This window comes from Lithobates pipiens, unplaced genomic scaffold, assembly GCF_037356315.1.
Source record: "Lithobates pipiens isolate NorthernLeopardFrog02 unplaced genomic scaffold, aLitPip1_a1.2 Scaffold_8, whole genome shotgun sequence".
NCBI lineage: Eukaryota > Metazoa > Chordata > Amphibia > Anura > Ranidae > Lithobates > Lithobates pipiens.
The window spans coordinates 409,652,701-409,796,879 of record NW_027507903.1 but is presented as its reverse complement, the minus strand read 5'-3'; positions in this window follow the sequence as shown (position 1 = coordinate 409,796,879).

The following is a 144,179-nucleotide window of genomic DNA, read 5'->3' as shown; positions in this document are numbered from 1 at the left end:
TATATATATATATATATATATACTGTGCATTTAGCATAGACTATATATTTATATATAGACTATATATTTAGTTTACCTATTACTTATTCAGTCAGTGCAGGAAGTGTATTGATATATACAGTGTATATATATATATATATATATATATATATATATATATATATATATATATATATAGATTTATGGTTTAGAACCCTATGGCCGATACGGATATGGATGACATACAGGGTTAACATAAAACTTACCATATGAAATGGACCTGAAAGTGTGCCTTAGACTAACGTACGGTGTACCAAATTAAGGGGGCATACCCTAGATAAGAAATGAGGAATAAGATGAAATAAATATGAAATGAGATGAAATGAGTAATCTGTGAGGAGTATGAATACTTTGAGAAATGCCCTAAAAAGGGATGGGAGGGTGGGTATCATGCACAGGAACCGAAAAAAAAACTATCGTGCACAGGAACCGACAAAGACCACAGACGAACGGGCTGGTTAAATACCCCTCCGGGCTCCTCCCATAAATTCAGGTCACCATACTGGCCTTCATATATATATATTTATATATATATATATATATATATATATATATATATATATATATATATATATATATATATATATTGTGGCAGCAGGCAGGTAAAGTCACCTGGTTGTATCCAGGATGGGAAATATGTGTGCCCTAGATTCAGGCTTTATGCAGACTTGTACAACTAGAGGGGAAGAGTTAATGAGCCCAGCTGAAGTAAATGGGCTCATTAAGACCTCTACAAAAAACCCCAGCATGCTTAGGGAGATGCTCCAACCTGGAACCAGTTTTGTGTTGTATAGACTGGGGAGTGTGACACCTGTTCTGTGCAGTGAGTTAACGCCTGTGTGGCAAACCTCTACAACAGGGACAGGGACTGGTGCAACACAAGGCTGCACTCAGTTGTTAGACAGGGAATCTAAGTGTGTAGTTAGAGGTCGAGCTGACCAGGATTTATTTTCAGGTTTTATTTTTGTTTGGCTGTTATATGTATCACTGCATGTAGCATAAATAAACCGCTTCTTTTGTTTTTTTGCACCTACAACGCTGTCTGCTGTGCCTGATTTTGTGTTGTGAACCCATCCAGGGGGTCACAGACACCCGCTGCCGAGCTAACCCCTCACAGTTGGTGGAGAATTTTGGCAGTTTTTTTTTTTTAAGGCCAGCATGGAGGAGATACTGAGACAGCTGGCTCTAGCAAATGCAAATCAGCAGCAAACAAATGCGGGTTTACAAAGGAGCCTTGCAGCTCAACAACAGAGCCTTGCAGCCCAGCAGCAGACAAATGCAACTTTGCAGCAGAGTCTGGAAGCTCAGCAGAAAGCTCACCTGCAGAGTCTGGAAGCTCAGCAACAAGCCCAGCAGCAGACAAATGCAACTTTGCAGCAGAGTCTGGAAGCTCAGCAACAAGCCCAGCAGCAATCTGAAGCCCGCTTCATAGACCTGTTGCAGAAGCAGGAGCAGAGTTTTCAACAGCAAATAGAGACATTGATACAGCAACGTCCGCAGACCAATGAAGCAAGTGGTTACAATAATACCGCATCCTTTGGTGTGAGCCGTTTACTGACAAAAATGACTGGAGAGGATGATCCGGAGGTGTTTTTGACCACATTTGAAAGGACTGCTGAAAGGGAAAAGTGGCCTAAGGAGCAATGGGCTGGACTGGTGGCCCCTCTGTTAACTGGGGAATCGCAGAAAGCTTATTATGACCTAGAGCCTGACCAAGCAAAAGACTATGTGGTACTAAAAACAGAAATATTGGCACGGCTGGGTGTCACCCTGGCCGTCCGGGCTCAGCGTGTGCATAATTGGACTTTTCAGGTTGGAAAACCCCCCAGATCTCAAATGTATGAACTCATTCACCTGAGCAGGAAGTGGCTGCAGCCAGAGATTTTGACCGCACCAAACATTGTGGAACGTGTTGTTATGGATCGTTTCCTGAGAGCTCTTCCTACTGCCATCCAAAAATGGGTAAGCCATGGAGACCCAGAAAATGCAGATAAACTTGTGGATCTGGTTGAGAGGTACTTGGCTACAGAGAACTTGACCACCTCTTCCAGGGACTCATGGACTTTCCGTCTTAAGACCAAATCATCCCCAGTGGCGGGTAAGATGACTCCAAGAGGTGAGGGTGGAGAGAGTGAGAGGATGGGAGTTCTACCTAAGGTCTGGCGGGAGCAGCCCAGGAAGCCCATGCTGCAAGAGGCAGCGAAAAAAATTATTTGCTACCGCTGCCGGCAAGAGGGACATATTGCAGCCAATTGCCCAGTTGTGGATGAGCCTATGCAATGTGACTTTATAAGGGAGAGACGTCAGTCGCTGTTTGCGACAGTTGCATGCACTGCCATTCGGGGACCTGAGAAACATTTATGTAAAATGTGTATTAATGGTAGAAATGTTGATGTGTTGCTGGATTCAGGTAGCCTGGTAACATTGATAAAAGCTGAATTAGTTACTACAGAGGTCTCTGGGAAGAACAAGGTGGCTGTTATTTGTGTGCATGGGGACACCTGAGAGTATCCTGTAACTTCAGTGTTTTTTGAGACCCCCAAAGGTAACCTCTCTCATCAGGTGGGGTTAGTGTCTCACTTACCACATGATGCTATTGTGGGAAGGGATTTTCCAAAATTCTGGGAACTCTGGGATTGTCCTGAGCCCCCCACTGGTGCCCCTATAAACCAGGAAGATGACCAGAATTCCTCTGGGAGTGGTGAGGACTCTCCTGAATTTCCCTTGTCGGTATTGGCGGGGGAAACTCGAGAAACTGGGGAGGAGCCAACATCCTCAGATGAAAACATGCCGTCTGTGGAGTTTTCGGATCTTGAGGTTCACAGGGAAAATTTTGCCACAGAACAGTGAAAAGACCCCACCCTAATAAAGGCACGGGAAAATGTGGTGAAAATAGATGGCGAGTTAGTGAACCCAGATAAGACTTGCACTTATCCTTACTTCACTATGGAAAGGGACCTGCTGTATCGAGTGGCTCAAAGGGCAGAAGAAACCATTGAGCAACTTGTAGTGCCCAAACCTTACAGGAAGTTGTTGTTAGAATTGGCCCATGGGCACATTCTGGGAGGTCATCTGGGGGCCGAGAAAACCAGAGAGAGGGTACTGCAGAGATTCTTTTGGCCTGGGGTCATGAAGGAAACAGAAAATTATTGTTCCTCCTGCCCTGTGTGTCAGAAGTCTGAGGCCCCATCAGAAATATGCTGCAGCTTACCTGGATGATGTGGTTATCCATAGCACAGACTGGGTCTCACATTTGCCAAAAGTACAAGCAGTCCTAGACTCTATCCGGGAAGCTGGGTTTACGGCCAATCCAAAGAAGTGTACGATTGGACAGGAGGAGGCCAAATATCTTGGGTACACTATTGGGAGGGGGGTGATAAAACCCCAAGTCAATAAAGTCGAGGCCATACAGAGTTGGCCACGTCCCAACAGCAAGAAACAGGTACAAGCCTTTCTGGGAATCGCTGGCTATTATCGACGATTCATTCCCCATTTTGCTTCTCAGGCTGTGCCCCTCACCAACCTGACAAAAGGGAAAGAGTCGGTCATGGTTAATTGGTCCCCAGAGGCTGAAGAAGCATTTCAGTCCTTAAAAACAGCCTTATGTAGCCAGCCAGTGTTGTACTCACCAGACTTCTCTAAGGACTTCGTGGTACAAACTGATGCATCAGACGTTGGGTTAGGAGCAGTGTTATCCCAGGTCTGGAACGGGGAAGAGCACCCAGTCTTTTACCTCAGCAGGAAGTTGAAGTCCCATGAGGTAAATTACTCCACGATTGAGAAGGAATGTTTAGCAGTGAAGTGGGCTCTAGATTCCCTTCGGTACTATCTACTAGGTAGGCACTTTGACCTGGTGACGAATCACGCTCCTTTAAAGTGGATGGCTCAAAACAAGGAGACCAATAGACGGGTAAATAGGTGGTTCCTGGCCCTACAGGAATTTAACTTTACAGTTAAGCATCGCCCTGGTGTTAAAATGGGGAATGTGGATGCTTTGTCTCGGATACATGCGTGTCTGACTGCTTGTGTTACAACCCCAAGGTTGAAACAAGGGGGGGGGGTATGTGGCAGCAGGCAGGTAAAGTCACCTGGTTGTATCCAGGATGGGAAATATGTGTGCCCTAGATTCAGGCTTTATGCAGACTTGTACAACTAGAGGGGAAGAGTTAATGAGCCCAGCTGAAGTAAATGGGCTCATTAAGACCTCTACAAAAAACCCCAGCATGCTTAGGGAGATGCTCCATCCTGGAACCAGTTTTGTGTTGTATAGACTGGGGAGTGTGACATCTGTTCTGTGCGGTGAGTTAACGCCTGTGTGGCAAACCTCTACAACAGGGACAGGGACTGGTGCAGCACAAGGCTGCACTCAGTTGTTAGACAGGGAATCTAAGTGTGTAGTTAGAGGTCGAGCTGACCAGGATTTATTTTCATGTTTTATTTTTGTTTGGCTGTTATATGTATCACTGCATGTAGCATAAATAAACCGCTTCTTTTGTTTTTTTGCACCTACAACGCTGTCTGCTGTGCCTGATTTTGTGTTGTGAACCCATCCAGGGGGTCACACACACCCGCTGCCGAGCTAACCCCTCACAATATATATATATATATATATATATATATATATATATACATATATATATATGTATATATATATTCTGCATCCAGTGTAGCCTATATCTACAGTGCTTTCCATGGTGAACTTCAGGCGGTGTACACCGTATCTAATACATTGTGTACAGTTTCTACTACACTTCTGGTGGTGTACACAGTACATTGCAGCTGTAGCCATAGTACAGTTGCTAATACAGTGCAGGCGGTGTACACAGTATCTAATAAGGTGTAGTGTGGTGTTGCAAAACAAAATAAACATCATGTCCGGAAGGCTGCCAAGGAGAGGTAGACGCCCACAGGCCTCTAAAAGAGGGCAAGCAGCCTCTGTGTCTACAGTGAACAGTGCTGGTTATGGACATGGTGCATCCTCTGCAGGTGGCTGTGGGGCACGCTTGCCCTTTTTTTCTGCTGCTGACCGTGTTATTGAGCCAGAACATGCAGAAGAGTTTATGGAGTGGATAACACATTTGTCCTCATCCTCCGTCACCCAGGCTCAGAGTAATTTGCCTTTCAATGCAGCTGCCAAAGCAGTCTATTCCACTGGATCCTTGTCCACAGTCACTCTTTCATTAGCCCCACCATCATGCACGGAGGTGTCCCCAGAATTGTTCGACCACAGTGTTGGGTACATGCTGCTGGAGGCAGGGCCAGATTAAGAGCAACATGGGCCTGGGGCTGAGGATTTCGGTGGGCCTTTTTATGGAAATAAATAAAATGAAGATGCAAACATTTTTTGTTAAAACAAATTAAATATTTTAATTACCATTAAAGTGCCAAAACAGAAATATTGAAAATATTTTTTGTAAACAATAGAAAACTTGTTAATTAAATAAAACCATTATAAATAGAACAGTCACAACAACCATTTTTTTTAAATAAACGTAAACCATATAAACAATATAAATATACGTGTATGATGTTTGGCTCATACAAAATATGTTCCTTAAAGTATTATTATTATTAAAGCATCATAATCAATACAGCCTGCTGTTATGATTATGGTGCAGAGAGTAACTCTTGAAATAAATCGCAACCACTAGTTATAAACACACAAACAGGTTATTCACTGAACTGTAAACTGCATTTAACCTATATGAATCAAAATAAAATTAGACATTTACTTTTCTTGCTTTTTTACTTGCAAATTCCTCAATTGTAGATTCAAGATTAAGCTCGTTCAGCAACCCATTTTCAATGCACAACAGAGAAAGTGCATTTAAACGCTCCTGACCCATGGAAGATCTTAGTTCATTTTTTACACGTTTTAATGCTGAAAATGAACGCTCACCACTGCAGTTGCTGACCATTAAACACAAATACATGCGGAGGGTCACATATGTATTTGGAAATGCACCGACTAGAGATTGTGCAATCATAAACTTGTACATTTGAGTTTCTTGACTCCCATGAATGTCTTTATTTGCAGGGGAAGATTGGTACATTTTAAAAATAGAGGAAAACTGTACAATTTCTTCTGCAAACAGGGGTTCAAGATCTTCAGGATATATTGTCACCAGTGTACTGGCTCTGGAACGTAGACTATCAGCTGCAAGAGTGCATATTTCTGATAGAAAGCCAAATCTCTCTTGGATTATGCTGTATGCTGCTTGCCTGTGCCTCAGTGATTCTGTCAGTTGGTCAATTATAGGATAAAAGGTGTGCACTTTAAACCTTTCAGAGGGTGTCATATCAGCATCAGCATCTTCTGCATCACCATAGTCCCACCTCCTATTTCTTTTCACTTTCCTTCCACGTTGTAGTTGGTACTCCTCGCATCCGGAAATATTTTTACCCTGCTCTTCAAATGCAGAGAATCTAGAACGGAGAGACTGCACAAAATCCTTCAGCGAATTGAGCATGTTTGTTGCTGTGTGCAAATCTAATTTTGCATCTTGGAGACACTGACTGGTTCTGTGAAACCTATGTAAAATGACAGACCATACTTCAACCATTATTCCAGTTTCCAGCTGATCCATGACATTGCTTAGGCCCTTTGCTTGTAAGCAGATCTCTCCCTTTGTGGATTCATCATTGAAAATATTTGAAAGGACATCTTTAATGGTACTAAAGCCTTTTTGTAAGGCGTTCACAGCATCATGGTGAGCAGACCAACGTGTATCAGCTAACCTTTTTAACGTCGGTATACCACATGGTTTGAAACTATCTGTTAAGAGATTCCATCTGTGACTTGAAGCAGAAAAAAAACAATACAACTGCTGTACAAAATTAAAGAACGAAACTGCAACTGGACAGCTGTTTACTGCATTTTGTCCCACAAGATTTAGTGAATGTGCACAACAAGGAATATATTCAGCAAGTGGGTTTTTTTCCCGAATTAAGGCCTGCATGCCATTATATTTGCCACTCATATTCGATGCGTTATCATAAGACTGACCCCTGCAATCTTTGATGGAAATTCCATTTTCATCCATAAATTGAAGAAGAATGTTTGTTAGCTCCATACCAGTGTGTCCATATATTGGAATGAATTTCGTAAAACGCTCCACTGGACCACTAGGTAGTACATAGCGAAATATGACTGTCAGTTGGTCAAAATGTGCTATGTCAGGGGTTGAGTCAACAGAAATGGAATAATATTTGGCTTTATTTATCTCTTTTACAATCTGCTGTAGCACTTGCTGACCAATCAGTTCAATAAACTCATCACATATCGTTGATGATAAGTACGATATGTGACCTCTTCCCTTGTTGCCATGCTTTTGAATATGGTCAGCAAGAAATGGGTCATATTCAGCTAACAGCTCCAGACAGCCCAAATAATTTCCATTATGTACGGATCCAATAATTTCATCACTTCCTCGAAAAGGAAGACCTCTTGATGACAGTAGTTTTATCACACTCAGGATGCGACGAAGTATTTCATGCCAATATTTTTTCTGACTCTCAAACTGTTTAACAAGACCTTTGTCTATTCGTTGGCCAGAAGTTTTTCTCCTGATGAGGTCTTCAATTGCTTTTCCATGGCCAGCACTATTTTCATGCCTGCTTAAATCTCTTGTGGCATGTCGCCAATCTGAATACCCTTTTGAAGCCAAATGGGTTTCCTCTTTTGAAAATAGTTTGCAAAAAGCACAAAAAACTTTGCCAGTTTTTGGAGAATAACACAGCCATTCACGCTTAACTTTTTCTCCATTCAACTGTTCTCGGAAAAACAAAGACTTTGTACAGTGTCTTGTAAAAGTTTCACCTGGACATGTCTTTTCTGAAGCTCTAAAATCACTGTCCATATGTTGACAATCAACTCCTTTTTGGCAAAAATATTCCCTCAAAGCATCACAGATATTCCAGTCTCCAATATCATCTGAATAAATCTCCTCTTGCTGTTCAGTGGATCCACTTGCTCCTGCAGTACTTTCACTTTCATCTGATGCATGTGAAACAACCAAACTTGTTGTACTGACATCAGCTGCACTGGTTGAACTTGAAGCTGAAGCAAGTATATCAGCTGCACCACTTGTTCCAGGGGTGCTTTTCTTACAAAATTCTGTAATTTTTTTGGTGTTAGACAAGAGTTTTTGGATTTGTTTTTCTTCCTCTTTCTTGGCTTTCACTTTCTCCCAACCACTACGTTGTTTTTTCATCCTTATGTGTAAAAATAAAATAAAAATTACAATACTTTCTCCAGGAGCTCCTTAACACATCAGGCCCATGCAACCGTGCAGAAGGCCACATTGATTTATCTGGCATTTGTAAAGCCAGCTCTACTTACATATACAGCGGGTAAAATAACTATTGAACACGTCGTCATTTTTCTAGGTAAATATATTTCTAAAGGTGCTAATGACATGAAATGTTCACCACATGCAATCTCCATACATACAAAGACACCAAAACAAAATATGTTCAGAAATGAAGTTCTGTGTAAAAAAATGCAATGACACAGAGAAAAAAATATTAAACCCACAAAGAAAGGGAGGATCAAAAAGGCATGGGAAGCCAAGACACCAGCTGAAATCTATCAGTAATTGGAAAGCAATCCTGCCCCTTTTCAATAGTGATGGACGAACTTCCGACGGGACGTTTGGCAAACGCGGACCGGGGAACGCTGCCGATAGTTCACGAACGCTCGAACATTAGGCCCACGGAAGCATGCCTTTTTGCAGAAAAATGTGAGCTTGGCGTGATGGAAGGTGGAGTGGAGGACAATTGTGAGGAGAGAGGAGAAGGAGAAGTAGAAGACGAGGCTGGACGGTGAGAGCCTGGAGTGTGGCTTTGTGTGTTCCGTTGCTTCCACTGGGCTCGGTGATGGCTGCCCATGTGCCTTCTTAAGGCGGTCGTCCCTAGGTGAGTGTTGGGCTTACCGCGACTAATGCGTTGACTGCAAAGATTGCAGATGGCAACGTTATTGTCAGCAGCGGACACGTTAAAAAAAGCCCACACTGCGGAGCCATGTGCCGGTGTCCTGGGAGCGCCAGATGTGACCGTACATGGTCGATGACTCGCTCCTGATACATTTGCAGTCTGCTTTGTCCCTCCTGTGCAATGTAAGTTATTCCTGCTTCTCCTCCCTATCTGCTGGTCCATATCTCCCTGGGTACTGTCGTCAGACTGCTGAGTAGCGGTTGTTGCTACCTCCTCTTCCTGATCCAATACCAAGAATGGCTGCGCATCAGAAACGTCCTCTTGATATGGATCGGAAAATAATTCCTGTGACTCAAGCGGAAGTTATGTGGTGGTGGTGGTGTTGTTGGTGGTAGTGTCTTTGGGGGTGCACATAGCAGAGAGTGAAGAAGAGGGTGCAGATCGAGAGGATGAGGAGGGTGCAGAAGAGTAAGGCTGAGTGAGCCACTCAACCAAGTCTGGTGCGTCCTTTAAAGTAATTGAACGCACCTTCTGCAACTTCCCACTTTGGCTCAAGCCAGTTGCTCCTGCCCTACCCCTACCACCCCTGCGGAAGGGACTGCCTCTTCCTCTGCCTGTCATTTTTTAAATGACCCTGTGACAAAGCTCTCAGTCCCTATACCAATGAAGGACTGCTGCAGTATAGGGCAGCGGTCAGCAGTAGTGCACCTCAACCATATGTATTGTGGATCGATACCAGTCCTTATAGAATAGCAGACTGTACCTCACTCAAACCTATGTACTGTAGCACCCTAGACCAGGTAACCAGTCCTTATAAGGACCTTTGTGGACCAAGTAGGTTGTGTGTGACTGATTAGCAGACTGTACATCAGTCCCTATACTGATGAAGGACTGCTGCAGTATAGGGCAGCGGTCAGCAGTGGTGCACCTCAACCCTATGTATTGTGGACCTATACCAGTCCTTATAGAATAGCAGACTGTACCTCACTCAACCCTATGTACTATAGCACCCTACACCAGGTTATTACCAGTCCTTATAAAGGACCTTTGTGGAACAAGTAGGTTGTGAATGATTAGCAGACTGCAGCAGAAGGGCAGCAGTCAAGTATAATATTCTTTCTATATTTGGAAGAAAGAATATTATACGTGTACAAGCCTATTACCGTACCACTGATACCAGTCCTGAAAAAACCTTTGTGGACCTAATATAGTAACAGCTACTGATTAAACTGACCCTCACTGCCTCACACACTGCTTCCTGCCTGTCCCTATATAAACTGACAAAACAGAGGCTACTAGAACAATAACTGGAATAGCACTTTTGTGGACCTGATAGTAACAGCTAATGATGATGATGATGATGATGATGATGACTAAACTGACTGTCCCTACAGCAGACACACCGTCCTGTCCCTTTCTCTACACTGACAAAAGACACTCAGGCTGCTGTAACAATCAGTAGCACAGCAAACCTATATACACCTAACACCTATACCAGTCCTGAAAATAACTTTTGTGTACCAAATAGCTAGCGATGTGGGTCACTGCAATCTCTCCCTGCTCCACACAGCAACCTCTCCCTATAGTGACAGAAGAAAGAATGTAAAATGGCCGCCGGATCGGGTGTATTTATAAGATAGGGGGAATGTCCAAGTGTCCATGTGCTGTAATGTCTCAATTGGCTGTCCTGTACCCCATGATGGATGTGTCATCATAGGTCAAAGTTCTTTTACACAGTAAACACAGAAGTCCGCCGGGCGAACGGCGGCAATAGTCTGCCGTACGGGCGGACCGCGAACAGCCGAAATTCGCCGCAAAACGACCGCCGGGCGAACCGTTCGGCCATCCCTACTTGTCAGTACAAATTAATATCAGCCCGTTCAGTTTAAACTGATGGCCTATAAAAAGGTGTCCTATTACCAAGGTGTCACACAATAAACATCTCACGATGGGTAAAAGCAAAGAGCTCTCTCAAGATCTTTGCAACTTTATTGTTGCAAAACAAACCAATGGCATTGGTTACAGAAGTATTTCTAAACTTCTGTTTAGTTTACTTCTGTTTTTGTTCCAGTGACCACTGTTGAGGCCATAATCCGGAAGTGGAAAGAACATCATTTTACCATAAATCGTTGAAGCTCAGTTAAAGCAGGAGTCCGCCGGGAGTTCCACCGTTTTTTTTTTTTTAAAAGCCAGCAGCTACAAATACTGCAGCTGCTGACTTTTAAAATAAGGACACTTACCCGTCCAGCGCGCCCGCGATGTCGGCACCCGAAGTCGATCTCTCGATCGTCTCTCGGGTGCTGCCGCCGCCATCTTGGGTATGGGAATCAGGAAGTGGAGCCTTTCGGCTTCATTTCCCGGTTCCCTACTGCGCATGCGCGAGTCGCGCTGCTCAATAAGGATGGTCCCGCTGCCTCTGGGATATGTGTGTTTCCCAGCAGGCAGCGGGGGACTTTCGGAAAGGGGCATAATCTACGCCCCTTTCCGCAGAGAGCTATCCCGGAAGTGGGTGCAGATACCTGTACTGTACAGGTACCTGCACCCCCCTCCCCCCTGAAAGGTGCCAATTGTGGCGCCGGAGGGGGGGGGGATTCCAATGAGCGGAAGGTCCACTTTAGAGTGGACCTCCGCTTTAACATTTGCTCCACAACATTTAGACAAGCCTGTGAAATACTGGGAGAATATAGTCTGGTCAGAGGAGACCAAAATTGAACTCTTTGGATGCTATAATAAACCTCATGCTTGGGGGTCACTTCACCCTAAAAAAAAAAACATACCAACAGTGAGGTTCGGACGTGGGAACATCATGGTGGGGGAGGGGCTGTTTTTCACCATATGGTACTGGCAAACTTCATATCATTGAAGGAAGGATAAATGGAAAAATTGTACAAAGACATTCTTGATAAAAATCTAATGGTCACTGATGGGCTCTGATAGGCGGCACTGACAGGCAGGACTTATGGGCACTGACAAGGTGGCGCTGATGAGCTGCACTGTTAGGCAGCACTGATAGGTGGCACTGGAATTGATGAGCTGCACTAATGGGCAATAGGTGGCACTGATAAGCTACACTGATAGGTGGCATTAGAATTGATTGGATGGCACTGATGAGCTGCACTGATAGGTGGCACTGATAGAGGGCACTGGCACTGATAGGTGGCACTGATAGAGGGCACTGGCACTGATAGGTGGCACTGATAGAGGGCACTGGCACTGATAAGTGGCACTGATAGAGGGCACTGGCACTGATAGAGGGCACTGGCACTAATAGAGAGCACTGCCACTGATAGGTGGCACTGATAGGTGACACTAGCACTGATAGGTGGCACTAGCACTGATAGGTGGCACTGATAGAGGGCACTTGCACTGATAGGTGGCACTGATAGAGGGCACTGGCACTGATAGGTGGCACTGATAGAGGGCACTGGCACTGATAGAGAGCACTGGCACTAATAGAGAGCACTGGCACTGATAAGTGGCACTGATAGAGGGCACTGGTACTGATAGGTGGCACTGATAGAGGGCACTGGCACTGATAGGTGGCACTGATAGAGGGCACTGGCACTGATAGAAGGCACTGGCACTAATAGAGAGCACTGCCACTGATAGGTGGCACTGATAGATGGCACTAGCACTGATAGGTGGCACTAGCACTGATAAGTGGCAATGATAGAGGGCACTGGCACTGATAGGTGGCACTGATAGAGGGCACTGATAGAGGGCACTGGCACTAATAGAGAGCACTGCCACTGATAGGTGGCACTGATTGGTGGCACTGGCACTGATAGGTGGCACTGATAGAGGGCACTGACACTGATAGGTGGCACTGATAGAGTGCACTGGCACTGATAGAGGGCACTGACACTGATAGAGGGCACTGATAGAGGGCACTGGCACTGATAGAGAGCACTGGCACTGATAGGTGGCACTGATAGAGGGCACTGGCACTGATAGGTGGCACTGATTGGTGGCACTGGCACTGATAGGTAGCACTGATAGGTGGCACTGGCACTGATAGAGGGCACTGCCACTGATAGGTGGCGCTGATAGAGGGCACTGGCACTGATAGGTGGCACCGATAGTGGGCACTGGCACTGATAGAGTGCACTGGCAGTGATAGGTGGCACTGATAGAGGGAACTGGCACTGATAGAGGGCACTGGCGCTAATAGAGAGCACTGCCACTGATAGGTGGCACTGGCACTGATAGAGGGCACTGGCACTGATAGGTGGCACTGATAGAGGGCACTGGCACTGATAGAGGGCATTGGCGCTAATAGAGAGCACTGCCACTGATAGGTGGCACTGGCACTGATAGGTGGCACTGATAGAGGGCACTGGCACTGATAGGTGGCACTGATAGAGGGCACTGGGACTGATAGGTGGCACTGATAGAGGGCACTGGTGCTGATAGAGGGCACTGGCGCTGATAGAGGGCACTGGCGCTGATAGAGGGCACTGATAGAGGGCACTGATAGGTGGCACTGATAGAGGGCACTGGCACTGATAGGTGGCACTGATAGAGGGCACTGGCACTGAAAGCGGGCACTGGCACTGATAGAGGGCACTGATAGAGGGCACTGGCACTGAGAGGGCACTGCCACTAGCAGTCTAGCACTGATAGGTGGCACTGACAAGATGCACTAAATGCACTAAATGGGCACTGATGGGCTGCCCGCACAGTCACATGTCATGAGTTGCACTTATAAAGCCCCCCCATCACGCAAAAAAAAGGCCAGTACAAATTCACAAATAGAACCTGGCTGCTTGAGTCTCAGTCTGCTATTGACTTCCCCAGCGGGCCAGCCCAGCGCCCATGGCTTACTCGAACTTAGTGCTGTGCAGAATGAGAATCCTTAATGCAGAGTCCGTCCTCTTCTGGTTTGCACTCTCGGAGTAGTGAGTACCGCCCGCACACTCCACTCCAGAACTCCACTCCTTTCCCAGTCAAGCGGCAGCCTCTCGCTCTCGGGACGCCGGGGAAGGCCTCCGGATGACGTCACGCCGGCCGGGACGTCAAGCTCCGCCTCCAGGATGCGAGCAGCCGAGAACCCTCAGCCTCGGCGGCGCATTGGTAGCGGCTGCACACACTGTATCGCCGGCGGCCCTGCGGCTGCGCCGCAATACATTTAACCACTTGACTGACACATTATAGTGGGCCTATAAATAATGCAGTTGCCTGGCAATGTGAAAGTATATAGCGGCTGGCGGCCGACGGCCGACGGCCGGGCCGTGGTGGTGATTGACTGATTGATGTGTTTGGGCCTATAATATGATGGGGGCCTGGAGCTGCAGCTCCAAAAGCCCCTATGTTAATCCGGCCCTGGCTGGAGGTTGTTCAGTGATTTTAAGGCTCCGTTGTTGGTTCCCAGGTTGAGGAGGGAAGTACCATGAGCCTAGAGAGAGGGGGTTCCCAAGAAGGACAAGAAACTGACAGTCATGTTCCCCCAGCTGCAACATACTGCCAAGTTTGCTCCAGTGATGAGGAGTGAGAGGATGATGAGGTCACTGACTGTACTTGGGTGCCTGAGAGAAGAGAGGAGGAGGAGGCACAACTCCAATGAGGCAGGATTTCCTCTAGGGGCAGCTTAAGGGCAGCCACCCTATTGCATGCAAGACAGGGTTCAGTGTTGTTGAACCTTTTTCCACCACCATGCCTCCAAAATGCCACAGCTCTCTTCTCCACCCCCTCCTTTTCTTCTTCCTCTGTGGCCTCTTCTACAGATTTGTCCTCTGAACCAGCGGTGCTCCATAAGTGTTCAAGAGGCTACGCAAGCAGTCAGGCTAAAACATGCCATGCAGTGCTTGAGTTAGTCTGTCTAGGGCACAGGAGCCACACTGGGGCAGGGGCGGATCCAGAGTCTAGTCTCGGGAGGGGCACTGCCAGAAAATAAGGCTGCTTTCACACTGGGGTGGGCGGGCGACGGCGGTAAAGGCCGCTAACGGGACGGTTTTATCTCATTTATTTCTACTGAGACACACAGCCGCTATATCCCAATATGACATGTTGGTGCGGGTACTTGAATAAACCCTGCATGCATTCTGGGATCCGCACGCATGACATACTGGGATATAGCGGCTGTGTGTCTCAGTATAAATAAATGGGATGCATGTAACACTTTATGCATCCCCAAGCCAGTGAAAGACAGCCCTGCATGTCAGACGCATGTCTGCCCTGTGTGAATGAAGCATAAAGATACAGATTTCTGTCATTCTATATCATCATTATTATCATGATAATCAGACAATACAGGTGCTGTGGCTCAACGCACCTGTGCTGTGTGATTATCATCATGATAATGATGATGATTGGTAATTGTAACATGACACATGGAGGGGGGTTAATGTACTCACTGATGTATTACTGACCAGTGGCAATTAATTAACCCCTTTGTGCTGCATTAGTGGCAGTGTTTATAAACCCCTTCATGCTGTAGCATAAAAGGGGTTAATTAACATTGATGGTGCCACTGTCATTAATGCAGCACAAAGGGGTTAATTGTCACTGATCACAAATACATGAGTGAGTACATTAACCCCCTCCATGTGCCATATTACAATTACCAGTGTAAATTATTTCACCACCCCCCCCCCCCCCACCCCCAAAGCATTCACCACGTCACCTGTAAGACAAGGTGTTAACTAATTAACATAACAATGCCGCTCGTAGCTAATTAACATAACAATGCCGCTCGTAGCTCATTAACACAACACTGCCTTAGCTAAGTAAGTGATCACTCACTTGCAGTGCACTGAGCTGGCTACAGTCCATCTTGTCTTCAATCCTGCGCGCCTCTGAATCGTGACGTCACACCAGCCGGGACTAGGAAGCTCCTGTCGGGTAGAGATCACTCCGCCTGACAGGGAAGTGAAGTGACACTCGTGCCGCTCTGCTGCAACTCTGCCAGCATGTAGCAGCAGCCCGTGTCACATAAATTACAGACCCCATAGTGACCCACTGGCCCCCTCTAAATAAACTGATGGAAGCCAGGGGAAGCAGCAATAAAGTCCCAGCTGCATTTAGATGCCTCATGCAAATCTGGTGAGGTGGCGGAGGGATAAAGCCTTGGAGTAAGTTCTATTTTCTCGGAGGGGGCAATTGTCCCGTTGCCCCCCCCCTGGATCCGCCCCTGCACTGGGGCAGAGATTCTGTCAGCTCTGCAGGGGCAGGCTCAGAGGTGCTTGACACCATGCCAGCTTCAGCCAGGAATGGTTGTATGCAACAATGACACATCCTGAATTTGGTGGTGCAGCGGTTCCTGAGCATGGGCCCAGGCTTACAGGATCTCCTGAGGCAGACCAGAAAATTATGTGGTCATTTCCACTGTTCATACAATGCAAGTGCTCAGATGGCTGACATGCAAAGGGAATGCAACCTGCCCACCAACCGCCTCCTTTGTGACATGCCCACCAGGTGGAACTCAACGTGGGCAATGCTGCAGCACCTGCACACACAGCAGAGGGCCATCAATGAGTACCTGTGTGAGTATGGCACGAGGAAAGGGTCAGGGGAGCTTGGCTTCTTTTTGCCACGCCAGTGGCTACTGATCAAGGATGCATGCACTGTCCTGCCACCATTTGAGGAGGCCACAAGGATGGTGAGCAGCGACAATGCATGCATCATTGACACTTTCCCTCTAGTTTTCCTGTTGGAGCACGTGGAATCATGGACAGGGCACTTGAGGCAGAACAGTGGGAGGAAGAGGAGGACTTCCTTACCTTTCAAGGGCCCCTTTATCCTGATAGAATTCCTGTGGGCCCGCCAAACACAAAGGAAGAAGAGAAGGAGGAAGAGGATTTTGTCAACATAGATGTAGAGGATAACACTCAGCAGCAGTCTTCAAGGGATGGTTTTCAGCCCCCAGAAACCCAAAGAGTTGTATGTGGCTGTGAGGAGGTAGTTACAGATCATGTGATCCTTAGTGACCCAGAGAACTCAGAATCGAATGCCTCTGCAAACATACGCTACATGGCCTCTCTGATTCTGAAAAGCCTGCGGAAGGACCCTAGGATTCGTAGTATCGAGTAGGGATGAGACGAACACCCCCCGGTTTGGTTCGCACCAGAACCTTCGAACGGACCGAAAATTTATACGAACTTTAGAATCCTATTAAAGTCTATGGGACTCGAACGTTCAAAATCAAAAGTGCTAATTTTAATGGCTAATATGCAAGATATGCAACAGACAACACCAGCAATAAGGGGTATCTTCAGGTGTATACTATGCTGGAGGCACTCAACACCCACTTTAACTCCTGCAGATGCCTGTATTAGAGAACACCAGCAATAAAGGGTAGATACAGGTTTATACTGTTCTGTGCTGGAGGCACACAACACCCACTAACTCCTGCAGATGCCTGTATTAGAGAACACCAGCATAAAAGGGTAGATACAGGTGTATACTGTCTTGGATGCACACAACACCCACTAATTCCTGCAGATGCCTGTATTAGAGAACACCAGCAAAAAAGGGTAGATACAGGTGTATACTGTGCTGGAGGCACACAACACCCACTTTAACTCCTGCAGATGCCTGAGAAAAGAACACACTGTCCCTGCCTAGCTTGCTCTTTCCCTGCATGCCGGAACACACTACACAAGGCCGCCGCGCTGGCGGCCTTATATAGTGTGGGGCGTGTACTAAACCCCCTGCTGGCGCTGTGATTGGCCAAGCATGCGGGGTCACAGTACATGCTTGGCCAATCATGAGCCAGCAATGCACTGCGATGGAGAAGTGCATTGTGGGCCGTTCGTGCCACACGAATATGGTGCGAATGGTCCACAAAGTTCTGAATTCGCCGAACAGACGAACGGCCGATGTTCGAGTTGAACATGCATTTGAGTTGAACACCGAGCTCATCCCTAGTATCAAGGAGAGGGATCATTACTGGCTGGCAACCCTTCTTGAACCATGTTACAAGGGTAAGGTTGCAGAACTCATCCTGCCTTCACAGAGGGAGCAAGGATTAAACGTCTTCAGGAGACCTTGAAGAAAGGTTTGTGCAATGCATTTCCAGAACCAGATTTCCAGTCTTGCAATGTTGAGACTCTGTTTGGAAGGACAGATAAGGCCCCTGCCCAGGGAGTGAGTTTAATCTAGCCCTGTATCAAAAGCTGGCTTGGAGTCCCTGACCTTAAAAAATGTGCCCTCGGTTATAACACAGGTAATCAGTAGTCTGAGCGAGCCCCCACTGTTCCAACAGAGAGCCAGGGAGGGGGTGAGATCAAACGAGTCACTGGAAAGAAAGAAGTTAGTACAAAAGAAAAGAACAAGGAGAGAGTGAATGAAAGACATATCAAAACCAGGAGGATAGGAGGGAGAGGCTCCCTTTGTATCCCTAGTTACAATAACGTCCCTCCTTTATAAAAGAGGGGGCAATACTTACCAGGAGAGTAGGAAAAATCTGCGTCTCCAGGGGAAGAAGGAGGTGTATGAGTACCGCTCTAGCCGCAGCACTCCCATGTGAAGAATAATTGTCAATAATAAAAAGGAAGCATCAAAACCAACACCAAGATTTAAAGAACAGCAATATCAAGCCTAGGTAAGGCAAATGCAATGCAAGAAAGAGGGGAATCCGAGGGATATGAGGTTAGGGAGAAATCGGCAGGGGGAGATAAGTGGGTGCAGATGTAAGAGGGGCAGGGGGAGTGAATTAGAAAATACCCAGTGGTATTTTTAGAGACATTTGCTGGACAGCGATTGAATCAAACACTAGGAGGAGTAAAATTAGTAAGTCCTAAGTAAGTCATTCAGGCAAATTCAGAGAGGTTAGACATCGATAGAGTACATTAAGACTGTATAGCAAATCTCTGACCTTGGGCCAAGTTGCCAAGTGAAAAGATCGTGCCTTGTGGAAGTCCTCACAATCAGGATCAGCAGAATAGGGAGCATTGCAAGGCAGTCCGGTACATTAGTCCTTCCCTAGTACATTAGTGAAAGCTCAGTTAGTTGTAGAGGATAGGAAACAGTTAGTAGTAATAGAGATTCACAGGATAACAAAGGGGATGAAGCCCATATTGGTGGGACAGTGAAAAGACAAAAAAATTTCAGATTCCTTCTTCATGGTGGCATACCATCTTTAACCTTCTTTAGCCTTTTTGGTTTTGGACTTTTGCCAGAGCAGAGTGAGTGAGCTGGAGGGGGGGTTGCTTCACAGCACTTGAAGAGGAGCTCTACATAGGGGAAGGAGGGTCTCTGGAAATGTTGCCCAACTTCTGTAGCAGGTTTCCTCCTTCAGAAAAGGAAGAAAATCTGAAGGATTTGTTTTTTTAACTCAAATGTAAGGCTGAAGGGGAATAGCCACCAATATTTAATATTTTTCTGTGTCAGAACAGAAAACAGGAGTTTGAGGGATCATCTCCGCTAGATTGTGGAGGGAGAGAAGATGTCGGCAAAAATTTGGATTGGATGTCCCAGTAGTTGAGTAATAGAGTTGTGGAGTGGAGCGAGCCCTTTTCATCACTTCCTCCTTAATCGCATAGAAGTGTGGTTTAACCACAATATCTTGAGGTAGCCCATCTGACTGAGGTGGGGCCAGGGCCCTATGAGCTCGATCAAGTTCCAGCCTGTGAGAGCGAATGTCCGGGATAAGTTCCTTGATAAGGGAGCCAACTGAATCAGGTACAGTGGTGTGAAAAAGTGTTTGCCCCTTCCTCATTTCCTGTTCCTTTGCATGTTTGTCACACTTAAGTGTTTCGGAACATCAAACCAATTTAAACAATAGTCATGGACAACACAAGTAAACACAAAATGCAATTTGTAAATGAAGGTGTTTATTATTAAAGGTGAAAAAAAATCCAAACCATCATGGCCCTGTGTGAAAAAGTGATTGCCCCCCTTATTAAAACATACTATAACTGTGGTTGTCCACACCTGAGTTCAATTTCTCTAGCCACACCCAGGCCTGATTATTGTCACACCTGTTCACAATCAAGGCATCACTTAAATAGGAGCTGCTTGACACAGGAAGGCCCACCAGAAGATCCTTAAAAGCTACACATCATGCCGAGACCCAAAGAAATTCAGGAACAATTGAGAAAGAAAGTAATTGAGATCTATCAGTCTGGAAAGGGTTATAAAGCCATTTACAAAGCTTTGGGAATCCAGCGAACCACAGTGAGAGCCATTATCCACAAATGGCGAAGACATGGAACAGTGGTGAACCTTCCCAGGAGTGGCCGGCCGCCCAAAATTACCCCAAGAGCGCAGCGACGACTCATCCAAGAGGTCACAAAAGACCCCACAACAACGTCCAAGGAACTGCAGGCCTCACTTGCCTCAGTTAAGGTCAGCGTTCATGCCTCCACCATCAGGAAAAGACTGGGCAAAAATGGCCTGCATGGCAGAGTTCCAAGGAGAAAACCACTGCTGAGCAAAAAGAACATCAAAGCTCGTCTCAATTTCTCCACAACACATCTTGATGATCCCCAAGACTTTTGGGACAACATTCTGTGGACCAATGAGACAAAAGTGGAACTCTTTGGAAGGTGTGTGTCCAAGTATATCTGGCGTAGAAGGAACACTGCATTTCATAAAAAGAACATTATACCAACAGTAAAATATGGTGGTGGTAGTGTGATGGTCTGGGGCTGTTTTGCTGCTTCAGGACCTGGAAGACTTGCCGTGATAAAAGGAACTATGAATTCTGCTGTCTACCAAGAGATCCTGAAGGAGAATGTCCGACCATCTGTTCGTGTACTCAAGCTGAAACGAACTTGGGTTCTGCAGCAGGACAATGATCCTAAACACACCAGCAAGTCCACCACCGAATGGCTGAAGAAAAACAAAATGAAGACTTTGGAGTGGCCTAGCCAAAGTCCTGACCTGAATCCTATTGAGATGTTGTGGTATGACCTTAAAAAGGCCGTTCATGCTCGAAAACCCTCTAATGTAACTGAATTAGGACAATTCTGCAAAGATGAGTGGGCCAAAATTCCTCCAGGACGCTGTAAAAGCCTCATTGCACGTTATCGCAAACGCTTGGTTGCAGTTGTTGCTGCTAAGGGTGGCCCAACCAGTTATTAGGTTTAGGGGGCAATCACTTTTTCACACAGGGCCATGATGGTTTGGATTTTTTTTCACCTTTAATAATAAACACCTTCATTTACAAATTGCATTTTGTGTTTACTTGTGTTGTCCTTGACTATTGTTTAAATTGGTTTGATGTTCCGAAACACTTAAGTGTGACAAACATCCAAAGGAACAGGAAATGAGGAAGGGGCAAACACTTTTTCACACCACTGTATATCTGTGATGGTTTCTGGCAGGCCCTTGATTCTAAAATTGTATCTTATGGACCTGTTTTCAGGGCTGTCAATTTCAACCCACAACTTCAAGTTGGTTGTGAAGGTCCTGGATCCGGTCTGTATTTTTATTGGCCCATGCCACTGTGCCGTCCAGTTTGGTCTCAATATTTTCCATACGTGATCCTAAGGTTTGGAGATCGACTTTAATGTCAGATGATATTTTGTCAGCTGTATGTGATAAGCCATGGTCCAGCATTTCTGCAAACTTGGTGAAAATAAATGTCATATCCTGAGGCTGTGTGGAGAGATGCCCAACAACATGTGTGGAATCACTAGGCCTTTGTGAAGAGGCTGCCATGGGGGTCAGTAGAAGCTCATCGAGCGTTTGGTTAATTAAGGACTCCATGGATGCTGGGGATATAGGCATACCCGAAAATCTGTATTCATAGGAGTTTCTCCACGTACTTCCATTTGCTGTGGATCTTGCCAGGAGGCAGCTGCATTGTCCCCTGAAAGAACTGCTTCTTGAAGCTGCCACTCTGCCGATATCTTGGACGTCCTGTCTGTCTCTGGGTTTGTGGCAAACTGAGCCTGCAGGTATTGCTGGGCTGTCCCCGTTGACATCAGGTTAGGTTTTGGGTGACCCTGCTTGTCACCAGGAGTGCTGGGCAGCTAGAGTGGGACGGAGCTCTCAGACTAAGGGGCTGATTTACTAAGATGAATGAGCTGCGCCGGTTCATACATTAATTTGTGCGCCAGATAAATTAATAAGTGAGTGTATGAACTGGCTCATGCATAAGCACAACAGATTATAATATGGCGGCACACGCGATAATAATATCCCATTGATAATAGTGCATGCCGTATCATTAACAGTCCATTCACACAGGGGCAGCATGGCTTCCAGCGCGACTTTGGGAGGCAACTTGGACACAACCCAGAGGACATGGGGGCACTCTTTATGTCTAGAGGAAAAGAGATTTAATCTTCAAGTACGGAAAGGTTTCTTCACAGTTAGAGCTGTGAAAATGTGGAATAAACTCCCGCCAGAGGTGGTTCTGGCCAGCTCAGTAGATTGCTTTAAGAAAGGCCTGGATACTTTCCTGAATGTACATAATATAACTGAGTACTAACATAGGTAAAGTTGATCCAGGGAAAATCCGATTGCCTCTTGGGGGATCAGGAAGGAATTTTTTTTCCCCTGCTGTAGAAAATTGGAGCATGCTCTGCTGGGGTTTATTTCGCCTTCCTCTGGATCAATTGTGGGCATAAAATTGGGTATATTGGATTGTACGATTATTTTTTATTTTATTTATTTGTTTTTAAGGTTGAACTGGATGGACTTGTGTCTTTTTTCAACCTGACTAACTATGTAACTATGTAACTATGCAACAACTTGAGTGTGAATCACAGTGCGACTTGGGGCGACTTACAACACGACATTAAGTCACCCCCAGGCCAGGCGACTTAATAAAAAAAAAACAGCATGGGTTCCCCTCCAAGAGCATACCAGGCCCTTCTGGTCTAGTATGGATATTAAGGGGAACCCCACACAAAGAAAAAAAATGGTATGGGGACCCCCCTCAAAATACATACTGGTCCCTTATCCGAGCACACAACCTGGCAGGCCACAGGAAAAGAGGGGGAACAAGAGAGCAGCCCCCCTCCTGAACCATACCAGGCCACATGCCCTCAACATTGGGAGGGTGCTTTGGGGTCCCTCCCAAAGCACCTTGTCCCCATGTTGATGAGGACAAGGACCTCATCCCCACAACCCTGGTTGTGGGGGTCTGTGGGTGGGGGGCTTATCGGAATCTAGAAGACCCCTTTAACAAGGGGACCCCCAGATGCCGGCCTTCCCCCCCTGTATGAAATGGTAAGGGTGTACAAAAACACCCCTACCATTTCACCAAAAAGTGACAAAAGTGTTAAAAATGACAAGAGACAGTTTTTGACAATTCCTTTATAATAAGTCTTCTTCTTTCATCTACTTTCTTCTGGTCTTCTTCCTTCTTCTTTCCTTCATCCTCATCCTCATCCACGATAACACTTTTTCTTTAAATCTTGTTTAGCAGGGGGGTGGGGGGGTTGGGGTATGCTGCCGAGTGCGACCACCATAGTAACCCTGTGGATGTGGAGGGGGTACCGGTGGCTGGGCTGAATGAATAATCAAGAATTTCTAAGCTGCCATGCGGCAGTCCCTTACCTCATCCTCTCAGGCGGGCAGAACAGAGAAGTGCCATGCCAACGTCACTTCCTTGAGTGATGACGGAAGCACCACCCTCCGCTCACTCAAGTGCAAGTCTATGCACCTGCCTGGCCAGTCGATCGTGCCGGAAGCTGTGGCGCGATCGGCTGTGCCACAGAGAGCTTTTTTTTGGCCAAATGAAGCTCCTCGTCTGCAATCTTGTGATTGCATAGACGTGGCGCTTCCTATATTGCACTGCGCCCGGCGCCAGGATACAGTGCACATAGGGAGGGACATTTTTCTTAAAGTGACATATTTAAAAAAAATATATTATTTTTTGTTTTTACTTTTGTTTTTGTATTTTTTTTTTACTACATGGGAAGGGGGGGGGGGCGGGCCTCCACTGTGTGTGTGACGCTTCTCTTCTTCTGACACTTGTATAACGGAACCATGCGTCAGAGGGGGCGGGGTCACCGGATGGCCCCACCCTCCGTTATATAAGAACTGTCAGAAGAAAAGAAGCGTCACACAGCGGGAGCCTCCCACTGTGTGGAGCGGCCCGAGAATGAAGCGAGGAAGAAGAGATGCAGTGGAGGAAGATGTCGGATGAGAACACCGGAGCAAGAAGTAGAGGATCGGAGGAAGAAGAAGATGGAGGAAGAAACCGAAGGATGAAGGAAAGAAGAAGGAAGAAGACCAGAAGAAAGAAGAAGACTTTAATAAAGGACTTGTCAAAAACTGTCTCTTGTAATTTTTAACACTTTTGTCACTTTTTTTGGTGAAATTATAGGCCTTTACCATTTCACACAGGGGAGGAGGCTGGGATCTGGGGATCCCTTTGTTAACCACTTGCCGACCGCCGCACGACGATATACGTCGGCAGAATGGCACGGGCAGGCATATGGGCGTATATGTAAGTCCCTGCCTTCCCGCGGGTGGGGGGCCTGGTGCCTGCGGCGGTCGGCATTGGTTCGGGAGCGATCCGGGATGAGGGGCCAGCCATTCATTCATGGCCACCCCCTCGCGATCGCTCCCGACGAATAGAAATGCTCCTTGACATCACTTCCTCTCCTCACAGGAGAGGAAGTGATGTAATCTCTCCTCCGTGTCGGTATTTTTCGTTCCGGCACCGAGGAGAGAGGATCGGTGAGTTGCACCAACACACCACACGTACAGTAGAACATGCCAGGCACACTCACACCCCCCCTTTACCCCCCGATCACCCCCCCAATTACCCCTGCCCCCCCCAGTCACAGTGACACCAATTGCATTTATTTATTTTTTTTGCATTGGTGTCATTTGTGACTGTAATAACTGTTAGGGCAGTTAGGGTTAGCCCCCTTTAGTTCTAATGTGCCCCCCTAACCCCCCCAATAAAGGTTTAACCCCGTGATCACCCCCCGTCGCCAGTGTCAGTAAGGCTGGGTTCACATTGCAGCGGTTTATGAGAACGAATGTGATTCGCACCGCACTGCAGTGCAAATCACATCCGATCTCTGTGCGATTCGAGTTCAGCCATACAGATAGTATGGCTGAATTCGCGCCGCACCCGCCGCAAATTCGCACGGGACCCTTTTTTTGGTCCGCAGCAGAATCGGATCGCATGGGTGTTCACACCATGCGATCCGAGTTTGCAGATCGCACTGCGATATGCAAACTGATCTGGGGGTGTCATTAACATTTCACTGACACTCCCAGCAGTTCGCATAGGGCAGTGTGAACTGCCGCCGGGAGGCATGCGATGCGGGAACCCGCCGCGGATTCGTGGCGTTCCCGCATCGCTCCAGTGTGAACCCAGCCTAATAAGCGATCATTTTTCTGATCGCTGTATTAGTGTCACAGGTGACGCTAGTTAGGCAGGTAGGTATTTAGGTTCGCCGCAACTTTTTATAGCGCCAGGGACCCCCATATACTACCGCATAAAGCCCCCTGATTGCCCCCTAGTTAACCCTTTCACCAGTGATCACCATATAACTGTTACAGGTGACGCTGGTTGGCTAGTTATTTTTTTATAGTTTCAGGACACCCGCCATTTATTACCTAATAAAGGTTTAACCCCCTGATCACCCGGCGGGTGTCATTTGTGACTGTAATAACTGTTAGGGCAGTTAGGGTTAGCCCCCTTTAGTTCTAAGGTACCCCCCTAACCCCCCCAATAAAGGTTTAACCCCGTGATCACCCCCCGTCGCCAGTGTCACTAAGGCTGGGTTCACATTGCAGCGGTTTGAGAACGGATGTGATTCGCACCGCACTGCAGTGCAAATCACATCCGATCTCTGTGCGATTCGAGTTCAGCCATACAGATAGTATGGCTGAATTCGTGTCGCACCCGCCGCAAACTCGCACGGGACCCTTTTTTTGGTCCGCAGCAGAATCGGATCGCATGGGTGTTCACACCATGCGATCCGAGTTTGCAGATCGCACTGCGATATGTGAACTGATCTGGGGGTGTCATTAACATTTCACTGACACTCCCAGCAGTTCGCATAGGGCAGTGTGAACTGCCGCCGGGAGGCATGCGATGCGGGAACCCGCCGCGGATTTGTGGTGTTCCTGCATCGCTCCAGTGTGAACCCAGCCTAATAAGCGATCGTTTTTCTGATCGCTGTATTAGTGTCACAGGTGACGCTAGTTAGGCAGGTAGGTATTTAGGTTCGCCGCAGCTTTTTATAGCACCAGGGACCCCCATATACTACCGCATAAAGCCCCCTGATTGCCCCCTAGTTAACCCTTTCACCAGTGATCACCATATAACGGTTACAGGTGACGCTGGTTGGTTAGTTATTTTTTATAGTTTCAGGGCACCCGCCATTTATTACCTAGTCTCACTAGTGTACCCCTAAATTTAGGGGTGTCTACTTTCCAAAATGGGGTCATTTGGGGGGCGTTTGTGCCATCTTGGAATTTTATGGCCTTCAAAACTGTAATGCCCTTAGAAAGCCTGAAGGCGGTGCTTGGTTTTCGGGGCCCCGTACCCGGCTAGGCTCCCAAAAAGTCCCACATATGTGGTATCCCCGTACTCAGGAGAAGCAGCAGAATTTATTTTGGGGTGTCATTTCACATATGCCTATGGCATGCGTGAGCAATATATCATTTAGTGACAACTTTGTGAAAAAAATAAATAAAATAAAAAAGTTTGTAATTTTCCCGCAACTTGTGGCAAAATATAAAATATTCCATGGACTCAACATGCCTCTCAGCAAATAGCTTTAGGTGTCTACTTTCTAAAATGGGGTCATTTGTGGGGGTTTTGTGCCATCTTGGCATTTTATGGCCTTCAAAACTGTAATAGGTAGTGAGGAGTGAAGTCAAATATTTACGCCCTTAGAAAACCTGAAGGCGGTTCTTGGCTTTCGGGGCCCCGTACGCGGCTAGGCTCCCAAAAAGTCCCACACATGTGGTATCCCCGTACTCAGGAGAAGCAGCAGAATTTATTTTGGGGTGTCATTTCACATATGCCCATGGCATGTGTGAGCAATATATCATTTAGTGACAACTTTGTGAAAAAAATAAAAATAAATTAAAGTTTGTAATATTCCCGCAACTTGTGGCAAAATATAAAATATACAATGGACTCAACATGCCTCTCAGCAAATAGCTTGGGGTGTCTACTTTCTAAAATGGGGTCATTTGTGGGGGTTTTGTGCCATCTTGGCATTTTATGGCCTTCAAAACTGTAATAGGTAGTGAGGAGTGAAGTCAAATATTTACGCCCTTAGAAAACCTGAAGGCGGTTCTTGGCTTTCGGGGGCCCCGTACGCAGCTAGGCTCCCAAAAAATCCCACACATGTGGTATCCCCGTACTCAGGAGAAGCAGCAGAATTTATTTTGGGGTGTCATTTCACATATGCCCATAGCATGTGTGAGCAATATATCATTAAGTGACAACTTTGTGTAAAAAAAAAAAAAAGGCAAAAAAATAAAATATTCAATGGGCTCAACATGCCACTTATCAATTTCCTTAGGGGGTCTACTTTCCAAAATGGGGTCATTTGGGGGGGTTTTGTACTGCCCTGCCATTTTAGCACCTCAAGATATGAGATAGGCAGTCGTAAACTAAAAGCTGCGTAAATTCCAGAAAACGTACCTTAGTTTGTAGATGTGACAACTTTTGCGCAAACCAATAAATATACAGTTATTGACTTTTTTTTTACCAAAGACATGTGGCTGAATACATTTTGGCCTAAATGTATGACTAAAATTGAGTTTATTGGATTTTTCTAATAACAAAAAGTAGAAAATATCATTTTTTTTCAAAATTTGCGGTCTTTTTCCATTTATATCGCAAAAAATTAAAATCGCAGAGGCAATCAAATACCATCAAAAGAAAGCTCTATTTGTGGGAAGAAAAGGACGCAAATTTTGTTTGGGTACAACATTGCATGACCGCTCAATTACCAGTTAAAGCAGCGCAGTGCCAAATTGTAAAAAGACCTCTGGTCATTTACCAGCAAAATGGTCCGGTCTGAAAGTGGTTAAAGGGGGCTTCCAGATTCCGATAAGCCCCCCACCCGCAGACCCCCACAACCAGGGTTGTGGGGATGAGGTCCTTGTCCTTATCAAAATGGGGACAAGGTGCTTTGGGAGGGACCCCAAAGCACCTTCCCAATGTTGAGGGCATGTGGCCTGTTATGGCTCATCCCCCCCTCTTTTCCTGTAGCCTGCCAGGTTGCGTGCTCAGATAAGGGTCTGGTATGGATTTTGAGGGGGACCCCGCCATTTTTCTTTTTTTTGGCACGGGGTTCCCCTTAAAATCCATGCCAGACCTGAAGGGCCTGGTATGGATTTTGAGGGGGACCCCCACGTCATTGGTTTTGGCGCGCTGTTCCCCTAAATATCCAAACCATTTTTATTTTTTGTTAATGCTAACATGACCTGTGTGCAAATAGCCTTAAAAAAACATAGAAGTGAACCAGAGCAAAAAAAAAAAGTCAAGTTGAGAGGTGCGCCTGTTTAACTTATGCAAATGAATCTACGTGGCTTGACATTTACTAAGATTTTGTCGGCGCAGTGAACCAAAGCACTTGAACGTGCTCAAATGCCCCTTGCGAATGCGCAGTGCATAAATTGACCTTGCACAGTTCCAAGTGTGTTTGCAAGCGCAGGAAGCTTGCTAAGAGAATGTTACTTTTCCGTTCTATTTTGGGCATATTTGTTACTTGGATAATTATAACTATACTTCCTCACATCACCCACATCACCCTCATAATATTGGCACTTCCACCTTCTTTTAATTCTGAGTTGAATAATGCATGCACCGGGTCTATAGCAGCGCACCGATCGCCGCCTCCCGTGCGCCGGCATGTTTATAGTAAATGGGGAATTGCGGTGTGTAACAGGCGCAAATGCTTTGTGAATACAAAAACGGCCGTTGCGCATCGGCGTGCGCCGCAACTCATGGTGCAAACCGTTTGTAAATCAGCCCCTAAGTGTCCATCTTCCAGGGCTCCACGCATGCGCCTCAAGGATATTGATAGAAATACTTGTGCTAACCTTGGTGTTGAGTGTGTGTTCTTTGGTCATAGGTACTTAGATTATTAAATTTCAACTAAGTGAATGGTGTAGTATCAATTTAGAAACCTAATAAAAGGGGGGCATTAATGTAAAAGATACAGAACAGATAGTGGAGGATATTGGAGTAGATATTGGTAGGGGGAAAGGCAGGGTAGACAGAGTGGGAGAGGTTAGGTGGAAAGACATGCCCTTCCTATCCACGCTAGGTCTATGGGTGAAGGAAAAGATACAGACATATTTATAGTGGAAAGAAGCCATTTAAGGTGTTCTCAAAGAAGATCTTAGGCTGTTGATGCCTATAGTTAGATAAATGTAACCACATTTCCAAATATTAAGGCATTTTGCATGAGTATCATTCAAAACATTAGTACATTTTTCACGGAGCATGATAGTAGACGTTGTAATTCTATGCTTGACCTCTAGTAAGGCAGTTTGTTGCTTTCCCCGGGATACTGCCACTCTTTGCGATCATCTGTTTGGCTACTGCAAGTGTATTAGAACTTAGTTACATAGGTGAGTAGGTGAGGACGAAAAAAGACACAAGTCTATCAAGTCCAATCTATGTGTGTTATTATTTGTCAGTATTACCTTGCATATCCATAGTTTCTTGAAACTATCGATGCTCCCCCGCTGAGACCACCGCCTGTGGAAGGGAATTCCACATCCTTGCCGCTCTTATAGTAAAGAACCCTCTATGTAGTTCAAGGTTAAACCTCTTTTCTAATTTTTTTTATTTTTTTTTCTGTTGTTTTTTTTTTTTTATTTTTTTTTTTTAACCAATTTCTCTTTATTAAGTTTTTTAAACACAAGTTTACAATGGCTTTCACAAATCAAAAAAACCCATCGTCTTCATACATGTATAATAAAAACAGAGCCATATACAGTATTCAAGTTACTACAGGCTTTCCTACTTAACTATCCCTCAGCCCCCCTCCCCAGCCCTCCCCCCCACCTCGAGCGCGCGCTGTTTGTCCCAGCCACCTCAATCATGGTTGGCTGGTTGGGAGGTCCTGGTCGCCATGAGGAGAGAAAAAGAAAAAAAAAGAAAGAAAGGTAGAAGAGTAGCACCCACAGAGAAGTCCACCAAAAGGGGGTGGAGAGGTGGAGAGCCCCCCCCCCCCCCCCCCGCGGCCACGAACCAAACTAGCAGGTTCTGGGTCTATCCTTCGGCAACCCCACTCAAGGGGTAACCCATATCACTCAACCAGGGGTTCCATAGTGCCCTGAATTTCTTTAAATTGTTTTGCTTTATGAACGCTCGTTCACACCAGATTGTGGAGTTAATTGCATTTGCCCATGCTTCCAATACAGGAGGGTTTTTGGCTTGCCAGTTTATTGCTATTAACCGCCTAGCCTGGTACAGGCACCTTAGTATAGACGTCCATTTTGGAGAATGAATTCTACCCTCCTCTAGGATGCCCAATAAGCAAACCTTGGCCTCTGGTTTCAGGGTGGTCTTAAAAGTCCTATTTATTCTCTGTACAATTTCCATCCAATACCTGTACAATTTTGGGCATTTCCACACCATGTGAAGAAGGTCACCTGGTGCCCCACATCTGGGGCATTCATCCCTGGGTTTCCTACCCATTTTCCACATCTTATGGGGGGTATGGTATGCTCTATGTATAAGAAACAAGTGAGACATTCGCTGTGATGGAGATATGGAAACCAAACTTCCTTGTTCAAGTGTCTCGTCCCATTGCTTCTGGGTTATCGGCCCCATATCCCCTACCCATCCACGCCTGCTCTTATCGGGTCCCTCCCCCTTCAAGGTTCTATCCCTAAGTTTTATGTAAAGCCTAGAGATCTGGCCCTTTGCCTGCCTTCGGTCAATAAGGCCCTGGAACAGGGAAGTTTCGGTCCTTTCAATAACTAGTGACCCGTACTGTGCTAGAATTCCATGCCTCAGTTGCAGGTATTTATAAAACGTCTTGTTGGAGATACTAAATTCTTGCCTAAGGTCTTCAAAGGATTTCATAAGATTCCCTTCATATAGTTGCACTAGCCTACTAATCCCCTGCCTCTCCCATTCCAAGGATCTATCTATGCTGCTTAATTCAGCCAGGTTTCTATTGTACCATAGAGGGGTATAATCGGTCACTCCCACATAACCCATAAGTTGCTTTACTGTCCACCACACCTTCCCCACTAGTGCATTAGTAGGGCACCTATGAGCAAATGAGTCAGCTTCCAGAACTTCAACCAATGATTTATGCGGGGCATTATCAGTCATCAATTTATGATTTGGGCACTCTCCACTAGGGATGAGCCGAACACCCCCCGGTTCGGTTCGCACCAGAACTTGCGAACGACCCCCGCGTTCGGTACGAACGTTAGAACCCCATTGAAGTCTATGGGACTCGAACGTTCGAATTGGAAAGTGCTAATTTTAACGGCTAATATGCAAGATACTGTCCTAAAAAGGGTTTGGCGACCTGCCTCCTGCCTCAGGGGACATGGGTCACTGCAAAAAAAAGTTTTAAAAACTATTAAACTTGTGCAGCACAGTGGTGTAGTGGTTAGCACTCTCACCTAGCAGTAAGAAGGGTCGCTGGTTCGAATCCCAACCACGACACTACCTGCCTGGAGTTTGCATGTTCTCCCTGTGCCTGCGTGGGTTTCCTCCGGGTACTCCGGTTTCCTCCCACAATCCAAAGACATGCAGGTAGGTTAATTGGCTTCGGTCAAAAAAATTGGCCATAGTATATGAATGAGGACCTTGAATTGTGGGCTCCTTAAGGTTTGGGACTGATGTGAGTGTGCAATGTACAGAGATAGGGACAATTGTAGACACTCAGGTTGAACTTGATGGACTGGTGTCTTTATTCAACCTAACAAACTATGAAACTATGAACTATGAAACTACCGTTTTGGCGGGAGCACTGATTTTAATGACGATTAAAGTGAAAAAAAAAAGTGAAATATTCCTTTAAATATGGTGCCTGGTGGGTGTCTGTAGTATGCCTGTGAAGTGCCACGTGTTTCCCGTGTTTAGAACAGTCCCTGCACAAAATGACATTAAGCGGAAATAACACCATTTAAAACTGCTTGCGGTTTTAATGTTATATCTGGTTCCTGCAATATGGTTGAAAATCATTCAGAAAAATGGCATGGGTAGCCCTCCCTGCCCATTACCAGCCTATTTGGGTCTTGTACGCATATTAAGGGGAACCCTGTACCCATATTAAAAAAAGGAAATGCGTGTGGCCCCCAGGCCCTATATACTCAGAACAGCAGTATACAGGCGGTGCAAACAAGACTGGGACTGTGTAGGTTTGTTGTGTTAAGTTGAATCTGTTTGTAATTTTCAACTGGTACATTTTTAAAGTGTAGCTCCAGTCAAAAAAAATATTTTTAAGCTTTTTGGAAAACATAGGGAAGGGTTATCACCCCTGTATAATTTGTTTTGTCGTCCATCTTTTTTCATCTCACTTGCTGTTGTCTCCTTCCGTTTGCAAGTAGGAGATGTTTGTAAGTTGGATGTTTGAAAGTAGGGGCCTGCCCTATATGCTCTGCAGAAATGGCGGAACAAGGTGTTGGTTTTGCAACAACATTGTAAGCCCTCAAAGTGACTCTTGGTGGGCGCTGGAGCGCCCTGCTGTGAACGATTATATCAAGAATTGTAATTACATGCCATTGTTGAACAGTGGTAGAAAAATTGACCTTTGGTGGTTGTGGTGCTGGTGCCACAACACTATAAGTCCTCACAGTTACTCTGGGTGGGCACAGGAAGGGGCCCTCCTGTGAAATATTATATCAAGAATTGTAATTACATGTCCCTGTTAAACAGGGGCAGAAAAATTGGGCCTTAGGCACTGGTGCCATCACACTGCAACCTCTGCCATACACTCTAGTTTTTTTGCAGGAATTAGCCCTGCTGCAAAGCATTGCATCAAAAATTGTACTTAAACGCCCCTGTTAAACAGGGGCAGAAAAATTGGGCCTTAGGCACTGGTGCCATCACACTGCAACCTCTGCCATACACTCTAGTTTTATTGCAGGAATTAGCCCTGCTGCAAAGCATTGCATCAAAAATTGTACTTAAACGCCCCTGTTAAACAGGGGCAGAAAAATTGGGCCTTAGGCACTGGTGCCATCACACTGCAACCTCTGCCATACACTCTAGTTTTTTTGCAGGAATTAGCCCTGCTGCAAAGCATTGCATCAAAAATTGTACTTAAACGCCCCTGTTAAACAGGGGCAGAAAAATTGGGCCTTAGGCACTGGTGCCATCACACTGCAACCTCTGCCATACACTCTAGTTTTATTGCAGGAATTAGCCCTGCTGCAAAGCATTGCATCAAAAATTTTACTTAAACGCCCCTGTTAAACAGGGGCAGAAAAATTGGGCCTTAGGCACTGGTGCCATCACACTGCAACCTCTGCCATACACTCTAGTTTTATTGCAGGAATTAGCCCTGCTGCAAAGCATTGCATCAAAAATTGTACTTAAACGCCCCTGTTAAACAGGGGCAGAAAAATTGGGCCTTAGGCACTGGTGCCATCACACTGCAACCTCTGCCATACACTCTAGTTTTATTGCAGGAATTAGCCCTGCTGCAAAGCATTGCATCAAAAATTGTACTTAAACGCCCCTGTTAAACAGGGGCAGAAAAATTGGGCCTTAGGCACTGGTGCCATCACACTGCAACCTCTGCCATACACTCTAGTTTTTTTGCAGGAATTAGCCCTGCTGCAAAGCATTGCATCAAAAATTGTACTTAAACGCCCCTGTTAAACAGGGGCAGAAAAATTGGGCCTTAGGCACTGGTGCCATCACACTGCAACCTCTGCCATACACTCTAGTTTTTTTGCAGGAATTAGCCCTGCTGCAAAGCATTGCATCAAAAATTGTACTTAAACGCCCCTGTTAAACAGGGGCAGAAAAATTGGGCCTTAGGCACTGGTGCCATCACACTGCAACCTCTGCCATACACTCTAGTTTTTTTGCAGGAATTAGCCCTGCTGCAAAGCATTGCATCAAAAATTGTACTTAAACGCCCCTGTTAAACAGGGGCAGAAAAATTGGGCCTTAGGCACTGGTGCCATCACACTGCAACCTCTGCCATACACTCTAGTTTTTTTGCAGGAATTAGCTCTGCTGCAAAGCATTGCATCAAAAATTGTACTTAAACGCCCCTGTTAAACAGGGGCAGAAAAATTGGGCCTTAGGCACTGGTGCTGGTGCCACCACACTGCAACCTCTGCCATATACTCTAGTTTTATTGCAGGAATTAGCCCTGCTGCAAAGCATTGCATCAAAAATTGTAATTAAACGCCCCTGTTAAACAGGGGCAGAAAAATTGGGCTGCTGGCATCACCCAGAACCAAAAATGTTCTTCCAACATATCAGCGGAGGAGGAAGAGGATAGACAATCAACATAACAGGACAGTCACTCAGCATCAGCATAGGCAGTCTTGAAGGGATGTGGTATTTCAAAAAAAATGATTCGGTTACATCAGCTTCAGGTGCTTGGTAGCTGTGGGTGATCCAAGACTGATTCATCTTGATGAAGGTCAGTCGATCAACTGATTCGGTGGACAGGCGCACCCTGTGATCGGTAACGAAGCCACCAGCAGCACTGAAGGTGCGTTCCGAAAGAACGCTGGATGCAGGACAGGCCAGTAGCTCAATTGCATACTGTGCAAGCTCTGGCCAGTGATCCATCCTCAAGACCCAGTAAGCCAGAGGATTTTCAGTGGGAAAGGTGTCCAAGTCTGACCTTGCCCCTAGGTATTCCTGCACCATGTAAATTAGACGCTGGCGATGGGTGCTGGAACCAATCATACCTTGGGGCTGCGGACTAAAAAATTGTCTGAAAGCATCAGTCAGACGGCCACCTTCTCCACCGCTCCTTCTGACTGATGCCTCAGCAACACGTTGTCCAGGACCAGGAGTTTGTGACCTCCCAGTCTCTGGGAACGAGTTGCACAGAGCTTTCTGCAAGGCCTCCGGGAGATGTCTCATCCTCTGCTCCCTCTGCGATGGCAAGATAAGGTCGGCAACCTTACCCTTGTACCGTGGATCAAGGAGAGTGGCCAGCCAGTAATGGTCCCTCTCCTTGATCCGAAGAATACGAGGATCCTTCCGCAGGCTTTGCAGGATCAGGGAGGCCATGCAGCGTAGGTTAGCTGAGGCATTCGGTCCGGAGTCCTCTGGGTCACTGAGGACAACATGATCCGCAGCTACCTCCTCCCAGCCACGTACAAGTCCACGTGTTTCTTGGGACTGTAAATCATCCCTATAAGACTGCTGCTGCTGATGCTGAGTGCCAGCCTCCACCTCCATGCTGACACAATCATCCTCCTCCTCCTCTTCCTCCTCCTCACCCTCTTCCTGTGTGATGGGTGGCACAGCAGGAACACTGTCTGGATAAAGGGGGCCTTGAGAGGCAAGGAAGTCCTCCTCTTCCTGCCTCTGTTCTGCCTCAAGTGCCCTGTCCATTATTCCACGCAGCGTATGCTCCAAGAGGTGGACAAGAGGTATAGTGTCACTGATGCATGCACTGTCACTGCTCACCATCCTTGTGGCCTCCTCAAACGGTGACAGGACAGTGCATGCATCCCTGATCATGCCCCACTGGCGTGGTGAGAAAAAACCAAGCTCCCCTGACCCTGTCCTGGTGCCGTAGTCGCACAGGTACTCATTGATGGCCCTCTGCTGCGTGTGCAGCCGCTGCAGCATGGCCAACGTGGAGTTCCACCTGGTGGGCATGTCACATATAAGGCGGTTCTTGGGCAGGTTCAACTCCTTTTGGAGCTCAGCCAGCCGAGCACAGGCATTAAATGATCGGCGGAAATGCACACAGACTCTCCTGGCCTGTTTCAGGACATCCTGTAAGCCGGGGTACCTGCCCAAGAACCGCTGCACCACCAGGTTAAGGACGTGAGCTACACAGGGCACATGGGTCAGTTGTCCCTGTCGGAGGGCGGAGAGGAGGTTGGTGCCATTGTCGCAAACCACCATTCCTGGCTTAAGCTGGCGTGGCGTCAACCACCTCTCGGCCTGCCCCTGCAGAGCTGACAAAACATCCGCCCCAGTGTGGCTTCTGTCCCCCAAACAAACCAGCGCAAGCACGGCATGGCATCGTTTTGCCTGCGTACTTGCGTAGCCCCTGCAACGCCTACGGAGCACCGCTGGTTCTGAGGACAGAGCACTGGAAGAGGCCATGGAGGAAGAAGAAGAGGAGGGGGTGGAGGAGAGAGGTGTGTCACAACCAATAGTAGCATTTTGGAGGCGTGGTGGCGGAACAACCTCCAATACTACTGCACCTTGTCCTGCATCCTTCCCAGCAGCCAGAAGAGTGACCCAATGGGCCGTGAAAGACAGGTAACGTCCCTGTCCATGCCTGCTGGACCATGAGTCAGCGGTAATATGCACCTTACCGCTGACCGCCCTGTCCAGCGAGGCAAGGACATTGCCTTCCACATGCCGGTAGAGAGCCGGAATTGCCTTCCGTGAGAAAAAGTGGCGTTTGGGGACCTGCCACTGAGGAACCGCACATTGTACAAACTCACGGAAGGGGGCCGAGTCTACCAACTGAAAAGGCAGCAGTTGAAGTGCTAGCAATTTAGCCAAGCTAGCATTCAACCGCTGGGCATGTGGATGGCTGGGAGTAAATTTCTTCCGCCGGTCCAGCAGCTGGGGCAGGGACATTTGTCTGCTATAATCGCACGTGGATGTACCACTAGCAGAGTTCCCGGAAGCACTTGGCTGTGACACACCTAATTCTACACCTTCATTCCTCTCAGAGCAGGTTTCAGAGAGGACTGAAGGTCTAGTGGGGTTGGAGATGCCAGCTGATGAGGAGCAAGGAGAGGTCCGCTTTGTTCTTTGGTGTGGGTCTTTGAGGTATGCTTGCCAACGAGCTGCATGGCAGGTCAACATATGTCTGGTCAAGCATGTGGTGTCCAAGCGGCTGATGTTTTGGCCACGTGAGATACGCTTGAGACATATGTTGCAAATAGCAGCGGTGCGATCTGATGCACTCGTCTCAAAAAAGGCCCACACCAAAGAACTTTTAGAATAACGCGCAGAGGAAGCGCTCTGCGCAGGCGGAGCTCTGCGGTGTGATTCAGTCGGTGTGCTGCCCCTAAGCTGGCCCCCGGAAGGCATCCTGCCTCGTTGGACATGTGCCTCCTCCTCCTCCTCCTCCTCCTCCTCCTCCTCCTCCTCCCTCCTTCCAGGCACCCACGTGGAGTCAGTGCCCTCATCATCCCCTCCCTCTTCATCGCTGTAGCAAACCTGGCAGTATGCTGCAGCTTGTGGAACATGACTGCCAGATTGCTGTCCTTCTTGAGCATCCCCTCTCTCTGTGCTCACGCTACTGCCTTCCTCTAGCTGAGTGTCATCATCAGAGCCCACCAAACACTGGGCATCCTCCTGGAGCATGTACCCAACACTGTGCTCAAAGAGTTCAGGAGACTCCTCAGGAGGACGTGGTGGGTCTAGGGAAGGAGTCACTGATGATGACATTGAGAGGAGGGACGACGATGTGTTGGCAGCTGCTTTTCTACTACCCTGAGACTGGGTGAGAGAGGATGAGGAGGATGAAGAGGGCTTGGTCATCCACTCTACCAAGTCGTTGGCATGTTGCGGTTCAACATGTCCAGCTGCAGAAAAGAAGGACAAGCATGTCCCATGGCCACGTGCTGATGACAATGCACCGCGTCCACGACCAGCACTGTTGTCTCTAGACACAGAGCCTGCTTGCCCTCTTTTATCGGCTCTCGCCTGTCTGCCTCTCCTTGCTGGCCTTCCAGACATGGTAATGGCCTGAAGGGAGTTGGGTAAAACAGTGGTTGGGTAGTTTATATTGTGCTGGAGGCACACAACACCCACTAACTCCTGCAGATGCCTTTTTTATAGAACAGCAGAGTTAAAGGGGTATATACAGATGTATACTGTGCTGTGCTGGAGGCACACACAACTTCCAATAACTCCCGCAGATGACAATCGGGCCCAAATAGAGAACAGCTATGTAGGTGGATAATAGCGGTATGTACTGGGTACAGAGCACGCACACAGCACGCACTATCTCCTGAGTGACACTACTGACTGCAAGCTCTATCGTTAAAGATGGACCACTAGCTATATAGGTGAGGTGAATATCACGGTGTATACTGCGGTCAGGGCACGCAGACAATAACCAGAAAACAGCAGAGTTAAAGGGGTATATACAGATGTATACTGTGCTGTGCTGGAAGCACAGCACAACTTCCAATAACTCCAGCAGATGACAATCGGGCTCAAATAGAGAACAGCTATGTAGGTGTATATAGTGGTATGTACTGGGTACAGAGCACGCAGACAGCACGCACTAACACTACTGACTGCAAGCTCTATTATTAAAGCTAGATCACTAGCTATATAGGTGAGGTGAATATAGTGGTGTATACTGCGGTCAGGGCACAGACAGTAACCACTACACAAGAGCAAAATAGTAAATCAGCCAAAAACGATTGGTGTGTAACTGTGTTGAAGGTACACAGAACACCCACTGCTTCAGATGCTAACAAACACTACACGAGGCCGCCTGAAAGGCGGCTTTATATAGTGTGGGGCGTGCACTACACAGGCTGAGCTATGATTGGCCACAGGCAGGATGCCTGTGGCCAACCATTGCTCTCCTCGCTGCTGGCGCTGCGATTGGCCAAGCATGCGGGGTCACAGTGCATGCTTGGCCAATCGTGAGACAGCAATGCATTGCGCCATCGCAGTGCATTGTGGGCCACACGAATTTTGCCGCGAACGGCCCAAACGTTCGGAATTCGGCGAACGCACGAACGACCGATGTTCGAGTCGAACATGCGTTCGACTCGAACACGAAGCTCATCCCTACTCTCCACTTTGAAGCCCAGCCCCAGCTAAATGCTGGAGTTGAGCTGACAAGAAATATGATCTCAGATGTGGTATCGCCATTCCTCCTCTCTTGACCGGGAGCTGCAGCGTCTGTAGCCTAATCCGAGCTTGCCCTTTCTTCCAAGCTAGATCACGAAATAGCGATTCCAGTTTCTTGAACCACTCTTGGTTGATCCAAATTGGAGAGTTGTGCAAGATATATAAAATTTGTGGCTGCCAGATCATTTTAATTAAGTTGCAGCGCCCCGCCATGGAGAGAGGGAGACAACACCAGTTGTTAGCCTTCTGTTTCAGTTTTATCAACAGTGGTACCAAATTCTCCTTGACATACTGATTTACTTCTCCAGTAATCCAGACACCCAGGTACTTCAGCTTAGACACCACCTCTAGACACATAATTGTAGGTGGGGATGAGTCCCCAGGTCTGGTCAACGGCAGGAGTGCTGATTTATTCCAGTTGATTACCAGACCCGACTGTTGCCCAAACTCCCCCATCATCTGTACCACATTGTTCAAGGTAGAATTCATATCCCCGATAAAGAACAAAACATCGTCCGCAAACAAAGCGATTTTATCTTCCCCCCATCCACGTCGGAATCCCTGGATGTCCGGACGCGATCTCGTCAGGACAGCCAGGGGTTCCATAGCCAATACAAACAGGAGGGGGGACAACGGACATCCTTGTCTCGTCCCCCTTTCAAGCTGGAATGCTTCAGAAAATACAGTTCCCATTTTAATTTTTGCCCTAGGTCTATTATACAGCAACTTTACCCATTGGATAAATAGAGGGCCAAAACCAAAGCGCTCCAGCACTCCCCATAGGTAGCCCCATTCCAAGCTATCAAAGGCCTTAGTGGCGTCTAGAGCTAATATAGCTCCAGGTCCATCGTTGTCCCTAGGTATCTGTATATTAAGAAAAACTCTCCTTATATTGGTGCTGGTTGACCTGCCCGGCATAAATCCAGACTGGTCTGGGTGTATCAATTTATGGATACAGTTGTTTAGGCGAGTCGCTAGGGCCTTGGCTAGTATTTTTACATCGGAACATAGCAAAGATATTGGCCGATATGACGAAACTTCTTGATGATCCTTCCCCTCCTTAAGTATTAAAGTGATGTTTGCCTCCAGCATGGAAGTGGGAAGTTCACCCATCTCCAATGCCTGGTTTAGCGTTGCCAGGAGTTCCGGCAACAGCACTTCGCCATAGCGTTTATAGATTTCTATTGGGAGCCCGTCAGGGCCTGGGGATTTATGATTGGGCATTTCCGCCACTGCGTTTTTTAATTCTTCTAGCGTGAGTGGTAGTTCAAGACTCATTTTATCATGTTCTGATAGAGTTGGAATTGCTGTTTGGTGTAAAAAATCAACAGGATAGCCCTGTATAGTGGATTTGTATAAGTTTTTATAATAGTCGCTGAGTACCTTCATGATCACAGAGGGATTGGAGACAAGGTCGCCATTCGGCGTTTTAATCGTTTGTATCGTTGTCGAAGAGCTATTAGTTTGAACTAAAAGGGAGAGGGCACGACCCACCCTCTCCCCCTCGCCAAAATAATGTTGGCGTTGAAATATACGCCTATTCTCCGCCTTCTTCAAGAGTGCCATTTTATATACCTGTTGGCTTTCCTGCCATGCCTTCTGCCTGTCTAGCGATGGATCCTCTATGTACGCTCGCTCCGCCTGGATAACATCATTTCTTATTAAGCTCTCCTGATCTCGAGTTTGCCTCTTAATTGTCGCAATTTGCTGTATTAATATACCTCTAATATAGGCCTTTAAGGAGTCCCAAACTATTCCAGGTGTCGCTGAGCCCCTATTGTTTTGGAGGAATTCCCCCATCCTGTCCATTATATGACTAGATCTTCCAATGAGTTCCAGCCAACCTGGATTTACCCTCCACTCCCCAGGGCCCAGTCTATCTCCCGCACTCATAGTAATAGACAAGGGAGAATGATCTGAAATCCCCCTTACGGCGTACTCTATATCCTGTACTAACCCCGATGCCTCCTTATTCCCAAGGACCATATCTATCCTTGATAGGGTATGATGAGTGTTAGAGAGGCAGGAGTACTGCCTCTCCTGGGGGTGTCGTATTCGCCAAAGATCACTCAGTCCTATTTCTAATAAGAACCCCTGCAATCGACCTATTTTATTCCCATCCGGGCAAGGGAATCTATCCACCGTGATCCAGTGTTTCATTAAAGTCCCCTAGTATTACCCACGGGATACCTAGTTTATCCAGGCTGAACGCAAGTAATTTATGCATAACCTCCAGCTTGAAAGGAGGAGGTATGTAAATATTAGCTAAAATATAATGTTGCCCATCAATCAGACAGTACAGAAAGACAAACCTACCCTCCTCGTCGATTAAGGACTCCTTACATAGAAAATCCGTACCCCTCCTTACTAAGACACTCACTCCCCTAGAGTAGGAGGAGTGGAAGGAATGGTAGTATGCCTGAAACTTCCGATTGTTTAATTGCCAAGCTGTATTTGGGGTTAGATGCGTCTCCTGTAGAAAAAGCAGACCAGGTCCCCTTCCCTCTGTTTCTAGCATAACCGCCGCTCTCTTATTTGGGTCTCCCAGGCCTCTCACGTTCCATGAGGTAATACTCACTCTACTCATTGGTGTCAGTGTTTATAAGAAAAAATAGTGAAGGGCGAGGGGGAAGAGGGCAGCCCCCCCTCCCCAAAACACCCCCCACCCCACGTCCACCATTCCCCCAGTACATACAGCGTGTGCTCGAAGACCCACCCATCCCCCTCCCGCCCTCCTTTTTCCATCCTAGATTCCCCCAGAAGTTCTCCCCCAGTGTATAGATTGCATTCATATTTTTGTCACCCAAATGCATATTTTACATTTTTCTACATTGAACCTGATTTGCCATGTAGTTTCCCACCCCATTAATTGGTTCAGATCTTTTTGCAAGGTTTCCACTAGTGATGGACGAACTTCCGACGGGACGTTTCGTGAACGCGGACCGCGAACGCGGCCGATAGTTTGCGAACCGTAACGTTCGCGGCGGGCCCCATTGACTTCAATGGGAGGCGAACTTTGCAAACCTACAGGTCAAATTTGCAGCCACAAAATAATTAATAGCTGTGCAAACATAGTCCCACCACATGGCCAATGACATAACACATGTATGAGGTGAATCTGGGATCGACAACTACAAGCATTCTTTTTTTATATGTGAAACTGTTGTGACAATTCAGGACTGTGGAGCGCATGAAGGCAATGGAGGAGAGGGAAGGTCAGGGTAGGCAAAGAAGAGGGTGCAGGAGATGATCACCAGCAGCGTGACATACAGCAATGACACTTGCACCGTGATAGAGTCATCTGACACCAGCACCGTGATAGAGAGCACTGACATAAGCAGCGCGACATACAGCAATGACACCTGCACCGTGATAGAGTGATCTGACACCAGCACCGTGATAGAGAGCACTGACATCAGCAGCGTGACATAAAGCACTAACACCAGGACCGTGATATACAGCACTGACAGCAGCACCGTGATAGAGAGCACTGACATCAGCAGCGTGACATACAGCAATGACACCTGCACCGTGATAGAGTGATCTGACACCAGCACTGTGATAGAGAGCACTGACATCAGCAGTGTGACATAAAGCACTAACACCAGCACCGTGATATACAGCACTGACAGCAGCACCGTGATAGAGAGCACTGACATCAGCAGCTTGACATACAGCACTGACACCTGCACCATAAGCAGCCCCAGGAGGAAGTCAGCATAGCACAGGGATGGTGAGAGCCCTTCATAATAAGCAGCCCCAGGAGGAAGTCAGCACAGCACAGGGATGGTGGGAGCCCCTCATAATATGCACAGCAGAGGTACAGCCTCAGGAGGAAGTCAGCACAGCACAGGGATGGTGGGAGCCCCTCATAATATGCACAGCAGAGGTACAGCCCCAGGAGGAAGTCAGCACAGCACAGGGATGGTGGGAGCCCCTCATAATAAGAAGCCCCAGTAGAAATATGACACCGATCAACCTCTTCAAACAGGAGGGTACGAGCATATAGTACGGTGTGCTTTTTTTGGACAAGGAAGTGAGCCAAATGAAGAAAGGTCTGTGTGCTCGATTAAAAATTTTTTTATAGACATATACATGGTCTACTGGTCACATGTGTTGAATTCCTCCGAAATCCATGCCTCATTCATTTTTATTTTTACATGTGAGGTAGTTAACACTGTCATGAGCTAGGCGAGTACGCTTATCGGTCACGATCCCCCCTGCTGCGCTGAACGTCCTTTCGGACAGGACACTGGATGAGGGGCAAGCCAACAGTTCGATTGCAAATTGGACAAGCTCTGGCCAGAGGTCAAGCATGCCCACCCAGTAGTCCAGGAGTTCATCACTCCTCAGAGCGTCCACATCGGCCGTTAACCCGATGTAGTCGGACACCTGACAGTCTAGGCGTTCCCTGATGCTGGATCCAGATGACACCTGTCGATGGGTCGGCTGAAAGAATGACCTCATATCCGAAGTCACCAACACATCTTCAAACCGGCCTCTTCTTGCAGGCGCTGTTGGATTGGTACCCGCAACTCCTTCTCTGGGAGTGGGAATTGCTCCTCTACCAGCGCACGCAAAAGCAGAATGCAGCATTTCTCGAAACAAGGCCTGGAAGTGCTCTATTCTGACAGCCCTCTCTGACGGCGGTAACATTTCCGCCATTTTGTGTTTGTACCGGGGGTCTAAGTACGTTGCCACCCAGTACTGGTCCTTGACCCTTATGCTTTTTATACGGGGGTCCCTATTAAAACACTGGAGCATGAAGGCCCCCATTTGCACTAAACTGGAAGCGGTGTGGTGGCCTGGCTCCTGCTCATCATCCAGGATAATGTCATCCTCTTCATTCTCCTCTCCCCATCCACGCACAACAACAGGGATCCCAGAAAGGTTTAAAGCAAGCTCTTCTTGCTCCTCCTCATCGGCCCCAGCACCATCCTCCTCTGACTCCTCTTCAGACTCCTGTTGTTGACTTGTCTCAGATAGAGTAGCCCCCCCTGGGAATTCATCCAGCATTGCAACTTCCTCATCTTCCCGCTCCTGCTCCTCCACAGCTTGATCAATGACACAACGCAATGCACGCTCCATAAAGAAGGCATAAGGTACCATGTCACTGATGGCACCATGGCTGCGACTGACCAGTTTGGTGATCTCCTCAAATGGCCGCAGAAGTCTGCATGCGTCGAGCATGAGCAGCCACTGGCGCAGTGAAAAAAACCCCAGCTCCCCAGAACCTGTTCTGCCGCAGAGTTCATACAGGTAGACATTAACTGCACGTTTCTGCTGGAGCAGCCTATCAAGCATATAGAAGGTTGAGTTCCATCGCGTCGGGCAATCGCAAATAAGACGTCTGACTGGCAGATTGTGTCGCCGCTGAAAGTCAGCAAGGCGAGCCATGGCCATGTAAGATCTTCTGAAATGGGCTGAGCTTTTCCTTGCCTGCCGCAAGATGTCCTGGACCCCAGGGTATTTGACAACGAATCGCTGCACGACCAAGTTTAAGACGTTGTCACACACCACTTTACCAACTGTCAAATTGAGCGGTGTTAGCCACTGATCTGCCTGTGAACGCAAAGCTGAAAGGAGTGCCGGGCCAGTGTGGCTCATGGCTTCCAGGCACAACAGACGCACCACGGCATGGCAACGTCTCACCTGGCATGTCGAATAGGTTCTGGGGAGCTTGGGCGGCGCAGCGGAAGAGACGCTAGCAGCGGAAAAGGAGGAGTCAGCCGAGGAGGAGAGGGAGGAGGATGGAGTAGGAGGAGGAGGAGAAGAAGAGCCAGGCCTGCATGCAATCCGTGGAGGTAAAACCAAATATACACGGGTGCCACGGGTTACATGCTTGACAGCCGTCAGAAGGTTCACCCAGTGGGCAGTAAAAGTGATATACCTTCCCTGCCCGTGTTTGCTAGACCACGTGTCTGTGGTCAGATGTATCTTGGCACCGACACTGTGTGCCAGAGATACATTCATTTGCCGCTGAACATGGCCATATAGCTCTGGGATGCCCTTCTTTGAGAAATACTTCCTTCCTGAGACCTTCCATTGTGGTGTTCCAATGGCCACAAATTTGTGAAAGGCCTCCGAGTCCACCAGTTTATATGGCAGTAGTTGGTGGGCTATCAGTTCTGACAAGCCAGCCGCCAACCGTTGGGCAAGAGGGTTATCCGGCGTCATCATTTTTTTACGCTCGAACATTAGGCCCACGGAAGCCTGCCTTTTTGCAGAAAAACGTGAGCTTGGCGTGATGGAAGGTGGAGTGGAGGCCAATTGTGAGGAGAGAGGATAAGGAGAAGTAGAAGACGAGGCTGGACGGTGAGAGCCTGGAGTGTGGCTTTGTGTGTTCCGCTGCTCCCACTGAGCTCGGTGATGGCTGCTCATGTGCCTTCTTAAGGCGGTCGTCCCTAGGTGAGTGTTGGGCTAATGCGTTGACTGCAAAGATTGCAGATGGCAACGCTATTGTCAGTAGCGGACACGTTAAAAAAAGCCCACACTGCGGAGCCATGTGCCGGTGTCCTGGGAGCGCCAGATGTGACTGTACATGGTCGATGACTCGCTCCTGATACATTTGCAGTCTGCTTTGTCCCTCATGTGCAATGTAAGTTATTCCTGCTTCTCCTCCCTATCTGCTGGTCCATATCTCCCTCTGAACTCCCCTCCTCTTCCTCTCTTGTGGGCACCCACGTGACATCACTAGATACGTCATCATCGACGTCACCTTCCCCACCGCTATAAGTAGAGATCTCGGAGTAGGCAGCAACACCGGGGACCAACCTCCTCCTTGGGCTGATCTGGGTACTGTTGTCAGACTAGCGGTTGTTGCTACCTCCTCTTCCTGATCCAATACCAAGAGTGACTTCGCATCAGAAATGTCTTGATATGGATCGGAAAATAATTCCTGTGACTCAAGCGGAAGGTATGTGGTGGTGGTGGTGTTGTTGGTGGTAGTGTCTTTGGGGGAGCACATAGCAGAGAGTGAAGAAGAGGGTGCAGATCGAGAGGATGAGGAGGGTGCAGAAGAGTAAGGCTGAGTGGGCCACTCAACCAAGTCTGGTGCGTCCTTTAAAGTAATTGAACGCACCTTCTGCAACTTCCCACTTTGGCTCAAGCCTGTTGCTGCCTGTCATTTTTTAAATGACCCTTTGACAAAACTCTCAGTCCCTATACTGATAAAGGACTGCTGCAATATAGGGCAGCAGTCAGCAGTAGTGCACCTCAACTCTGTGTATTGTGGACCTATACTAGTCCTTAAGGAATAGCAGAATGTACCTCACTCAACCCTATGTACTGTAGCACCCTAGACCTTACCCCGTCCTTATAAGGACCTCTGTGGAACAAGTAGGTTGTGAATGATTAGCAGACTGTACGTCAGTCCCTATACTGATGAAAGACTGCTGCAGTATAGGGCAGCGGTCAGCAGTAGTGCACCTCAACCCTATGTATTGTGGACCTATACCAGTCCTTAAGGAATAGCAGACTGTACCTCACTCAACCCTATGTATTGTAGCACCCTAGACCTTACCAGTCCTTATAAGGACCTTTGTGGAACAAGTAGGTTGTGAATGATTAGCAGACTGCAGCAGAAGGGCAGCAGTCAAGTATAATATTCTTTCTATATTTGGAAGAAAGAATATTATACGTGTACAAGCCTATTACCATACCAGTCCTGAAAAGAACCTTTGTGGACCTAATAGTAACAGCTACTGATTAAACTGACTGTCCCTCACTGCCTCACACACAGCTTCCTGCCTGTCCCTATTTAAACTGACAAAACACAGGCTGCTGGAACAATAACTTGAATAGCACTTTTGTGGACCTAATAGTAACAGCTAATGATTAAACTGACTGTCCCTGCAGCACACAGCGTCCTGTCCCTTTCTCTACACCGACAAAAGACACTCAGGCTGCTGCAACAATCACTAGCACAGCACTGCCTCAAACCTATATCCTGAACTACACCTATACCATGATACCAGTCCTTAAAAGAACTTTTGTGGACCTAATAGATAGCGATTTGGGTCACTGAAGTCTCTCCCTGCTCCACACAGCAACCTCTCCCTATAGTGACAGAAGAAAGAATGTAAAATGGCCGCCGGATCGGGTCTATTTATAAGTTAGGGGGAATGTCCAAGTGTCCATGTGCTGTAATGTCTCAATTGGCTGTCCTGTACCCCATGATGGATGTGTCATCATAGGTCAAAGTTCTTTTACACAGTAAACACGGAAGTCCGCCGGGCAAACGGCTCCAATAGTCCGCCGATTGGGCGGACGGCGAACAGCCGAATTTCGCCACGAACCGTTCGGCCATCCCTAGTTTCCACATCCTGCAGAGAAGTTATTGTCCTGCTTAGCTTAGTATTTTTTGCAAATACAGTGATTGAACAGTTTACCCCATCATCCAGGTCATTTATGAACAAATTAAACAGGATTGGTCCCAGCACAGAACCCCTACCCACCCCTGATCATTCCGAGTACTCCTCATTTATCACCACCCTCTGAACTCCCCTTGTAGCCAGTTTTCAATCCATGTACTCACCCTATGGTCCATGCCAACAGACCTTATTTTGTACAGTAAACGTTTATGGGGAAATGCTTTTGCAAAATCCAGATACATCACATCTACGGGCCTTCCTTTATCTAGATGGCAATTCACCTCCTCATAGAAGCTTAATAGATTGGTTTGCCAAGAAGGATTCTTCATGAATACCGCTGATTACCGCTAATGATACCGTTCCCATTACTAAAATCTTGTATATAGTCCCTTATCCCCTCCAAGAGTTTACATACTATTGATGTTAGGCTAGCTGGTCTGTAATTCCCAGGGATGTATTTTGGGGGCCCATTTTAAATATTGGTGCTACATTGGCTTTTCTCCAATTAGCTGGTACCATTCCAGTCAGTAGACTGTCAGTAATAATTAGGAACAATGGTCTGGCAATTACTTGACTAAGTTCCCTAAGTACTCTAGGGTGCAAGTCATCTGGTCCTGGTGATTTATTAATGTTAAGTTTCCCAAGTCTAATTTTAATTCTGTCCTCTGTTAACCATGAAAGTGCTTCCTGTAATATGTCATGAGGATAAACACTGCAGTTTTGGTTACTGAAGCCCCCCGATTCCCTCGTGAAGACTGAGGAGAAGAATAAATCCAATACCTTCGCCATCTCCCCATCCTTTGTAACCAGATGTCCTTTCTAATTCTTTATGGGGCTAATATGGTCTGTCTTCCTTGTTTACTGTTTACATACTTAAAGAATTTCTTGGGATTTTTTTTTGCTCTCCTCCACTATGTGTCTTTCATGTTCTAGCTTAGCCATCCTTATTGCACCCGTACATTTCGTGTTGCATTCTTTATAAAGTCTGAATTCTGCCGATGATCCCTCAACCTTGTATTTTTTTGAAGACCTTCTGATTTGCTTTTATATGCATTTTTACATTGGAGTTAAGCCAAGTACTAAACTTGTTATGGTTTAGTACTATTATCGACTTTGTATAAGCACATTTTTTTTTGTTTTTTATTATGCTTTCGACAAAGCATACTTTTTAGTTTAAATACCTTTGTCTAGAAAGTAATAGTCAGCAGACATGTCCACCAGAGAGCATGTCTCTGTTTAAAGTGCAACCATGAAAGCATTTGTTAGAAAAGCAGAATTCATGGAAGCTATTCTTGAGGGGACCATATATCATTGTATCATAACTTTGTATACATTAGCTAAATTAATAACATTTAATGAGAATTTTGCAATAGGTCGCTATATAGCATTCCAGCCTTCTATTGTTAGGAACATCTATATTTTGTATGGTTGTCAGAAGGTCTTATTTGTTAACAGCACAAAGAGAGATTGCCATTGAAGAAGTACTTTTCTTTAAACCAAAGCAATGAACCAAAACATATTCATTATCATCTGCAACAGTAGTCTATAGTTATGGTCCACATTGAGGAAGTGGTTAATAATGTGTTCTTGACAGAGCCATGGGCACATTTCCGATAATCTGTGAAGGGTTTGAAAGGTAATAGTGCTGCAACTGTGTCCTTTGTCTGATCTTTCTGGTCACCATCATGCAAGCTGAGCAGTGTAGGTGTTTATTAAATGCCTTCTATGCATCATTTATCATTTTGATTGCCATCACATCATGCAGTGGTAAGTGTACTCAAAATTATTTATTTTATTCTTTCATAGCATATATGACATCCACATGATAGTGTTAGGTATTATATTTAATTGTGTTTACTGCAATTACTAATATTAAGTAATCACGTCAATCAAGTTACAACATTTTTATCTACAAAGTGTTTTTTTTGTATTGGCACTGGACTATATTGTCAATAAAATGTGCTAGAAATTGCAATCACATAATTTTTTTTATATTATTGGATTGTTTTACAGATTTTTTTTGTAACCTTTTAAAAATAGAACTGCTGCTGTTATGAGGATTTCCTATTTTTTTTAACATACAAATATCTTTGATAAGTTATGAAAATATATTTTTGAATTAAATATTATGCATAGGACCTTTAGAATGAATCATTTAATATTACATTTAAAGCGACACTTCAGGCACGCACATCTTTATAAAATCTTAATTGTAAAAAAAGTTACCTCTGGATAGGTGTGCTGGATTGTAAATAGAAACAATCTTCACGGTTAATTCATACATTTGTATATACCAGGAATTACAGCTATTGCTATAATTCCAGTGCTGCATGTGTGACAACAAAAACATTTAAAAGAGAAAGGTCTTCAAAGATGTGTGCCAAAAGCTTGCTTCTCAGCTGTTAAGTGGTAGGAGCAAGAGTGTGTAATAATATAAAATGCAAGGTATTAGAGCTATAGACAAAACTATTATTTTTTTCAGTTTGGTTAGATTAAGGGAGGGTTATAACTCCTGCCAGTTTTTTGCCATCTGTGTCTCATTGGGGAGATTTAACATGACTTCCTGGCCCATATCCAAAATAGAAAATGAGAGGAAATCTCTGCAAATTAGTGGAATTCCTTGGGGCCCCCAGATCACCAGAACCGGTGTCCACATTGGACGATCTTATATTACTATTCTAAATTTGGGATTTTCTTTTACTTTCACTTTTAATGATAAGGTTAAACAAGACAAATAGAGAGGGGCACAGACAGCAATAAAAACCTAATAGGTGTTTTTATTGCTCTCCATTTTGTAAAAAAAATAATAATAATAATTTGTCTTTAGATATATTTCAACAATGGTTATAAATAAGGATGGGTGAACGGTTCGAACCGAGCATGAGTTCGGGCCAAACATTGGCTGCTCAGAAGTTCTGCGAACAACCAAATTATAGGGTCATTCAACCGTTTGTTCGGCCCGCCATATGACCACAATGCACTTCACTGCCGCACAGTGCATTGAAAGCCCTGATTGGCTAAAGCAATGAAAGCTTCACCCAATGAGTGCACAGAGCACTGTCAGAACCATGATTGGATGCTGTCATGATCACTGTATCCAATCAGGCTCATTGCTCCTAATCCCGCCCCAAACTATAAAAGTATTCTTTCCATTGCAAGCCATTTGTAGTGTGATAGTGGTGTGGAGAGAGATAGAACAGGGCTCTGTTCAGTGCTGTTAGACAGTTAGTGCACTATAGTGTACTATTCTGATTCTATTGTCCATGCAGAATGTCAGTTTAGTGTGAGTTTAGAGCAACCATTAATCTTTACATTAGTGTGAATGTAGGGATAGTTCATTCATTGTGAGTGTAGTGCAACCACCATTCATTTTTACATTAGTGTGAATGTAGGGATAGTTCAATCATTGTGAGTGTAGTGTGACCACCATTCATCGTTACATTAGTGGGACTGTAGGGATAGTTCAGTCATTATGAGTGTAGGGCGACCATCATTTATCTTTACATTACTATGAAAGTATGGATAGTTCAATCAGTATGAGTGTAGTGACCGTAAAATACAGTATATTTTATTGTGTTACTGCAAGTTTAACGGCATATATTTCATTGCGTTACTGCAAGTTTAATGTCATATAGTTCTGTGCATTACTGCAAGTTTAACGCCATAAAGTTCTGTGTGTTACTGCAGGTTTAATTCTGTATATTTCATTGCTTTACTGAAAGTTTATCGGCCTATATTTCAGTGCATTACTGCACATTTAATGCCATATAGTTCTGTGCATTAATGCAAGTTTAACGCCATATAGTTCTGTGCATTACTGCAAGTTTAATGCCATATATAAGAAAGCCAGTATGGTGGTCTGAATTTATGGGAGGAGCTCGAAGGGGTATTTAATCAGCCCGTTCGGCTGTCTTCCTTGTCGGTTCCTGTGCGCGATATCTGCTACGTCAGAGATCTAGGGCCGACTATTCGAGATCATACGTTGTGAGTTCAGTGTTTGTGAGTTCCCGTGTTCGTTAGTCCCGTCTTCGTGTGTCCGTGTTACGAGTCTGTCTTGTCTTCGTGAGCGTTCGTGTATTGTCGCAATACTCGAAAGTTGCCGTTGTCGTACAAGGCATCTGGTCCGGCTGTCGCAGGTAGGGCTTCGGCTCCCATTTCTCATTTCATGATTATTATGTCACTAAACTGTGATAGTCTGAACTCACAAACCACTCACTAACATGTCACAAACGTATTCCGATCTTGTCGCACGCATTCGTTACCACAAATATCGGTTGCTCCTTAGCTTCTCGAAAGAAGTCGTTGTCACTCGTTCGTGACACCACGTGGGGCATTCATTTCACAGACATTTCATTTTTATGCGGACCAAATCACTGGTCTTTACAAAACGTTCCGAATCGTTCGGATCATTTCAAAATTTTTACAAGCAATTGTTCACCATGTCCGAAAGTTCTAGTCAAACCGGATCATTTCAAATCATTTCAAAATCATTTCATTCATTTCTATCACAAGTCGCGCTCCGATTCGAATCTAGTCGCATCTCCGATGCACCGATTCGCTCCGGTGTGCCCCAGTTTTCGGCCTCATTTCAGTACATGCTCCAGAGAGAGAATCATTCGCAGGTTCAGGCACAGTCTAGGATTCTTGTCTTTGTCATGGCATATCATTTCTTGTCACGTATTACGCTCCGCTACGAATCCAGTCGCATTTCCGCAAATGCACCGATTCGCCTCGGTGCGCCCAGTTGTTTGGCCTAATTTCTGTACATGCTCCAGAGACGGATTCTTTGTCGAGTCGTTGGTCCAGTCGCTGATTCTGGTCTCTGTCATGGCATATAATTTCTCGTCACTTATTACGCTCCGATTCGAATCGTGTCGCATTGTAGATGCACCGATTTGTTGCGGTGTGCCCAGCTGCTTGGCCTCATTTCAGTACATGCTCCAGAGACAGGATTCATTTGTGGAATCATGATTCTTGTCTTTGTCATGGGTATCATTTCGTTTCACCTACCACGCTCCGACACGAATAGTCACACCTGTGCACTAATTCGTCTCGGCATGCCCCAGGACAGGCCTCATTTCAGTACATGCTCCAGAGTCCATTTCATGCTCGGTCGTAAGGTTACGGCATGGCGATCCGGGCCTCTGTCATGGCGGACTCACTCATTTCACTGTCACGTTCTGCAACCCGGTTCGAACCCAGTTGTTTTGCAATGTTCATGTTCTAGCCGAGGGGCCTTACTCATTGGCCTCATTTCACTTATTGCCTCATTTCAGTACATGCTCCAGAGTCCGGCTAGTTTTCAGTTGCGTCTGCGACACGACCGAGACGCGCCTCTGTCATGGCAGACTTCTCACTTAAAGGCAACATTTTGTTTTTGTTTGTTTGTCTCATTTCATTTCAAAAACCACCACTTCACTGAAGTCACTATTTCAGCTAGTTGTTTGTAAACAGGTTTTACCTTCATGTTCTTAGGTCAGTCGAGTCCCAGTAGGTCCACCCTGCACCTGTTTGGACGGTGCCTCCTTAGGTAAGAAAAAAAAAAAAGGAGAAGGGGAGGAGGTGCACATAAGCAGGAGTGCCCCTCCTTTTCGTTATGTATGTATACCATCAGAGATCACCAGCGAGTCTTGTAATCCATGTCACCCTGAATAGGTTCCGCTCAGAGGAAAATCCAACCCCGAGGACAAGTTGGCTCGCCCAGGCCTGGACTACACCATCATGTCCCTGGCCGGCAGTGAGGATCTCACAGCCCCGTTGTCCCCATCTCCAGTTTCAGAAAGTGGCAGCCTGCGGTCCCCCAGGGCATGGACCATTCCTAGACTGACGTCAGAGTTGAGGCGTAGAGGTGTACCCTTCCCTGCGACAGCCAGGAAGACCAAGCTCTTCAAGCTCCTCTTTCCACCTGCAGCCATGGCAGGTTCCAGTATCCAGCAGGCCTCCCTGGATTCCATCGCCTCTTCCATCACTCAACTCCATACCCTAGTGTCTTCCCTGGCTACCTCAGTTTCTGAGGTCCAAAATAGGGTGGCCCTCCTGGAGACTCCCCTACCCGTTTCTTCTCCCAGACCAACAGCTCAGGCTGTGGCTGTTCCTCTCACAGGTACCACATGGTGCGGTACTGTGGTCTACCCTTCCCATCTGGTCCCGGCCAACGTCAGGAAGGACATCCTAGAGGGCAAGGAAGTCAATCTCGCCTCCTTGCTCATCTCCGTCCATGATCTTGCAGAGAACAAGGTGTATACATGGGGGGATGTGTCAGTGGTCCTCAAGGCCAAAGTTCCCAGGCTGGACAGAAAACTTTCAGTCATAGAATTCACCTTGGCCTTTGGCATGTTGAGGGATGTCGTCTGCTCAGCCTCCCCAGCAGGAGGGAGGAGCTGGATCGATACCTCCACACAGTCGTAGACCTGGGCTACAAATATGGTGGCTTTGGGTTTTACAACTACCACCGCTCTTTCTCTGCCAAAGCAGCCGCCAGGCTCCTACAATTCCAGATGCCTACTGACAGGAGCATCATGGACACTGAGTTGTTCTGCCGCCACTTCACGGGCCTACGTTCTCCCCTCTGCACAATTTGCCAGTCAGCCACCCACACTGCCACCTGGTGCACCAACTCAACAGCAGTCCACCCCTCAGAAAGCCCTTCTACCTCGGGTACTGCTTAGGGCCAACAGGCCCCTGCACTACTACCTCAGCTAGACAAGTTTGGGCATCTGGTCAAGACCGTAGGAGGTGCAACAATCTGTAATAACTACAACTACGGCTCGTGCAACTTCAGCCAATGCTGGCTGCTCCATATTTGCACCCTGTGCCAAAGAGCTCATCCCAGGCTCATGTGCGAGGTGAAACAACTTAAAAAGTCATGATTAAGCCGGGTCAACGTCTCGTGGCTCAGCTTTTACCTGGCGGCTCACCCCACTCCAATGCTGTCCATCTACCTCGTTCAAGGCTTCACCCAAGGCTTCCACATGGGTCTCATATCTCTCCCCCATGTCACATATGAGTGTGGGAACCTACAGTCAGCGGCCTTTGACGAACCAGCCATAGATCAGCTCCTGAAAGTCGAGCTAGATCAGGACTATATAATAGGCCCTTTCACCCAGCCCCCCTTCAACACCTGGAGAGTCAGCCCTATTGGGCTTGTTAAGGGCAAATTTTCAAATAAATTGAGATTGGTGTACGACTTGTCAGTGCCTCATTCCTCTCCTATCCCCAGTCTTAATTCCCTCATCCCCTCCGAGGAGTTCTCGCTTAAATATGCCTCTGTAGACATGGCTATCCAGGCCATACTCAAGACAGGCATGGGCACCTGGCTCTCTAAGGCCGATATCTCGGATGCTTTCAAGCTCCTCCCCATCCACCCATCCCTTTGGTGCTGGCACGGCATCAAGTGGAGGGAGCTCTATTATTTTGCTACCAAGCTGACCTTCGGGTCTAAAAGCAGTCCCTGGCTCTTTGACACGTTTGCTCAGTCACTTACGTGGGTCCTGCTTACGTAGCCCGATGTCAAGAAGTCATACACTACCTGGACGACTTCCTGTTGATTGAGCCACCCGGCTCACCTTCAGGGGACCTGGATAAATTGAGGGTGGTATTCAGAAATCTCAATGTCCCTATTGCGGAACACAAGGTGGATGGTCCAGCGCAGTCCATCAACTTTCTCGGGGTTAACTTGGACACCAACACCATGCAGGCCAGCCTCCCCACGGATAAACTGACCCGTATCAGGGCCGTCCTGAGGGACTTCACCCGCTCCTGGACATGCACCAATAAACAGTTGCAATCCCTTCTCGGCATGTTAAACTTTGCCATGCGTATCATCCCTCAGGGTCGCTCCTTCGTGTCCCACCTGCTAGTGCTACTGTCCCACACGCAGGATCCGGAACAGGTCCTCAGTCTTGATTCCGCGGCGATAGCGGATCCCTCCATGTGAGAGGAATTTCTGTCGTCCTGGAATGGCGTATACCTATTCATTCCCTCGATATCTTCCCTTTCACCCCAGGTGGTGACCGACGCTGCTGCCTCCACAGGCTTCGCAGCGATTTTTGGCCACCTCTGGCTTGCAGCTCCCTGGCCTCCCCAGATATGGGCAATACCCGGCTTCTCTGAAACATCCTCCCTGTTTGAGTTATACCCCATAGTAGCAGCAGCATACTTCTGGGGCCGCAGCTGGTCGGGCCAAACTGTGGCTTTCTCAACAGATAACTTAGCCACTGCAGAGATCGTCAATAAAGGCAGGTCCAGGTCTCTAACGGTGATGTCCTTCCTGCGTCAGCTGGTTCAGCTCTCCTTACTATATCAATTCAATGTCTACTGCTCCTTTATCCCCGGTAAACGCAATCTAGCAGCAGATGCCCTCTCTTGATTTAATCTGGTTTCATTTTTCGAACAGGTGCCCGAAGCCGAACCGATGTCAGCAGCTATCCCGGCCTGGTCTCAGCTGACCCTGGACTAGCCCCACACCTTCTAGCAGCAACTCAACTCATCAACCTTTCCCTCTCACGCAACCCCCTCAAAGCCTAACAGACGGCCTGGAGGGCCTTCAACCGTTTCGTGGCACGCCATGGTACAGAGGCATCCCGTGTCAAACAAGTCCTGGCCTTTATCTCCTACTGCCACTCAGAGCTCGCATTATTCCACAATATGATCCGGCTGTATCTAGCCAGTGTCCAACATTTCATGTCACTCCAAGACCCTACTGAACCCTCGTTGTTCTCTTACCATGCCATACGGGCCATCTTGCATGGCGTCCAGAGGCACCAGCCAGTGATCAGCACTAAATGCCTGCCTATCACAGGAGATATCTTCAGAAACATGTCAGATATCCTGGCCCCGTCACCTTTCGGTCTACATCCTAGCGTGGTGTTACAGGCAGCCATACATCTGGCCTTCTACGGCTTCTTACGGCCAGGTGAATTCACCTGTAACAACCCCTCAGAACGCATGCTTCGCAAACGCCACCTGGTCCGTTACGAAGACCATTTTATCTTACAACTAGCAGTCTCCAAAACACAACAAGTTGGCTCTGGTACGGACATCCATTATTATAAGACCAACAACAGCTGGTGTCCAGTCTCCACTCTCACCCACCTGTTGTCCTTTCTGGCCGATCAACCAGACGCTAGTCCGCTCCTGCCGTTCCATGCCAAGCCCCTAAATGCTGCCCAGTTCATGGAACATGTTAGGATACTTCTACGTGTCCTTCAGCTCAACCCTGCTCAGTATTCCGGACATTCGTTCCGTATCGGGGCAGCCTCAACAGCCTCCCGTCAAGGGGTCCCGGACCATGTTATCAAAAAACTGGGCAGATGGAAGTCCACCTGCTTTGCCCGCTATATTCCAAATCCACAAGTGGAGATGGCCCAGGCCTTCGTCAAGCTCACTCAGTAACTTAGTTAAGTCAATAAAGCACAATCCCTACCTGAATGTTTTTGCCCCCTTATTTTGGTATACCGTACGTTAGACCAAGGCACACTTTCAGGTCCATTTCAAGTAGTGAGTTTTGTGTTAACCTTGTTTGTCATCCTTATCCATACCGGCCATAGGGCTCTGAACCATAAATAAGAAGGCCAGTATGGTGGCCTGAATTTATGGGAGGAGCCCAGAGGGGTATTTAATCAGCCTGTTCGGCTGTCTTCCTTGTCGGTTCCTGTGCGCGATACCCTCCCTCCCATTCCCCTTTTTAGGGCATTTCTCATAGGCACCATACTCCTCACAAGAGTACTCATTTCACTTCATTTCATCTTCATTTCATTAAAACTCATTTCTTATTTAGGGTATGCCCCCTTATTTTGGTATACCGTACGTTAGACCAAGGCACACTTTCAGGTCCATTTCAAGTAGTGAGTTTTGTGTTAACCTTGTTTGTCATCCTTATCCGTACCGGCCATAGGGCTCTTAACCATAAATGTCATTGCATTACTGAAAGTTTAACGCCTTAAAGTTCTTTGTGTTACTGCAGGTTTAATTCTGTATATTTCATTCCATTACTGCAATTTTATCGCCGTATATTTCAGTGAATTACTGCACGTTTAACGCCATATAGTTCTGTGCATTACTGCAAGTTTAACTCTGTATATTTAATTGCGTTACTGCAAGTTTACACCTTATATTTCATTGCGTTACTGCAAGTTTAGTGCCCTATAGTTCTGTGCGTTACGTCAAGCTTAACGCCATTTATATCATTGCATTACTGCAAGCTTAAAGTGGAGGGCCACCCTGAAAAACAAAAATACATTAAAATTTAGAAAAAAATCTGAAAAAAAAAAGGATTTTTTTTTAACTTACCAGAAATGCCTGTTGCTAGGCACATCTTACTAATCTGCCTCTTCCTCCTCCGCGGTGATCTTCTGTCTTCTCTCCTCCGTGCGGTGTCTTCTGGGTAATGGGGCGCTGTGTGTTCTGGGAACTGTGTCCCCCAGAACACAGTGCGCCCCATTCACAAAGCCCCGCGCGACTCGCGCATGTGCAGTAGGAAATGAGCAGTGAAGCCGCAAGGCTCCACTGCCTGTTTCCCTTAGTTAAAATGGCGGCGCCGGGACCCGAGAGCCGAGGGACAGGTCAGCCTCGGGCGGCCGACATCGCGGGCGCCCTGGACAGATAAGTCTGCTTATTAAAAGTCAGCAGCTACAAGGTTTGCAGCTGCTGACTTTTTAATTTTTTTTTTAAACTGGCCCTCCTCTTTAATGCCATATATTTCATTGCATTACTGCAAGTATAACGCCACATATTTCATTGTGTTAGTGGAAGTTTAACGCCTTATAGTTCTGTGCATTATTGCAAGTTTAATGCCATATATTTTATTATGTTACTGCAAGTGAAATGCAATATAGTTCTGTGCATTACTACAAGTTTAACACCATATAGTTCCGTGTGTTACTGCAAGTTTAATGCTGTATAGTTCTCTGAGTTACTAAATTTCATTGCATTACTGCAAGTTTATCGAGATATAGTTCTGTGCGTTATTGCAAGTTTAAAGCCATATAGTTCTGTGCGTTACTGCAAGTTTAATTCCATATATTTCATTGCGTTACTGCAAGTTTAACGCAATATAGTTTTGTGCGTTACTGCAAGTTTAACTCCATATATTTCATTGTGTTACTGCAAGTTTAATGCCATATGTTTCATTGGGTTACTGCAAGTTTAACACCATATAGATCTGTGTGTTACTGCAAGTTTAATGCTGTATAGTTCTCTGTGTTACTTCAAGTTTAACGCCATGAATTTCATTACATTACTGCAAGTTTAACAAGATATAGTTCTGTGTGTTACTGCAGGTTTAATGCCATATAGTTCTGTGCATTACTGCAGGTTTAACACCATATAGTTCTGTGCATTATTGCAAGTTTAATGCCATATATTTCATTGCATTAATGAAAGTTTAATGCCATATAGTTTTGTGCGTTGCTGCAAGTTTAACGCCATATATTAGTCTAACGTCATATAGTTCTGTGTGTTGCTGCAAGTTTAACACCATATGTTTCATTGCGTTACTGCAAGTATAATGCCACATATTTCATTGTGTTACTGCAAGTTTAACACCTTATAGTTCTGTGCATTATTGCAAGTTTAACCACTTGCCGACCGCCGCACGACGATGTACGTCGACAGAATGGCACGGGCAGGCATAAGGGCTTACATGTACGTCCTTGCCTGCCCGCGGGTCGGGGGCCCGATCGGTATTCGTTCGGGAGCGATCCCGGACGAGGGGACGGCCATTCATTCATGGCCACCCCCTCGCGATCGCTCCCGACGAATGAAAATGTCCCGTGACATCACTTCCTCTCCTATAATGTAAACACAGGAGAGGAAGTGATGTATTCTCTCCTCCGTGTCGGTATTTTTCGTTCCGGCACCGAGGAGAGAGCATCAAGCACTACACTACACAGTAGAACAGGCCAGGCACACTCACACCCCCCCTTTACCCCCCGATCACCCCCCAATTACCCCTGCCCCCCCCAGTCACAGTGACACCAATTGCATTTTTTATTTTTTTTTGCATTGGTGACATTTGTGACTGTAATAACTGTTAGGGCAGTTAGGGTTAGCCCCCTTTAGTTCTAATGTGCCCCCCTAACCACCCCAATAAAGGTTTAACCCCGTGATCACCCCCCCTCGCCAGTGTCACTAAGGCTGGGTTCACATTGCAGCAGTTTATGAGAACGAATGTGATTCGCACCGCACTGCAGTGCAAATCACATCCGATCTCTGTGCGATTCGAGTTCAGCCATACAGATAGTATGGCTGAATTCGTGTCGCACCCGCCGCACCCGCCGCAAACTCGCACGGGACCCTTTTTTTGGTCCGCAGCAGAATCGGATCGCATGGGTGTTCACACCATGCGATCCGAGTTTGCAGATCGCACTGCGATATGTGAACTGATCTGGGGGTGTCATTAACATTTCACTGACACTCCCAGCAGTTCGCATAGGGCAGTGTGAACTGCCGCCGGGAGGCATGTGATGCGGGAACCCGCCGCGCATTCATGGCGTTCCCACATCGCTCCAGTGTGAACCCAGCCTAATAAGCGATCGTTTTTCTGATCACTGTATTAGTGTCACAGGGGACGCTAGTTAGGCAGGTAGGTATTTAGGTTCGCCGCAGCTTTTTATAGCGCCAGGGACCCCCATATACTACCGCATAATGCCCCCTAGTTAACCCTTTCACCAGTGATCACCATATAACTGTTACAGGTGACGCTGGTTGGTTAGTTATTTTTTTTATAGTTTCAGGGCACCCGCCATTTATTACCTAGTCTCACTAGTGTACCCCTAAATTTAGGGGTGTCTACTTTCCAAAATGGGGTCATTTGGGGGGGGTTTGTGCCATCTTGGCATTTTATGGCCTTCAAAACTGTAATGCCCTTAGAAAGCCTGAAGGCGGTGCTTGGTTTTCGGGGCCCCGTACGCGGCTAGGCTCCCAAAAAGTCCCACATATGTGGTATCCCCGTACTCAGGAGAAGCAGCAGAATTTATTTTGGGGTGTCATTTCACATATGCCCATGACATGCGTGAGCAATATATCATTTAGTGACAACTTTGTGAAAAAAAAAAAAAAAGTTTGTAATTTTCCCGCAACTTGTGGCAAAATATAAAATATTCCATGGACTCAACATGCCTCTCAGCAAATAGCTTGGGGTGTCTACTTTCTAAAATGGGGTCATTTGTGGGGGTTTTGTGCCATCTTGGCATTTTATGGCCTTCAAAACTGTAATAGGTAGTGAGGAGTGAAGTCAAATATTTACGCCCTTAGAAAACCTGAAGGCGGTTCTTGGTTTTCGGGGCCCCGTACGTGGCTAGGCTCCCAAAAAGTCCCACATATGTGGTATCCCCGTACTCAGGAGAAGCAGCAGAATTTATTTTGGGGTGCCATTTCACATATGCCCATAGCATGTGTGAGCAATATATCATTTAGTGACAACTTTATGAAAAAAAAATAAAAAAAAATTAAAGTTTGTAATTTTCCCGCAACTTGTGGCAAAATATAAAATATTCCATGGACTCAAAATGCCTCTCAGCAAATAGCTTGGGGTGTCTACTTTCTAAAATGGGGTCATTTGTGGGGGTTTTGTGCCATCTTGGCATTTTATGGCCTTCAAAACTGTAATAGGTAGTGAGAAGTAAAAACAAAAATTTACGCCCTTAGAAAGCCTGAAGGCGGTGCTTGGTTTTCGGGGCCCCGACGCGGCTAGGCTCCCAAAAAGTCCCACATATGTGGTATCCCCGTACTCAGGAGAAGCAGCAGAATTTATTTTGAGGTGTCATTTCACATATGCCCATAGCATGTGTGAGCAATATATCATTTAGTGACAACTTTGTGTAAAAAAAAAAAAAAAAAAAATTTTTTGTCATTATTCAATCGCTTGAGGCAAAAAAATAAAATATTCAATGGGCTCAACATGCCACTTATCAATTTCCTTAGGGTGTCTACTTTCCAAAATGGGGTCATTTGGGGGGGTTTTGTACTGCCCTGCCATTTTAGCACCTCAAGAAATGAGATAGGCAGTCGTAAACTAAAAGCTGCGTAAATTCCAGAAAACGTACCTTAGTTTGTAGATGTGACAACTTTTGCGCAAACCAATAAATATACAATTATTTACTTTTTTTTTTTACCAAAGACATGTGGCTGAATACATTTTGGCCTAAATGTATGACTAAAATTGAGTTTATTGGATTTTTATAATAACAAAAAGTAGAAAATATCATTTTTTTTCAAAATTTGCGGTCTTTTTACGTTTATATCGCAAAAAATAAAAATCGCAGAGGCAATCAAATACCATCAAAAGAAAGCTCTATTTGTGGGAAGAAAAGGACGCAAATTTTGTTTGGGTACAACATTGCATGACCGCTTACCAATTACCAGTTAAAGCAGCGCAGTGCCAAATTGTAAAAAGACCTCTGGTCATTTACCAGCAAAATGGTCCGATCTGAAGGTGGTTAACACCTTATAGTTCTGTGCATTATTGCAAGTTTAATGCCATATATTTCATTGCATTAATGAAAGTTTAACGTCATATAGTTCTGTGTGTTGCTGCAAGTTTAACCCCGTATAGTTCTGTGTGTTTCTGCAAGTTTAACACCATATGTTTCATTGCTTTACTGCAAGTTTAACACCTTATAGTTCTGTGCATTACTGCAAGTTTAATGCCATATAATTCTGTGCGTTACTGCACGTTTGATGTCATATATTTAATTGCGTTACTGCAAGTTTGACACTGTATATTTCATTGCGTTACTTCAAGTTTAATGCTGTATATTTCATTGCGTTACTGCAAGTTTAACACAATATAGTTCTGTGCGTTACTGCAAGTTTAACGCCATATATTTCATTGTGTTACTGCAAGTCTAATGGCATATAATTCATTGCGTTACTGCAAGTCTAATGGCATATAATTCATTGCGTTACAGTTTAATGGCATATAATTCATTGTGTTACTGCAAGTTTAATGCCATATAGTTCTGTGCGTTACTGCAAGTTTAACCTCCCTGGCAGTATGATTATTTCTGATTTTAGGTTCTGAAAGCGGTACCATTATTTTGCATGGAAATTTGGCGTTTTATATTGTAGGCCTGCAATTCTTAGGAACAACTCATCCCGGGTATGATAGAAGTTTGAAACACAAAATCAGAAATTATAATGTAATAAATAACTATAAATAATTATAACAAATAATAATATAATAATAAAAAATATTCAATAATGTAATCAAATTAAAACACTGAAATTTGCTCAGTTGCCGAATTGTCACTGTCATTAGATTTAGTGTTTGATGACGAATTTCCCCAGAAATCCCTATCGCTCAATTCTGCAAGTGATTATAATTTATTATAGCTGTTTTCTAGCTGGTCTATAACCACTTTTGACATAAAGGGACACTTTTTGGTTGCTATGGATAATCTCCAAATTCCAGGCAGAAAATTTTTTTATTTATAATATAAAACTACATGCAGGGCACTGGACAGATCACTAAGGACAAAGGGGTGTCATTTTTTTATACAGTAGTGTAATCTGTAGGATTACAGGACTGTATGTGTATTGTGTGTTTTTTCCTTTTTGAATTTGGCGCCGATCTCCGCCCCCTTGCATTGTAACGTCACAGGGAATGGAGCTCAGCGGCACTCGGGCACTGTGTGAATCGAGCGGAGTACGGCTCGCACACACAGCGGGGAGGACATCGCAGGATCCAGGGGACAAGGTAAGTAACTCTCCCTGTATCCTGCAATGCGATCCCGATCTGGCTCAGGGTTACCGCTTATGGTACTGAAATTCCACCCAAAGGCAGACTCGGGAATACCGCCAGGGGAGGTTAATGTCATATATTTAATTGCTTTACTGCAAGTTTAACGTCATATATTTCATTGCGTTCCTGAAAGTTTAATGCCATATAGCTCTGTGCTTTACTGCAAGTTTAACGGCATATATTTCATTGCATTACTGCAAGTTTAACGTCATATATTAATTTAACGCCATATAGTTCTGTGTGTTACTGCAAGTTTAATCCCGTATAGTTCTGTGTGTTGCTGTAAGTTTAAGGCCATATATTTCATTGCGTTACAGCAAGTTTAAGGCCATATATTTCATTGCGTTGCTACACGTTTAACGCCATATAGTTCTGTGTGCGTTTACTGCAAGTTTAATGCTGTATATTTAATTGTGTCACTGCAAGTTTAACGCTGTATATTTAATTGCGTTACTGCAAGTTTAATACAATATTATATGCATCACATTACTGCAAGTTTAACGCCATATAGTTCTGTGCGTTACTGCAAGTTTAACGCCATATAGTTCTATGCGTTGCTGCAAGCTTAATGCAATAGAGTTCTGTGTGTTTTTGCAAGTTTAACGGCATATATTAAATTGCGTTACTGCAAGTTTAACCCCATATAGTTCTGTGCATTACTACAAGTTTAACGCCATATATTTCATTGCGTTACTGCAATTTTAACACCATAATAGTTATGTGCGTTACTGCAAGTTTAACGCCATATGTTTCATTGCATTACTGGAAGTTTAACTCTATATATTTCATTGCATTAATGAAAGTTTAACGCCATATAGTTCTGTGTGTTACTGCAAGTTTAATCACTTCAATACCGGGCACTTAAATAAACACCTTTCTGCCCAGACCAATTTTCAGCTTTCAGTGCTGTCACACTTTGAATGACAATTGCGCGGTCATGCTACACTGTACCCAAACTCAATTTTTATCATTATAGAGCTTTCTTTTGGTGGTATTTGATCACCTCTACAGTTTTTAATTTTTTTCTAAACAAATAAAAAATTCGTTTTTTTGTTTCAGTTTTAAAACTCTGTAAATAAGTACATTTTCTCCTTCAATGATGGGCACTGATGGGGCTGCACTGATGGGCACTGATGGGCACTGATAAGGCGGCACAGATGGGAACAGATGAGATGAGGTGGCACCAGTGAAGTGGCACTGATGAGGTGGCATTGATGGGCACTGATATGTGGCACTGATAGGTGGCACTGATGGGCAATGATGGGCGACACGGCTGGGCACTGATAGGTGGCACAAATTGGCACTGATAGGTGGCACGAAGCGGCACTGATAGGCGGCATGGATGGGCACTGATAGGTGGCACGGATGCAGTGGCGGAACTACCGCCATAGCAGCACATGCGGGCGCTATGGGGCCCGCAGTCAAATGGGGCCCGGTGAGGACAGGTGCTATGGCTCCGCGGGTGATAGCGGGCGGCTCCGCGGGTGGCCCGCGGGCAGTCCGCGGCTCCGCGGGTGGTCCGCGGGGGGCTCCGCAGGTGATAGTGGGAGGCAGATGAGAGTGGCCGGTCCGCTGGTGAGAGAGTGGGCGTGAGCGGGCTGGCCAATCAGGGAGCTGACAGGCGAGGGAGCATAGAGATGACATCATCTCTCGCCGCCCTCTCATCCCTGCAGTGCAGTTCCCCCCTCACTGTGCAGGCAGCCAGGAAGCAGAGAGATGACATTATCTCTCTGCTGCCTGACTGATAATCTGCTGGCTGACTCTGTGACACAGCAGGAAAGTGGCAGAGCAAGTGACAATCCATAATGTGTGGCAGGCGACGTGGCAAGTGACAACCCAGGACGTGGCAAGTGACAATCCGTAACGTGTGGCAGGTGACGTGGCAAGTGAAAATCCATGACGTGGCAAATGACAATCCATAATGTGTGGCAGGCAACGTGGCAAGTGACAACCAGGGACGTGGCAAGTGACAATCCGTAACGTGTGGCAGGTGACATGGCAAGTGACAACCTGGATGTGGCAAGTGACAATCCGTAACATGTGGCAGGTGACGTGGCAAGTGAAAATCCGTGATGTGACAAGTGACAATCCGTAATGTGTGGCAGGTGACGTGGCAAGTGACAACCCGGGACGTGCAAGTGACAATCCATAATGTGTGGCAAGTGACAATCTAGGATGTGGTAAGTGACAATCTGTAATGTGTGGCAATCTAGGACGTGGCAAGTGACAATCCGTAATGTGTGGCAGGTGACGTGGCAAGTGACAACCTGGATGTGGCAAGTGACAATCTGTAACATGTGGCAGGTGACGTGGCAAGTGAAAATCCGTGACGTGACAATCCGTAATGTGTGGCAGGTGACGTGGCAAGTGACAACCCGGGACGTGCAAGTGACAATCCATAATGTGTGGCAAGTGACAATCTAGGATGTGGTAAGTGACAATCTGTAATGTGTGGCAATCTAGGACGTGGCAAGTGACAATCCGTAATGTGTGGCAGGTGACGTGGCAAGTGACAACCTGGATGTGGCAAGTGACAATCCGTAACATGTGGCAGGTGACGTGGCAAGTGAAAATCCGTGATGTGACAAGTGACAATCCGTAATGTGTGGCAGGTGACGTGGCAAGTGACAATCCGTAATGTGTGGCAGGTGACGTGGCAAGTGACAACCCGAGACGTGGCAAGTGACAATCTAGGACATGGCAAGTGACAATCCGTAATGTGTGGCAGGTAATGTGGCAAGTGACAATCCGGGACTTGGCAAGTGGACAATCCGCAACATGTGGCAGGTGACATTCTGCAACGTGTGACAAGTGACAATCTGCATCTGGTGGCAGGCGACGTGGCAAGTGGACAATCTGCAATGTGTAGCAGGTGATGTGACAAGTGACAATCCTTAATGTGTGGCAAGTGACAATCCAGGACGTGGCAAGTTACAATCCATAATGTGTGGCAAGTGACGTGGCAAGTGACAATCCAGGACGTGGCATGTGACAATCCATAATGTGTGGCAAGTGACAATCCAGGACGTGGCAAGTGACAATCCATAATGTGTGGCAAGTGACAATCCAGGACGTGGCAAGTGACAATCCATAATGTGTGGCAGGTGACTTGGCAAGTGACAATCCGCAACATGTGGTAGGTGACATTCCGCAACGTTTGACAAGTTACAATCTGCATCTGGTGGCAGGCGATGATGGCAAGTGACACGCTCAGGGATCACACTGATTTTGCATTATGGTGAGTTGAACTATTTCATTTTATATAACAGAACAGAAATTGGTTAAAAGGCCTGGAGGTCAGCAATGTGTTCCCTTCAGGGGCTGCATAGAGTATACTGCATACTTTGTTGTTCAAAATTAATATAAGCCGTTGCCTGGGTACTGTGCCACATGGGTGTGGTAGTCTGTTGTTTAATGGCATTATTTCATTTTTTTTGGTGGGGGGGGGGGGGCCCATACAACATTTTGCTATGGGGCCCTGTGATTTCTAGTTACGCCCCTGCACGGATGGACACTGATAGGTGGCACAGATGGGCACTGATATGCCAATCAGTGATTCCCATTGTGGGCACTGATTGGTATCCATTGTGGGCACTGACTGGCATCCCTGGTGGTCTAGGGTGGCATACCTGGTGCTGGGCATCCCTGGTGGTCTGGTGGCATCCCTGGTGATCCAGTGTGGACATCCTTGGGGGGGGGCTGCGCTGATAATCATCACAAACCCCCCTGTCAGAGGAGCAGCTGATCATCTCTCCACTACTCGCGTCTGACAGACGCAAGTGAGGAAAAGCTGATCAATGGCTCTTCCTATTTACACTGTAATCAGCCGTGATTGGACACGGCTGATCATGTGGTAAAGAGTCTCCGTCGGAGACGCTTTACCGAGATCATAGTTATGGGGTGTCAGACTGACACCCGCAACAATGATCGACACGATGCGTGCCCCCAGGGGTGCGCGGTGGCTCAATATCCTAAGGACATCATATGACGCCCGGTCAGGATTTTGAAACTACTTTGCTGCCGTCATTCTGCTATAGGGCGGGCCGCAATTGGTTAACGCTAAATATGAGTTTAACGCCATATAGTTCTGTGTGTTGCTGCAAATGTAATGCCATATAATTCTGTGCGTTACTGCAAGTTTAACGCCACATTGTTTTGTGCGTTACTGCAAGTTTAACCCCATATAGTTCTGTGTGTTTCTGCAAATGTAATTCTGTATATTTAATTGCATTAATGCAAGTTTAATGCTGTATTTTTAATTGCATTACTGCAAGTTTAACTCCATATATTTCATTGCGTTACTGCAAGTTTAATGCAATATAGTTCTGTACATTACTGCAAGTTTAATTCCATATATTTCATTGCATTACTGCAAGTTTAACGCCATATATTTCATCTCGTTACTGCAAGATTTAAAATACAGTGCAAAATACATAAAGTGCTATATAAAGTGCTAGATACCCATAAATTCAAGGAATAAACCTAGAAAAAAATGATGATATTGTTCACTGATGTGCTAAAGCGCTGTGTACAATATATAATTCTTGATCATACATCACGGGACACAGGAGGTTCATTACATAGTGGGTTATATAGGCACCTCTGGTGATTGGACACTGGTTAACCCCAATTAAGGAGAATTCCTCCCCTATATAACCCCTCCCATATGGGAGGCACCTCAGTTTTTTCGCCAGTGTCTATGGTGGTTGGTCACGTAAAACTTTAGCTCTGTGCAGGTCCCTGCGGGGGGCCTAAGGGCTACAACAAACCGGATCCATACCTCGGGCCGATATTTGACTCCCAAGATGGTATGGTACCTGGGCCTCGTCAGCCGAAGAAATGAGGTTTGGCTTGTAAGTCCTCTCCTATTGGAAGACTGGGCTCTGGGAAAACCAGACTTGGTGTACTGTTTACACAGAGTGCACGCAAGTTTCTGGCAGAGTCTTTTACATGGTCCAGGTAGGAGGCTCTTCCGAGAAAGAGCCCCAGATAGACCTGAAGGTTGGCTAACACTGCCCGCCGTGATGGGTGAAGGCTGGAATTTGTCTGTTTCAGCAATTCCTGTGGCGAGGACAGGTAAGGGAAGTTAATCCTATATATATAATTATATGATGGATTTCTTCATTTTGAGTAGTTGTATGTCTTACCTGGTTTCCACCACTAGAGGGAGTAAGAGCAGCCTGATGCATACTTACATGCCTTTCAGTACACACGCTCAGTGAAGCCTGGTTCTCCAGCTGTCTCACGTCTCCACTGCAGTCCCTGCCACAACAAGGTAACACAGGGGTCCCACGTAGTCTGGGGGTCCCACGCAGCTCCGATGGAGTTCTCCTTTCCCCCCTGGATCCCGCGGTCCTCGTGCATGCGTGCCGGGTGCGTTCCCGGCCTAATGAAGGAGGGGGGAGTGTGGTTGTGAGCCGTGCACGTTAGTGTGCATGGCGCTGTACTGCGCAGGCGCTAGGCAGCAGTTTTAAAAATCCCAGAGCGTCAGGGGGCTGTAAGTGGAGACACAGGAGCTGTGGGCAGTAAGCATCCGTGGGGATTAGATCCAGGCAAACCTTAGACACCTACTCAGCATCAGGTTGTGCAGTTTAAGCATATATATTTATTGTGAGACTTTAAGCACAACAGTGATTGCACTTTGTACTAGTACCTCTGCTTTGTAGCTTAGGACTATGTCTCCTCATAAGAGGGTCTCAGGGGGAGGTAACAAGGGCACTGGTAAATCACCGCCTAGGTCCAGGGGTTCTAAAAGTGCCTGTAAGTTACCACCCCCCCTGCAAGAGGGGAGCCAGCCTCTCAGGATGAGTCAGTGCCCCTGTCAGGTTTTTCAGCCTCTCCTAATGTGTCAGCCCCGGTTTATGTACTGAGGACTCCCTTAGGGCTACATTGGAGGATTTTGAAGGGAGAATAATGAATTTTATTTCTGCTTCCCTGAAAGATAGCAGGAAAAGGGGTAGATCCCCTTCCTCTGCTGAAATTCCTCTCTCAGATGATTCTTCTGACAATGAGGAGAGATCCCTATCTTGGGACAGGGATCATGAGCAGTTGGATGAATCAGAGGAAGAGGAGAGAGTCCCCTCCTCCCAGGCGCTCAGAAAACAGGTGCAGTATTATACTGATTTGGTGCGTACCACATTCAGAATGCCTGCTGCTGAAGTCGCTACATCCTCTGTTTCTTCCCTGGGAGTCAGGAAAGCCCCACAGACTGCCTATTCCTTCCCAATTCATCCCTTAAAGCGGGAGTCCGCCGGGACTCCGCGTTTTTTTTTTTTTTTTAAAGTCAGCAGCTACAAATACTGCAGCTGCTGACTTTTAAAATAGTGACACTTACCTGTCCAGCGCGCCCGCGATGTCGGCACCCGAAGCCGATCTCTAGATCGACACTCGAGTGCTGCCGCCGCCATCTTGGGTATGGGAATCAGGAAATGGAGCCTTTCGGCTTCATTTCCCGGTTCCCTACTGCGCATGCGCGAGCCGCGCTGCGCAATGAGGACGGTCCCCGCTGCCTCTGGGATCTGTGTGTTTCCCAGCAGGCAGCGGGGCACTTGCGGAAGGGGCGGGCACTTGCGGAAAGGGGCGTAATGTACGCCCCTTTCCGCAGAGAGCTAGCCCGGAAGTGGGTGCAGTTACCTGGATTATCCAGGTAACTGCACCCCCCTCCCCCCTGAAAGGTGCCAATTGTGGTGCCGGAGGGGGGGAGGAATCCGATGAGCGGAAGGTCCATTTTAGGGTGGACCTCCGCTTTAATGGATAAATTGTTGTATGAGGATTGGGGACATCCCGATAAACTGTTTGCTCCGCCTTAAAGGTTTTCTATGCATTATCCTCTGGAGAAAAGTTTCACCAAGAAGTGGGGGGTCCCATCTGTCTTGTGTGAATAAAAACCTGACTTGTCCGTTGGATAATGCACAGGTATTTAACCACTTGCTTACTGGGCACTTAAACCCCCCTCAGTCCCAGAGCAATTTTCAGCTTTCAGCGCTGATGCACTTTGAATGACAATTGCGCGGTCATACAACACTGTACCCAAATTAAATTTTTATCATTTTTTTCCCACAAATAGAGCTTTCTTTTGGTGGTATTTAATTACAGCTCGGAGTTTTATTTTTTGCTAAACAAACAAAAAAGATGCAAAAAAAAAAAAATCATGTTTAAAAGTTTGTTATAAAATTTTGCAAACGAGTCATTTTTCTCCTTCATTGAAGTGCGCTGATGAGGCGGCACTGATAGGCGGCACTGGTGGGCACTGATGGGCTGCATTGGTGGGCACTGATAGGCTACATTGGTGGGCACTGATAGGCTGCACTGGTGGGCACTGATAGGCATAATTAAGGCGGCACAAATAGGCACAGATAAGGCAGCACCGATGGGCACAGATAAGGCGGCACTGATGGGCAAAGATGGGCACATAAGATGGCACGGATGGGTGGCACAGATGGGTGGCACGGATGGGTGGCACGGATGGGTGGCACGGATGGGTGGCACGGATGGGCACTGATAGGTACCACTGATAGATGGGACTGATGGGCACTGATAGGTGGCACTGATAGGTGGCTCTGATAGGTGGCACTGCTGGGCACTGATGGGCGGCACTGCTGGGCACTGGTAGATGACACTGATGGGCACGGATATGTGGCACGGGTGCAGCACCTTTGTTAAGGCAGATTGTGGGCACTGCTGGGTGGCACTGTGGGCACTGCTGGGTGGCACTGCTGGGTGGCACTGTGGGCACTGCTGGGTGGCACTGACGGGGGGCACTTACTTTTTTTATTTATTGCACTGGCAGGGGGCAGGTGGGCACTGACAGGGTTGCAGGTGGGCACTAGCGGTGCTGGCCATGATCGGGACTGATGTCCCGATCACGGCCGCCGGTGATCGGCTTTTTTTTTTTCTCCTCGTGCTGACAGCGCGAGGAGGAATAATAGCCGATTACCGGCTCCGTTATATCACATGATCAGCTGTCATTGGCTGACAGCTGATCATGTGATAAGGGGTCGGGATCGACCCCTTGCACGGATCAGTGATCAGGCGAGTCTCGTAGACTCGCCGATCACAGAGCGCGCCACGCGCGCCCCTCAGGGGGCGCGCAGGCCGCTCGTGCACGGGACTACGTCAATAGACGTAGTCCCGGAAAAGGAGATCCGCGCTGTAGCCGTCAATTGACTATAGCGCGAATCTCAAGTGGTTAAAGATCCAACTGAGAAGAAGCTGGAAACCTTATTAAAAGCCTCCTTTTCCATGACTGGCGCTGTAGTGCAACCTACAGTCGCAGCCGTGGGGTTGTGCCAGTTCCTCAAGGAACAGGTTAAGCAGATGCTTGGGCTCCTTCCCAGCGAGGAAGTAGAGAAGTATGCAGAAATGCCTCATATTCTTTGTTTCATGATTGATGCGATTTTGGATTCTGTCCAACAAGCATCACGTTTGTCCCTCATGTTGATACACATGCGAAGGGCCCTATGGATAAAGAATTGGGCAGCTGAGCTGTCATGCAAGAAGCATTTGATTGGGTTCCCGTTTAAAGGGGAACGTTTGTTTGGAGAAGAATTAGACAAATTCGTCCAAAAAATTTCAGGAGGTAAATCTACTCTCCTTCCAGGAGCAAGCGTCCTTCATTTAGGCGTGCTCTCTCTCCCAGAGCATCAAGCTCTAAGCAGTGGCGACGGCCTTCACAACCCTCCTCTACAGGAAAGGCTCAGGGCCGAGCCCAGGGGCAGAAAAAGACTTGGGGCGAAAGCCTGCCAAGCAGAGCCCAAAAGCTTCCTTGTGAAGAGGCACCCCCCCTCGGCTGAGTGGGGGGAAGGCTCCTGCAGTTTGCAGGGGCCTGGCGGGAAGAGATCCGGGACAAGTGGGTGATCTCTTCGGTATCTCTGGGCTACAGGCTAGAGTTTCAGGAGATTCCACCTTCTCGTTTTCTAAGGTCAAGGATCCCCAGGGATCCAGTAAAGCAAAAACCGGTATTTCTGGCCTTAGATCACTTACTATCCCAAGGGGTGATAGTAGAAGTGGACCCAAAAGAACAGGGTTCAGGGTTTTACTCGAATCTCTTCACCTTTCCGAAGCCAAATGGAAGTGTCAGACCTATCCTAGATCGGAAGGATCTGAACCGGTTTTTACGCATCCGGTCCTTCCGAATGCAGTCAATTTGCACTGTGGTCTCCTCCCTGCTAGTGATGGACGAACTTCCGACGGGACGTTTCGCGAACGCGAAATGCGAACGGACCCAAACGTTCGCGAAACCGAACGTTCGCCGCGGGCCCCATTGACTTCAATGGGAGGCGAACTTTGCAAACCTTCATGTCGAATTTGCGGCCACGTGGTAATTATTAGGGGGTAAAACGTAGTCCCACCATCTGGACAATGACATAATACATGTATGAGGTGAATTTGGGATCGATAACTACAAGCATTTTTATTTTATTTGGGAAATTGTTCTAACAATTCAGGACTATGGAGCTAATGAAGGCAATGGAGGAGAGGGAAGGTCAGGGACCAGGGTAGGCAAAGAAGAGGGTGCAGGAGATGATCACCAGCAGCGTGACATACCGGAATGACACATGCACCGTGATAGAGGCATCTGACAGCAGCACCGTAATACAGAGCACTGACAGCAGCACCGTGACATACAGCGCTGACAGCAGCACCGTGACATACAGCGCTGACAGCAGCACCGTGACATACAGCGCTGACAGCAGCACCGTGACATACAGCGCTGACAGCAGCACCGTGACATACAGCGCTGACAGCAGCACCGTGACATACAGCGCTGACAGCAGCACCGTGACATACAGCGCTGACAGCAGCACCGTGACATACAGCGCTGACAGCAGCACCGTGACATACAGCGCTGACAGCAGCACCGTGACATACAGCGCTGACAGCAGCACCGTGACATACAGCACTGACAGCAGCACCGTAAGCAGCCCCAGGAGGAAGTCAGCACAGCACAGGGATGGTGTGATCCCCTCATAATAAGAACCCCCAGGAGGAAGTCAGCACAGCACAGGGATAGTGTGATCCCTTCATAATAAGAACCCCCAGGAGGAAGTCAGCACAGCACAGGGATATCATAAGCAGCCCCAGTAGAAATATGACACCGCTCAACCTCTTCAAAGAGGAGGGTAGGGGCATATAGTACGGTGTGCTTTTTTGGGTCAAGGAAGTGAGCCAAATGAATTAAGAAGGTCTGTGTGCTTGATTAAAAAAATAGTTTATAGACATATACATGGTCTACTGGTCACATGTGTTGAATTCCTCCGAGATCCATGCCTCATTCATTTTTAGAAATGTGAGGTAGTTAACACTGTGGTGAGCTAGGCGAGTACGCTTATCGGTCACAATCCCCCCTGCTGCGCTGAACGTCCTTTCGGACAGGACACTGGATGAGGGGCAAGCCAACAGTTCGATTGCAAATTGGGCAAGCTCTGGCCAGAGGTCAAGCCTGCCCACCCAGTAGTCTAGGGGTTCATCACTCCTCAGAGCGTCCACATCGGCCGTTAACCCAATGCAGTCGGACACCTGACGGTCTAGGCGTTCCCTGATGCTGGATCCGGATGACACCTGTCGATGGGTCGGCTGAAAGAATGACCTCATATCCGAAGTCACCAACACATCTTCAAACCGGCCTCTTCTTGCAGGCGCTGTTGGATTGGTACCCGCAAATCCTTCTCTGGGAGTGGGAATTGCTCCTCTGCCAGCGCACGCAAAAGCAGAATGCAGCATTTCTCGAAGCAAGGCCTGGAAGTGCTGCATTCTGACAGCCCTCTGCGACGGCGGTAACATTTCCGCCATTTTGTGTTTGTACCGGGGGTCTAAGTACGTTGCCACCCAGTACTGGTCCTTGACCCTCATGCTTTTTATACGGGGGTCCCTATTAAAACACTGGAGCATGAAGGCCCCCATTTGCACTAAAGTGGAAGCGGTGTGGTGGCCTGGCTCCTGCTCATCATCCAGGATAATGTCGTCCTCTTCATTCTCCTCTCCCCATCCTCGCACAACAGGGATCCCAGAAAGGTTTAAAGCATGCTCTTCTTGCTCCTGCTCATCCGCCCCGGCACCATCCTCCTCTGACTCCTCATCAGACTCCTGTTGTTGACTTGTCTCAGATAGAGTAGCCCCCCCTGGGAATTCATCCAGCATTGCGACTTCCTCATCTTCCCGCTCCTGCTCCTCCACAGCCTGATCAATGACACGACGCAATGCACGCTCCAGAAAGAAGGCATAAGGTACCATGTCACTGATGGCGCCATGGCTGCGACTGACCAGTTTGGTGATCTCCTCAAATGGCCGCAGAAGTCTGCATGTGTCGCGCATGAGCAGCCACTGGCGCGGTGAAAAAAAACCCAGCTCCCCAGAACCGTTTCTTTCGCAGAGTTCATACAGGTAGACGTTAACTGCACGTTTCTGCTGGAGCAGCCTATCAAGCATATAGAAGGTTGAGTTCCATCGCGTGGGGCAATCGCAAATAAGACGTCTGACCGGCAGATGGTGTCGCCGCTGAATGTCAGCAAGGCGAGCCATGGCCGTGTAAGATCTTCTGAAATGGGCCGAGATTTTCCTTGCCTGCCGCAAGATGTCCTGGACCCCAGGGTATTTGACAAGGAATCGCTGCACGACCAAGTTTAAGACGTGTGCCATGCACGGCACGTGCGTGATTTTGCCCTGTTTCAATGCGCTAAGCAGATTGGCACCGTTGTCACACACCACTTTACCAACTGTCAAATTGAGCGGTGTTAGCCACTCATCTGCCTGTGAACGCAAAGCTGAAAGGAGTGCCGGGCCAGTGTGGCTCTTTGCTTCCAGGCACAACAGACGCAGCACGGCATGGCAACGTCTCACCTGGCATGTGGAATAGGTTCTGGGGAGCTTGGGCGGTGCAGTGGAAGAGACGCTAGCAGCGGAAAAGGAGGAGGCAGCTGAGGAGGAGAGGGAGGAGGATGGAGTAGGAGGAGGAGAAGAAGAGTCAGGCCTGCATGCAATCCGTGGCGGTAAAACCAAATCTACACGGGTGCCACGGGTTACATGCTTGACGGCCGTCAGAAGGTTCACCCAGTGGGCAGTAAAACTGATATACCTTCCCTGCCCGTGTTTGCTAGACCACGTGTCTGTGGTCAGATGTATCTTGGCACCGACACTGTGTGCCAGAGATACATTCACTTGCCGCTGAACATGGCCATATAGCTCTGGGATGCCCTTCTCTGAGAAATACTTCCTTCCTGGGACCTTCCATTGTGGTGTTCCAATGGCCACAAATTTGCGAAAGGCCTCCGAGTCCACCAGTTTATATGGCAGTAGTTGGCGGGCTATGAGTTCTGACAAGCCAGCCGCCAACCGTTGGGCAAGAGGGTTATCCGGCGTCATCATTTTTTTACGCTCAAACATTAGGCCCACGGAAGCCTGCCTTTTTGCAGAAAAATGTGAGCTTGGCGTGATGGAAGGTGGAGTGGAGGACAATTGTGAGGAGAGAGGAGAAGGAGAAGTAGAAGACGAGGCTGGACGGTGAGAGCCTGCAGTGTGGCTTTGTGTGTTCCGTTGCTCCCACTGGGCTCGGTGATGGCTGCTCATGTGCCTTCTTAAGGCGGTCGTCCCTAGGTGAGTATTGGGCTTACCGCGACTAACGCGTTGACTGCAAAGATTGCAGATGGCAACGCTATTGTCAGCAGCGGACACGTTAAAAAAAGCCCACACTGCGGAGCCATGTGCCGGTGTCCTGGGAGCGCCAGATGTGACCGTACATGGTCGATGACTCGCTCCTGATACATTTGCAGTCTGCTTTGTCCCTGCTGTGCAATGTAAGTCATTGCTGCTTCTCCTCCCTATCTGCTGGTCCATATCTCCCTCTGAACTCCCCTCCTCTTCCTCTCTTGTGGGCACCCACGTGACATCACTAGACACGTCATCATCAACGTCACCTTCCCCACCGCTATAAGTAGAGATCTCGGAGTAGGCAGCAACACCGGGGACCAACCTCCTCCTTGGGCTGATCTGGGTACTGGCGTCAGACTGCTGAGTAGCGCTTGTTGCTACCTCCTCTTCCTGATCCAATACCAAGAGTGGCTGCGCATCAGAAATGTCCTCTTGATATGGATCGGAAAATAATTCCAGTGACTCAAGCGGAAGGTATGTGGTGGTGGTGGTGGTGGTCGTGTTGTTGGTGGTAGTGTCTTTGGGGGTGCACATAGCAGAGAGTGAAGAAGAGGGTGCAGATCGAGAGGATGAGGAGGGTGCAGAAGAGTAAGGCTGAGCGAGCCACTCAACCAAGTCTGGTGCATCCTTTAAAGTAATTGAACGCACCTTCTGCAACTTCCCACTTTGGCTCAAGCCTGTTGCTCCTGCCCTACCCCTACCACCCCTGCGGAAGGGCCTGCCTCTTCCTCTGCCTGTCATTTTTTAAATGACCCTGTGACAAAACTCTTAGTCCCTATACCGATGAAGGACTGCTGCAGTATAGGGCAGCGGTCAGCAGTGGTGCACGTCAACCCTATCTATTGTGGACCGATAGCGGTCCTTACAGAACAGCAGACTGTACCGCACTCAAGCCTATGTACCGTAGCACCCTATACCAAGTTACCAGTCCTTATAAGAACTTTTGTGGACCAAGCAGGTTGTGTATTAGTGTTTAGCAGACTGTACGTCAGTCCCTATACCGATGAAGGACTGCTGCAGTATAGGGCAGCGGTCAGCAGTGGTGCACGTCAACCCTATCTATTGTGGACCGATAGCGGTCCTTACAGAACAGCAGACTGTACCGCACTCAAGCCTATGTACCGTAGCACCCTATACCAAGTTACCAGTCCTTATAAGAACTTTTGTGGAACAAGCAGGTTGTGTGTTAGTGATTAGCAGACTGTACGTCAGTCCCTATACCGCTGAAGGACTGCTGCAGTATAGGGCAGCGGTCAGCAGTGGTGCACGTCAACCCTATCTATTGTGGACCGATAGCGGTCCTTACAGAACAGCAGACTGTACCGCACTCAAGCCTATGTACCGTAGCACCCTATACCAAGTTACCAGTCCTTATAAGAACTTTTGTGGAACAAGCAGGTTGTGTGTTAGTGATTAGCAGACTGTACGTCAGTCCCTATACCGCTGAAGGACTGCTGCAGTATAGGTGAGCGGTCAGCAGTGGTGCACGTCAACCCTATCTATTGTGGACCTATAGCGGTCCTTACAGAACAGCAGACTGTACCGCACTCAAGCCTATGTACCGTAGCACCCTATACCAAGTTACCAGTCCTTATAAGAACTTTTGTGGACCAAGCAGGTTGTGTATTAGTGTTTAGCAGACTGTACGTCAGTCCCTATACCGCTGAAGGACTGCTGCAGTATAGGGCAGCGGTCAGCAGTGGTGCACGTCAACCCTATCTATTGTGGACCGATAGCGGTCCTTACAGAACAGCAGACTGTACCGCACTCAAGCCTATGTACCGTAGCACCCTATACCAAGTTACCAGTCCTTATAAGAACTTTTGTGGAACAAGCAGGTTGTGTGTTAGTGATTAGCAGACTGTACGTCAGTCCCTATACCGCTGAAGGACTGCTGCAGTATAGGGCAGCGGTCAGCAGTGGTGCACGTCAACCCTATCTATTGTGGACCGATAGCGGTCCTTACAGAACAGCAGACTGTACCGCACTCAAGCCTATGTACCGTAGCACCCTATACCAAGTTACCAGTCCTTATAAGAACTTTTGTGGACCAAGCAGGTTGTGTATTAGTGTTTAGCAGACTGTACGTCAGTCCCTATACCGCTGAAGGACTGCTGCAGTATAGGGCAGCGGTCAGCAGTGGTGCACGTCAACCCTATCTATTGTGGACCGATAGCGGTCCTTACAGAACAGCAGACTGTACCGCACTCAAGCCTATGTACCGTAGCACCCTATACCAAGTTACCAGTCCTTATAAGAACTTTTGTGGAACAAGCAGGTTGTGTGTTAGTGATTAGCAGACTGTACGTCAGTCCCTATACCGCTGAAGGACTGCTGCAGTATAGGGCAGTGGTCAGCAGTGGTGCACGTCAACCCTATCTATTGTGGACCGATAGCGGTCCTTACAGAACAGCAGACTGTACCGCACTCAAGCCTATGTACCGTAGCACCCTATACCAAGTTACCAGTCCTTATAAGAACTTTTGTGGAACAAGCAGGTTGTGTGTTAGTGATTAGCAGACTGTACGTCAGTCCCTATACCGCTGAAGGACTGCTGCAGTATAGGTGAGCGGTCAGCAGTGGTGCACGTCAACCCTATCTATTGTGGACCTATAGCGGTCCTTACAGAACAGCAGACTGTACCGCACTCAAGCCTATGTACCGTAGCACCCTATACCAAGTTACCAGTCCTTATAAGAACTTTTGTGGACCAAGCAGGTTGTGTATTAGTGTTTAGCAGACTGTACGTCAGTCCCTATACCGCTGAAGGACTGCTGCAGTATAGGGCAGCGGTCAGCAGTGGTGCACGTCAACCCTATCTATTGTGGACCGATAGCGGTCCTTACAGAACAGCAGACTGTACCGCACTCAAGCCTATGTACCGTAGCACCCTATACCAAGTTACCAGTCCTTATAAGAACTTTTGTGGAACAAGCAGGTTGTGTGTTAGTGATTAGCAGACTGTACGTCAGTCCCTATACCGCTGAAGGACTGCTGCAGTATAGGGCAGCGGTCAGCAGTGGTGCACGTCAACCCTATCTATTGTGGACCGATAGCGGTCCTTACAGAACAGCAGACTGTACCGCACTCAAGCCTATGTACCGTAGCACCCTATACCAAGTTACCAGTCCTTATAAGAACTTTTGTGGACCAAGCAGGTTGTGTATTAGTGTTTAGCAGACTGTACGTCAGTCCCTATACCGCTGAAGGACTGCTGCAGTATAGGGCAGCGGTCAGCAGTGGTGCACGTCAACCCTATCTATTGTGGACCGATAGCGGTCCTTACAGAACAGCAGACTGTACCGCACTCAAGCCTATGTACCGTAGCACCCTATACCAAGTTACCAGTCCTTATAAGAACTTTTGTGGAACAAGCAGGTTGTGTGTTAGTGATTAGCAGACTGTACGTCAGTCCCTATACCGCTGAAGGACTGCTGCAGTATAGGTGAGCGGTCAGCAGTGGTGCACGTCAACCCTATCTATTGTGGACCTATAGCGGTCCTTACAGAACAGCAGACTGTACCGCACTCAAGCCTATGTACCGTAGCACCCTATACCAAGTTACCAGTCCTTATAAGAACTTTTGTGGACCAAGCAGGTTGTGTATTAGTGTTTAGCAGACTGTACGTCAGTCCCTATACCGCTGAAGGACTGCTGCAGTATAGGGCAGCGGTCAGCAGTGGTGCACGTCAACCCTATCTATTGTGGACCGATAGCGGTCCTTACAGAACAGCAGACTGTACCGCACTCAAGCCTATGTACCGTAGCACCCTATACCAAGTTACCAGTCCTTATAAGAACTTTTGTGGAACAAGCAGGTTGTGTGTTAGTGATTAGCAGACTGTACGTCAGTCCCTATACCGCTGAAGGACTGCTGCAGTATAGGGCAGCGGTCAGCAGTGGTGCACGTCAACCCTATCTATTGTGGACCGATAGCGGTCCTTACAGAACAGCAGACTGTACCGCACTCAAGCCTATGTACCGTAGCACCCTATACCAAGTTACCAGTCCTTATAAGAACTTTTGTGGACCAAGCAGGTTGTGTATTAGTGTTTAGCAGACTGTACGTCAGTCCCTATACCGCTGAAGGACTGCTGCAGTATAGGGCAGCGGTCAGCAGTGGTGCACGTCAACCCTATCTATTGTGGACCGATAGCGGTCCTTACAGAACAGCAGACTGTACCGCACTCAAGCCTATGTACCGTAGCACCCTATACCAAGTTACCAGTCCTTATAAGAACTTTTGTGGAACAAGCAGGTTGTGTGTTAGTGATTAGCAGACTGTACGTCAGTCCCTATACCGCTGAAGGACTGCTGCAGTATAGGTGAGCGGTCAGCAGTGGTGCACGTCAACCCTATCTATTGTGGACCGATAGCGGTCCTTACAGAACAGCAGACTGTACCGCACTCAAGCCTATGTACCGTAGCACCCTATACCAAGTTACCAGTCCTTATAAGAACTTTTGTGGAACAAGTGAGTTGTGAATGTTTAGCAGACTGCAGCAGAAGGGCAGCAGTCAAGTATAATATCCTTTCTATATTTGGAAGAAAGAATATTATACATGTACAAGCCTATTACTGTACCACTGATACCAGTCCTGAAAAGAACCTTTGTGGAACTAATAATAACAGCAAGTCTTTAAAATTACCCTCACTGCCTGACAACACTGCTTCCTTCCTGTCCCTATACAAATTGGCAAAAAAAGAGAACGATTAGTGGTTACTGGAACAGCTCTTTTGTGGACCTTGATAGTAACAGCTAATGATGATGATGATGATGATGATGATGAAAGACTAATCTGGCTGTCCCTGTAGCATACACCGTCCTTTCCCTTTCTCTAAACTAACAAAAGACACTCAGGCTGCTGCAAGAATCAGCAGCACAGCAAACCTATCAACACCTAACACCTATACCAGTCCTGAAAAGAACTTTTGTGTACCAAATAGCTAGTGGTTTATCTCTCCCTACTCCACACAGGAACCTGTCCCTATCGTAACAGAAGAAAGAATGTAAAATGGCCACCGGATCGGGTGTATTTATAGGTTAGGGGGAATGTACAAGTGTCCATGTGCTGTCATGTCTCAATTGGCTGTCCTGTATCACATGATAAACGTGTCACCAAAGGTTAAAGTTCTTGTATACATTAAACACGTAAGTCCGCCGCGGCGAACGACGGAAAAAGGCGTTCGAACGTGCGGACCGCGAATGTCGGAAATTCGCCGCGAAACGACCGCCGGGCGAACCGTTCGGCCATCACTACTCCCTGCAAGGGGGAGAGTTTATGGCATCAATAGACATCAAAGATGCATATCTCCATGTGCCAATTTTTCCCGCACACCAAAGATTTCTAAGGTTCGCGTTAGAGCGGCGTCATTTTCAATTTGTGGCCTTGCCGTTTGGGCTTGCTACGGCCCCTCGAGTCTTCACAAAGATTCTGGACCCTCTCTTGGAAAACCTAAGAGCTCAGGGTATAGCCGTCATTGCTTATCTAGACGATTTGCTTCTCATGGAGAAAACAGTAGCGTTCCTGAACCACATCGTTACCAGAACGCTAGAACACCTGAAACACCTAGGTTGGATTATAAACCTAGAAAAGTCGTCCCTACAGCCTGTCACTAGGTTGGAATACCTGGGTATGATCATCGACACCGCTCAGGGCAAGGTGTTTCTTCCAAGGCCAAAAGCCTTGGCCATTGGGGATCTGGTGCGTCTAATTCTGGGTAGGAGATCATCCCCCATTCCATTGTGCATGAGACTGTTAGGGAAAATGGTTGCCTCCTTTGAGGCCTTTCCATTTGCCCAGTTCCACTCAAGGCCTCTGCAAAGATGCATCCTTGTGGCTTGGAACAGGAAGCCCCAATCCTTGGATCTTCCTATGCGTCTATCCCAAGGGACACGCAAGAGTCTCGTCTGGTGGTTACAAACCAAGAATTTGCTGAAGGGCAAAACTTTTCTTCCTCTTCCATGGAAGATTATCACGACAGATGCCAGTCTGACAGGCTGGGGAGCAGTGTTGGAGGAGACGTGCTCGCAGGGAAGATGGTCTGCGATCGAGAAGCTATTGCCCATAAATGTCTTGGAGATCCGGGCAGTTTATTTGGCTCTCATAAAGTGGTTGATTGTTTGCTTGCAGGAAACACATTTAACTAAAGATACTGTTAGCTTATTACAGAATAAAAAGTACACTACTCAATACCATTCAGTATATTCAGCTTACGCAAGAGGAACAAGTATATTAATTTCCTCAAAGGTCCAGTTTTCCTGCAAGCAAGCAAGGATAGATCCACAGGGTAGGTTTGTTTTGCTGGTATGTACACTGTTTTCTACGCAATGTATTTTGGGGTCTATTTATATCCCTCCTCCATATAACAGTGAAGTAATGCGACAGATAGGGATGATATTGGCTGATAATCCAGGGACCCCCATGTTTATTATGGGGGATTTCAATAATGTGTGTAATCCCAGCATGGACAGATATCCAGCAGGCCCTAATGTGAATACTACATTCTACAATTATATTCAGGAGCTTGGACTGTATGACATATGGCGGCTTAGGAATCCATCTTCTAAAGAATATTCTTGTTGCTCTGGTACTTTTCAGACCCTATCAAGGTTAGATATGTTCTTGGGAACAGACTCAGCTATTGTTTGGGTTTCTGATGTTTATTATTTAACGAGAGATTTATCAGATCATTCACCGTTAGTAGTAACAGTAGATAAAATAAAGCCTAAAATTAGGTCTAACTGGAGAGTTCCTGCTTTCTGGTTTAAAGTTCCCCATCAGGGGGATGAAATGAGGTTGGCCTTAGTTGAATTTTTTCAAATTAATAATAACTCAACATCACCTCAGGTAGTATGGGACACCATGAAGGCATTTTTGAGAGGATTATTGGTTAAGGCCATAAGCGTCTACAAAAAAGCATGTAGAGAACGGGAATCGCTGTTAGCAGCAGAGGCGCAGCAGAAAGAAGTTCAGTATATTCAGAGTCCCACTACCTCTAATCGTAGGGTGTGGAAGGATGCACAATTATTATATAAACAAACTTCTATGAAAAAGGCTGCGCGGTCTGACTTTTTGTCTAGATGTCGCAGATTTGAAGAAGGGGAAAAATCAGGCAGAATGCTATCAGTAATAGCTAAATCCCAAGAAGATAGTAAAATTATTTCTGCTATTCGTACAGTGGAGGGAGATATTACTTATGACCAGAAGGAAATAATGCGATCCTTTGTTCATTTTTATAGTAATTTATATCAAAATAAAGTTAATTGTTCCGAGACAAGACTTAGAGAGTTTTTAGAACCTTTAAAACTCCCCTCTCTTTCTGAAAATGATAAACAAGAACTGGGTGCTCCTCTGACATTGGAGGAATTGATTAAGGCAGTGGAAGAAAGTCCAAATGATAAAGCCCCGGGTATTGATGGGTTACCCTCAGAAGTATATAAACAATATGGTGAGGTTTTGCTTCCAGAATTATTGAAGGTCCTTAACCAGGCTTTGGAATCATTCAGGCTTCCTGAATCTATGAGGGATGCTTGTATTACTGTATTAGCAAAGCCGGGAAAGGACCCTTTGGCTCCGGAATCCTACCGCCCGATATCATTGTTGAACTCGGACGCTAAGATTTTAGCCAGGGTCCTGGCTAAAAGACTAAGTAGACATATGCAGGGATTGATTCATCATGACCAATGTGGCTTTATCCCAACAAGGTCTACAGCTATTAATATAAGGAGGCTTTATTTGAATATGCAAATACCAACTGATAATATTGGGACAAGAGCGATTTTGTCACTCGACGCTGCGAAAGCTTTCGACAGTGTCGAGTGGACATATCTGTGGGAGGTGTTGGGTTTGTTTGGCCGGGGGGACAAGTTTATAAGGTGGATCAGGATGCTGTATGCCACTCCGAGGGCATGTATGCAAATAAATGGCACGGTTTCAGAATTTTTCCCATTATACAGAGGAACAAGACAGGGGTGTCCCCTGTCTCCTTTACTATTCGCACTGGCCCTTGAACCACTGGCCGAGGCCGTTCGACAGGCAGAATCTATTTGCGGATTTATTAGAGGAACGAGGATTGAAAAAATCTCCTTGTATGCTGATGATGCATTACTGTTTCTTGGGGATACAGAAGGTTCTTTAAGCTCCTTAATGTCACTAATAAAACAATTTGGATCGTTTTCTGGTTACATTATTAATTGGGATAAATCCGTACTACTTCCCTTAGATAATCCTAGTCTGTCCAGGTTAAAAGAGGCCCCTCAAGTTAAAATAGTGTCATCATTTAAATACTTGGGAATAATTATAAACTCTAGAATAGAAAACTATTTAATGGATAACTTGTCACCTATTCTTAACAAATTTCAACTTAAGAGCATGGCGTGGACCAAATTGCCATTATCGGTGGTAGGCCGTGCAAATCTCATAAAAATGATCTGGACCCCTCAATTGTTATATATACTCCATAATTCACCGATATGGATAACTTTAAAATGGTTCAAAAAAACAGAATCAATATTTCGTAGGCTATTGTGGAAAGGAAAAACCCCGAGAATTAAGTTATCAATTCTCCAGAGGGCAAGGGATTGGGGTGGATTAGCGGTACCACAGCCAAGACTCTACTTTATAGCCTCCCAGCTTCAGCATTTTGCAGGCTGGGGGGAAAGTAATTGGGAAGACCCCATACAGGTTTTACTGTTAAATAACAGTTTTCGATATAATCTTGTGGCTCAGTTGGAATCCGGAGCCCTGGGTAACACCTGTAGGGGTCTAACAATGACACTTATGAATAGAGTCTGGAAGGAAATGAGGAGTATAATGAAATTTGAAGGAGTCTCAAAATACTCCCCGCTTTGGGGGAATAAGCAATACAAAGAACTATATAAATTGGAGGGATTCGAAAGCTGGCACTCTAAGGGGCTTCAATATATAGAACAGATGTTTACACATATCGTTCTGCGCTCCTTTCAGGACCTGCAAGAATCCTTTCAACTGCCTTCTAGTCACTTCTATAAATATTTACAATTACGGCATGCGATTCAAACTCAGTTTAGAAGGGAAAAGATAGTGATAAAACCTACCCCACTTATAACATCATTAGCAAGGGGGGAGGAAAAAAAGGGCTTGATCTCGTCTTTATATGGTCAATTGATGAGACTATATCAGGATAAAGTTGTCAGCCCGGGTAGAACAGGCTGGGAGAGAGACATAGGGGACATCTCAGATGAAAACTGGCAAATTATTTTGAGAAGGGTACCCCTAGTATCATTATCACCGGCTCATTGCCTGACGCAACTATTTATAATATATAGGGTATATAGAACACCAGTTAAATTATTTAAGTGGGGCAGACGCGATTCTCCAGAGTGTCCTAGATGTCAAAAGTCTCCAGCGGATTTAATACACATGATGTGGAATTGTCCAAAAGTGGCTAGATATTGGCGAGAGGTGGTTAATACAATCAATGCTACATGTAATACGCATATCGACAGGACCCCTATGACATGTCTACTGGGATATTTGGACGAGGAAGGTTTCTTTCCCAGGGAGGTGATGATATTATTTACCAGACTATTGTTTATTGCACGTAAGTTAATTGCTCTAAGGTGGATATCTTCGAATGCACCTTTACTTGAGGACTGGCGTCTTCAGGTAAATGAAAACATCTTGAAAGAACAACAAATTGGTTGCAATAGGGGAGAATCCAATAACTGGATTAAAATATGGATACTATGGATATCGGATCCACGGGTAGCTCCACCCTCATTGGTAATGGGGGAGTCTGTATTGAGTGGTTAGTATAGTTTTTCTTTTTATGTTTGAGTGGGACAGTAAAAGCAGTATTCAAAGGAAGATGTGGGTATAAACATTCTCCTCCTTTGTCAGCTTGTGATATATAACTCACTATGGAAACTACGTTATGGATTTTTCGCCCGGAGAGTGCGTGTGTTTTTTATATTTTTTTATTTATTTATTTATTTTTATTTTTTTTGTTTTTTTTTGTGTTTGTGTCTGTGTGTATGTTTGTAAATACTTGTGTCTAAAGGATGGTTAGGTAGTATATATGATAGTGGCAAGTAAGAATAAGAGAAAAATATAAAAAGTTGTTTTGCACGGATCAATTGAAATAAATAGGAAAACGAGAATATGATGTATTAGCGGTATAAGGAAACAAAACTGTAAAATATAAAACTGATATTGTAACTTGGTCTGTTATAACTTGTAATATGTCAAATAAAGAAATAAACAATAAAAAAAAAATAAAGTGGTCTTACAGACTACGAGGTCTCCCTGTTCGGGTTCAGTCCGACAATGCCACAGCAGTGGCTTATATCAATCACCAGGGCGGTACCAGGAATCTGGTTGCGCAAAAAGAGGTGAATCGCATACTTGTCTGGGCAGAAAAGCATCTTCTACAGTTTTCATTCCAGGAGTGGAAAATTGGCAGGTGGATTTTCTGAGCCACCAGCAGTTGTGCCCAGGAGAATGGGCTCTGCACCCCAACGTGTTTCGGAGCATATGTCACAGGTGGGGTACTCCAGACGTAGATCTGTTTGCGTCCAGGTTCAATAGGAAACAGGACAATTTTGTGTCAAAGACAAGAGATGCACTTGCTCAGGGGTCAGATGCTCTGACAGTTCCCTGGGATCAGTACAATCTGATCTATGCCTTCCCCCCGAGCCCGCTGCTGTCTCGGTTCCTGGGAAGAGTCAAGAGGGAGACAAAATCGGTCCTTTTAGTGGCCCTGGCTTGGCCCAGGTGACCGTGGTACCCAGAGATCATGAAGTTGGCAATAGGCAGGCAATGGGTCCTCCCTCTCCGGCCAGATCTGCTCTCACAGGGTCCAATTTACCATCCTGCTTTACGCAGTCTGAATTTGACGGTTTGGCTGCTGAGACCCACATTCTGAGAGACCGTGGCCTTTCGGGGCCAGTCCTTTCTACTCTGGTCAGTGCTAGAAAGCCGGCCTCCAGGCTTATTTATTACAAAATCTGGAGGGCATATGTTTCCTGGTGTGAACTCAGGAAATGGCATCCTAGAAAGTATGTCATTAGCAGGATCTTGGCCTTTCTCCAGTCAGGCCTAGAAATTAATTTGGCCATAAGCACTATCAAGGTGCAGATTTCGGCCCTGTCAGTGTTTTTTTCAGAAGCCACTTGCATCGCATTCCCTGGTGCGGGCTTTCATCCAGGGGGCCATGCGGATAAGACCGCCAGTCAAACCTCCGGTATGCCCATGGGATCTGAATTTGGTTCTCTCGGCTTTGCAGGGGCAACCATTTGAACCTTTGCATCTGGCTTCATTAGTTCTCCTGACTAAAAAATTGGTTTTCTTGGTAGCCATATCTACGTCCAGAAGAGTATCAGAGCTAGCAGCTCTTTCCAGCAAGGAGCCGTATCTAATTATTCATAAGGACCGGGTGGTCATGCGTCCCAACAGGTCCTTTCTACCTAAGGTGGTTTCGGGATTCCATTTGAATCAAGACGTAATCCTACCATCCTTTTTTTCGGACCCACAGTCCGCAGAAGAAGAGTCTTTGCACACTTTGGATGTGGTTAGGGCAATCAGTATATATCTTTAAGCAACTGCTCGGATAAGGAAAACTGATTGCTTGTTTGTTTTGCCGGAAGGCCCTAGGAAGGGCCAGGCGGTGTCAAAATCCACTCTCTCAAGGTGGATTAGACAGATTATTTCTCAGGCCTATAGTGTTAAAGGGAAAATCCCTCCTTTTCCAGTGAAAGCGCACTCTACTAGGGCTGTAAGTGCTTCTTGGGCAGTGCATCACCAGGCCTCCCTGGCTCAGATCTGTAAGGCTGCAACTTGGTCATCAGTCCACCCATTCACCAGATTCTATCAGGTGGATGTCAGAGGGCAAAAGGATATCGCCTTCGGGCGCAGTGTATTGCAGGCTGCAGTTTAGGTCCTCCGGTCCCTAGCGGTCTATAATTATGATCTGTGTCTCCCTCCCCTCAATCTGAGCATTGCTTTGGGACATCCCACTATGTAATGAAGCTCCTGTGTCCCGTGATGTATGATCAAGAAAATGGGATTTTTATATACAGCTTACCTGTAAAATCCTTTTCTTGAGAGTACATCACGGGACACAGGGCTCCCGCCCCTCCTGGGTTTTACGTGGTTTCTTATTGCTTTGCTACAAAACTGAGGTGCCTCCCATGCGGGAGGGGTTATATAGGGGAGGAATTCTCCTTAATTGGGGTTAACCAGTGTCCAATCACCAGAGGTGCCTATATAACCCACTATGTAATGAACCTCCTGTGTCCCGTGATGTACTCTCAAGAAAAGGATTTTACAGGTAAGCTGTATATAAAAATCCCATTATTTCCAGAAGTAAACCTAGAAATTGGATAGAACATTCACAATAATGGCACTATTAGAGATGGACGAACTTCCGACGGGACGTTTCGCGAACACGGCCGAAAGTTTGCGAACCGCAAAGTTTGCGGCGGGCCCCATTGACTTCAATGGCAGGCGAACTTTAAAAACCTACAGGTCATATTTCCAGCCACAAAATAATTACTAGCTGTGCACACATAGCCCCACCACATGGCCACTGACATAACACATGTATGAAGTGAATCTGGGATCGACAACTACAAGCATTCTTTTTTTATATGTGACATTTTGACAATTCAGGACTCAGGAGCGCATGAAGGCAATGGAGGAGAGGAAAGGTCGGGGTAGGCTATGAAGAGGTTGCAGGAGATGATCACCAGCACCGTGATATAGAGCACTGATACCAGCACCGTGATATAAAGCACTGACACCAGCACCGTGACATAGATCTTTGACACCAGCACCGTGATATAGATCACTGACACCAGCCCCGTGATATAGATCACTGACATTAGCACCGAGATATAGAGCACTGACACAAGCACCGAGATATAGTGCACTGACACCAGCACCGTGATATAGAGCACTGACACCAGCACCGTGATATAGAGCACTGACACCAGCACCGAGATAGAGAGCACTGACAGCAGCACTGATACCAGCAACTCGCTGCTGGGCCCCAAAAATATGACACAGCTCAACCTCTTCAAACAGGAGGGTACGGACATATAGTACGGTGTGCTTTTTTTGTACAAGGAGGTGAGCCAAATGTAGAATAAAGGTCTGTGTGCTCGATTAAATAAATTGTTTATAGAGATATACATGGTCTACTAGTCACATGTGTTGAATTCCTCCGAGATCCATGTCTCATTAATTTTTAGAAATGTGAGGTAGTCAACACTGTCATGAGCTAGGCGAGTGCGCTTATCAGTCATGATCCCCCCTGCTGCGCTAAAGTCCTTTTGGACAGGACACTGGATGAGGGGCAAGCCAACAGTTCCATTGCAAATTGGGCAAGCTCTGGCCATAGGTCAAGCCTGCTCACCCAGTAGTCCAGGGGTTCATCACTCCTCAGAGCGTCCACATCGGCCGTTAACCCGATGTAGTCGGACACCTGTTGGTCTAGGCGTTCCATGATGCTGGATCCGGATGACACCTGTAGATGGGTCGGCTGAAAGAATGACCTCATATCTGAAGTCACCAACACATATTCAAACCGCCCTCTTCTCGCAGGCGCTGTTGGGAGAGGAAATTGCTCCTCTGCCAGTGCACGCAAAAGCAGAATGCAGCATTTCTCGAAACAAGGCCTGGAAGTGCTCCATTCTGACAGCCCTCTGTGACGGCGGTAACATTTCCGTTTTTTTGTGTTTGTACCGGGGGTCTAAGTACATTGCCACCCAGTACTGGTCCTTGACCCTTATGCTTTTTATACGGGGGTCCCTGTTAAAACAGTGGAGCATGAAGGCCCCCATTTGTACTAAACTGGAAGCGGTGTGGTGGCCTGGCTCCTGCTCATCATCCAGGATAATGTCGTCCTCCTCGTTCTCCTCTCCCCATCCACGCACAACAACAGGGATCCCAGAAAGGTTTAAAGCATGCTCTTCTTGCTCCTCCTCATCTGCCCCGGCACCATCCTCCTCTGACTCCTCTTCAGACTCCTGTTGTTGACTTGTCTCAGATAGAGTAGGCCCCCCTGGGAATTCATCCAGCATTGCGACTTCCTCATCTTCCCGCTCCTGCTCCTCCACGGCTTGATCAATGACACGACGCAATGCACGCTCCATAAAAATGGCATAAGGTACCATGTCACTGATGGCGCCATGGCTGTGACTGACCAGTTTGGTAATCTCATCAAATGGCCACAGAAGTCTGCATGCGTCGCGCATGAGCAGCCACTGGCGCAGTGAAAAAAAACCCAGCTCCCCAGAACCTGTTCTGCCGCAGAGTTCATACAGGTAGACGTTAACTGCGCGTTTCTGCTGGAGCAGCCTATCAAGCATATAGAAGGTTGAGTTCCATCACGTCGGGCAATCGCAAATAAGACGGCAGATTGTGTCGCCGCTAAATGTCAGCAAGGCGAGCCATGGCCGTGTAAGATCTTCTGAAATGATCTGAGATTTTCCTTGCCTGCCACAAGATGTCCTGGATCCCAGGGTATTTGACAACGAATCACTGCACGACCAAGTTTAAGACGTGTGCCATGCATGGCACATGGGGAATTTTGCCCTGTTTCAATGTGCTAAGCAGATTGGCACCGTTGTCACACACCACTTTACCAACTGTCAAATTGAGCGGTGTTAGCCACTGATCTGCCTGTGAACGCAAAGCTGAAAGGAGTGCCGGGCCAGTGTGGCTCTTGGCTTCCAGGCACAACAGACGCAGCATGGCATGACAATGTCTCACCTGGCATGTCAAATAGGTTCTGGGGAGCTTGGGCGGCGCAGCGGAAGAGACGCTAGCAGAGGAAAAGGAGGAGTCAGCCGAGGAGGAGAGGGAGGAGGATGGAGTAGGAGGAGGAGGAGAAGAAGAGCCAGGCCTGCATGCAATCCGAGGCGGTAAAACCAAATCTACACAGGTGCCACGGGTTACATGCTTGACGGCCGTCAGAAGGTTCACCCAGTGGGCAGTAAAAGTGATATACCTTCCCTGCCCTTGTTTGCTAGTGTCTGTGGTCAGATGTATCTTGGCACCGAAACTGTGTGCCAGAGATACATTCACTTGCCGCTAAACATGGCCATATAGCTCTGGGATGCCCTTCTGTGAGAAATACTTTCTTCCGGGGACCTTCCATTGTGGTGTTCCAATGGCCACAAATTTTCTAAAGGCCTCCGAGTCCACCAGTTTATATAGCAGTAGTTGACGGGTGTATCAGTTCTGACAAGCCAGACGTCAACCGTTGGGCAAGAGGGTTATCCGGCATCATAATTTTTTTACGCTCGAACATTTGGCCCACGGAAGCCTGCCTTTTTGCAGAAAAACGTGAGCTTGACATGATGGAAGGTGGAGTGGAGGACAATTGTGAGGAGAGAGGAGAAGTAGAAGTAAAAGACGAGGCTGGATGGTGAGAGCCTGGAGTGTGGCTTTGTGTGTACCGTTGCTCCCACTGGGCTCGGTGATGGCAGCTCATGTGCCTTCTTAAGGCAGTCGTCCCTAGGTGAGTGTTGGGCTTACCGCAACTTATGCGTTGACTGCAAAGATTGCAGATGGCAACACTATTGTCATTAGCAGACACGTTAAAAAAAAAGCCCACACTGCGGAGCCATGTGCCGGTGTCCTGGGAGTGCCAGATGTAACCGTACATGGTTGATGCCTTGCTCCTGATACATTCACATTCTGCTTTGTCCCTCCTGTGCAATCTAAGTTCTTCCTGCTTCTCCTCCCTATCTGCTGGTCCATATCTCCCTCTGAACTCCCCTCCTCTTCCTCTCTTGTGGGCAGCCACGTGGCATCACTAGACATGTCATCATTGACGTCACCTTCCCCACCGCTATAATTAGAGATCTCGGAGTAGGCAGCAACAGTGGGGACAAACCTCCTCCTTGGGCTTATCTGGGTACTGTCGTCAGACTGCTGAGCGGCGGTTGTTGCTACCTCCTCTTCCTGATCCAATGCCAAGAGTGGCTGTGCATCGGAAATGTCTTGATATGGATCGGAAAATAATTCCTGTGACTCAAGCGGAAGGTATATGGTGGTGGTGGTGTTGGTGGTAGTGTCTTTGGGGGTGGACATTGCAGAGAGTGAAGAAGAGGGTGCAGATCGAGAGGATGAGGAGGGTGCAGAAGAGTAAGGCTGAGTGAGCCACTCAACCAAGTCTGGTGCGTTCTTTGACGCAATCGCACGCACCTTCTGCAATTTGCCATTTTGGCTCAAGTCTGTTGCTCCTGCCCTACCCCTACCACCCCTGTGGAAGGGCCTGCCTTTTCCTCTGCCTGTCATTTTTTAAATGACCCTGTGACAAAAGTCTCTAGAGAAGTGCAGTATGTATGTGGAAGAAGGTATATAACACCCCGCTTCAATCTGTTTTTGGGGGCCACTGGTTATAATACTTTTTTTTATTGCGTTTGTCACTCTTTGTAGTATCGCTGCAGAACCGCTCAGCAGTCACAATGCTGCACAGTGGAAATGCACTATACTATGCTTTCTATATGTGCAAGTATTTTATACGTGTATTACACAACTATATACTGCACACCAAATATTACATCTATACCAATCCTTACAAGGACCTTTGTGGACTTGGTAGCTAGTGATTTGCAGACTGTACCTCAGTCCCTACACTGATAAAGGACTGCTGCAGAATAGGGCAGCAGTCAGCAGTAGTGCACCACCACCCTATATATTGTACACCTATACCAGTCCTTACAAGGACCTTTGTGGACCTAGTAGCTAGTGATTTGCAGACTGTACCTCAGTCCCCACACTGATAAAGGACTTCTGCAGAATAGGGCAGCAGTCAGCAGTAGTGCACCACAACCCTATATATTGTACACCTATACCAGTCCTTACAAGGACCTTTGTGGACCTAGTAGCTAGTGATTTGCAGACTGTCCCTCAGTCCCTACACTGATAAAGGACTGCTGCAGAATAGGGCAGCAGTCAGCGGTAGTGCACCAAAACCCTATATATTGTACACCTATACCAGTCCTTACAAGGACCTTTGTGGACCTAATACCTAGTGATTTGCAGACTGTACCTGAGTCCCTACACTGATAAAGGACTGCTGCAGAATAGGGCAGCAGTCAAGTATAATATTCTTTCTATATTTGGAAGAAAGTATATTATACGTGTACAACAACACCTATACCAGTCCTTAAAAGGACCTTTGTGGACCTAATAGTAATAGCTAGTGATTAAACTGACTGTCCCTGCTGTACACAGCATCCTGTCGCTCCCTGCACTGACAAAAGACAGGCTGCTGCAATCACCAGCAGTGCACTCAACCCTATATACTATACTACACCTATACCATACCAGTCCTTAAAAGGACTTTTGTGGACCTAATAGCTAGCGATTTGTGTCACTACAGTCTCTCTCTGCTCCACACAGCAACCTCTCCCTATAATGACATAAGAAAGAATGTTAAATGGCCGCCAGATCAGGTCTATTTATAAGTTAGGGGGAATTTCCAATTGTCCATGTGCTGAAATGTCTCAATTGGCTGTCCTGTACCCCATGATGGATGTGTCATCATGGGTCAAAGTTCTTTCACACTGTAAACACATAAGTCCGCCGGGCGAACAGCGGCAATAGTCTGCCAGTCGGGCGAATCGCGAACAGGCAAAATTTGCCGCGAAACGACCACTGGGCGAACAGTTCGGCCATCCCTAGCCGCTATACAGACAAAATGAACTGCCTTAGGGTGACTAGAAAATGATTGCATCTGAAAAATCGCATAAAATGATCCCTGTAAAAAAACAAATTATGTGTAGAAAAAGTAAATGATAACCTAAGAGTCATAAAAATATGATGACGTTCAAAAGTGTCATGTTCAATCCTTCAAATGTGGTCACTGAATATTGCAATTCATAAGATGTAATAGTGAAGTAAATCCATGCGAAGTGATGTTGTTCACACGCAACACCCTGGGATGTGCCACCAACACCAGGGGAAGGGGATGGCTACTCTTACCCTAATCTGTGGACACACATGCCAGTGACAGTGGGTCAAACAGGCATGAACAGCAATCAGGAACCCGATCTCCAACACAAACTCACACGAATGGACTGGCATGTAAAAACACCTGCATCCGTCAAGCCAAGGGTGACATGGAAACCTGGATTTCAGTGGAAATGTCCCCGATACTGGTAGTACTTGTCACATCTGAGAAGCAGCATGGATCTTAGTAAAAAAGAGAAGAAGGCCTATTTATTTGCATTACTGCGAGTTTGCACCATATATTTCATTGCGGTACTGCAAGTTTAGCGCCATATAGTTCTGTGTGTCGCGTCAAGTTTAACGCCATTTTTTCATTGCGTTACTGCAAGCTTAATGCCATATGTTTCATTGCATTACTGCAAGTTTAACGCCATATAGTTATGTGCGTTACTGCAAATTTAATGCCATACTTTTTATTACATTACTGCAGGTTTAATGCCATATACAGTGGTGTGAAAAAGTGTTTGCCCCCTTCCTCATTTCCTGTTCCTTTGCATGTTTGTCACACTTAAGTGTTTCGGAACATCAAACCAATTTAAACAATAGTCAAGGACAACACAAGTAAACACAAAATGCAATTTGTAAATGAAGGTGTTTATTATTAAAGGTGAAAAAAAATCCAAACCATCATGGCCCTGTGTGAAAAAGTGATTGCCCCCTAAACCTAATAACTGGTTGGGCCACCCTTAGCAGCAACAACTGCAACCAAGCGTTTGCGATAACGTGCAATGAGGCTTTTACAGCGTCCTGGAGGAATTTTGGCCCACTCATCTTTGCAGAATTGTCCTAATTCAGTTACATTAGAGGGTTTTCGAGCATGAACGGCCTTTTTAAGGTCATACCACAACATCTCAATAGGATTCAGGTCAGGACTTTGGCTAGGCCACTCTAAAGTCTTCATTTTGTTTTTCTTCAGCCATTCGGTGGTGGACTTGCTGGTGTGTTTAGGATCATTGTCCTGCTGCAGAACCCAAGTTCGTTTCAGCTTGAGTACACGAACAGATGGTCGGACATTCTCCTTCAGGATCTCTTGGTAGACAGCAGAATTCATAGTTCCTTTTATCACGGCAAGTCTTCCAGGTCCTGAAGCAGCAAAACAGCCCCAGACCATCACACTACCACCACCATATTTTACTGTTGGTATAATGTTCTTTTTATGAAATGCAGTGTTCCTTCTACGCCAGATATACTTGGACACACACCTTCCAAAGAGTTCCACTTTTGTCTCATCGGTCCACAGAATGTTGTCCCAAAAGTCTTGGGGATCATCAAGATGTGTTGTGGAGAAATTGAGATGAGCTTTGATGTTCTTTTTGCTCAGCAGTGGTTTTCTCCTTGGAACTCTGCCATGCAGGCCATTTTTGCCCAGTCTTTTCCTGATGGTGGAGGCATGAACGCTGACCTTAACTGAGGCAAGTGAGGCCTGCAGTTCCTTGGACGTTGTTGTGGGGTCTTTTGTGACCTCTTGGATGAGTCGTCGCTGCGCTCTTGGGGTAATTTTGGGCGGCCGGCCACTCCTGGGAAGGTTTACCACTGTTCCATGTCTTCGCCATTTGTGGATAATGGCTCTCACTGTGGTTCGCTGGATTCCCAAAGCTTTGGAAATGGCTTTATAACCCTTTCCAGACTGATAGATCTCAATTACTTTCTTTCTCAATTGTTCCTGAATTTCTTTGGGTCTCGGCATGATGTGTAGCTTTTAAGGATCTTCTGGTGGACCTTACTGTGTCAAGCAGCTCCTATTTAAGTGATGCCTTGATTGTGAACAGGTGTGGCAATAATCAGGCCTGGGTGTGGCTAGAGAAATTGAACTCAGGTGTGGACAACCACAGTTATAGTATGTTTTAACAAGGGGGACAATCACTTTTTCACACAGGGCCATGATGGTTTGGATTTTTTTTCACCTTTAATAATAAACACCTTCATTTACAAATTGCATTTTGTGTTTACTTGTGTTGTCCTTGACTATTGTTTAAATTGGTTTGATGTTCCGAAACACGTAAGTGTGACAAACATGCAAAGGAACAGGAAGTGAGGAAGGGGGCAAACACTTTTTCACACCACTGTAGTTCTGTGTGTTACTGCAAGTTTAACACCATATAGTTGTGCACGTTACTGAACGTTTGACACAGTATATTGCAGTATATTTTAGTGTATCCGTGGAGTGTGTCTGTGTTGTGAATACTCAAATTAAAGTGCACCATACACCACTTCCCATTGATTAAAGTGCATCAACGTGCACATTTAAACATCTTTATTATATATTGTTAATAAGTACCCCCCACTCCCCCATTATGTCTGGGAGGAGAGCAAGGAGAGGCAGATGTTCCAATGGCACTGCAAGGGGGCCAGCAGTGTATGTGTCCACAGGCACAAGAGGACATGGTCAGTCATTCCTCAGGCAGGGCATCATTTCCTCTGTTTAGTGATGTTGCCCATGCTATTCAGCCACAGCATGCAGAGGAGGTGGTGGACTGGCTTACTAAACCATCCTCATCCTCCGTCACCCAAGAAGAGACTAGTGAGCAGTCCTGTGTAGCTGTCAGAGTGGCAAAACCTGCCTCCTTGTCCACAGCTATTCCTGCCATAGCCCCAGCATCAGACATGGAGGAGTCATCGGAGTTATTTGAAAACAGTAACAGCCACTTGCTCCTTGACGATGCACAACCATTACTCAAATTAAGATGTTAGTTCTGTCTCTGAGTTTGAGGAAGGCAGGAACATAAGCCAACAAAAGGGAGAACACTGGTACACAAATTGGCAGTCATGATCCCCAAGCTGCAGCGTATTGCCAAGTTGTCTCCAGAGGTAATGAGGATGGAGGAGATATTGATGATGACGATGAGGTCACTGACTCGACTTGGGTGCTGGATAGAGCAGAGGAAGAAAGTGAGGCACAACTCCAATGAGGCAGCCATCATGGAAGTGTAGAAAGCAGCCACCCTATTCCATCACATTGTGGAGGTTTTATCTCCCGCCCTACTTCCCACAGCTCAGCTGTCTGGGCTTTTTTTTAGTATATGTGCAGCTGATCACACTGTTGCAAACTTTGCCTTTAACAGATCAAACATGGCAAAAACACCAACCACTTGGGTACTACATGCTTCACAAGGCATTTAACCTCCCACCACTCAGCCCATTGGCAAGAGCAGCTAAAAGCCACACAAAAGGGGCACAAATCAGTCCCTCCCCCTTACTCACCTCAGTTTATCCCTGCTATACCTCATGACCTCTCAGCAGTCTCCAATGTTAGGGATAATGGTATAGAGCAGCGTGTCCCAGGTCCTTGCAGCACATCTGCCAACAGCACACAACCAGCTATAGGCTATAGCCGGCAAATTTCTCTGCCCTATCTGCTGCAGCGGAAAAGAAATACAGTTTCTGTCAAACAGGTGTGGAAAAATAGTTCTTTGGGTATTAATTGTGCCCATGAAACCTACACCAAAAGCATTCTTTCAGATTAAATCAACATCCACAACACTAGGCAGCCTAGAAGTCCTGCAGAGATTCCACATCCCAAAAACACTTAATCAGCAACGTCGTCATCAGGGGCTTCATAACTGCTGGTAATCCAGAACTGATTCATTTTGATAAAAGTTGCGTTCTATGATCAGCAACAAAACCTCTAGCAGCACTGAATGCCCGTTTGGATGCAGGGCAGCCCAGCAGCTCAAAGGCATACTAGGCAAGTTCCTGCCACTGATCTATTCTTATGACCCAGTAAGCCAGTGGATCCTATACTGAAAAGCTCTCCATCTCCGTTTTTGCCCCTAGATAATCGTCAACCATGTGATGCAGACGCTGCCAATGGAATGCGGAAGCTGACAGCCCTGGGCAGCGAGGACAAAATAAATTCTTTGTTGCCATTCCACGAGCGTGTGCAATTTTAAAGCATAACATGCTAGGTTACTTATTTACTCTATGTAACATCGTCTTTTTTTCACTCTCGGGTGAATTCTGCAAATTCACAGAATACAGACCTCCTTTGTAACGCTAAACAGGTAACCTGTAAAGATTTTTAAAGCATCACCTATGGAGATTTTTAATTACTGTAGTACTTTGTTCCCATTCCACTAGCGTGTGCAATTTTAAAGCATAACATGTTAGGCACCTATTTACTCAGTGTAACATCGTCTTTTTTTCACTCTCGGGTGAATTATGCAAATTCACGGAAGGAAACAGAATCCACCAGGCGAAAAGGCAGATGTTGTAGAGCCAGCAGCTTTGACAAGCTTGCATTTAGACAACTGGGCATGTACTGTCAAACTATTTTTCCACACCTGTTTGACAGGAGCACATCATTGCAATATTTGACAGCTAGGCCAATTCTTGCTTTCATCAAGAGTGCCTCTATAAGGTTACAGTGTGAAGGCACCACCGACATCCAAAGAACAATTTTTTCTGCACCTGTTTGACAGGTGCATATTATTATAATTTTTGACAGCAAGGTCAATTCTTGCTTTCATCAAGAGTAGCTCTAGAGGGCTATGGTGGGAAGGCGCCACCGACACCCAAAGAACAATTTTTCCACACCCGTTACAGAAGTAGAAATCCAAAGTCTGGGGTAGACAACAGAATTTATCTAAAAAAACTCTATACTTGTTCCCCGTGCACTACATTGTGGCCTCATCATACAGACTGGATCCTTCAGCCGTTGCTTACAAAAATGATTTTGTTTAGGATGGGGAAAAAAAACAAGATATGTTTTTACTTTATATAGCATATACGCTAGGGTTGTCCACCTCCCAGAACTGTTTTTAATGACAAAACATGAAATATTTGCTGACAGAGCAATTTTTTTGATGACAACCTGAAATATGAAAGAAATTCCTATTATTAACCAAGAGAATCAATATTTGAATGGTATAAGCAACATTGACAACACCCATAACAAGTAATCTGCCTGGCTTTACAATAAAAAGTCAAAACAGTGTGACAAAATGTGACCATGACTATAATAATGAAAGACCTGAAGAACCCTGGGATACAGCAGGAAAAGAAGTTCAGTGATATGTATAGCACCACTATGCATACCGCGCATAGTGTGCCATGGTGAACAATAGGCTCAGGCAGATTTTGCCTAACAGTGGAAGAAGCTTAAAGGGGGGTGATTAAACAGAATAATTGTCCTTGTACCCACAAAATACTCCTAATTACTGTGCCACCAATGACAGTCTCAAAGACACACATAGACCTCAGAATGAAGGATAATTTAAAAAAAAATAAACATTTTCATTATATATGCTTTTGTGAACACAGAAACATATCACTTTGTCTTTCTGAGCCTACCTTAAAGAAGAACTTTATTAAAGTGGAACTTTACCCTTAACAACTTGATAAAAAATGTTCTTTAGCAAGGAACATACATTCCACATTAATAATTATGCTACTAAAGTTAGTGTGTGCTAAAAATTGGGAGCCAGCCTGAAGTGATCTAGCAGGACCTACTTTTTTGACTAAAGTTCCACTTTAAGACCAGAAACTGTTGGGGCAATGAAAACTTTGGTCAGGACTATAGTGTACAGCATAGTGTAAAGAGTGCAGGGATCAGGAGAAAAGCTGACCATACATGGCTCAGTTTTTTCCTTTCAGCCATTCGAGGTGGATGAGAAAATCCTCCCTGCCATGTCTATGTATTCTGACAGCTGGACTCTGCAGGTTTTCCAGCAGGACCCTTACATAAAGGTCCCCAAAACCACTCTTCCACATTATGCTGGGGTCTCCAGAGGTTCCTTACCTTCCTTTAGGCCTTGTTCACACCATGTGCAGAGACATACGTTTCTTCTACATATGTTCTGCAAGGGCACAAAGAAAACATTTGTTCACTATGCTCTCTGTTCATACCACAAGACTGGTAACACGTGCAGGTTTTTCTGTGCAGGAATCTGCAACGTGTATGCCGTTTTCTGTACATTAAAAAATTGGCGTGATGACAAAGGGTGTGATATATATCTGTGAATAAAAGAAATGCACGTGAAAACTTGTCAACGTGCATAAAAACTCATTGAAACGCGCATGAAAACTGATGTAAACTGTTTTCTCCGCAACTGAAATCTGCACATTTTTTTATATCAGTTTTTATGCAGGTATGGTGTGAACAAGGCCACTCTGCTCCATTCTGTTAGTAGTGCAGCTCATAACTATACATGAAGCTGAAAGTGAAGCAGGTCTTGGGTAGAAAATTCCATTCCCTTCCTCTTGTGAAATACTGCATATTAAAGCGCTGAAATTGCTGTAAATCTGACCTACCAGATAACCATCTCATATGCTGGCCCAGTGTCTTTAACCAGTTGCCGACCGCCGCACGCCGATGTACGTCGGTAGAATGGCACGGGCAGGCATAACGACATACATGTACGTCCCTTGCCTCCCGCGGGTCGGGGGCCCGATCGGGCCCCCGCCCGGTGCCTGCGGCGGTCGGTTTTCGTCCGGGAGCGATCCGGGACGAGGGGGCGGCCATTCATTCATGGCCACCCCCTCGCGATCGCTCCCGACGAATAGAAATCCCCGGTGACATCACTTCCTCTCCTGTAATGTAAACACAGGAGAGGAAGTGATGTATTCTCTCCTCCGTGTCGGTATTTTTCGTTCCGACACGGAGGAGAGCGGATCAGTGAGTTGCACCAACACTCTACACACACAGTAGAACATGCCAGGCACACTCACACCCCCCTTTACCCCCCGATCACCCCCCCCAATTACCCCTGCCCCCCAGTCACAGTGACACCAATGTCATTTTTTTTTTTTTTTTTTGCATTGGTGTCATTTGTGACTGTAATAACTGTTAGGGCAGTTAGAGTTAGCCCCCTTTAGTTCTAATGTACCCCCCTAACCCCCCCAATAAAGGTTTAACCCCGTGATCACCCCCCCTCGCCAGTGTCACTAAGGCTGGGTTCACATTGCAGCGGTTTATGAGAACGAATGTGATTCGCACCGCACTGCAGTGCAAATCACATCCGATCTCTGTGCGATTCGAGTTCAGCCATTCGCCGCACCCGCCGCACCCGCCACACCCGCCGCACCCGCCGCAAATTCGCACGGGACCCTTTTTTTGGCCCGCAGCAGAATCGGATCGCATGGGTGTTCACACCATGCGATCCGAGTTTGCAGATCGCACTGCGATATGCGAACTGATCTGGGGGTGTCAGTAACATTTCACTGACACTCCCAGCAGTTCGCATAGGGCAGTGTGAACTGCCGCCGGGAGGCATGCGATGCGGGAACCCGCCGCGCATTCGTGGCGTTCCCGCATCGCTCCAGTGTGAACCCAGCCTAATAAGCGATCGTTTTTCTGATCGCTGTATTAGTGTCACAGGTGACGCTAGTTAGGCAGGTAGGTATTTAGGTTCGCTGCAGCTTTTTATAGCGCCAGGGACCCCCATATACTACCGCATAAAGCCCCCTAATTGCCCCCTAGTTAACCCTTTCACCAGTGATCACCATATAACTGTTACAGGTGACGCTGGTTGGTTAGTTATTTTTTTATAGTTTCAGGGCACCCGCCATTTATTACCTAGTCTCACTAGTGTACCCCTAAATTTAGGGGTGTCCACTTTCCAAAATGGGGTCATTTGGGGGGGGTTTGTGCCATCTTTGCATTTTATGGCCTTCAAAACTGTAACGCCCTTAGAAAGCCTGAAGGCGGTGCTTGGTTTTCGGGGCCCCGTACGCGGCTAGGCTCCCAAAAAGTCCCACATATGTGGTATCTCCGTACTCAGGAGAAGCAGCAGAATTTATTTTGGGGTGTCATTTCACATATGCCCATGGCATGCGTGAGCAATATATCATTTAGTGACAACTTTGTGAAAAAAAAAAAAAAAGTTTGTCATTTTCCCGCAACTTGTGGCAAAATATAAAATATTCCATGGACTCAACATGCCTCTCAGCAAATAGCTTGGGGTGTCTACTTTCTAAAATGGGGTCATTTGTGGGGGTTTTGTGCCATCTTGGCATTTTATGGCCTTCAAAACTGTAATAGGTAGTGAGAAGTGAACTCAAAAATTTACGCCCTTAGAAAGCCTGAAGGCGGTGCTTGGTTTTCGGGGCCCCGTACGCGGCTAGGCTCCCAAAAAGTCCCACATATGTGGTATCCCCGTACTCAGGAGAAGCAGCAGAATTTATTTTGGGGTGTCATTTCACATATGCCCATGGCATGCATGAGCAATATATCATTTAGTGACAACTTTGTTAAAAAAAAAAAAAAAAAAAAAAAGTTTGTAATTTTCCCGCAACTTGTGGCAAAATATAAAATATTCCATGAACTCAACATGCCTCTCAGCAAATAGCTTGGGGTGTCTACTTTCTAAAATGGGGTCATTTGTGGGGGTTTTGTGCCATCTTGGCATTTTATGGCCTTCAAAACTGTAATAGGTAGTGAGAAGTGAACTCAAAAATTTACGCCCTTAGAAAGCCTGAAGGCGGTGCTTGGTTTTCGGGGCCCCGTACGCGGCTAGGCTCCCAAAAAGTCCCACATATGTGGTATCCCCGTACTCAGGAGAAGCAGCAGAATTTATTTTGGGGTGTCATTTCACATACGCCCATAGCATGTGTGAGCAATATATCATTTAGTGACAACTTTGTGTAAAAAAAAAAAAAAATTTTTTTTTTTGTCATTATTCAATCGCTTGAGGCAAAAAAATAAAATATTCAATGGGCTCAACATGCCTCTTATCAGTTTCCTTGGGGTGTCTACTTTCCAAAATGGGGTCATTTGGGGGGGTTTTGTACTGCCCTGCCATTTTAGCACCTCAAGAAATGAGATAGGCAGTCGTAAACTAAAAGCTGCGTAAATTCCAGAAAACGTACCTTAGTTTGTAGATGTGACAACTTTTGCGCAAACCAATAAATATACAATTATTGACTTTTTTTTTACCAAAGACATGTGGCTGAATACATTTTGGCCTAAATGTATGACTAAAATTGAGTTTATTGGATTTTTCTAATAACAAAAAGTAGAAAATATCATTTTTTTTCAAAATTTGCGGTCTTTTTACGTTTATATCGCAAAAAAAAAAAATCGCAGAGGCAATCAAATACCATCAAAAGAAAGCTCTATTTGTGGGAAGAAAAGGACGCAAATTTTGTTTGGGTACAACATTGCATGACCGCGCAATTACCAGTTAAAGCAGCGCAGTGCCAAAGTGTAAAAAGACCTCTGGTCATTTACCAGCAAAATGGTCCGGTCTGAAAGTGGTTAAAGAAGAAGAAGGGCACCTACTACTAATTTTCTTTAACTGTTTCCCAACCAGTTATACTGTGGCAAGGTGGTGCCACAAATCACTGTCAGTGTACACAATGTCGCAGTCCTGCTAAAAATCGCAGATCGCCGTCATTACCAGTAAAAACAATGAAGAAAAAGAAAAGTCCCTAAATCTATCCATATCTATAGTTTGTAGATATGATAACTTTTGCGCAAACCAATCAACATACACCTATTGCGATTTATTTTACAAAAAATATGTAGAAAAATATATAACGGCCTAAACTGATGAATACATTTTTATATATATATATTTTGTTTGCATATGTATTATAGCAGAATGTAAAAAAATATGTTTTTGTTTTCAAAATTGTCACTCTTTTTTTGTTTATAGCGCAAAAAAAAAAAAAAATAAATAAACGTAGAGGTGATCAAATATCAGAAAAAGAAAGCTCTATTTGTGGGGGAAAAAAAAGGACGTAATTTTTTTTTTTTTTGGGTATAGCTTCGCACGACTGCGCAAATGTCAGTTAAAGCAACGCAGTGCCATATGGAAAAAAATTGACCTGGTCATGAAGTGAGTTAATCCTTTCCGGGGCTGAAGGTGTTTAATTAATCCAAAAAGGATAACAAACTGAAACATAATAAAAACAAAAGCAGAGTTAACTTTCAATGAAATAACTTTGTATATCTTACTAGGTTTACTTTTACAAGTTACGGACCTTATTATTGTAGCCCTATTATGAGAAATGGCCCTTGCCAAACAGGATATTGTGCTAAATCACAAAAATGAAAGAACAAGTACCACTGATGCCGCGTACACACGATCAAACAATCGGGTGGAAAAGTCCGGCAAACTCAAGTCCGCTGGACAATCCCCCCCGTGTGTAGCCTCCGGCAGACTTTTTTTACCCAAAAGTACGGCGGACTTAGAAAGTAGTTTTGCACTCCAATCTTCCCGCCGGACTTGCATTTCGGCGGACAATCCGGCCGTGCGTATGCCAGTCCGCCGTACTTTTGAAATGAGCGGACTTTTCCCGCCCCGAGGAAAGTCCGCTCATTTCGAACGCGTCTCCAGGTAGACGGGGCCAGCGAAGGAGGCGTCGCTGGCTCCGCCACCTGGTATGGACTTAAAGGGGAACCCCAACGGCGAAAAAAATCGGCGTGGGGATCCCCCCAGGTCCACATCAGACCCTTGTCCAAACACGCTACCCAGCCAGCCAGGAAAGGGGGGGACGAGCGAGTGCCCCCCCTCCTAAGCCGTACCAGGCCGCGTGCCCTCAACATGGGGGGCGCCTTGGGGAAGGGGCATCTGCACGGCCTCCCCACCCCAAAGCACCTTGTCTCCATGTTGATGAGGACAAGGGTCTCTTCCCGACAACCCTGGCCGTTGGTTGTCGGGGTCTGCGGGCGGGGGGCTTATCGGAATCTGGGAGCCTCCTTTAATAAGGGGGCCCCCGGATACCGGCCCCCCACCCTATGTGAATGAGTATGGGGTGCAATGTACCCCTACCCATTCACCTGTAAAATAAAGTAAAAAAAAAACAACACACAAGATAAAATAGTTTATTGCACTGCGGCGCGACAACTTATATAGGGACATCACCGGATGATGTCCCCGCCCAGTATGATATCACAGTCCCAGCATCCTCTGGGACTGTGACATCATAATAGGCGGGGACATCATCATCCGGCAGAAGAACCGAAGAGGGGGACAAGACCCCCGAAGTCGGAAGAAGAGGCCGGCGGCGAGGAAGAAAGCCGGGCTCCTCCGCTAGTAAAGGAGCTAGCAGAAGATAGCGGAGGAGTCCGGCGAGAAGACCCCCGAAGATGGAAGACCCCCGGAGCTGTGCAATAAACTATTTTAACCCTGTGTTGTGTTTTTTTTGTACTTTTTTTCACAGGTGAATGGGTAGGGGTACATTGTACCCCATACTCATTCACATAGGGTGGGGGGCCAGTATCCGGGGGCCCCCTTATTAAAGGGGGCTCCCGGATTCCCATAAGCCCCCCGCTCGCAGACCCCGACAACCAACGGCCAAGGTTGGCGGGAAGAGGCCCTTGTCCTCATCAACATGGGGACAAGGTGCTTTGGGGTGGCGGGGCCGTGCGGCCCCCCCTCCCCCAAGGCGCCCCCCATGTTGAGGGCACGCGGCCTGGTACGGCTTAGGAGGGGGGGTGGGCGCTTGCTCGTCCCCCCTTTCCTGGCCGGCTGGGTAGTGATTTTTTTTGGCGTTGGGGTTCCCCTTCAAGTCCATACCAGGTGGCGGGGCCAGCGACATCTCCTTTGCGGGGCCCCGCCTACCTGGAGACGCGCTCGAAATTAGCGGACTTTCCTCCGCGTGTGTGGGCGAGTCCGTTCATTTCAAAAGTACAGCGGATAGTACGGCGGACTTAGTCCGCCGTATTAGTCCTCTGAAAAAGTGCTGTGTGTGGGCAAGTAGCCCGTTCGGAAAGTCCGGCGGACAGTCCGGCGGGAAGTCTGCCAGACTAAGTCCACCGGATAGTCCGCTAAGTGTGTACGTGGCATTAGTAGAAGAGTGGGTTTGATAATAAAGCTGGAAATGCCTCCTTTGTGAACAGAGGGGCATTTCCTTGCTGGGAAATGTAACTACCGTATATACTCGAGTATAGGCCGACCCGAGTATAAGCCGAGGCCCCCAATTTACCCCCAAAAAACTGGGAAACCTATTGACTCGTGTATAAGCCGAGGGTGAGATATGCCTGTCCATCCCTGTGTGTGTGTCCATCCATCCATCCATCCCTGTGTGTGTGTGTGTCCATCCATCCCTGTGTGTGTGTGTCCATCCATCCATCCCTGTGTGTGTGTGTGTCCATCCATCCATCCATCCCTGTGTGTGTGTGTGTGTCCATCCATCCATCCCTGTGTGTGTGTCCATCCATCCATCCATCCCTGTGTGTGTGTGTGTCCATCCGTGTGTGTGTGTGTGTGTGTGTGTGTGTGTGTGTGTGTGTGTGTGTGTGTGTGTGTGTGTGTGTGTGGCCTTGTGTGTCCAGCCTACCTGTGTCCTGAGCCTCCGTCCGGTCCCGAGCCTCCGTCCGGTCCCGTCCCGTCCCGAGCCTCCGTCCGGTCCCGTCCCGAGCCTCCGTCCGGTCCCGTCCCGTCCCGTCCCGTCCCGAGACTCCGTCCGGTCCCGTCCCGTCCCGAGCCGAGCCTCCGTCCGGTCCCGTCCCAGGATCACCGCTCTTCGTCGGCGCCCATTCCCCTGTTCAAATGCCGCGCCTCCCTGTCTGTGATAGGCGGAACACAATTTCCCAGCAGCCTGTGTTCCGCCTATCACGGACATCGTCTTATCCTCGTCCGTAGTACGAGGATGAGACGATGTCGGTGATAGGCGGAACACAGGCTGCTGGGAAATTCAGTGTTCCGCCTATCACAGGCGAAGGCGGAGCCGGAGGCGCGGCTTTTGAATTATAGAATGGCCGCTGTCTGTCTGCTCGACACGCTGATCGAGCAGGCAGACAGCGATGACTCGAGTATAAGCCGAGGGGGGCACTTTCAGCCTCAAAAAAGAGGCTGAAAATCTCGGCTTATACTCGAGTATATACGGTAGTAACCTAATCAAAGTAATTAACATCAGAGGGACTACTGCAACCAGCATATAACATTAAAGTATATAGCTGCACACCAGTATGGAAAGATGACATGCTTTATATAAGAAAATATAAAAAAATAGTCCATACATCTTATATATAAACAGGGATTATCAACAAAAGCATGGTGGAATTGTGCACATATACTCAGATTTATATAGTTATTAATAGAGATACTTCCAGATGAATGTTGCAGCAAAGGACAGTTGCCACTGCGGATGATTGCGATGCGGTGTCAGATGGGGATACCCTCCAACTGTTGTCCAATCGGTGTGGAATGCAGCTTCTCACAGGCAGAACCTGTGGTGTGGTACTGGAACTCAGCCTACCTACTCTGAGCTTTAGGCCCTACCTAGCAGTTTCTAATCTGACATGCAACCAGACCTCAGACTACCAGAAGTGGTTGTCGGAAGACTAACCTGGCTCTAGCCTATGGTGGCTATCGAGTTCTAAGCTAAAACTGGCTATAGCATCTCAGACCAGAAGAGAGGGGGTTAACTAAACAGGGGTTGTATAAAAAAAATCTATTGCAATATACAGGTTCACCTAATAATATACTGGAAGGTGACTACTACACACATACACACCAGGGACATGCAGTCAAGGGAGGCAGGGCCTCACCTGCCATGACCCATCGAGGGTTGTAGCTCGGCGATCTGGGGTCATTGGGGGATATGTAGCCTAAGTGCTACCCCACCACTGGTGCTACCCCACCACTACCCCACCACTAAGTGCTACCCCTGGATGTTCGGGTTCGATGGGTTCGGCCAAACTTCGCAAAAAAGGTTGAGTTCGGGACCCGAACTTGACCCCGAACCCGAGCCCCATTGAAGTCAATGGGGACCCAAACTTTTGAGGACTAAAATGGCTCTAAAAAAGTAATGGAAAGGGCTAGAGGGCTGCAAATGGCAGCAAAATGTTGTTAAAGAGCATGGCAAGTGCTCTGCAAACAAATGTGGATAGGGCAATAACTTCAAATAACATAAAATACATCAAAATTAAAAATAATATGCTGGAGACCCCCTTCTCAGAAGAAGAGGTACAGGAAGTCATTAAGAACCTCAAATCAGGTTCTGCTCCTGGCCCAGATGGTCTCCCTAACCCCTATTACAAGACATTTACCACCATGCTGGCATTCAGGGCCAGGGATCATGGGTGGGTAGGGGGGTACTTCCTCTTCTGCTCCAGTGTTTGGGAGATAGAGAGCTGAACGCTTCCATGGGACATTGTGGAGATGGTTGGTGACCCAGGTGGTAGTGTTGCTGGCAGATCCTCTGTTTGCGGGTTGGCAGGTGCCACTGTCACTACAGAGGTGGATGAAGAGCCTGGGACTGCAGCAGAAGAGGAAGCAGGAGGAACCAGAGACCTTTCTTGGTTTTTGAGGTGTCTACTCCACTGCAGCTCGTGCTTTGCGATGCCTGGTCATGCAGGTTGTGCTCAGGTTGAGAACGTTTATGCATCGCTTCAGGCTCTGATTGCACAGTGTGCAAACCACTCATGTCTTGTCATCAGCACATTGTCTGAAGAACTGCCACGCTAGGGAGCTCCTTGGACCTGGCTTCAGTGGTGTGCTAGGTCCCTTGCTGCATTGGGCAGTAGCAGGCGTACTGTCTAGGGGACGGACGCTCCATTTTTGCACCCTGCTCCCTCTTCTGCTGTGCTGGTGGCACTGTGTGACCACCGCCTCTTCATCCAAACTACACAGGTCACCAGCATGACAAAAGTGTGTATCTCACACGTACAGATATGCAGGAAACTGCAAAATATATATTTTTGCCCTAAATGGGTGTTTTTTGAATAGCAGAATAGAAGAACAATATCTAAAGGGTGTATCTCACACATACAGATATGAAGAAAATGCTATTCAAAAAAAATGTTGCTCTAAATTTTTTTTTTGGGAATAGCAGAAAAGAAGAACAGTATCTAAAGTGTGTATCTCACACAAACAGATATGCAGGAAACACAGCAAAATATTTGTTTTTGCCCTAAATAGGTGTTTTTAGAATAGCAGAATAGAGCAACAGTAGCTAAACTGTGTATCTCATATGTACTGATTTAAAGTAAATGCAATTCAAAAAAACATTTTGCCCTACATTTTTTTTTTTGGAATAGCAGAATAGAAGAACAGTATCTAAAGTGTCTATTTCACATGTACAGATATGCAGGAAACACTGCAGAACATTTTTTTTTGCCCTAAATGGGTGATTTTAGAATAGCAGAATAGAGCAACAGTATCTAAACCGTGTATCTCACACGTACAGATATGAAGAAAATGCTATTCAAAAAAAATTATTTTGCCCTAAATGATTTTTTTTGGAATAGCAGAATAAAACAACAGTATCTAAAGTGTGTATCTCACATGTACGGATATGCAGGTTACACTGAAAAATATATTTTTTTCCCCTAAATGGGTGTTTTTAGAATAGCAGAATAGAGCAACAGTATCTAAATGGTGTATCTCACATGTACAGATATGCAGAAAATGCAATTCAAACAAAAACATTTTTTGCCCTAAATAATTTTTTTTTGAATAGCACAATACAAGAACAGTATCTAAAGTGTATATCTCACACGTATAGATATGCAGGAAACACTGTAAAATATTTACTTTGGCCCTAAATGGGTGTTTTTAGAATAGCAGAATTGAAGAACATTTTCTAAAGTGTGTGTGTATCTCACATGTACAGGTATGCAGAAAACACTGTAAAATATTTTTTTTGCCCTAAATGGGTGTTTTTAGAATAGCAGAATAGAGCAACAGTATCTAAAGGGTGTATCTCACAGTAACATATGCAGTGCTGGTGCACTGAGCTTGCATAAAATGCCTGCCGATTCCAACCTAACTAACAGACGGATAAAAGTTATATTTTCTCTGGCACTGGGCTCAGGGTAGTGTAAAAAGATTGTGCACTGCACCCACACAAGGAAAATAAGGTAGATCGTTGAGTAATTAGATTTCTGAAGCAGGACTCCTATCTCATGCTCTCCCTCAAAACAGCAGCAGAAGCCTTTCCCTACACCAGGCATGTCCAAAGTCCGGCCCGCGGGCCAGTTGCGGCCCGCGGTCCGGTTTTGAACGGCCCGCCTGCTCTTTCTCAATTTATTGTGCCATGGGAGCAGGGCTGTCAGATCAGCCGATCCCCGGCACTGTGAGAAGCTCCGTGAGCTTCAAAAGTGAAAGTAAAGTGCAGAGGATTGTGCTGTGCTCTCTGCTTCCCCCTACAGTGCAGTACCCGGCTGAATGAGGAAGCTGCAAAGGTACTGTACTATAAGCTAGATTCGTGTTAAAAAGGCTTTATTCATGTGTGTGTATGTATGTATGTGTATGCATGTGTCTGTATTTGTGTGCATGTATGTCTGTATGTGTGTGTGTATGTGCACATGTGTCTGTATGTGTGTGTGCACATGTGTCTGTATGTGTGTGAGTGCACATGTGTCTGTGTGAGTGCACATGTGTCTGTGTGTGTGCACATGTGTCTGTGTGTGTGCACATGTGTCTGTATGTGTGTGTGCACATGTGTCTGTATGTGTGTGTGCACATGTGTCTGTGTGTGTGTGCGCACATGTGTCTGTATGTGTGTGTGCACATGTGTCTGTATGTGTGTGTGCACATGTGTCTGTATGTGTGTGTGCACATGTGTCTGTATGTGTGTGTGTGCACATGTGTCTGTATGTGTGTGTGCACATGTGTCTGTATGTGTGTGTGTGTGCACGTGTCTGTATGTGTGTGTGTGCGCACATGTGTCTGTATGTGTGTGCGCACATGTGTCTGTATGTGTGTGTGTGTGCGCACATGTGTCTGTATGTGTGTGTGTGTGTGCACATGTGTCTGTATGTGTGTGTGTGTGCACATGTGTCTGTATGTGTGTGTGTGCACATGTGTCTGTGTGTGTGCACATGTGTCTGTGTGTGTGTGTGTGCACATGTGTCTGTGTGTGTGTGCGCACATGTGTCTGTATGTGTGTGTGCACATGTGTCTGTATGTGTGTGTGTGCACATGTGTCTGTGTGTGTGCACATGTGTCTGTATGTGTGTGTGCACATGTGTCTGTATGTGTGTGTGTGTGCACATGTGTCTGTATGTGTGTGTGCACATGTGTCTGTATGTGTGTGTGTGTGTGCGCACATGTGTCTGTATGTGTGTGTGCACATGTGTCTGTATGTGTGTGTGTGTGCACATGTGTCTGTATGTGTGTGTGCGCGCACATGTGTCTGTATGTGTGTGCGCACATGTGTCTGTATGTGTGTGTGTGCACATGTGTCTGTATGTGTGTGTGTGTGTGCACATGTGTCTGTATGTGTGTGTGTGCACATGTGTCTGTGTGTGTGCACATGTGTCTGTATGTGTGTGTGCACATGTGTCTGTATGTGTGTGTGTGCACATGTGTCTGTATGTGTGTGTGTGTGCACATGTGTCTGTATGTGTGTGTGTGCGCACATGTGTCTGTATGTGTGTGTGTGTGCGCACATGTGTCTGTATGTGTGTGTGTGTGTGCACATGTGTCTGTATGTGTGTGTGTGTGCACATGTGTCTGTATGTGTGTGTGCGCACATGTGTCTGTGTGTGTGCACATGTGTCTGTATGTGTGTGTGCACATGTGTCTGTATGTGTGTGTGCACATGTGTCTGTATGTGTGTGTGCACATGTGTCTGTATGTGTGTGTGTGTGCACATGTGTCTGTATGTGTGTGTGTGCGCACATGTGTCTGTATGTGTGTGTGTGCGCACATGTGTCTGTATGTGTGTGTGTGTGTGCACATGTGTCTGTATGTGTGTGTGTGCACATGTGTCTGTGTGTGTGCACATGTGTCTGTATGTGTGTGTGCACATGTGTCTGTATGTGTGTGTGTGCACATGTGTCTGTATGTGTGTGTGTGTGCACATGTGTCTGTATGTGTGTGTGTGCGCACATGTGTCTGTATGTGTGTGTGTGCGCACATGTGTCTGTATGTGTGTGTGTGCACATGTGTCTGTATGTGTGTGCACATGTGTCTGTGTGTGTGCACATGTGTCTGTATGTGTGTGTGCACATGTGTCTGTATGTGTGTGTGCACATGTGTCTGTATGTGTGTGTGTGCACATGTGTCTGTATGTGTGTGCACATGTGTCTGTGTGTGTGCACATGTGTCTGTATGTGTGTGTGCACATGTGTCTGTATGTGTGTGTGTGCACATGTGTCTGTATGTGTGTGTGTGTGTGTGTGTGTGTGTGTGCACATGTGTCTGTGTGTGTGTGCGCACATGTGTCTGTATGTGTGTGTGCACATGTGTCTGTATGTGTGTGTGCACATGTGTCTGTATGTGTGTGTGCACATGTGTCTGTATGTGTGTGTGTGCACATGTGTCTGTATGTGTGTGTGCACATGTGTCTGTATGTGTGTGTGTGTGCACATGTGTCTGTATGTGTGTGTGTGCGCACATGTGTCTGTATGTGTGTGTGCACATGTGTCTGTATTTGTGTGTGTGTGTGCACATGTGTCTGTATGTGTGTGTGTGCACATGTGTCTGTGTGTGTGCACATGTGTCTGTGTGTGTGCACATGTGTCTGTGTGTGTGTGCGCACATGTGTCTGTATGTGTGTGTGCACATGTGTCTGTATGTGTGTGTGTGCACATGTGTGTGTGTGTGTGCACATGTGTCTGTGTGTGTGCACATGTGTCTGTATGTGTGTGTGCACATGTGTCTGTATGTGTGTGTGCACATGTGTCTGTATGTGTGTGTGTGTGTGTGTGTGCACATGTGTCTGTATGTGTGTGTGTGTGCGCACATGTCTCTGTATGTGTGTGTGCACATGTGTCTGTATGTGTGTGTGTGTGTGTGCACATGTGTCTGTATGTGTGTGTGTGTGTGTGCACATGTGTCTGTATGTGTGTGTGCTCGCACATGTGTCTGTATGTGTGTGCGCACATGTGTCTGTATGTGTGTGTGTGCACATGTGTCTGTATGTGTGTGTGTGTGCACATGTGTCTGTATGTGTGTGTGTGCACATGTGTCTGTGTGTGTGCACATGTGTCTGTATGTGTGTGTGCACATGTGTCTGTGTGTGTGTGTGTGCACATGTGTCTGTATGTGTGTGTGTGCGCACATGTGTCTGTATGTGTGTGTGTGCGCACATGTGTCTGTATGTGTGTGTGTGCGCACATGTGTCTGTATGTGTGTGTGTGTGTGCACATGTGTCTGTATGTGTGTGTGTGTGTGCACATGTGTCTGTGTGTGTGCACATGTGTCTGTATGTGTGTGTGCACATGTGCCTGTATGTGTGTGTGCACATGTGTCTGTATGTGTGTGTGCACATGTGTCTGTATGTGTGTGTGTGTGCACATGTGTCTGTATGTGTGTGTGTGCGCACATGTGTCTGTATGTGTGTGTGTGTGCACATGTGTCTGTATGTGTGTGTGTGTGCACATGTGTCTGTATGTGTGTGTGTGCACATGTGTCTGTGTGTGTGCACATGTGTCTGTATGTGTGTGTGCACATGTGTCTGTATGTGTGTGTGCACATGTGTCTGTATGTGTGTGTGTGTGCACATGTGTCTGTATGTGTGTGTGTGCGCACATGTGTCTGTATGTGTGTGTGTGCGCACATGTGTCTGTATGTGTGTGCACATGTATCTGTGTGTGTGCACATGTGTCTGTATGTGTGTATGCACATGGGTCTGTATGTGTGTGTGCACATGTGTCTGTATGTGTGTGTGTGCACATGTGTCTGTATGTGTGTGCACATGTGTCTGTGTGTGTGCACATGTGTCTGTATGTGTGTGTGCACATGTGTCTGTATGTGTGTGTGCACATGTGTCTGTATGTGTGTGTGCACATGTGTCTGTATGTGTGTGTGTGCACATGTGTTTGTATGTGTGTGTGTGCACATGTGTGTGTGCGTGTGTGCACATGTGTCTGTATGTGTGTGTGCGCGTGTGCGCACATGTGTCTGTGTGTGTTTTTTTTTTTTTATTGCACTGCACCAAAAGCACCCTACATTTTCCAATGTGTGGGGTACCATTAAGAATTAACGGTGCCCCCTAAAGTGCAGAGCATTCGCCTGTGTGTTGGGAACGAGTGCGACAAAGGCAAGAGAATTCTTGTTGGGCTGTGTATTAGTGCTCGGATGGACACACTTAGACCACATTTTCAATGGTTCAAAGAATGTCAGGCAAAATGGTCGGCCCTCAGGCATGTTCACTTCATCAAATCCGGCCCACTTTGAAAAAAGTTTGGACACCCCTGCCCTACACTATCAATCTTTTCCCTGGCACTGGGCTCAGGGCAGGGTAAAAAGATTGTACACTGCACCCACACAAGAAAATCAAGATAGATCGCTGAGTAATTAGATTTCTGAATCAGGACTCCTATCTAATTCTCTCCCTCAAAGCAGCAGCAGCAACCTTTCCCTACACTATCTAAAGCAGAGTGACATGCTGTGGTATGTGCCTCTAGCTTATATAGAGGCTGGGTCACATGCTGCACTCTCCAATCACAGCCATGCCATTAGTAGGCATGGCTGTGATGGCTTCTAAGGGCACACAAGTTAAATGAATGTTAATTGGCTGCCCGGCAGCTGTTAAAAAAGCACCATTACATTACCGAGCTCAAACCCGAACACCCAACACAACAGTAAATACTTGCCTGAGCTCCATCGCAATCCAGCGACATACAGGAGAGCCTGGGCTCTCCGGGGTATCCACCTCCTTGTTGGCTGAGACAGCAGCGGGAGCCATTGGCTGTTCCCACTGTTAATCATGGCCAGTGAGCCAATGAAGAGAGAGAGAGGGGCAGGGTGGGGCTGAACCAAGCCATGGCACCATGTGTGAATGGACACACAGAGCAGTGGCTTGGGAACAAACCTGCTTGGGTGCCCCCATTGCAAGCTGCTTGCTCTTGGCACACTCCACAGGTGGGAGGAGCCAGGAGTGCCGGCAGGGGAGCAGAGAGGAGAAGGATCAGGGCTGCTCTGTATTTTTAAAAATGCATTTCACATCACTTTAACCACTTAAGCTCCGAACCAATTTGCAGCCAAAGGACTAAGCCCCTTTTTGTGGTTCGGCACTGCGTCGCTTTAACTGACAATTGCGTGGTCATGCGACGTGGCTCCCAAACAAAATTGGCATCCTTTTTTTCCCACAAATAGAGCTTTCTTTTGGTGGTATTTGATCACCTCTGCGGTTTTTATTTTTTGCGCTATAAACAAAAATAGAGCGACAATTTTGAAAAAAAATTCAATGTTTTTTACTTTTTGCTATAATAAATATCCCCAAAAAATATATAAAAACATTTTCTTTCCTCAGTTTAGGCCGATACGTATTCGTCTACATATTTTTGGTAAAAAAAATCTTAATTAGCAATTATTGATTGGTTTGCGCAAAAGTTATAACGTTTACAAAATAGGGGATAGTTTTATTGCATTTTTATACATTTTTTTTTTACTAGTAATGGCAGCGATCAGCAATTTTTATTGTGACTGTGACATTATGGCGGACACATCAGACATTTTTGACACATTTTTGGGACCATTGTCATTTATACAGCAATCAGTGCTATTTAAATGCACTGATTCCTGTGTAAATTACACTGGCAGTGAAGGAGTTAACCACTAGGAGGCAGTGTAGGGGTTATGTATGACGTTATGTGTTTTTTTATTGTAGGGGGATGTGGCCTGGCATGTGACGTTACTGATCGTCTTTCGCTATATCAGGAACAGTCGATCAGGGTGATAGCCACAGTAGGAAGCACGGAGAGAGGTTTGTTTACACAGACCTCTCCTCGTTCTTCAGCTCTGTAACCCGATTGCGGGACACCAGCGGCGATTGGGTTCACTGGTCCGCAGGCACAGTCACGGACCTCAGGACCGGGTCGAGAGCGCGCCTCCGGCGGCGCGCTCCTGACCCATGGCTGGGCACTTAGAGAGCAACATACAGATACGTGCTTGTGCCCAGCCATGCCATTCTGCCGACGTACATCGGCGTGAGGTGGTCCTTAAGTGGTTAAGTAAAAACTGCATAAAGTATATTACATATTAAAAAATCCTCTCACATCTCACTGAACTATCTCCCAGCACTTAGGTGAAAATAGCTTTTCTGCGTGGTTGGGGACAGAGCTACAGATACTAAAGTCATCATGCATGGAAGCCGCACTTGTGCAGACAAAGCGAGAACAAGTGATATTTACCCAAGTGCTGGGAAATAGCAGGCTGAAATGTGATTGCATTGAAAACATTTACAATATATAAAATCATACATTTTTTCTATACATAGAATTATGTCATATAGCATCACAAATAATATGTACAGATTAAGACTATTTTCTACTTCAGCACCCTGTCTGACACATTTCGCAGCCTGCAACCCTTTCTACCAACAGGAGTCATCAGGAACATGTAGTTGTTATTGCATATACAGTATATGGGCTTTTCTGGAGCCCTGTCCTTTTTTGTTACATTAATACCACCTGGAGGAGGAGGAGGAGGGGGTTGTCCATCTTCTTCCCTAATTCCTGTTGATTCAGAGCTTAGCTATTATTACTTAACTACATCATTTTCTCTGGGCTCCCCTGTAGGCTGAAGGGCCTGAAAATACCAGGTGCTGTGATGTGCTGTATGACTGAAACATTATTGTGCTGAATGTGTACAGTATATGATGTTGGGATTTTTAGTTAATCTTTTCCTTCATAGGACAGGGAAAGAATCGCCCACAAACTTTGCATACCTTCTTGTAATGTGTCTACCGATATACTGAACCCATATATATGCAATATCAACTACCGATTCTTGATGAAGTAACAGCAGACCACAAAACAGGTCAAGCAGAGTGTTGAAGTAGACAATAGTCTGGATCTGGATCTACACACACTATTTAAAAAAATTTATTTCATAATGTATACACAACATGTATGGTTTTATTGTAAATGATTATATTAAAGCAACAATAAAAATATTTTTATATTAACAGTATGTAAACATAGCTTAAGTTGCAAAAAAAATGTAAGCAATTTCCCTCAGCGGTACATTGTCCTCCAGTACATAGTGGGTTTCTTGGCTGTAATTTTGGCGTATGGTACTTTGGGACAAACAATTGCCGTAATCTAGATATTTCTTCTTAGCCTTTCCCTGTTTTCTGCTGTCTTTAGATATAATTTAACTGGTTAAGAATTATCTACTGTGCATATTTCCTTTCATTCCCTTTCATTCTGCATATTCCCTATCATGGTTTGATAGATTGTCCGCCATGAAAATTACTTTGCTTTCCAAACTTTTATACTATTTTAGAAAGCTCCCTGGAGCCATTCCCTCATTTGTTATTAAAGTATATATAGATTTATCTACTGTGATGTGCTGGGTGGTACTTTTGCCAAACTTCTCCCTCTGCTCTGCTTATTCAGGGCATGTGCCAGATTCCTTTCTATACTTGGATGAGGAAATTGCTTGACATAATCAACAAATAGACTGGCTGGAAGAAAAAAAGAACAGGAATTTGTATCAGCTTAACTCCTGCTATTTTTTATATTTTTTAACTTTAGAGGAATAAAGTAAAATGTTTTTTTTTCTTGTTTGTGTGCATGTTGAAAATATTTCCCAATGAATGAAACCTTCTCTTAGACCAGGAAATCATCCAAAACTTTCAAGATAACCTTACTAAGCAAAAAGCTAAACCTTCAACTGTTCTGCCTGACACAGCTTCTACAGAACATAGCTGTAGCTTTTCCACAGATTCTGAGGTATGCTCAGGAAGACTTTTTCTAACACTTTGGTTGAGGGGGTGTTATCCTTTGTTAAATCCCTAAAAGCCTCAATGGCAACAGGTCCTGATGGATTCTTAGTCCATTATTATTTTAAAAAACTTGCACTACTCTTAGCCCCACACTTTATGTGCAGAAATATTATTCTTTCTTCCACTTATCTCATGTTACCATTGCCTTGAAACCAGATAAGGATAGCCTAAACCCTATTAACTACAGACTAATACTAAAACTTAAAGTAGACATCAAAATCTGAACTAAAATTCTAGCAACCAGAATCAATATGTTCCTACCTTCCATAGCTCATCATGATCAAATTGGGTTCATCCCCTAGAGGTGAGTTAATGACCTGACAGGGTTTCCATCCCGCATCATTTTTCTTCTGGCTATTGAACCATTGGCACATCTTATTAAAAATAACCCTGATATATGCGGATAGAATTGATAGGACTAAAATACAAGGCTAGTTTCTTTGCTTATGACCCTTTCCGTTCAATTACCCAGGCTTCCACTTCCACTTCTAACCTCGTATGAACCTTAGACAAGTAAAGCTTAAAATATAATCTTATCCCAATTTACTTTGGACCTACTCAAAAGCAATTTCTACATTGCTTGGTCTACATTATAAATATTTTATCTTGGGTCAGAATAACATATCTTAAAACACTTTTATAATATTCCTGAAGCCATGGTCTGCATATTCCCTTTCATGGTTTGATAGAGTGTCCCCCATGAAAATGACTTTTATACTATTTTAGAAGGCTCCCTGGAGCCATTCCCTCATTTGTTATTAAAGTGATTGTAAAGGTTCATGTTTTTTTTTTTTAATAACAAACATGTCATACTTATCTCCACTGTGCAGTTCGTTTTGCACAGAGTGGCCCTGAACACCAACTTCTGGGGGTCCCTCGGCGGCTCCTCCTCTTATCAGATAATCCCTTAGGAGAAACGCTCTCCCAGGGGGGTTCCTGAGTCCAGCATTTGCATCCATAGACACGAATTCCATCCTCAGCCCTGCCCGCCCAGCGCCCGTGTCATTGGATTTGATTGACAGCAGCGGGAGCCAATGGCTGCGCTGCTATCAATCTAACCAATCAAGAGCTGAGAACCCAGGGAAAAGGAAGAGCGCATCTCCACCAAGTGAAATTCCAGGGCTCAGGTAAGTGAAACGGGGAGGGGGGCTGGGCAGCCAGTGACTGTCAGGTGTTTTTTCACCTTAATGCATGGGATGCAAGAAGGAGAAAAAAACATGAGGGTTTACAACTAATTTAAGCTCTTACAGAATAGCATTAATGCCTTTATCTGAAATGCTATCAGACCCAAAACATTCAGGAACATCCTCTCTATAGGAAAAAAAAGGGGGGGGGGCATAAGTTTACCAAACATTGTGCACTATTACCAGCCCTCTAAGTTATTTTTTCATAACTCTATCAGACAGTGTTGGCTCTGTTTTGAACCCTCTTATGCCTTGTAAACACGGTCGGAGAATCCGTCGGAATGCGTCCTATCGGACCGTGTCGTTGGATAATCCCACTGTGTGTGGTATGCATCTGACTGATTCCGTCCGAATCTCTGTCGGACCCAATTTTCCAACATGTTGGAAATATTTCCCGACCAACTGGGCAGGTCGGACCTAATCCGATCATGTGTAGAGCATTTTGATCGGACCAAGTGCCACGCATGCTTACATTCAAATTCCGACACGGAAGTGCTCGTTCAGGTAAAACTAATGCTCGTAATCAATATAGCACATTCGTCACGCTGCAATGTTAAAAATTCATTCATCAAGCGCATTCTCTTGTTCTTTAACAATGCTGCAAGAACAAAATTCTTTTGATGCTCATAGTCACACACACTTCTCCCGAACGGATTTCATTACTCTTTTTTAACCATTTCAGCAATACAATTTTAGTTTGCGTCACATCTACACAATTTTTGATTTGTTTTTTTATTTTTTGGATGTTTTGGGGGGGGGGGATTCCCTAAAAATCTCCTTTAAAGACACTTTGCTCATTTCTCCTTATTTATTTTTTATTTTTTTGTGTGTAAACTTACAACAACATTATTGTATTTTTTATATTTTCTTTTTCTTTTTGAATCTACAGGAGGTTGTTTAGTGTTGGTACCCCTTGTTATTTAGTTCACTTTGTATTTTGCAAATGTACCTGCCTGCTCACAAATAAACTGTACTTTTTGAAGGAAAACACATTACACCTGTATTTCATCAAAGAAAAAAAAATTTATTTTGTTCGCTAGAAACTAAAAATAGGAACGCAGCACTGGAGAAACTTCTTAACTTTGGTGCAGCCTTTGGCCCCCAGGGCAGACATGACTAAATGAGATATTAAAAAATTGGTGGTCTGAGGAGTACATATCTCAGGGAGAGAAGTCTGGTCCCGAAGTCCTAGAGAGCAGGAAATACAGATGCCATTTCTGTCCCCAGGATGTGGATCTTCAAGAGGCTGCATCTTCTGGCACACCAGACTCAACCCAGGCCATCACTCTCTGGTCTTCCTTTGGGACTTCCCACCAGGCATCCTTCCAGGCTGTGGCTGGGCTCCTGTTGCTGGGGCAGGAGGAGGAGGGCATTGGTCAACCTCCTGGCTGCCACTTGCCACAGCCTCCCCCCGACTGAGGTCATCCTGTGTATGAAAAGGGGACATAGTTTTAGTTTTTTGATCATCAATCACACCATTTTGTGCTCCTGGCTTTTGCTAATTGAATGTTACCAAATAGAACAGACTATCATTCTGACACCAGCATTTTTCTTTCCCGTCCTAATCATTTTTGGTCACTACTGTCTATTGAGATGTAAACCACTTGGAGAAATCTCAACTTACTGATCAATAAGAACATCTAGTTAACATAATTGAATGTAACACAAGAAATATGTTCAACAATGCAATACCTGTCTCAAGCTGGGTCCCACCACATGGTGCTGCCTGGAAGGCCCAGGTTGGACATCAGAAGCCTCAGCTGGGGGTGAAGGATGCCTTGGAGGAAGCCTGGAGAGTGGTGGCCTGAGTGGTGGCCTGGGTACCCCTTGGTCTACCAGAAAATGCAGCCTGTCAAAGTGCACCATCCTGGGGTAATAAACAGCATCTGTATCTCCTGCTCTCAAGGACTCCAGGTGCTTCTTTCTCTCCCTGAAATATGTAAGCTTCATGGCCACAATTTTGCGATTCAGATAGCTCACGTCTGCCGTGGGGACCATGATCTGCAACAAAGCAAGCAGTTTCTCCAGTGCTGCGTTCCTCTTTGATCTGTCATTATAAAACTTGTTGTGGAACTGCCACAGGCAGGGCATCTCCATGTACAGTTCTATGAATAGCCCCATAAAGTTGGCATTGGTGAATGGATCCATTTTGTCTGCAACACAAGAGGAACCCTCATATACTAATAATGCAATTAAAATCCCTCCTAATCTTGTCCCAACATCGGCCTAGATACAAGCAGTCTAGTCTAGTGAAGCACCAAGTTAAAAATGTTACCTTCGTTTCCACATTCGCTGCGTCCTTGCCTCACACTCTCCTCCCAGATCGTACGGACGATACACACGTGTTGCGTTTTATATACAGTGCGCATGCGTGAAACTCCGCCTGCCCCTGACGTTCTTTCCAGACTATTCCCCGCCCCTTCGCTTCCCGTGCAGTGGGGAGAGCACATGGCGGAGAGAACGCAGGTGCGCACTAATAGTTCCACTAACGAGGAGGAGGGTGAGGAAAGCCCGGAGCCTGAAACGTCCCGATCCAGGAAGACAAGATTTAAGGCCTCAAATATGTCTTTTGGAGAGATGTTGGAGATGGTGGACATATTGAACAGGACCGACTATGATGGGAAGTATGGACCTTACCCAAACCCAAATATCAGAAAGGCCAAGATCATGAATAAAGTTGTGAAGAGTCTTCTGAAGAATTTTGGGGTACACCGATCCAAGGATCAACTGAGAAAATGCTGGTCAGACCTGAAACTGAGGGAGCATGAGCAGTACCTAAGGATCAAGCGTGTTCTTAAAAAAAGTAAGTAGTTGTCGTGTGTTCATATGATTATTCTTGCTTGCATACATGCTCCATGTGCTTTGATTTCATGTTGTGCATTTTAAAATGGCCACTTTCAAGGTCAGAGTTTCGTTTGTTCGTATGAAACATCGTTCTGCAGGGAAGTATTCCAGCTTAACAGTATCCCCAATAATGTTCTCACCTTGTAACTCGGCCCAAAAACACAATTGTACAACACTTCCAAGCAATGTTTCAGATTCCTATTTCTGCCCTCTGTGTGCTAATTAATCTTTGTTTACATTCTCATAGGGGAGAGAAGACTCGGCAAGTATGAGGACACCAGGGACCATGAGGACACCAGGGACCACACCCCTCCCAAAGAAGGGGAACTTCCAAAAGCAGAAACAGAGGAGCAGGAGCAGGAGGAGGAGGAGGATGGAGAGATCATGGAGGTTGGACAAATTGTCACCACAACAGGTGAGTGTCGGAGAACACAGCTTCCGGTAAGCTCATCAATGTATATCACCATATTTGGATTACATGGTGTGTTTGTTTGCTTTGTTTTCTAGGTGATGTGGAGGAAGATTCCCGTTTTACCAGTGAAAGTGCCCAGATCTTAATCGGGGAGATAATGGGGTGCAATAGGGATTTGGAAATTGTACAACAAAACATCAATGATGTTAAAAATAAAATGAAGAACATCATTGATGTTTTGGGGAGAGTGTGAAAACTAAAAAACTAGATAGGGTTTTATTTTTGCTTTTTAACATAAAAATGTTGTATTTTGCATAATTAAAAATTTGGAAGATGCACAGAGTGTGTAAACATGCGCTATCTCCCATCATGGGGGATCAATGTACATGTTTTGTGGAAAGTGTCTGAAATGAAGGGGTTGCAGCCCCAAAGCATGTACATTGATCCCCCATGATGGGAGATAGCACATGTTGACACACTGTGTGCATCTTCCAAATTTGGATTTTTCAGGGGTAACACCCCATGTGATGAGGGCAATATCAGCCCAGTTTGTACATACTCAGGTCTGATATTGTCTTCACTTTTCCAAGTTGAACTTTGTAAGTTCCTGTGTTCTGTATTTTACGGTTTGATACATGCCTGTTTACACAAAAAAAAACAAGTAAAAAAAAATATGATTAAACTACCCAAAATCTCTTGGTTTGTTGTAAAAACCTTTAATAAACGCACATATGAATGTGCTTGTATTAAAAAGTTGAATTCTCAACAATGTGTGGCTTCCTTTTTCATTGGGCTTAAAATGTATTTGCAGTCAAATTTGAGTTTGTGCTGAGAAGGAGTGCGATTTACTAAAGGCAACTCCACTTTGCACTCCAAGTGCAGTTTCAGGTGTACTCTTGCAGTGCACTTGTAGTGCATAGTGGATGTGCCTTTAGTAAAAAGCACCCACAGTGATGTGTAAATTTGGACAATCATGCCATTTTCCTGCCATGGTGCTGAAAATGAGCATGATTTTGGTCAGTAATTCACTACATACATTAATTACAAAAACAAGGTGTGTGTGTAGCAGACCCACAACATAATAACATTATCTGAAGAAGAGACTGTCCCCTCATCTCGCTCTGAACTTGGGTTTGCACTGTTGGTGAAAAAGGCACAACTTTAATAAAAATGGCAAAGTGGGAGGCCACAGTCTGCCATTCCTGTGGCGTTGAAGGACACGGTGTAGTGAAACAAGAACAAAAACTAGTAATTTGACAAATCAACATTGCATGCAGATTAGACACCCACATTTTTTGACAAAATTAGTATACAATTTTTTTAAATGAGTATTTAAAGCCTAAAGTATAAGGTCCCCTTATGAAAGTCATATCCCCCCCATCTGATGGGCCCTTGCTAAAAAATGAGGGGGGATGTTTAGGACAGGTAACGCTCTCCACTTGATTGAGAGCTGAATGCCTAAATAATGTGTGATACTTTGGGAAGCCCCTCCTTAGTTACACTATAGGCAGCCCACCAGGCAGGTAAGAAGTGTCATAATAACAAAATGGAAGGACATTTTGACATTCTGCTATTAGATAGCAAGAAAATGTATGTGTTAAAAAAATAAAAATAGCATTTGAAAGTATTGAGGCAGGCCCTTACACTACATGCTTTGGTGAATTTGTCCATAAATGTGATCATGAAAAAGGTATTTAGAGTGTGTATTGGGTTGGGTCAAGTCATCAGATAGAATATTGCTATCAGCTGAGGTAGCAGTTGGGGAGAGGGGGGTTACTAATGAGTTTGGCACAACTCCAAAAAACAAAAAAAGGTCACTTTGCATGAATTGAAGCACACACATCACATTTGTTGAGATTTTAGGGGGTGTTTAGGGGAAAGCAATACTATGGAGCTGCCAAAAGACATTGTTAAGTGACTAGACTATAGTTTTAGGGGCCAAGAAGAGCATGGTGGGGAAGTTAGTGAGGCAAATATGCATGAGGACAAAGGGGCAGAGCATATGAATTAGAGCATATTGCAATGATGGTAATTAGGGAATGAGGAAAGAAATGCAAGACATTAGCAATCATGAAATACATAGAATGTGATGTTTAAGGATAAAACTTAGCATAATATAGTCCTTCTGCAGGAGCTGAATGATGGCAGAACAGGTCTCTGGAATAATGATCCCCAGAGCCTGGGGGGAGATGCCTGTAGAGAACTTGAGGTCCTGAAGGCTTCTCCCTGTCGCCAAGTAGCGCAACGTGGCGATGAGCCTCTGCTCCGGAGTGATGGCTTGTCGCATGCAGGTATCCTGCCTGGTGATATAAGGGGTCAGCAGACGGTGAAAAACGGGGTCCGTCATCCTGAGAAAAATCCAGAAATGATCAGGATTATTCTCGCGGATCTCTCGGAGCAAAGGCATGTGGGAGAACTGGTGACGCTGGTGCAACCAATTCTTGGTCCACAAACGCCTCCCCTCCCTGTTCATGGACCGGGCTTCTGTCAAAGTCAAAGTAAGAACCCCAACACGAAGCCCCTGCACAGCACAAACTGTACGATGAGTACGTAGATGAAACATGTTTGGAAAACGGTCGGCTGGTCAGAACGGACACCAGAAAGCACCGATAAACAGCAAGGCCTGAAAGGACGACCTAAATAGCAGAAGCAAGCAGACAATAAAAAATGCCTTTCAAAGCGTACTATAACAAGATATAGTCCACAATGAGAAGCAAATACTTAATGACTGCACGCACTGATTATCAGATACGCAAAGACAAGCACAAACTGAAGAGCGGTAGCGATCTGAATCACTAATCTGAAAAGCACGAATCGTCTCTCACCAAACTTCTACTAAAACACGAGATCAGCAGAAGGAGCCCAAAGGGTGCCGGACGTGGTGCTGAACTTCCCTTTTCTAGTCCCGCCGGACAAAATCCGACGGATTTGGTTGGCAAAATCTTCGGCCGTGTGTACGTGGGCTTAGAGATTCCCGTCTTCACTCTACACAGTCTCTTAAAATTACCTTGGGCTATCCCAATTCTCAGGCAAGGGGGCTGAAGTCTATTAATGAAGTATTATTTACAAATTTTTAATTCTTTAAAGCATTCATTAGGCTTGATGTCTCCTTATATGCCACTTCTTCCCCTTAGGTCACCACATTTATTTCAGCCAGAGTATTCTGACATGAAAGCTTGGACCTCTACCTCCATTATTCCTTATTCACACATCAAGGAGGAAAAGAAGCCCCTATGGAACAATACAGTTATATATACAGCATTGGCTTTCATTCCTGATCAATAATAAAGACCCCACCAAACCTTTGACCTGCTTTAGACTTGAAGACCAAGCCTTTTCTGGCACTTTTTTAAATATTTCTTGCTAGAATTTTATGTCACACGAAATTTGCTCAGCAATCTTTCAAATGCAATTTTTTAAAAAAAAACAATACACTTTCATGAATTAAAAAAAAAAAGCACAATGCATACCCCAATTTTTCTCTGATATATGAAAGATGATGTTCCGCCGAGTAAATAGATACCTAACATATCACACTTTAAAATTGCACACGTTCATGGAATAGCACTTAAAAATCTCCATAGGTGAAGCTTTACATTTTTTACAGGTTACCTGTTTAGAGTAGGTGGGATGCCTAGCACTAGCACTAGAATTATTGCGTGACTTAGGAATGCGCGCGAGCACGGAGGGGCGGGGCCCTTTAAAAAACTCTCCCTTGAATTTTTTTTTAATATCACTTTTATTGCTATTACAAGGAATCTAAAGATCCCTTGTAATAGAAATAAGTATGACAGGTCCTCTTTATGGAGAGATTTGGGATAAAAAAATAATAATTTTGATCTTTTGCTTAAAAAAAAAAATTGTTTACTTCAGCCCTAGACCGGAAGTGACATCATGACATCGCTCCAGTCTTCCAAGGCCCTACAGGCAATTAGAGACAATCTGGTCTCTGTCCATCTCTGTGACCAGCCAGCCACATCATCGGCTCATTTTTCGGGTATGCCAGGGAAAAAGGTAAGCCTGAGAAACATCGGCGAGCAGTGGGAGGTGGGGAGTCCCCTCCTGCCGCTTTCGAAATTGATCCAGCAGCTAATGAGTCACTCAGACCCCTTTCATGAAAAAGTCAGCTGCTAGCTGAAAAAAAACAAATACTGGGGTTATGGCTGATAGCTTCAGCTATAACCCTGGTAACCCACTTGCAAACTGTAACGTGCGGTATACATGCATTATGGTCGGCAAGTCATTAAGCATATCTGGGGAGACTGAACCTAATATCTAATCTATATTCATGACTCAAAAAATGCCACAATATACAAGACATGCTTTTGTAGGTAAGTGGAAAATTGACCTAAAACGAACAAAACCCGAGGTAGCTGATTTGGGATCATTTGCTGAACTTTCCTTTATTGAACCTTACCAACACTGAGGTGGCATATAAGGCAATGATGAGATGGTAGATGGTTCTTGAACACATTTCTCATCCAAACTCTAGTTATTCTGATGTTTCCGTGTCTGTCATGCAGTTTTAGACACAATGCATATTTGGTTGACCTGTTCATTTGCAGGGGCTTTCTGGACAAAGGTCTTATGCTTACTTAAAGTGTTACTAAATCCAGGACCCTTCATTCATTATATCTGTTCTCCCACAGTACACAGAGCATGAAAATGCAATAGTTTTAGTAAATATAAACTGTAAAATGCGTTTTCTCATGAGCAGTTAGAGCAGTCATGTGACTTCTATCAGTGTCTGGGTAAATCTTGTAAGAGGAGTTTTCATTCTCCCCTAACTTCCAAACTACCCTATCTGGCTGCAGGGCCCCTGACCGTCTGCCTGGACAGCGCTGATTGGCCCTGGGCCGATCACATGCACTCTCCCAAGAAAAAAAACTCTCTAGCAATACACACCAAACTGAACATCTGCAGCTCCTCCATTAGCCTCTGTTCAATCAGGAGATGGATTGCGGATAGTGGAAGAAGAGGAGGAACAGAGAAGACAAAATCAGACAGCCTTTTTACACAATACAGAAGATTAACCTATTATGTTCCACATTGAGTATAACAAGCCTGCTTTACTGCATATACAGACTGATTTGACTGTTGTGGGTTTAGTAACACTTCAAATCACTATTATATAAAGATGTCTCTAAGAACCCCTGGCAGGCCCTCTTGCATGACTATATGGACTCAAAGTCACAAAACACATTGCATCATATTTTCCTTGCAGAGCAAATAATGCCGCGTACACACGAGCGGAAGACCAACAGAAAAAGTCTTACGGAAGCTTTTCATTATATGTTCCGATCCTGTGTATGCCTCAAACTTTTTTTTCTTTTTTAATTCGGACGGACTTAGAAATAGAACATGTTCTAAATATTTCCAACGGAACCAATTCCTATCGTGAAAACTGCTCGTCTGTATCCTGTTCCGGTGGACCAAAAACTACACATGCTCTGAAGCAAGTACGAGACGGAAGCGCTCAGTGTGGTAAAACTAGCATTCGTATTGGAGCTAGCACATTCCTCATGCTGCTAATTCTGTGATCTTTTAATGTAGTGCATTATTTTCTTCTTTATAATGCTAGAAGAATGAAGTTGTTTTGCTGCTCATATTCACACAGAGTTCTCACAAACTTCTTTCTTCCTTATTTATCCTGATCACATGAACAATATTGTATTATTTAAAAGCCAGATCTCCATAATAATGTTTACAATTATTTTTTATAGTCATCTTTTATTATTTTTTATTTCATTAAGATTTTTTTTAGGATTAATTAAAAAATATTTTCTAGTGATCTCCATATAATATTTTTTTTGGTGTGTCAAGTTACCACAATAACATTATTATCTAGTATTTTTTATTAACCTCAAAGAGGTTGGTGTTCCTTGTTAATCTGACATTGTCTTTTTGAAATGTACCTGCCTACTCACAAACAAACTGTCCTTTTTGTAGAAAAACACATAGGAAAGTATTTTCTGAAAATAAAATATCCATTTATTCTGAGTAACAAAATAAAGAGGAGGACAACGCTGGAGAAATTTTGGAATTTGCAAAGCCTTTTGGCCCCCAGGGCACACATCAAGTCTGTGGAAAAGAAAATTGGAAGCTTGAGGAGTCCATATAATTTTGAGCCCAATCTGGTCCAGGAATCCCAGAGATTAGGACTAGCAGCAGATGACATATCTGTCCCCAGGCTGTGGTACTACATCAGCCTGCGTCTTCCACCAGACCAGACTGAACCCAGGTCATCACTTTCTTCTCTTCGCTGCAGCTTTCCCTCCACGCTTCCCTGCAGCCTTCCCTGCAGCCTTCCTTGGAGGCTGTGCCTCTGGTGGTGGACTTGTGGCAGGAGGAGGAGGATGGGCTTGCTCATATATGTGGCTGTTCTTAGTCAGCTGGCCCCTCAACCCCTTCTGAAGGGCCTCAAAAATAATTCCTTCATAGAGTAGGCATTGGCCCTTCTCCAATTCTAGCAACCTGGTGGCTAGATAGCAGCCATAGGCCTCTTCAGTGTTGGGGTGGCTCCTGAGGACATCGCTTGTTTCCCTAATGAGGCCCAGTGCTGCCTCCATCATTGTCCCCTTTTGGTGGAAAGGCAGAGGGGAGGCACCTGGGATTGGGTGAGGCTCCTACTGGGCCCATTCACCTCCTGGCTGCCACTGGGCACGGCATCCTCCTGGCTGACACTGGGCCCGCCCACCTCCTGGCTGACACTGGGCACGACCTCCTCCTGGCTGACACTTCTGGCTGCCAGGGCCTCATTCTGGCTGCCACTTCCCAGACCCTCCTCCTGGCTGAGATCATCCTGTTTATAAAAAAGGAACAGTTTTAGTTTTTGCTTCATCAATCACATACAATTTTCAGCTCATGACTTGCAAATTCAGTGTTAATAAATAGAAAAGACTATCATTCCAACCCCAGCATTTTTAAAGTTGGTCACAAACATTTTTAGTCACTACTGTCAATTGATATGTATACTTCATTTTTTTGATAACATCGTTAATTTATAATCAATTATCACATCTAGTTAACAATGTTAATATTAGGACAATAAATATATCTAAAAATAATATACTTGGCTCCAGCTGGGCACATCCCCTTCTTCCAGGATGGAAGGCTCAGGTTGTTCCTCGTCAGCCTCTGCTGAGGTTGAGGGAAGGGTGGAGGGAAGGGTCGAAAATCATTCCCTAGCTTCAGTCTGGTCATCTAGAAACCACAGTTTGTTGAGGTACTACAGCCTGGGGATATACACATTCTCTGCTGATGCTCCTTATTGGAGTGATTTCTGGATCTTATTATGCTCCTTCTTATACATGTTCCTCAAGATCCCAATTTTCTTTTCCAAGAACTGGATGGTTGCATCTGGAACCTGAGTCTTCACAAATTCTGGAAGTTTCTCCAGCGTTGACTTCCTAGCTTGTTTATTATAATATAAACTGTGTTTCACCCCCCACAAATTCTGCATCTCCCTGTACTTGTCAATGAAACTGGCCATAAATTCTGGGTCCTGAAAGTGATTCATATTTTCTGTAAAGACAATACACTAGACAAAAACACTAATGCCAGCCTAAACTCTCATAATCGTATCCCAATATAGGCCTCACAATCTTGAAAGAGTATAGGCCAAAGTTGAGATTTTACCTTTGTTAGAATGTTCATCCTCCTTCCTCAGCACAATGATCGTACGTACGATACACGCGTGTTACTTTTTATATACACTGCTCATGCCTCGTCCGTGTCATCCGCCCCTGACGTTCTTTCTAGTGTATTCCCCGCCCATTCTCTTTGGCGTGCAATAGGAGCAAAATGGTGGAGAAACAGCAGGTGTGTGATTGGAGTAACCCCGATCCTGGAGGTGACGATTTAAGGCTACAAATATGTCCTTTCTTGAGATGGTGGAGATGGTAGACATCTTGAGGAGGAACGATTATGATGGAAATAATAGACATTACACCAACCCCAATGTGAGAAAGGCCAAAATAATGACGAAAGTTGTGAAGAGTCTGCACACCAATTTTGGGGCACGATGAACAAATGAGCAAATGAGGAAATGCTGGTCAGACTTGAAACTGAGGGAGCTGGATCAGTAAAGGAGGATCAAGAGTGCTTAGAAAAAGTAAGTAGTTGTCGTATGTTATGATTCTTTATTATTACTTGCATGCTGCACCATGATATTTTCTTTACTGTAGGACATTTTAAAAGGGCAAGTTTCAGGTTAGTGGGCACAGTAATCGGTCGTAGGAAACATTGTTCGCTCATTAAATACGATGTTTTGGGCAGATACAGGTTAAATACATTGAGTCATGCCTAAATATCTGTGTGCTAAAGTATACCTTTTGCTTCCTTCTCATAGGGGACCAAAGACTCGGAGGACACCAGGAACCAACCAACTGAAAAAGAAGGGGAACTCCAAACAACACACCCCGAGGATCTGGAGGAAGGAGAGGTGGAGGATCTTGGCAGAACTTGTCACCACAACAGGTGAGTGTCTGACACCCCAGCTTCAGGTAATATATGTATGCCTGCATATTTATAAAACCTGTTTTTCCTTAACTTTTTAGGTGATTTGCTGGTTGTGGAACAGCAAGTTCAACATTTTACAAGTGCAAGTGCACAACTACTAATCAAGGAGATCATGACATGGAATTGTGAAATCGACATATGAAACATGCTAAATTTTATGGAGCAACAAATGAAGAACATGATTGATGTGTTGGGGAGAATTTAAACAATCTTCAAAATACCACCATTTTCTCAATTGTTGTTGTCTTATTAAAAACAAATTTATTTATTTTTGGAATTAGTAAAAGCCAAATTTTGACGATGCACACAGTGTGCCAATATGTGCTATCTGCCATCAGGAGATTTCAATGTATGCGTTTGGTGGGTGCAACCCCTTCCTCCCAAATGAAGTAGCTGAGAGGAAGAGAGAAACATGTCCATTAATCCCACATGATGGGAGATAGCACATGTTGACATTAGGCATGGGATCAGGAGGGAAATACCCAATTTGTGTGCATCTTCAAAATTTGGCTTTTACAGGGGTGACATCCCCCCATCTGATGAACACAATATCAAGACACTTTGGACACTAGAATGTCTGATAGTGCCTTCTGTTTTTCTACGTTGAACTTTTTAAGTTCCAGAGTTTTGTATATTATGCTATTAAACATGGCTATTTAGAACATACATTTTTTTTTACAAAAAAATAAATTAAATTTGTTGTCAACAAAAATTTTAAAACTCACATGTGTGAAAAATTGCTAATCAACAATGTGTGGCTTCTTCTGTCAATACTCAATACCATTTTTCTAAGCAAATTTGTGTTTACAGTGACAATGAGCCTTATCTACTAAAGGAAAAATCCACTTGGCACTACAAGTGCACTAGGAGAACCTAGGATACAGACAAAAACAAACAAACAATAAAGAAAAATGAAGATTTTATCAGATATTTTTATTTATTTATTTTTTTTAGACATTGTCTGGCATAGCAATGGCCCCCCTAACCATAAAATAATTTACATATTTCTCCCGAACTTCACCGGCGCTTTGGGGGGCCAAGCCAGGATGGCCAGTATCCAGGCCCGTCAGGGGATTCCCTGTAATAATTCTGGCCTCTGGCCCAACTGAGGCTATATCATTTTGGGAATTTTTTCTTAAATAATTGTGCAATATGCAGCAGCATAGGATGATATCGTTGATTTTGTAGTCCGCCATATGGATTGCTGTTAGAAACAGGCGAAACTGGCTGGCCATTATCCCAAAGGTATTCTCAACAACTCTTCTCCATCTGGCCAGCCGGTAGTTAAAAATCCTCCTCTCCGGGGTGAGGGTCCTTTGGGGGAATGGCCTCATTAGGTGCTCGCCCCGAGACCAAAGGCTTCATCTGCAATAAAAATGAAGGGGAGTCCTTCCACTTTTTCCGCATCAGGTGGCAATGCCAAGCCACTAGTCTGGAGAAGCTGGTAAAACTCTGGGCTAAGACTCCTCCATCTGACATCCAGCCATTGTTCCCCACGTCCACATAGAAGAACTCATGTTGTCCTTAGACCACCATCATTAACACTACACCATTAAACCCCTTTTAGTTAGCTGGTAAGACCAGGAATGGGGTAGTGGCACAATGTGTATGTACTTCCTATCTATAGCCCCTCCACAGTTGGGAAAGTCCCAACAGTCGGCAAAATGGGAGGCCGCGGTCTGCCATTCCTGTGGTGTTGAAGGAAACTGGGGAGTCAAACAAGAAAAAAAAATATAAGTACTTTTGCACATAACATTGCAAGCAGATTACACAAAAAACATTCTTGCACAATATCAGTATAACATTTTTTAAAGAGTATAACATATTTTAAGGAGCATTTAAAAACAAAAATATAAGACCCACTTATCATATTCCTCACCCCCTCTGATGGCCCATTGATAACATTTTTGGGGGGGGGGAGTTGAAGTGACTTTGGGAGCCAAAAATAAAAAGCCTCCAGAACTCTGCCTGAATTTAAGGAAAAACATAACATTTGTACACATTTTAGGGGGTGTACCGTGTAAAGCACTACAATGGAGCTGACAAAATACATTGTTAAGGGGCTAGGCTATAGGTTTATATGGGCCCAGGATAGCATGCTGGGGAGGTTAGTGAAGACAAATATGCATGTAGACCAAAAAAGAGCATTAAAAGCTTACAGCATGCATGAGGATAAAGGGGACATTCACAGCATATTACAATCATGGTAATTAGAGAATGATGAAAGAAATACAATACAGAAGCAAACATTAAATACATATAATGTGATGTTAAAGATAAAACTTACCCTAATATAGTCCTTCCACAGGACTTGAATGATGGCAGAACAGGTCTCTGGAATAATGATCCCCTAAACCTGGGGGGAGATGCCTGTAGAGAACTTGAGGTCCTGTAGACTTCTCCCAGTCGCCAAGTACCGCAAGGTGGTGACTAGCGACTAGCCTCTGCTCTGGAGTGATGTCTTGCCTCATACAGGTATCCTGCCGGCTGATATAAAGGGTGAGAAAAGCCAACAGACGGTGAAAAACGGGGCCTGTCATCTGGAGAAAGTTCCTGAAATCATCAGGATTATTCTCACGGATCTCACTCAGCAGAGGCATGTGCAAGAATTGGTCATGCTGAAGTAACCAATTCTTGGTCCATGAACGCCTCCTCGCCCTGTTCATGGACTGGGCTTGGGTCAAAGTATTAACCCCAACACCAAGCCCCCACACAGCACGAACTGTACGATGAGTACGTAACCGCAACATGGTTTCAAAACGGTCGGCTAGTCAGAACGAACTTAACAGAACACACTGAAGAACAGTAAGCCCTTGTACACACGGTCGGACATTACGAAAACAAAATCCGTCAGATTTTTTCCAACGGATTTTGTCCGAAACTGGTGCTGCATAGACACGGTCGGACAAAGTTGTCGGAAAATCCGATCGTTCGTAACGTGATGAAGTTTTTTAGTTACGACTGGACTAAGTTCAGGCTAGTAGCCAATAGCTATGGTCTAGGAATTTGATCTGAGCATGCGTGGCACTTTGTCCGATCTGAATTTTCTGCAAACGATCGGACAAGGTCCGATCGGATCATGTTGTCAGAAAATTTTATATCCAGCTCTCAAACTTTGTTGGTCGGACATTCCGACAGAAAAAGTCAGATAAAGCCCACACAGGGTCGGATCGGACATTTTCCGTCGGGATGTCCGACCGTGTGTACAAGGGCTAAGGCCTGTGAAGAACGAGCTGAAAATAAGCAACGAGTTGACAAGAACGCACTGAAAAACAGATACGAACCCACAAGCACAAACTGAACAGCAGTAAAACGATCTGAAAAAGCAGGAGTCTGAAAATCGCGAATCGTCTCTAACCAAATTTCTACTAATACCAGAGTAGCAGAAGGAGCCCAAAGGGTGGCGCACTGGGTCTTGAACTTCTTTTTTCTAGTCCCGTCACATGTTCTTGACGATCGTACTTTGGTGTGATCGTGTGTACGCAGGACAGTTTCAGCATAATTCGGTCGGAACTCAGTCACAAAAACCTTCAGAGTTTATTCCGACAGGGGAAAAAAAAACGTTTCCTGAAAGACAAACATAAAAAACAAAAAACAAAAAACAAAACAAAAAAAAACTTTTGTGAATCCGGGAACCCTGGATACAGCTACAACACCCAGCGATAGATAGGGCTGGCCTTTTATGCCTTGGGTTGAGGAGGAGGGTCTGCCCAGGAGGTGGGCCTGAGGTTTGAACCGATCCTATATCTACTCATTGTGTGAAGGAAAACTTATTTCTCTGTTTTTTTGCCTTCCTGTCTCATAGCCATTATAGTCTTTACTTTCTTCTCACTGACTTCCCATACATGTTACCTGCTGGTCATGTTCTCTTAAGATGTGAAGTTCTGTATGTTCAGAATGCAATTCTCAACTGTTTGCCTTCCTTTTAGATTAGCACATTTCAAATGCTCAAGATATGTGATATCGCCAGATGTAACCTCAGAACATGACTTTTTTCATTGTCAGTTTACTACATATTTATTTATTTTATTTTTATTTGTCTTACACTACAAATGTTGATTTAGAATGCATGGTCATGTTATAACCTATGGTGGCACTTTCATTTGAAATTCAGTAATAACATTGAAACAGAAAAGATTCCCACAATTTCCAACATCTATTCAGACAGCAATAAAAACCTGAGTGTGGTTTTAAATCTTTGCAGTACCAAGAATGAAACAAAGTATTTTTGCTGGATTTGGGCATTCATGTTTGTTTATACTGATCATATAACTTTCAAAAAACGCTAAACTGCTATTTTCTTTAGTATTGTTTATTTTCTTCAATGGATTTTGTCATTTATTGTCTAGAACTTGAAAAGAAGTATTTGCCACTGGGAGTCGACATAACTCTTGTATGTCATTCTTCTATGCCTGGAAAACCATCTTTCTCTGGATCATTTGAAAGAAGGAAAAACATGAAAGAATTTTTCTATATGGATACACTATACATTCAAATATTTGACTTTTCAGAGAATAACAGGGGGATATATCGATGTGTCTCTGATAACAATATTGTTTCTGTTACATCCCTAGAGATAAATAAAAGTAAGTATTTAGCATAAATTTTTATTTTAAATACACCTTTTCTAAAAATTGCCCTTTGCAATGGATGACACATCTTGTATTCACAAAAAAAGAAATAAAAGAAGAATGCATTAGCACATATACACCATTGGAAGGTGTAGCAGAGGGTTTCTAGCTTACCATCTCTACACATGTTTAGCAGGCAGATCTATAAGGACTGTAGGGTGGTTGTAGACTGAAGTGGTAGGCCCCATGACAGACTTGTATTGCTATAGACCCCCTAGTAGAGAAATGACTACGTACAACAGCTAGGGACTTGCTTACAAACTCAAAGTGCAGTGAAATTAGAGTAACCAATTTCAGCACACGAGAAGAGCCTTTACAACTTTGAAACACTAAAAGGTAAGGCTGAGGTTCTGCTTCAAGCCATTGACCCAAAACAAATATGTAGACCAGTGAAATAAGAAGCCTTAGCCTTGTACACACGGTCGGACATTCTGACAACCAAATCCGTTGGATTTTGTCAGACGGATTTTGTCCGAAACTGTTACATACACACGGTCGGACAAAGTCGGAAAATCCAATTGTACATGACGTGATGACGTTATTTCGTTACGACGGGACTACGTTCAGGCTAGTAGCCAATAGCTTTGGTCTAGGAATTTGATCTGAGCATGCGTGGCACTTTGTCCGTCGGAGTAGGCTACACATGATCGGAGTATGTCCGATCGGAGCATGTTGTCGGAAAATTTTATAGACAAGTTGGAAAACGTGGTCCGTCGGATATTCCAACGGAAACAGTCCGATGGAGACCACACACACAGTCGGATTATCCGACAAAACGGTCCGATAGGACACATTCCGTCGGAATCTCCGACCGTGTGTACAAGGGCTTACTGCATACCTTTTAGATAGAGGTCAAAAATGGCAGTCACCATGTTTCTCTCATGACAGGTTTACTTTAAGGTACATGCATACAGGTGCTGAATGCAGAGGAACACTTTCAACGGACATGTATCTAGCCACAACATACATTATACTGAAATTCCAGAACACTGAACATGTTCATTTTTATTCATTTATAATAATATCATGTTTTAATAATTAGTAGTAAACATTTACTTGAAGGGCAATTACAGCCAAACAGCTACTTGAAAAATATAGAAACAGTTTTTCCCCTTAAACTGTAAAATTCCACTCCCCCATCAAAGCAACGCACCTGTAAAGGTAATTTTCTGAGTGTGAATCCCTTCTAGGTGTTGGATTTGATTGACCAGTCACTCACACTTCCAGAGTATGTGTATATACAGTATCTTGCAAAAGTGAGTACACCCCTCACATTTTTGTAAATATTTTATTATATCTTTTCATGTGAAGAAATTACACTTTGCCACAATGTAAAGGAGTGCACAGCTTATATAACTGTAAATTTTCTGTGCCCTCAAAATAACTCAACACACAGCCATTAATATCTTAACTGATGGCAACAAAGGTGAGTACACCCCTAAGTGAAAATGTCCAAATTTGGCCCAAAGTGTCAATATTTTGTGTGGCCACCATTATTTTCCAGCACTGCCTTGGGCATGGAGTTCACCAGAGCTTTACAGGTTGCCACTGGAGTCCTCTTCCACACCTCCATCACATCACGGAGCTGGTGGATGTTAGAGACCTTGCGCTCCTCCACCTTTCGTTTGAGAATTCCTCACAGATGCCCAATAGGGTTTAGGTCTGGAAAGGGAGAGCTAGAGGATTGGCGCCACTCTGAGTGCAGTATGTCAGTTAAATTTTAATGTTTAATACAAGTAAAATCAACTCACATTTTAGTGAGATATAATGTGCATGGCATAAGTACCTTGGGCTCCTGTAGTCCAGCTGGGCAGTGGTGGTGGTCAGCAGTTCCCGTTGGCTCTGGTTCATCAAGCATTTGATATGCCTGATGAAGGAGCACACATGCGCTGAACGCAAGCTCGATCACGCCTCCTTCCATCATCACTGACGTGCTTGTTGTGTGACCATCTTCAGTCTCAGAGCCTCGGGAACCACCGGAGTCACCGGGAACTACTGTCTACCACCGCTCCCCAGCTGGACTGCAGGAGCCCAAGCTATTTATGCCATGCACATTATATCTCACCAAAATGTGAGTTGATCTTACTTTTATGAAACATTGAATTTTAATTGACATACTGCACTCAGAGTGGGGGCGCTTCTTTCGCTATCACCCATATCCACAGAGTCGCTTCTGCTCTCTACAGCTGACTGTCCACACTGACCAGAACCCCTAAACCCTGGTCTCAGCATTAAATTAACTTTGCCTACTGGCACACCTGTACCTTGGAACTATTTCCATATCAAACTAGCTGCATTTCTAGCACTCCACCTTATTTCATTTTAGGTCTGAAAACATGCTTGGCCAGTCCATCACCTTTACCCCCCGTTTCTTTAGCAAGGCAGTGGTCGTCTTGGAGGTGTGTTTGGAGTCATTATCATGTTGGAAACTGCCCAGTTTCCAAAGGGAGGGAATCATGCTCTGCTTCAGTATGTCACAGTACATAATAAATAAAATGGTGCTGTGCTCTGAGCGTGAAGATAACACAAAAAATATATATATAAAAAAAATATATATATATATATATATATATATATATATATATATATATATATAATAATACATGTGATAAAAAATTCCCAACATAAAAAGAAAAAAAATGATAACCAAATGGTGGCTATAATAAATATCACAGTAAAGAATTCATAAAATGTATATAAATGTGAAAAATGAGAAATATAAACCCGTGAAAATTAGACAAATATGAGATGATCAAACAAAACTACAGAGAATATAAATGTGTGTGTATCCCAATACACAGTGAATCGTGTCACTCCAGTGAAATTTCATACACAAAATAAGTAAAAATCCTTCAGAATAAATTATTAAAATTATATAAAAAATAATATTAGCACATATAGGTGTCAATAAAGTGTCCAGTGCATTCATCCACAATAGTGAAAAAAACCGGAGTCCTCCAATTGATAAAACACATCAACACACATAAGTGTCAGCAAAGTGTCCAGTGCATATCCCAATGTTCACCGACCAGTGAGTGTATTATATAATTACCTTACAGCTGTAAGGTTCACAGCATAAAACAAACTCCTGGAGGGAAGGCAGGGGAAGAGGGGGGAGAGATCCAACACCACGCTATTCCACTTATCCTGGCACTTGATATGGGAGGCAACTTCGAAGGGTATTTAGAAAACAAAAGCAGAGCCAACCGTGGTGTAGTATATTATGTAAACTAAATACTTTTATTAAAAATATCAGGCTACTCACATGGTTTCAATGAAATAATGCACATATACAACAGTCAGGAGCGGTCCGCTCGTATGCGTACGTCACTTCCGGTGTCCGTCTACTATCCTACGCGTTACGTCACTGTCACGTGACTTCAACTGGGAAGCTTGTTCATTCTTGACTAAATTTCTAATGCTCAACAAATGCTCCTATAGAATTTGTTGAGCATTATATGGGCATCAGACAGGCGTCAATGAGCTTTAGTATGGTCATTAGACATTTTTCAAGCATTAATGAGGAGTTTAAAAATTCTCCCCAAATGCCCTATGGGCAGTTTTGAAGCTTTGACGAGCGTTAAAACTGCTCCACAAATGCCTATTCCATTACAGTAAATGAACGAATCTTAACGCTCTGCAAGTGCTCCGCAACTGCCTACCAGAACACTAAAGGCACACTGCTCCTAAAGTGCCCCTGCCAATTGAAATCAATGGGCAGCGCCGCCGAAGTTCCTGCAAAGCGCCTCGCCAGCAGTGCTTTGTGGGCGCTTTTAACCCTTTATTCGGCCGCTAGTGGGGGCTAAAGGCACCCTGCTAGTGGCCGAAAAGCGCCTCTAAAATGATGTTGTGGTGCTTTATCGCCGACGCCCCCGCGCTCAGTGTGAAAGGGCTCTTAGTGTGAACAACACTATGTGCTGTCTATTGTATCTTGTGCACAAGCATTTGATGGGCCTTTTTAACTCCTCTCAAATGCCTGCTCTTAATGACAGTGTGAACTTAGCCTATATATATATATATATAGCGATACCCTCACTTAAGAGGGCCGCAAGTTTGGTTTGGGTCCTGAGCACAGCTCCGCCAACCCCCCGGCAATCTGCACTACCCACTTTGGCACAGTTAGTATCTAGCAATACACATTAAATCACTTATACTCTAAATATGTGTGTGTGCGTGGGTGGATAACTCAAGCTCATAGACAATCCTTGAAAGTATATAACTGACTTTACTTATTGTTTTTATAAAAGGAATAACATGAATCAAGCATTTGGATTGCAACACATAATCAGGTCCCTGCAGTAACCAGTAATAAAGATAAACAGAGTAATCAGCACAATAAAGTATTGCTATGCAACTCTAACGCTGCCCTTTTTCAGCTACTTCCCCGCATGGGTAAACTAACACCCAGCAATATCTACCTATGCAGTCAGGCCTGACTGATCTAGATGGAAGTCCAGTAAAACAATATTCGCTAGCAATCTTTCGGTGGTGCACTTGAAGAACAACTTTGTAATCCAAACGAATAATAAAGATAAAGCATCTGTCTTTAAACAACTCTCACCACCCGGACAAGTCCAAGTCCGGTTTCTCTGCCTTTTCGTCTAGGAACAGGAATCCACCGACCTCCGAGTCTTCAATCCTTCTGGTGTACTGCAGCAAAGATGAGAAGATGTCTCTCAGGTACAGCTAGGCTGGCAGAGGTCTCTTTGGAAAAGAGCACAAGGCCCAGGCTTCAGGCCTTGTGCCTCAGCAGTTCAGCACAGGTCTCCTCTTGCTAGGAGAGGGGGGGGGGGGGGTGTCCAAAGAGAGCTAACTAGGCCTCTCCCCCTCCTTATATTTCCTCCCCCATAAGTCTCTGGGGCATAACTCAAAGCATCCTGGGAGCCAGCGGGGTTCTGGGAACAGTAGTTTTATAGTTCTTAAAGAGACCCCGCTACACACTCCCCCCACTTAAACTCTTTGGTCCCCAAAGATAAACTTTTAACACATATCCTGTACCAATTTTGAAAGTGCTGGGTATGATGTTGGTACAGGGAATTTCCACCAGAACTCAGAGGTGGGATTCCCTGTCCCACAGGTCACACTGACATGAGTAGCCTGCCTAACTGTGCCAGAGAGTGAGCTGGGGTTGCCCTCCACCAAATGGTCAGTGGAAGGATTAGAGCGTTCAGCACTTCTTCTAGCAGTCACAACAGAGTCCTCAGAGCTCTCCCCCATTTGAGAGTAGGTTAGCTTCTTGGGGGGTCTCACAACTCGGCGAGCTCTCTGTTCTCTTGGGGCTTCAGGCTCTGGTGCCACAGGCTCTACTTCAGGAACACATTCTGACAGCATCACTGGTTCTGGAACATCGGTTCCTTCCTCTTCTGAGTAAATGCTAGGGATATCTTCCCAGCCTTCAGGCACACCACTAGATGGAATGAACTCTGTAGCTTCTGGGTTCAGTGTCCCATCCTGTGTATCCTCAGTAGGTGGGAGATCTATGGCAGAATTTCCTGGAGTTGATGAAGGCCACAGCAACTCAAGCTCTCCTCTTCCACCTTCACCTCGTTGGGAATCTTGTCCATCTCTAACCCGGGAGGTCTGAGACCGAGTGCTAGGTCCCGGGGTATCCAGAATGGAAACAGATTCAGGTGGATTTCTCACTGGAGGTATTCTGACTGCTTCAGTAAGCGGGAGCAAATGATTCCTGTGCCAAGTCTTCAAGGGCCCCACTTTCCCCTCTGGTTTTAGCTTATACACAGGCAATCCAGGTAGCTTTCTGCAAATGACATAGGGCTCCGATCTCCATCTATCAGCAAGCTTGTGCTTCCCAGGGATCCCCAGATTGCGTAGCAGTACACGGTCCCCAGGCTGCAGGTCTTGCACTCGAACCTTCAGATCGAAGTTCCTCTTGTTGCGGGCTCCCCTTTGGTCCGAGGCCGCCTGAGCTCGTTCATGGGCCACTTTCAAATTGTGTCTAAGTCGGTCCACATATCCCTTGTGGGAGGTAGCAGAGGCATGGTCTAGGGAAATGCCAAAGGCCAGATCCACCGGCAATCTTGCTTCTCTCCCAAACATGAGCCGGTAGGGGGAGTAACCCGTCACATCACTTGTGGTGCAGTTGTAAGCGTGCACCAGAGCTGATATGTGTTGGCTCCAGTGTTGCTTCTTCTCTGTCTCTAGAGTTCCAAGCATGTTTAGTAAGGTCCGATTAAACCTCTCAGGTTGGGCATCTCCTTGTGGATGATAAGGTGTAGTCCTGGTCTTCTCTACTCCCAATGAGTCCAGTAGGTTCCGGATCAGACGACTCTCAAAGTCCCTTCCTTGGTCTGAGTGGATTCTCTGTGGTAATCCATAGTGGACAAAGTATTTTTCCATGAGCACCTTGGCCACAGTGGAGGCCCTTTGGTCTTTGGTGGGGAAAGCCTGGGCATAACGGGTGAAATGATCGGTTACCACCAGAACATTTCCCAATCCACTCAAATCGGGTTCGAGGCAGAGAAAGTCAATGGACACCAGATCCATTGGACCCTGACTCTGTAGGTGGCCCATTGGGGCAGCTTGATGGGGTAGAGTCTTCCTCTGGATGCATCGTGCACAAGAACGGCAATATTCCTCCACTTCTGCCCTCATACAGGGCCAATAGAACCGGCTTCTGACAAGCTGGAAAGTTCTCTCCGCCCCTAGATGGCCATGCTGGTCATGTAAGGCAATTAGTACCGTCTCTCGGTGCTTCTCTGGGAGAAACAACTGCCACTTATCTTCTGAGTTATCAAAGGGGCCCCTTCGGTAGACCACTCCCTGATGTACTTGTAGCTTATCCAACTCTTTCCTCAGCAGGCGAGCCTCCTTGGAAGGGTGATGTCGAAGTCCCTCTGGATTCTCGTTCTCCAAAGCTTCAAGGACCAATCTCCCCATGGGGTCTTCCAATTGGTCATAGCTCAGCTCCTTTCTGGACAGCTTTGGCAGGAGTTCCTCTGCTAGTTGAATTACCCCACAGTAGGGTTGGGGGACTCCCACTGCAGTGACTCCTATCTCCTCTGCTCTGGAGCCCCCTCTTGCTTGAAACTCAGCACCCTGACAGAGTGCTCACACTCCTTCCGGTGCTACCTGAGTCCAGTCTTCCCAGTCATCGACCATGACATGAGATCTTCGGGACAGGGCATCTGCATCCCTATTTCCGGCCCCTGGTCTGTACTTTAGACTGAAGTTGAATCCGGATAATGCAGCCAACCATCTGTGTCCGGTTGCATCTAACTTTGCAGTAGTGAAGAGGTAGGTCAGAGGATTGTTATCTGTCTTTACGGTAAACTCCGCCCCATAGAGATAGTCCTTCAGTTTGTCTACTACTGCCCATTTGAGGGCCAAGAACTCCAATTTATGAGTGGGGTAGTTCTTCTCCGAGGGAGTCAGGCTCCGGCTCACATAGGCCACTGGTCGCAGCTGCTCTTCATGCTCTTGATAGAGCACTCCACCTAGGCCCTCATGACTGGCATCGACATGTAGCTCATATGGTCTGGTGGGGTCGGCATAGGCCAGGACTGGGGCCGTGGTAAGGCTCCTCTTCAAGGTTCGGAAAGCCTCTTCACACCTTGGGCTCCACTGATCTTGAACCGACTCACCGGCCCTCCTGGGTCCCAAACCATCCTCTTCTCCTTCCGTCTTGAGCAATTCGTTCAGTGGCTTGGCAATCCGGGCAAACCCATCCACAAATCTTCTATAATAGGAGCAGAACCCCAGGAAAGATCTGAGCTCTGTGACTGTTGTAGGTCTTGGCCAAGAGGTAACTGCCTCCAACTTCTCAGGGTCTGTAGCCACTCCCTTTTCAGACACTATGTGTCCCAGATAGTTCACAGAGGATTGGTAAAACCGGCACTTCTCGGGAGAAAGCTTGAGTCCCTCTTCGCTGAGTCTTCTCAACACCTTCTCCAACCTGGCCTCATGTTCTTCCAAAGTCTTCCCGAAGACAATGACATCGTCCAAGTACACAAGGACTTCTATGAGGTTCATGTCTCCAACGGTCTTCTCCATGAGGCGTTGAAAGGTAGCAGGGGCTCCAGACAGGCCCTGAGGCATTCTGTTGAATTCAAAGAATCCCACTGGGGTTATGAAAGCTGTCTTCTCTCGGTCTTCCTGGTGCATGGGGATTTGGTAGTACCCACTCTTGAGGTCCATTACACTGAACCACTTGGCACCAGCCAAACTCTGTAGGGCATCCTCTATTCTCGGTGTGGTATACTGGTCAGGGATGGTCCTCCTGTTGAGAGTCCTGTAGTCAATACAAAGCCTCAACGACCCATTCTTTTTCCTGACCACCACTATGGGGGAGGCATAGGGACTTCTAGACTCCCGAATCACACCAGTCTTCTTCAACTCCGCAAGCTGCTCCCTCAGATCCTCCAGGTCAGCTAGAGGGACCCGCCTAACCCTTTCCCTGAAGGGTTTGTCTTCTTGGAGGCGGATTCGGTGGGTGGCACTCCTGGCACATCCAACATCAAACTCATCCTTTGAGAAAATCCTCTCCCATCTAGTCAGCTGGGCCTTGGCTCTCTCCTTCCAGGCTCCAGGTAGGTCCGGGTTCTCCATGGAAAGTTTTTCCCAAACATCTCCTCCTTCACCCGTTCCTTTTACTTCAGACCAGCTGACTGGGGCCGCAGGACTCACCTGCCCCAACAGCATTCTGGCAGGGATCTCTATGGGTCTCTCCGTAGGGTTTCTCACACTCACTGGGACTTCCTCGAGCCTTCTTCAGGGCCTTGATTGAAATCACTTCCGGTACCACTTCCAGGCCTGAGTGATCCTCCCTTGGATCGGATTCCAGCATGACAAAGGGGCCAGGCTGCTCCCAGGTAAGCTTCACCATGGCCCTGAGGCAGGCTACCTCTCCGGGCTGCAGCACCACTCCCTCTCTCCCAAGTCTCCACACCTTCCCTATCCCCTCTCCTGGGGTCTTCTGCTCTAGGACCAACCGTTGGTAGGCTGTCTTCAGCATGGGATGGATATTGGGATCTTGATGGTTACTCGTCTCCACTAGAGGGGTCAGAAGTCTTCGCACCAGATCCGTATTGGTCCCTATGATGAGGGACATCTTGCTGGCCCCGGGCGGTCTAGGACACACAACTGCCAGGGTGTCAAACACCTCAGTTTTCCCTGCCACAGATGGATCGAAGGTCAGCTTTATGGGCAGGTAACCATCGTAGGGGAAACTCTGAGTTCCCAGGCCCCATATCTCCAGCTCTTCTATCTTCTGTATAGGCAAATGGCTCAAGTGCCTATCATAGAAGTCTCTGTACAACAAAGTCACTTGAGCTCCAGTGTCCAGGAGGGCCTTCGTGTAGACTCCTTCCACCTGGATGGAGACAGTGGGGGACGGGCCGACCAATTCTTCTGGGAAGGGCCGGGTTGAGGCCACCCTCTTCTGGGGACCCGTCTTCATCCAGTTGGTTTTTG